This window comes from Haliotis rufescens, unplaced genomic scaffold (genome assembly GCF_023055435.1).
Source record: "Haliotis rufescens isolate VD_foot unplaced genomic scaffold, xgHalRufe1.0.p SCAF_1, whole genome shotgun sequence".
In the NCBI taxonomy this organism is placed as follows: Eukaryota; Metazoa; Mollusca; class Gastropoda; order Lepetellida; family Haliotidae; genus Haliotis; species Haliotis rufescens.
The window spans coordinates 73,881,752-74,008,561 of record NW_025963779.1 but is presented as its reverse complement, the minus strand read 5'-3'; the positions used below and the strand labels follow the sequence as shown (position 1 = coordinate 74,008,561).

Below are 126,810 nucleotides of genomic sequence, written 5' to 3'. Positions count from 1 at the left end.
CGAGCCTGACCACCCGATGCCATTAGTCGCCTTTGACGGCAAGAATGGGTTGTTGAAGACCTACTCTACCCCAGATCTTCACGGGTCTGGATGGGAAGTGTCGTGAGAGATCTTGTTTTCTGTATTGCCGTCTTGGATACTTGTCGCTTTGGCAATGAGCTGCTCCTTAGACTACGTACTTCCAACAATTTGTTCAGTTTATTTTTCCCCGATGTTCTGATGCTCTACATTTCTTAAACTTTGTGCCTTGGAGTTAGATAAGTCCCCACTATCAGATGGTCTCAATGCCTGATAGGGTTGAACATGCCTGAGTGACTGACTCTCCTGTAATCTGGAAATCAGGCTCCATTGGGTTACCTCTTTGGACAATAACAGGTTACTGAGGACCAACTTTAACCTGGGTTTCCACAGGTGCATAACTTCAGTGAACAGGCATCTTCCCAAGGCAAGGGAGTTAACTGACTATAAAAGTCCAGTTTCCACCCTTGCCGAACTCGGCTGGAATTTTGGAGTTATATAGTCCAATCAAAACCGCGTTACAATCGACATCCGGTTAATAAACTACTGTGCAGATTTGCAGGATTTGCCAAACGTGTGCTGTCAATTTAGCGTTAACATATATTTATTCCAAATCTTTTCATGTTTTTAATCAAGGTGCTAACAGGATTTGAAGCACTTCGCAAAGTAAGACCCGTTTTATAACAGGATCTTCATTTTTTTTATCAGATTGTCTTCACTGTGCACTGCCATTTTGTTCGTGAATGCAAGTGATATGAGAGGTGGAATCTGATTGGTCAGTAGGAAGGACGTAACTTGTATCAGCCACTGGTGGCCCTTCGAAGCCCAGAAATCCCAGCCTAATTCGGCAAGGGTGGAAACTAAAATTTTACAATCAGTTAACACCCTTGCGTTGGGAAGATGGTGAACAGGTCGCTGCACACTATCTTGTATTAACCAAGATTGGTGAATTGGCTTACTCAACTTCCTATATGTTGAAAGGACTACTGACCTCAACAATGTTAATTTTCTACCAAGGGTGGAGGAGTGTCATGTTTGATCAGTAGTGAATGATTGCATATTGTCATCAATACTCTATCTATACAAAAGTTCCTGTGACACCAATATTTCAGTGTATTTTTCAAACAAGTAAAGTTTCGTTTTCAATATTGTGGTACATGTATGGAATCAAGTCACAAAAACGCAACTGCTACAGAAAAGCATGCATTCCATACAAAAGTTGACTTTTATGCAAGCCCCATGCATTTCACTACCCAAGAATTGGTATAAAAACGTGCGTTAACGGGATTCCATATGCATTGTTTAGCATCGTGCTGACAAGAACCACTCAGAAAAAACAACAAAATTACGCAATTAATCAACTTTACGAAGTGCCACACCAGTCCGAAAATGAGCGTCTGCGAGCCATTGGTATGCTTGAAGCAGGATCGAGTCAACGTGATGTTACAAGACAATTTAACGTCCACAGAACAGTGTTGGCAACAGACGAATGCAGTCAGAGACCATCCTCGGAGTGGCAGGCCACGCGTAACCAATAATCCACAAGACAACTGGATTCGAACAACACACCTACGAAATCGATTCCAGCCAGCAACAGTGACTGCAAGAAGCATCCCTGGCATTCGAAGAATATTTTCACAAACCGTACGTCTTCGCCTCAGATGTGCAGGGATTGTCGCCAGAAGACCCGCCAGACGTCCCATTTTGACAGGAAACCACCGTCAAGCACGTCTACAGTGGTGCAGAGAGCGTCCACGCTGGATGGCCATCAGTGGGGACAAGTTCTATTCACTGACGAATCTCGTTTTCACCTCAGCCACAGCGATGGACGGATTCGAGTGTACCGACGTCGAGGTGAACGTTACGTCAATCATTGTGTCATGAAGATCGGTTCGGTGGCGGCAGCGTTGTGGTATGGGGTGGGATTACAGCAAGACAGAGGACCCGTTCGATAGTGGTTGAGGGAAATCTCAATGGACAGCGCTACCGCAACGAGATCATCGGCCCTGTTGTTCTACCGTTTTTGCGTCGTCATGGCCCAGGCATTACCTTTCAACATGACAACGCCCGGCCTCATATTGCTCGACTTGTTCAGGATTCTCTTCAACAAAACAACGTGAATGTCACCCCCTGGCCGGCTCGCTCCCCCTGATCTCTCACCAATCGAGCACATGTGGGATGAGATGGATCGGCGCCTTCGACGTCAACCACGTGTTCCACAGACACTCCAGGAACTTCGAAACATGCTCCAGCAGATATGGACAGATATCCCACAGGACTTTGTGCGACGCCTGGTCCATTCCATGAGATGAAGATGTGTTGCTTTCATCGCAACCAGAGATGGACACACACGCTATTGATTTTTAAATTGATATTTTGGCATGTTTGTGTTTTTTTATGAAATCACGTGCGTGCGTGCGTGCGTGCGTGCGTGCGTGCGTGCGTGCGTGCGTGCGTGCGTGCGTGCGTGCGTGTGGTGGTCCAGTGGATAGAGCATCTGCCTTCGGAGCCGAAGGTTGCTGGGTTGATCCCGATCCGCCTCATACCAAAACATGTTAAAAGAAAGATACAACTTGTTGTCACACACACACACGCACGCGCAGGCGCGCGCGCACACACACACACACACACACACAGGAGAGAGGGGGCGTATATTTTGTAGAATGGTATGTTTTTCAAAAAGAAAACCTACATTGACTGTCATTTATCTGCTATATCCCATACTGTTTACCACAACGCCACAGGGTTTTATGTATTTTACCAGCAATGTAGAGGTATCCATGCATGCCCACATTGTTCACTGGTTATACGCCCACCATTAGTCACGAATGAATGAGTGTTTTCTGGGAAAACATTTTGTCCCCATGTTGAGAATTGAATCCGTAAGGAGGTTCGGCAATACAGTATCCCATTGTTCCAGCTACTCGTGACATAAATAACACTTCCAACAAAATGTTTGTGTGGAATATTTATTTCAAAGGCGCTTAGTCGCGTTTGGACATCAGAGCAGTATTGAGTACACCTGGTAAGAGAAATCCAGAAGCCAGTTGAAAAAGTTATCTGTGATCTCGAGTGTCGGACCTAACGCTATATAGGCGTGAGCCGTATTGCTTGTAAAGCCCTGCGGAACGGGACCCAGGCCTTCATCTTTCCACTTGCAGCTGTCAGCGTGATGTACAAGTACAGATGTAAAGGCTAGTGCACGGATGTGAACTTCTTTATTATTTCTCAACAACGATTAAGGACTTGTTTCTCCTACAACTGGTGCCGGATCTAGGCTAGATCTTGTCCACCATCACGTTCAACGTGCAGGTAGAATATCAGACCACCTGGTCGAGTGTCTCAGAACACAAGGTAGAATCTCAGAACACCTGTCCGAGTGTCTCAGAACACAAGGTAGAATCTCAGAACACAAGGTAGAATCTCAGAACACCAGGTCGAGAATCTCAGAACACCAGGTTTAGTACAAGAAACACCAGGTCAAGTGCCCCTGAACTAGAGATTGAGACCACCGGGTGTCTCATGTTTAGAGCTAACGGTTCCTTGCACGGTACCATTGCTTAGAGTAAACCTTCACAAACACCATGGTCGAGTGCCTCCTGGCCTAGGTACTGATAGCACCTGCTGTGTTATACTGGACCGATCTGAGCACGAATCATTGCCCAGGTTAGACCAAGGTTTTGTCCCCTATTCGATAGTCATATTTGATCTTAAAGTGGTCGGGGAGTTATAGTGTCCCTTTAAGCGGGTACAAGGCAAAAGGGTTCACCAATACCTTGTTATATTGCTCATTCAGTCAGTCCCACAGGCCCTCAGCCAATCTGTACTGACATCTGAGTTAATTAACTACATGGGTGTGATGGTTCAGAATATAAGCCGGTATACAAGTGACAGGAAACATATACAGTAAACTACGGTTATAACGAACACGCTTATAACGAACTTACGGATATAACGAACTTAATTTTTGGTCCCGACTAGTTGCTGTAGTTATGCTGTATATATGCTTATAACGAACTACGGTTATAACGAACTAAAATTAGTAGTCCCTTTGAGTTCGTTATAACCGTACTTTACTGTATACGTCTTTGGCCCACTTAACAACAAAACACAACTTATAAAGTTGCGGACAGCTTAATATTGATCGGAAATTCATTGACCATGTTAATGATAACAAGTATCCTTTTGCTATAGACTTATGACATGGTCAAGTACTGATGTAGGGCATAAATGAAATAAGGCATTGTTTCCGAATAAGGCATTGTTTCCGAACTTCAAGAGAAATCTACGAAGTAAGTCGATGGCCAAATATTTTTCACCATTTGCTTGCATCGATGTAAATCAGCGTAGGTTACAAAGACTTGATCATACTCAAATATTAGAAAAACGTATTGCTGGGAATCTCTGAAGTCACACTATATGACACATGAGCGTAATTCTTTGTGTGGTCATAAGTCCGAAAGGTGCAAGTGTTAAATTGAATTCTCCATACCTTCGTAATGATTCCTAAAAGTGTACCCGATTTCTTGAATTTTCACAGATCTAGACAGGCTCTTGTCCACAAGAACTCGTTATTGGTCAGTAAATAAAAATATATACCCCCTATATGTAAGTAGAGAGCATATAGGGGATTCTATTTGTATTTACTGGGGCGGTCGGGTAGTCTAGTGGTTAAAGCGTTCGCTCGTCACGCCGAAGACCCGGGTTCGATTCCCGACATGGGTACAATGTGTGAAGCCCATTTCTGGTGTCCCCCGCCGTGATATTGCTGGAATATTGCTAAAAGCGGCGTAAAACCATACTCACTCACTCACTATTTGTATTTACTGACCAATAACGAGTTCCTGTTTTCTTGCCGTACACCGTCCTTTGTTTCCTCATCAAACCTTCCGCCCTTCACTCCCGTGTGTGACCCCTGATCTCCATCTTAATAAACGATCATTTTATTATCAGCTTAATATTATTATTAATTTTTGAAAGTTGACATCAATTTTGTATACAGTACACCATACATAAACACAGCAGGGCGGTCGTCACGTAGGGGAAAACAGCAGACCTGTTCCAAAACGAGGCCAATCACATCACGTGACTTATCACGAACAACATATCACGGATATACCCCTGAATGATTCATTTCTTTCTTCTTGGAAAAGGGGCTTAGGTACACACCCAAATGTGCTTTTTCTTTATACATCCTGGTGTGGTTTAGATATTTTACATTTCGCCAAATAAAACTCATCCTGAATATACAGTAAGGAAGTGTAGTTTATATGCTGTATCACGTTTTCGCAACCGCGACCTCTTGATATTTTCCAATCTCATTATAATCAGATCTTAGTTCTCGTTGCCACTGAACAAAGATCTGAGGACATCCCATTACTGGTCACGTCAGAACGACCTTTCGCAAAGTTTGACCGACCAATGGAATGACTGACAAGAAGTCGACATTAGCCAATCAGAAGGCAACTTTCTCGTGCTTTACGGCCCTAGTTTCAAACTGGCGACTACGCTTCAAAACATTTTGTTTGACAAATTCTCGATTAAAAATGTGAAAACTTAACAAACGAACATTCTGGATTTGCAATAGATCGCCTCGAATGTATGGATTCAGTCGTAACGCCCGTAACTGTCGTTCGGAATACCCCGTGTTAAATCTTTAGAGATCAGAAAACACATTCCTACTGTCACTTTACTGATCTGGAAAGCGACGCTCTGGTCGGATGAACGGCCGCTCTGTCGTGAGCCGTAATTGGATGTCCTCGGATCTTTGTTGAGCGGTAGCTAAGATCTGGTTTTTAATTATAATGGATTATTTCTCGAGCTTTAAGAGAGTTCCTTCTATTGTTTCATTCGTGATACCCTTCTTGGTTATAAAAGGGTCCCTTTCGTTGTTCTACGTCATTTACTGACGATACAGCATCGGTAGGCCTAGTTGCCACTCAATCCTGTCAGATTGTGTTAAGACCTGTTTCAAAGTAGCTAGTCATTTACATATAATGACGATATGGGTTCCGATTTTCTACTCGGGGTGGAGATACCTGACCAGACCCTGCCAAGTTATCAACAACATTTTTTTGGCTGTGCCTGTGATTGTCTCGATATGGGAGTAAGTTGGGTTTAACACCGCCTTAAACACTTTGGTGCATACAAACCAAGGATAATGGTCAGGGTGAATCCTGAATTCGAATTCATGACCATCAGATTCTGACACAACTAAGGGCCATAACTCTGCACAGACCACCCCTACCCCTGCACAGACCACCCCTACTCCCGCACAGGCTACCTCTACCACCGCACTTAAAGAACTAAACTGCCACAAACTACAACGTATATGTGACTTACAAACTATAACGAATATGTGACTCACAAATTACAACGAATATGTGATTTGGTCCTTACCTCTTATTCTTAAAGAATGATATTTTAAAAATGTCAAGGGGTCACAGTCTTTCAGAACGCACCACGAACACTACTTTGCGTTATGCTGAAATTTCTATTTTCAAAAACTCTCCGGTGAGTTTATTCAAATCTTCTCGCAATCACAATATCACCGTGATAAGGTTTCGATAAAACTCAAAGTGACGTAGTTAGTAACCATGGTAACGAGCAATGCAAAAGCGCGGGGCTGGGTAATCTGGCGTTAGTACTCTTCTCCTTCCTCCAGATCATCGTCCGTGGTGCTGGTCCCAACCTCCTCGTAGTCCTTCTCCAGGGCAGCCAAGTCCTCACGGGCCTCGGAGAACTCTCCCTCCTCCATACCCTCACCCACGTACCAGTGGACGAAGGCACGCTTGGCGTACATCAGGTCGAACTTGTGGTCAAGACGAGCCCAGGCCTCAGCGATGGCCGTGGTGTTTGCCAACATGCAGACAGCTCTCTGGACCTTCGCCAGGTCACCGCCGGGGACAACAGTTGGTGGTTGGTAGTTGATGCCGACCTTGAACCCAGTCGGGCACCAGTCGACGAACTGGATGGTTCTCTTGGTCTTGATGGCAGCGATAGCGGCGTTGATGTCTTTAGGGACAACATCACCTCGGTATAGGAGACAGCAAGCCATGTACTTGCCGTGACGGGGGTCACACTTGACCATCTGGTTAGCGGGCTCGAAACAAGCATTGGTGATTTCAGCCACGGTCAGTTGCTCATGGTAGGCCTTCTCAGCGGAGATAACGGGGGCAAGGTTCGCCAGAGGGAAATGCACTCTTGGGTAAGGCACCAGGTTGGTTTGGAACTCCGTCAGATCCACGTTCAGGGCGCCATCGAACCGGAGCGAGGCGGTGATGGAGCTGACAATCTGACCAATCAGACGGTTCAGGTTGGTGTAGGTTGGCCTTCCAATGTCAAGGTTACGGCGACAGATGTCATAGATGGCTTCGTTGTCGACCATGAAAGACACGTCTGTGTGTTCTAGACTCGTATGAGTGGTCAAGATAGAGTTATAGGGCTCGACCACAGCTGTTGATATCTGTGGGGCTGGGTATATACAGAACCCAAGCTTGGACTTTTTCCCATACTCTATACTAAGCCGCTCGAAGAGCAGGGAGGTGAATCCAGACCCTGTGCCACCCCCAAAGCTGTGGAACACAAGGAACCCCTGGAGACCGGAACACTGATCTGCCAGCTTCCGGATCCGGTCGATGGTCAGGTCAATCATTTCTTTTCCGATGGTGTAGTGGCCACGGGCGTAGTTGTTGGCGGCGTCCTCCTTGCCGGTGATCAGCTGCTGGGGATGGAACAGCTGTCGGTAGGTGCCAGTACGGATCTCGTCTGAAATTACAAGACATCAATAAACCACCTGCGCAATGTAAAGGTAAATAACGACACTTGTTCATGGCATAATTCTGTCACTGATATTTTTTACGAGAATGACTAACCTACAACAGTTGGCTCAAGGTCCACGAACACGGCCCTCGGAACATGCTTCCCAGCGCCGGTCTCGCTGAAGAAGGTGTTGAAGGAGTCGTCCCCATGCCCGAGAGTCTTGTCAGAAGGCATCTGACCGTCGGGCTGGATACCGTGCTCCAAACAGTACAGCTCCCAGCATGCATTGCCCATCTGGCATCCGGCTTGTCCCACGTGGACTGATAGGACTTCCCTCTGACGGAGAACAACACCATTCAACAATACAGACACACAATACCAATAGCTGGACATTCGCATTGTCGTTGGTTAGAATACCAGATACATCCTGAATTTATCTTCGTACTCATAAAAGGCGATTATGCTCGTCGTAAGAAGCGACTAACGGGATCGGGTGGTCAGGCTCGCTGACTTGGTTGATGCATGTCATCGTATCCCAATTTCGTTGATGTATGCTCATGGTGTCGATCACTGGATTGTCTGGTCCAGACACGATTATTTACAGACCGTCGTCATATAGCTGGAATGTTGCTGAGTGCGGCTTTAAACATCAAATAAACAATGTCTCGGTTTGAGATCCCACGGCCCATTGTATTGGATCAGTCATACAATTCGGTCAGTCGGTACATAATGTATCTATTCTTTCAAACTACAATTTCGTATCAAATATCATGGCTATTGCTGACAGGCGTATCTAATATCCCAAACATGAGTCATTTTGTAAATCAATGTTCTCACAGATGTGGCAGTCAGAGAATTACCAGGAACTTGGACCGTACACAGGTCTTAATGACCACACAGAATACGCCTCGTATTGACCACACCGAATACGCTTCTTAATGATCACACCGAATACGCTTCTTAATGACCACACCGAATACGCTTCTTAATGACCACACCGAACACGCTTCTTAATGACAACACTGAAAACATGTCTTAATGACCGCACCAAATACGCTTCTTAATGACCACACTGAATACGCTTCTAAAATGACCACACCGAATTCGCTTCTTAATGACCACACTGAAAACGTTTCTTAATGACCACACCAAATACGCTTCTTAATGACCACACTGAAAACGTTTCTTAATGACCACACCAAATACGCTTCTTAATGACCACAACGAATACGCCTCGTATTGACCACACCGAATACGCTTCTTAATGATCACACCGAATACGCTTCTTAATGACCACACCGAATACGCTTCTTAATGACCACACCGAACACGCTTCTTAATGACCACACTGAAAACATGTCTTAATGACCGCACCAAATACGCTTCTTAATGACCACACTGAATACGCTTCTAAAATGACCACACCGAATACGCTTCTTAATGACCACACTGAAAACGTTTCTTAATGACCACACCAAATACGCTTCTTAATGACCACACTGAAAACGTTTCTTAATGACCACACCAAATACGCTTCTTAATGACCACAACGAATACGCCTCGTATTGACCACACTGAATACGCTTCTTAATGACCACACTGAAAACGCTTCTAAATGACCAACCAAATACGCTTCTTAATGACCACACCGAATACGCTTCTAAATGACCACACCGAATACGCTTCTTAATGACCACACCGAATACGCACAGTATAATTATCGGCTTGAAGATGAATCTAATAACAATCTTAACTCAACAGGAGTACATTTATTAAACAATATGAGTTAAACATTGTCCAAAAACATTTTTTAATCACATATACCTTCATTCCAAAAAAAGCGAGACTGATATTTGGAAACTAGCACAGTAATTACGCCAGCAGGAAAGGTTAAAGTGGATTTCGGAAAATCCCTTTGGAGGGAAATAACGTGCAAACATTCTCATAAACAAATTTACATATTAAATCAGCTGATGATGATATTTGAAAATGTCCAGCCTCCGTCATTTTACTTGATGTGACCCATCTGGCCTTGGGACGCACACAATGGAACTTAATAGACACTTCTGATGCTGACAAGTAACGAATTTCAGTTAACATTTGATTGATTATACCAGAAAGACTATGCGAAAATAATGCATCTATAGTATCCCTGATTGTACACATCATTTGTTAAAGTACAATTAAAAAGGTGGGCATGATTGTGTATACATGTATATTTACTGACTTATTCCGAGTTCGATCCTCATACAAGTTTACTCACCATAGCTGATACCAAGGGTGATCTGAATACAACAGAACCAGCGTCTCACTCGAACCTTAAAGTTGTCTGAACGTGAGCCACAGTGGCAGGGTCTGCCTGTCTCCGATACTTATAAACTTGTCATCATGTTGACAAGCTGTGCATCCCGGCAACAGATGGGATACACAATAACCCTCCACGGTGAGGGCTCGTCATCCCCACGATGCAAGTGGAACATGTATATTTGTTGATCACTGTCTGTGGAATATCGATGCAGTTATATACGCATGTTCCCCGGACATCTAAACCTGTCGTGTACATGGTTTCAATCACACGTTTTCGACGTTACGTTGCTACCAACAACCAGTCAATATTCCCTTTTGCAAATAAACTAGAGCTTTGTAAAGAGCAGTAACAGCGTTCTATTAAAGTTGGATCTATTTAAATTTTGTCAGTTACCAAGTTGTAAGTTATGTCTTGTGGATGTGATGACAATCGATCTGTTTCATTATATCGCTATAGTCGGTTCCGCTTCAATGGCTGTGATGAAAGTTCCAGTTGTCTTTTATTTCAATACATATTATTTTATACTTTTCCAGAAGTGCAGTCCTCGCGGCGTTATTTACAATACATTTAGGAAATTACCAATAATCCATTACCTTCAGTAACCCTTTGATGAAACATCTGGAAGACCAAATTGTACCACGCTTTAACGAACGTGAGTTGACAAGTTACTTCAAAGTTTACACATCTCCATGTTATTGTTATTTTCTATAACAAACTTGACTCGTCGTTGACCTTACGATTTGATTTGATCAAAGCTTCTCGTCCAAAGAAAGAAAATTATTTTTGCAATCCAACGAAACGTTTGAGGAAATCTGGAATGAGATTTGAAAGCCCCTAAATACAAATAATTGACAAAACAATACTTCGTTATTGGACACAAAAGAAAACTACCAAATCATCTTGTGCCGCCGTCCATCCTAGTCATATTACAGTTTTACGTGACGCGAAGGCCTAGGGTCTCAGTAAGACTGAACTTAAGCAGTAAACACCATCTAGCCAGGTCGGTTGACGTATATGCTTTCTTTGTCTCGGTAAATGGTAAACCTGTCAATGTTTGTGCGCTTGCTATCCATTCGAATATGAGGCAAACAGGATTGGGCATTGCAAAGCCTTAAATAGAAATAAGAGACAACACATACAAATGATACTTTGGTATTCTACGCAATAGAAAATGACCAAATGTTCAGGTGCCACCACCCATTCTAGGTATGTTACAGTTGTAAACGACACGAAGACCTGGAGATGTAATGCAGCCCTATAAAAATACATCATCTATGTCGGTCATAAAGAGTCACTAGCTCTATTGTAATCAAATATCTATCCTTAATTTCTTTTGCTCAGGTAAAAACTTTAAATGTGTTTTTCTGTGCTTGTTATCAACTCAAATATATATGGCTATTTTAAGTACATGCATATGCTTAATCGGACTGTATGTACTTTCATCCGAGCTAAACAGGTAACGTGAATAAATAGTAAATAGTTCAAATTAGTTTGAAACAGCCTTCTTTTGCGATTTAGTCTTTCTTCTGTGACATGGGCTGGATTTTCTTCTGCTCTGACACGTCTGTGATTTATCCAACGTGAGCAATAACCAACAAAACAGCAGGTGAACAGCGTCATATTGCTGTGAGAAGTGAATGAGTGAGTGAGTATGGTTAGCAATATTCCAGCAACATCACGGCGGGGGACACCATAAATGAGCTCCACACACTGAACACATGGGGGGAACGAACCCGGGCCTTCGGCGTGACGAGCAAACGCTTTAACCACTAGGCTACCCCACCGCCCCGTGAAGTGAATGAGGGGCTTTTACAGCCAGTCAGGTATGTGCAAGGTACAACGGCGACCTGTAAATAAACGAGGTGTTGTCGAGGCCAACCAGTACATGCATGGTTGATAGCATGAGGGGGTACGGGTGGCCCAGTTTTCTAAGGCGCCGCGATTCGCTGTGCAGAGTCGCGTCTCTTGGGCACGCCAGAAACCTATGATTGTGGGTTCGAATCCCGGTTCATCCCGATTATGTTTCTAGGTTTGTCAGCGCATACCCGTGCTCGTGGGTTTTCAACGAAGTGGTAAACGTCTGAGACATCAATCACATCGGGCGTTCCTCCCACATTAAACTGACACGCCGTTATATAACTGCATTATGTTAAAAGCGACGTTAAATCCAACTCACTCACCCATTGATAGCATGAGCGAGGATCTTCGTAGCTCGGATTTGCCACACAATGCAGCCAACCGATCCTCATTTCAGTTTGTCTTAGGACAGTCATGGAGTATCCGGGACCTGTTCCCACCCTCAAGTCCCACCCGGCTGGTGTTCGGAACCGGATTCCACTGTTAAAATCTTCTAACTGGTCCTAGGTCTGACTTTTAGGGCTATATTAACAAACAAATTGTAATAGCAGGTTTTTTTATTGCAAGAACAGCACTTTTATTCAAGGCTTCAGTCAATACTGGGATCAATGGTTACACTGACACCGACATCCTTGCCTGTGTGTATATGCCTACTACAGTCAATACACTCCGTCGCCATACAGGTTTGTTAACATGGTGCATCAATAATAATATCCCTGTGATTCTTTATTTCCATGGGCGCCAGAATACATGTTTAGACTTTAAAGTTCTTATTGTGAGATCTGTGATGTTTGTCGTCTACCATCTGGCGTCCTGTGCAGCCTGGCAACTGGCTTGTTGGTACGAGCAGGTGCAATATGCATAGACGATATATATTCATATTCAGGTCCAGTAAGTCAGTAATTGCGGCCCTGAAGCGGTATAAGTGTATTGCCTCACATGTGTCCTACCCCGTGGGATTCCGGATTAGAATAGGTCCCTTGTAACCGATGCTCCAATAGGATCGGACGGTCATGTTCAGTGACTTGCTTGATAGTTTTTCATTGTACCCCGACGGCGGGGATAACGCTGTTCACAATATCAGTCATTGGATTGTGTGGTCCAGACACCGTCATTTGCAGGCCGCCATAATGTGGCTGGTAAATTGCTGATTGCGACGTTAAACAACAAACAAAACATGTGCCCTGTTCCTTTAGGGGTGAGTTCTCGATACCTTACACATGTAGAGGAGTCATTGAGATTGACTGTAATATCACCAGGGTAGATGTTGTGTAACAGGCGGAATCAAAATAATTATATATTTATGATATGTCAATGTTTTAGTGTAGTAAGCGTAGGGTAAAGGTGCCTAAATCGGGCCGTATGGGTAACGTTTATCTGGCGAAGGTAAACGTAGGTATAGCGTAACTCTAACGTATGCCTAACGTATAATTCAAACCTTCATACGTTCCCATACGCCGAAAATTTTGTGCATGCATAAATGTTTTGAAGCAACGGCATATACCAGCGTGCTTTTAACGTATACAACTTACACCTAACTTATCCATAGCGTGTTTCAGCGTTGCCGGCGTTTTGGCAAAATTTCCATATGTCGCCATATACGTTAATGCTATGATTGTAGTGTGACAGGGCCATAATTATGTCCAAACTTTGAGTTTTTAGTTATTCTGAAAAAGCTGTATATATTTCGAATTGTTCAATCGAACCGGGGGCACAATTGTCTTAGGCGCCGCAATTCGCTGTGCAGAGTTACGTCCCTTGGGCACGCCAGAAACCTATGACTGGCGTCGAATCCCGGTTCGACCCGATTACTTTTCTGGTTTTGTCTGAGACCTGCTTCACTTCGGCCTTTCCTCCTACATGAAGCTCACACGCCGTGAAATAACTGCAATACTGTTCAAAGCGGCGTTAAACAAAACTCACACTCAATCATGATAGATGATGTAATTATCTAACAAATGAAATTACTTATAGTGACGAATAAAGTGTATTTCTACCGGGACCAAGTTGCCTCGTCTAAGTGACGTATCGACTATACAGACATCTTTGAACGAGCATTTGTATCGATTCAGAATGATCAACCTCGTGTCAGTACCCAGTATTAAATCCACACCGTAAAATATGTTTAAGCTGCAAAGGTGAGCACCCGTTTATACTAACTTAATTATTATTTATTCCTTACAATTCATATTTCAAATATTTACAGCGCCGTGTGCAGGCACCGTTATCTTTAAACAATCGTGACCTTACCGCCATGTGTGCGGTCTCCATGTGCTACGCCTTGTATAACTATTACTGAACGAGTGATCAACGTATCATGTACCCAACGCGGTGAAGCGTGACATGTTATTACACAATTCAGTCACCGAGGACTATCCGGATTCTGTATAACGGAGGGTTAGTGAATGTTGTTTTCCGCAGCCGGCACTATTGCAGGTATACCACGACGGCTGTAAGTATTGGACTCGGGGCAGCTCTGGTTTTATTTACAGTAGTCAATAATCCAACTGAACGGCGGCAGGTAGGTAATCGAATCTGGTCCAGACCTGCCCAACGATCCACGCCAAGGGCACCATGACACACAGTCAGCCAGCTCCCACATCCTAATAAGCCGAGCCTTTATTAGTTGAAAAGCACCATGCACTGGGGTCCTATTCTTCCGAAGTATCCCGACTGAGTGTCAGTGTGTAACAGAACACGAAGCTTGTTTCTGGGGGGAACTGTCCCCGAAAATCCTTGAATAATATAATTTTGCTTCACACTTTTGAAAAAAAAAAGATATTGCCACAAAATGACATTGTTGCAGGGTGTTTTCCTTTTCTTTCTTTTTTAAATCAGGCTCATTGTTTTAAATTAAGAAATGTCGGGTTTTGTAGCTGTAACTGAAAAAGTATCTAATCTCGACACATTATCCAAGCCAAACACCGGAGTAGGCCATAACTATTTTAAGACTGCCTGAGAGCCGCCCATTATTAAAGATATGATAAATACAATGTGTGACCTGGCTCTGTCTTCACAGTCATGCAACCACCGCCACAGACGCGATCTTCTGACCATAGGCAGACCCCCCCCCCCCCCCCCCCCCCCCCCTCCCACACACACACACACACACACTCACACACGTGTGAGCCGCCCGTGTTGACCATCTTCCCAGTTTTGTAAACAGACAACAGACACAATATGGAGGTTCTGATGGCGACAATGTTTGACCTGGTCCTGTGTCATCGTGACCCGATGGCATGGGCCCTTAACCTGGCTCATCACGGGCCGCCTGCAGTTGGACGTTTTCTCCCTGCGGCGTAGAGCAACAATAACCTCACACAACATTCACAGATCATCCTCAAGCTATAGTGCATTACCACTCACTCGACCTCACACTACAGACCGCAGCTGGTAAATACGTTGCATTGCCCATCATGATATTTAAAACCTCCTCTATATCATGTTTACTGTCTATGGCTCGTTTTGCTTTTAAAGCAGCGATCGAATTCGCGAACATTTTTTAAATTTTGTGCAACACATCAAAGCCCTTCAGCTGCACACTACAACGATGACTGTGCAACAATTAAAGGGAGTGCAGTGTTGTCAATACCGTCAGCCTGGCAACTATATCAATATTTGACTAATGTATTCTTCTAATTTGAAAACAGCTTTACGGAAGTTCAACTTGTGACTCCCGACAGTGAGATGCAGTAACGAGAGACGCCGTGACACTGTCACTGCCAGGCAGCACTCTCTCGCACCTAATTAACAGTAAATTGATGTCGGGTTGTGTGAAATGATCAAGTATTCACTATCCGTAAACATCGTGTATGTTTCATTCAAAAGTCCACAATCTGATCGGTAATCGATACACACTGTTCCGGGGCACGTGTACAATCGTCATCCTCACATCACTGACCACCTTCCCAGTCTAGTGACAGACTCACAACAGACACCCCGACACCGTCATCCTCACATCACTGACCACCTTCCCAGTCTAGTAGACAGACTCACAACAGACACCCCGACACCGTCATCCTCACATCACTGACCACCTTCCCAGTCTAGTGACAGACTCACAACTGACACACAACAGACACCCCGACACCGTCATCCTCACATCACTGACCACCTTCCCAGTCTAGTAGACAGACTCACAACAGACACCCCGACACCGTCATCCTCACATCACTGACCACCTTCCCAGTCTAGTAGACAGACTCACAACAGACACCCCGACACCGTCATCCTCACATCACTGACCACCTTCCCAGTCTAGTGACAGACTCACAACTGACACACAACAGACACCCCGACACCGTCATCCTCACATCACTGACCACCTTCCCAGTCTAGTAGACAGACACACAACAGAAACCCCGACACCGTCATCCTCACATCACTGACCACCTTCCCAGTCTAGTAGACAGACTCACAACAGACACCCCGACACCATCATCCTCACATCACTGACCACCTTCCCAGTCTAGTAGACAGACTCACAACTGACACACAACAGACACCCCGACACCGTCATCCTCACATCACTGACCACCTCCCCAGTCTAGTAGACAGACTCACAACAGACACCCCGACACCGTCATCCTCACATCACTGACCACCTCCCCAGTCTAGTAGACAGACTCACAACAGACACCCCGGCACCGTCATCCTCACATCACTGACCACCTCCCCAGTCCAGTAAACAGACTCACAACAGACACCCCGACACCGTCATCCTCACATCACTGACCACCTTCCCAGTCTAGTAGACAGACACACAACAGACACCCCGACACCGTCATCCTCACATCACTGACCACCTTCCCAGTCTAGTAGACAGACTCACAACTGACACACAACAGACACCCCGACACCGTCATCCTCACATCACTGACCACCTTCCCAGTCTAGTAGACAGACTCACAACAGACACACAACAGACACCCCGACACCGTCATCCTCACATCACTGACCACCTTCCCAGTCTAGTAGACAGACACACAACAGACACCCCGACACCGTCATCCTCACATCACTGACCACCTTCCCAGTCTAGTAGACAGACTCACAACAGACACCCCGACACCGTCATCCTCACATCACTGACCACCTTCCCAGTCTAGTAGACAGACTCACAACAAACACTCCGACACACAACAGACACCCCGACACGTCATCCTTACATCACTGACCACCTTCCCAGTCTAGTAGACAGACATACAACAGACACCCCGACACCGTCATCCTCACATCACTGACCACCTTCCCAGTCTAGTAGACAGACTCACAACAGACACCCCGACACCGTCAGCCTCACATCACTGACCACCTTCCCAGTCTAGTAGACAGACTCACAACAGACACCCCGACACCGTCATCCTCACATCACTGACCACCTTCCCAGTCTAGTAGACAGACTCACAACAGACACCCCGACACCGTCATCCTCACATCACTGACCACCTTCCCAGTCTAGTAGACAGACTCACAACAAACACTCCGACACACAACAGACACCCCGACACGTCATCCTTACATCACTGACCACCTTCCCAGTCTAGTAGACAGACATACAACAGACACCCCGACACCGTCATCCTCACATCACTGACCACCTTCCCAGTCTAGTAAACAGACTCACAACAGACACCCCGACACCGTCAGCCTCACATCACTGACCACCTTCCCAGTCTAGTAGACAGACTCACAACAGACACCCCGACACCGTCATCCTCACATCACTGACCACCTTCCCAGTGTAGTAGACAGACTCACAACAGACACCCCGACACCGTCATCCTCACATCACTGACCACCTTCCCAGTCTAGTAGACAGACTCACAACAGACACCCCGACACCGTCATCCTCACATCACTGACCACCTTCCCAGTCTAGTAGACAGACTCACAACAGACACCCCGACACCGTCATCCTCACATCACTGACCACCTTCCCAGTCTAGTAGACAGACTCACAACAGACACCCCGACACCGTCATCCTCACATCACTGACCACCTTCCCAGTCTAGTAGACAGACTCACAACAGACACCCCGACACCGTCATCCTCACATCACTGACCACCTTCCCAGTCTAGTAGACAGACTCACAACAGACACCCCGACACCGTCATCCTTACATCACTGACCACCTTCCCAGTCTAGTAGACAGACATACAACAGACACCCCGACACCGTCATCCTTACATCACTGACCACCTTCCCAGTCTAGTAGACAGACCCACAACAAACACTCCGACACACAACAGACACCCCGACACGTCATCCTCACATCACTGACCACCTTCCCAGTCTAGTAGACAGACATACAACAGACACCCCGACACCGTCATCCTCACATCACTGACCACCTTCCCAGTCTAGTAGACAGACTCACAACAGACACCCCGACACCGTCATCCTCACATTACTGACCACCTTCCCAGTCTAGTAGACAGACTCACAACAGACACACAACAGACACCCCGACACCGTCATCCTCACATCACTGACCACCTTCCCAGTCTAGTAGACAGACTCACAACTGACACACAACAGACACCCCGACACCGTCATCCTCACATCACTGACCACCTCCCCAGTCTAGTAGACAGACTCACAACAGACACCCCGACACCGTCATCCTCACATCACTGACCACCTTCCCAGTCTAGTAGACAGACTCACAACTGACACACAACAGACACCCCGACACCATCATCCTCACATCACTGACCACCTTCCCAGTCTAGTAGACAGACTCACAACTGACACACAACAGACACCCCGACACCGTCATCCTCACATCACTGACCACCTTCCCAGTCTAGTAGACAGACTCACAACTGACACACAACAGACACCCCGACACCGTCATCCTCACATCACTGACCACCTTCCCAGTCTAGTAGACAGACTCACAACTGACACACAACAGACACCCCGACACCGTCACCCTTACATCACTGACCACCTTCCCAGTCTAGTAGACAGACTCACAACAGACACCCCGACACCGTCATCCTCACATCACTGACCACCTTCCCAGTCTAGTAGACAGACTCACAACTGACACACAACAGACACCCCGACACCGTCATCCTTACATCACTGACCACCTTCCCAGTCTAGTAGACAGACACACAACAGAAACCCCGACACCGTCATCCTCACATCACTGACCACCTTCCCAGTCTAGTAGACAGACTCACAACAGACACCCCGACACCGTCATCCTCACATAACTGACCACCTTCCCAGTCTAGTAAACAGACTCACAACAGACACCCCGACACCGTCAGCCTCACATCACTGACCACCTTCCCAGTCTAATAGACAGACTCACAACAGACACCCCGACACCGTCATCCTCACATCACTGACCACCTTCCCAGTCTAGTAGACAGACTCACAACTGACACACAACAGACACCCCGACACCGTCATCCTCACATCACTGACCACCTTCCCAGTCTAGTAGACAGACTCACAACTGACACACAACAGACACCCCGACACCGTCATCCTCACATCACTGACCACCTTCCCAGTCTAGTAGACAGACTCACAACTGACACACAACAGACACCCCGACACCGTCATCCTCACATCACTGACCACCTTCCCAGTCTAGTAGACAGACTCACAACAGACACCCCGACACCGTCATCCTCACATCACTGACCACCTTCCCAGTCTAGTAAACAGACTCACAACAGACACCCCGACACCGTCAGCCTCACACCAGTGTCAGTGTATATGTAATACTTTAACAAGTTTGAAGTCCAAGTGTTTTTATTGACTGAATTCGTGCCTGTATTATATGACACACGACCAAGCCGTCGACATCATACTTACAGTGAAACACCATTAACCAACTGCGTTAAGCTATCCATATTTCCAGATAAGCTGAATGTCGATATTGGGAACCTATAATACTGATACGTCACATCGTCCAATCTCATTAACATCTGATCGAAGTTCTCGCTGTCGCTAAATAAGTGCTGATGACATCCCATTACGGGGCACGTAAGAACGACCACTGAAATGACTAACAAGAAGTCGACATCAGCCAATATGAAAGCACCTTTCTCGAGCTTTACGGCACTCGTTTCAACCTGGCGACTTCCATTTCAGACTACGCTTGAAAAATATGTTCACACAGTTCTCGATTAAAATTTTGAAAACTGAACAAACGAACATTCCGGAATGTCTTATAAATGGTTGAGATTGTATGGCAGTGCTTTCCACGTACTGTGCAACGCCTCCTCCATTCAAATGTTTATCCCACGCAAGCGAGAGATAGACGATAATTTTGACGGAATCAGTCGTACGGGCCGTAACTGTCGTTCGGAATACCCCTTGTTAACGTTTTCGATGTTGCATGATCAGAAAACACATTCCGACTGTCACGATCTGGTAAGCGACGCTCTGATTGGTCGGATAAAAGGTCGTTCTGACGTGACCCGTAATGGGATGTCCTCAGATCTTTGTTTAGCGACAGCGAGAACTAAGATTTGATTTTAATGAGATCACACTCTAATGTCTAAACGACATATCGAGTTAATGAGATTCCATTTTATGTGGTATAGGTCTTACTGCGTGTGTTCGTGTTCGAGGTACGGTGTGTTGTTGGTGTTTTCCGTCAACTGACTGAAATTTCAACATTTATGTGAACAGAACATCATAACCATGCAAGCAGTGACACTCGCGTATTGCACATATATAATTTATATTGCCATGTCTGAACGTTATTGTCAACCAAATCGACCTGTTTTCAGAAAATAGGAATTCACATGTGCAATGGTTAAATACGTGTTAATATCATTTGGCAATAACCTCTTCGACGAGTCACCAGGAAAGGGCTCGAGGACGGAATAGAACCCGGGCACTTGAGCTTGTAACCACTCCACAAATAGTCTCTTGTTAACTGATTTGGCCAACCTCCGAAAAGCATTGACAGTGTGTGGCACAGTCGAAATGAGCCTCGTTCTGGAGAAATCAAACAGGGCACACACGAATCACACGACGACTATACAGAGGTCATCCATGCTGATTTAACATAAATCACACAAAGTGAGTGAGTATTGTTTTACGCCGCTTTTAGCAATGTTCCAACAATATCATGACGGAGGACACCAGAAATGTTCTTCACACAATGTACTGGTGTGGGGAATCGAACCCGGGTCGTCGGCGTGAGAAGCGAACGCTTTGACCACTAGGCTACCCAGCCGCCCATAAATCACACAGATTTAGTGTTAACCCAGATAGTAAACAGGGTTATTCAAGGTTAATCGCCGAGATATCACACGGACTCTATTCATCCTCCATACTGGATTTGGCAATTGACCTCACGGCCTAGCGTCCTGCACGTTAGAGCGAGGACTGTGTTCTCGCTCAAGGTCAGATTCCTCTTGCATTGACCTCGACCTTGGTCGTTTCGTGAAATAGAGAACTTTCCTGAGTGTACTCATGATGTGTGTAGTTTGTGTGTAAGTGATGTCATGTTTTGTGTAATCCACTTTGCCCACACCTTCATTAACCATCCCCAAGCACGTGACAAAGTCCATCGTGTCACAATGTCTGTCCATGACTTCCACGAGGTTATTGAGGTACCAGGAGCCGGTGGTCTTGCAGTGTGAGGTATGGTACCCTGGTGGAGTGCCACGTGCATACAAGATGTCTGCGTCCTCGGGCACAACAGTCCTCCGGGTCTCGAGAAGCGAGTGAGGCACTGCCTCTCTGATCACCAGGCCTGGCTGTCGTCGAAGTCCGGAACCATAGGGTATCAAAAACACCTTCGGCTTCCCTGCAAGGGTCCTACAACTGAGAGCGCGAAATGGCTGGACAAGATATCCGATATGGACGGACTCCATGCTGATGTCACATACATGGTCTTTGTCTGTCCCGCCGAGAAGAATGGCGCACACAAACGCGTCATGGGACGTGTGGTCTCTACTGGCGATCTCCTCGAGTCTAAAGAGCATATGTCGCTTCGTCAAATTCGTGATCCTTTCAACAGTGAATCCCAGTCTTGTAAAAAGGTCGTCCACCTTTTGGGTATCAGCGGCGTGGGTATCGGTGTTGTTGATGATGGCGCAAATGCCACGGGTGGATGACTTCATTTGGTACGCTGTTAACAGAGGAATAGCACACTAGTCATGATTAACATTATTTTCAATTTGAATAAAGACTTGGCCACATAAACACTTCGTCCAACACCAAACACATACTACTTTCCCCTGGGTTTCACAAAGCATGGTGATCATCTTAGATCTGTATCTGAAATCAGTTGCCTTCAATTGTTTATAGGACCGCCTCCGTGGTCTAATGGTAGAGCGTCCGCCCGAAGAGAGGAAGGTCCGGGGTTCGACCCCCAGTCGCGTCATACCAAAAGACGTTAAAAGATGGTACTTGTTGTTACCCTGTCTGGCGCTCAGCATTAAGGGGCTAAAACAAGGACTGGTCGGCTCGGAGTCAGTATACTGTGTCTGAGTGGGGTATTCATGTTAAACTGCGGCATGGTATCTCAGTGTGCTAGCACTTTAAATCGGCATCAGTCCGGACTAGTACAAGCAGCCACACACACACACACGTGCATGCACGTCGCTATATAAGTGCAATAATCTTGGACGCGACGTTAAACGCCATTTCACCTCACCTCAATTGCTTATTGCCACTTCGAACAGCCGCGCCTAACTGCGGATGTTTTTATAGGCAGGTTGGTTACATGTGAGGAGCTTAGCTCAAGGATTAACAGTTCGTTATACACTTAAACATTATGGTTGACAAAAGTACACACGGGATCACAAGGTGAGTTCCTTATATCCGTTATTTTGTTGTAAGTGTGTTCGTTATATCCATCAACTTTATATGATCGAATACATAGCAAATGGCAGGGACCAAAATACTAGTTTGTATGCTTATACAGAAACCTTTGATGCAGATTGGTTGATTGGAGCGTTCACTTGACCTGACCTCCCTTGGGGTTTTCAGATCTTCGCGCAGTGAGGTATCGTACCTGATAAAGTATATGTACTTTTTATGAGTTTGGTTATAGTATTGACTGAAGCATAAAGCAACTTTCCTTCACTCACTTACCAGGGATACTTGGCGTAAGAGTTGTCTCCCCACTAAACACGCTAATGGTGTCGTTGTAACCAGGAGAGCTGTTGGTAGAAACTGCATAAAGGCTGCACGTGCACCAGTGTATCTGCACAGCTCCACTAAGTGCCTTCAGCTCTTCATATAACTCGCTATAATTATTCTGTAAAGTGTCAATGATCAAAGTGGCGTCCTGGATTAAATCCAAAATTCGTTTCCATTTTTTAATTGTAGGCAAGGAAGGGTTAACAAAATCCCTCAAACAATTTTCCATAATAAGGCTCTTACTATACAAGGCTTCTGCAACGCCTCTGGGGTCAACCGTTCCAGTGAGCCTGCAATACGGGCACTGTTTGACAGCAGGGGATTGGATCTGTCTGAGAGCCTCGCAAAACGCATCAGCTAAGTGGGCATGTTCCGCACGTAACGCTGGAATAAACACATCGACGATCTTGTCAGAGGATAGTTGTGTAGAGATGAGTCTCAGCAGCTGCTGATTTTTACGCCTGTCCGTTGGTTTGGTGCTGATGCTGTCAACGTCGTTGTCGTCGAGGCAGTTGTCCTGTATCAGCTGATTGAGTAGCGTGGTTCCATTGAGACAGAGGCCCTCCACCAGACGGGGGTAACTCTGTCTTAGTGCCTGCTTCACAGCATTACCGTCTGCTGGAAAGGACATAGTGTGAGTGAGTATTATTTAACGCCGCTTTTACGCTATTCCAGCAAAATCATGGCGGGGGACATCCTATACAGACTTCACACATTGTACCCATGTGGGAAATCGAACCCGGGTCTTCGGAATGATGTGCGAACGCTTTCCTAGGCTAACCCACCGCCCCACGTATATTGTAAGTGAAGTATTCTCTACTGTTTTGGGATGTTATTAACCATATTAACCACTGGAATCATTCACAATTTGAGTTTTCATATTTGCTACGACTACTATCTATCCTTAGACAAGCCTCCCTTTAAAGGGGAAGTGTACACGCAAAAATCACTTTCTTTCTTTTTCTAAACAAAACGCAATTTTAGAAATTAATTAGTATCTGTGTTTGAAAATATACACTCATTTTTTTCACAGTGAACGTAGGAAGCTCACAATAGTGTGAAAATGATATGCCGTTATGAGGCCTTCGTTTTTCGAGCTAAACAGGCCTGAGTTATCCCCCTTAGATTATGACGTAATTGGTGCCAATTCAACTGGGTCCCTGTCTATTCTCAACGCAAAAGATATCAAGTACCAGTTTGCGGTAAAACAACATGGCCTACGACACACTCCGGCGCAGTGGTGACTCAGCATAACACTATGCTGGCTGGCATCTGAGACGCTAGAATCACACACCTGGACCTACACCACGTGAAGCGGCTCTAACAAAGCATGATGACGTCATAATGTTTATCAATTGGCACCAATGACGTCATATTGCACGGGGCATAAGCCATGGTGTTTTTGTTGTGGAAATAGAACACTTGGTAAATGTGAAAAATATAAATAGTTTTAATGCGAAAAATATGTTAATTAATTGTGATATTTTTATATTTTTGTCTATGACACTTCTATGTTAACACTTTTAATGTGGAAAAAGTACAAGAAAAATAGGTTCATTTCCGTGTGAACTTGCCCTTTAACAAAAATATCATTTCACCATTACAAGTAAAATAAAGTACTTTAATTCAGTGTTCGTCGATTATCAGTTAAAATGACCTACGTTGGTTTATACATAAGAACATATAGATATAGATGTCATACAGAACCTGAAACAAATATATCAAAAAAATATAATAGTGGGCAAGTCTAGATTTGAAAATGAAGAGTCTCTGGACTCCTTTTTTATTATATTTTTGTATTATTTTTTTTTCTGTGAGATAAGTACATTTCAGATACTAGACGTTAGTTGTTAATATGTGTACATGAACAAAAATATCAGTTCGTGTTTTTAATGTGAAAAAGACAAATCATAGTGTTCCTAAAACGGGTACAAACGGCAAGGAACTGTTTATGTGTCTATATGTAATGAAGATAATTATTAATATGATAAAATATACATAGTATTTATACAATTTTAGATAGGCATAAATGCTGATAGGCCAATCGACCAAGCCCTCGAAAATTTGATAAATGAGATTGAGCTTACTAACCTGAGTCGTTACTTTTTAAACTTCCGTTTAAAAGGGAAGTCTGCCTCGACGTTGTACGCTCCCTAAACTTGTGCTTCAAGTAATCTTCCATATCTCGGAGTCTGTGTTTGAAAGATTCAAAGGGAGATAATCCAAGATCGCCAGTTTCCATGTCGACGTCATCAGTCTGCCCACACTGCTTGACTCGGTCTTCAAAATCAACTAATCCGGACAATACTATGACTCTTAGCTCGTCGATGTTATCCGCGCTTCCCAGGACAGGGGTCACAAGTGTTTCAATTATGGCCATAGAATACACCTTCCGCAATTCCTCCAGCATAGTCATGGCTGTAACATCAAAATGTCACCCTTGAACAAATATTGACCCAAATGCTAAGTAACATGGTGAACGTGAAAGGCACGATTGAGAGGACAGTGCCAAGGATACGTCAGATCTCGGTGTGCGTGGGGGCGGCATTTGCATGAACAGCGTCAAGTGAGCGAGTGAGTTGGGTTTAACGCCGCTTTTAACAGTATTCCAGTTATATCGCGGCGTGTCAGCTTAATGTTGGAGGAAAGCCCGAAGTGATGCAGGTCTCAGACGTTAACCACTTCGGTGGAACACACGAGCACGGGTATGGTGCTGACAAACCTAGAAACGTAATCGGGGCGAACCGGGATTCGGACCAACAATCACAGGTTTCTGGCGTGCCCAAGAGACGCAACTCTGCACAGCGAACCGCAGCGCCTTAGACGACTGGGCCACCCGTGCCCCCGTACAGCGTCAAGACGTCACTTTATGACGTAACTTTATCGCAGTACTGTCGGCACCTTTGATCTTTTAGTGAATGCGAAATGCTAATTCAAGGTAACATGGCTAAACATAATTGTTATTAATGTCAATACATCTACCGACAAAACAGGTGTCGTCCTATTTAGGAGCAGGTTTTGTAGCCTAGTGGGTAAAGCGTTCGCTCGTCACGCCGAAGACCCGGGTTCTTTTCCCCCGATGGGTACAACGTCCATTTCTGGTGTCCCCCGCCGTGATATTGCTGGAATATTGCAAAAAGCGGCGTAAAACCATACTCACTCACTTACTCCTACTGATTTGAAAGAGGTTTTTAGTGAATGTATTGATGTTGCTAATGAGATCAGATTATTTGGTCTATACCCTAATTCGATTCACGAGAAGAATTGGTCCCCAATAATTTGTGCGAGTCGACTAAAACTTATCACTGGAATTTTGAAGCTCTGATTTGAATAATGAAGTTTTTAAGTCCTTTTACTATGAAACATGCATCTCTGTATATGTGTATGTGTGTGGTGAGGGGGGCATTGGAGGCTAAAAAAAGACAGGCAAAATTTATTATTATGACATTTAAGTTAAACAACAGATCCCTGTGAATGTATCACGTGATCAGGCTTACTTGCTCGTGATTTTCAGTGCAACCTCCAGTCCGCCATTATGTCGGAATATTGCTGACGCGTTCAGCGAAAACATTCACTCACTCAAATTGGCTGTGCAGAGTTGCGTCCCTTACTTGCTGGAGTTCAGAAACTAAACATGTCCGACTGGGATGGCATCTCAGTGGGCTAGCACTACAAAACCAGCATCCGTCCGGACGATAGTCTGTCTTACAGACCCTGATACAAATATATATCAAATACAGCCCATGCAAGTCTATAATGTTTGGCAAGTCTAGATCACTGCAGTATCAATATCTGAAAATGAAGAGAGTCACTGGGCTCCTTTTTATTATATTTTTATTAAGATAACTGAACAACTGTTTTTTTTATGTACGATATGTTCATTTCAGAGATTAGATTTTAGTCTATCCGGACGAGTACAAGCAGCTACACAAACACGCACGCACATCGTAATATAAGTGAACGCGACGTTGAACCCCAATTCACTCCACCTCTGCTTCACCTCTACATTGACTTTCCCAACATTTCAGTGACCGAGGGTCGCGCTGCTGCAGTCCATTAAATCCAATCACAGCACTGCCCAGAAATATTTGTTGGGGGTTGAATAGGTCACTATAGCTCTCTAAATCATTATATTGTGTTGTAGTTTTTCGCGGAGCGTTGTTTCCGTTCGTCCTAACTATTACATTTGGGAAATTACAATATTTATTGAACGTCACATAAATGATTCTCGTTATGGCGTCGCTTAAGGCTACTAGCATATCATATTTAAAACTTAACATATTTCCTTGATAAAACGCCCGTTCTCGATTAAATGCGGGGGTCTCAATTGAACGCCGGGTAATATTTTATGCACAATATTCTAAATGCCACTGAAAGAAGTCACAGAATACTCCCCATTATTATCTTTGTGGGGTCAGTGTATGACAGAAATATACGCCTGAGCGTTTAATCGACGAAATACGGTAACAGCCATCGCAGTTATTGGTTTACATTCATTGATGAACAGTGTGGTAGTTGTTGCTCTTTATTGTTTAACGCCGCACTCAGCAATATTCCCGCTATAAAGATATAAGATAAGATAAGATAAGATAATATTTATTGCAGAAACGTTCCATTACGGGACAGATGCAATTTTAAAAGACAAGACATTATGATTCATATATACATATATACAGACATACATAATTTACATTCCTGTAGACACATACAAAAACAAAATAATCGATATTACATATTTGATGATATTTTTATACATAAAATGTCAACGGTTGATTATGAAGGGGTATTTATTGTTTGAAATTATAGATATGGAAACAAATGCAGTTGATATTGACTGCTTCATTAGTTGACAGGATGTAGTGAAATAATTTATCTTCATGACTGTGGACATTTACATTTACATTTTGGCTGGATATTTTTTCAAAGAGTATATTTCTTTCTTGAGTGTGTTTAATACAGTGAAGTAAGTAGTGTTTTTCGTCATCAATGGTTGAACATGTAGAGCATAGCCTCTGATGTAGTGGGGTTGGTGGCTTTGTATGTCTTCCAAGTTCAATATTTAATTTATGGTTACTTAATCTTTGTTTAGAAATGTGAACTCGATATTTTTTTACTTTACAGTGACTGAGATAGGGTTCTAATTTTATTTCATTTTTAACTATCCTGTATGTCCTAAGTTTGTTTTCTGTGCCTCTTTTTGCATTTTCATCCTGAAGAGATTCCTTGAAGAGGGAGTTGAATTTAGATTTGATTGTCTCTTTGAATATTGGTGATAGGAAAGCTGAAGTACTCAAATTGTGTTTTCCTAAGAATGGATTGAGCTGGTACTTTCTGTAAAAGCGTTCTGAAGTATTATGTTTTTGGAAGAACATACATGGTGATAAAAATTTGCTTTTTTGATTAATACTGTGTAGATATGACGGCGGTCTGTAAATAATTGAGTCTGGAAACCTTGTCCCCATTGCACACACTATGCGCTAAGTTTTAAAACACGGGGCAAGGACCATATGAACTCTGTTTACAAATAATTCACTGGACCAATTTTCAAACTCAGCCTTGACAAAAATCTCTTAGATAAGCATGCAAACTTTTATTCTTGTAGCTTCAGTAGTTTCTGAGAAAACGTGTCCCATTTGCACACACTATGTACAAAGTTGGAAAACACGGGGCAAGGGCCATAACTCTTGTTTCTGAGAAAACTTGTCCCCATTTCAGGAAGTATGCACTAATTTGAAAATCGCGGAGCAAGGGCCATAACTCAGTAAAAATTTAATCGACGGGACCAATTTTCGAACAATGTCTTGAGAAGTATCTCTGAGATATGCATGCAAAAGTTTCATTCATGTAACGTCAATAGTTTCTGAGAAAACTTGTCCCCATTTCACGTAGTATGCACTAAGGTGAAAATCACCAAGCCATAACTCTAATACAAATTGAATTTACATCAATGTTCGAACTCATTTGAGATCATGACCAGTAACACCCGTGTACAACATTTCATTTCTCTGATTTAAATTGTTTTTTAGAAAATTTGTCCCCTTTGAGAACCGGAGGGACGGACGGACCGTCGAACTCATGGGATACTAATAAGAGCGTATTCAAAGCTTCACGTTTGACATGTAACAAGAGCCTTAGGATGTGATTAAACCAGCCAGGATGTACCTACGCCTGAGGTCCACAGGCAGATATGTGAAAATACCATATATGCTGCAGGGATGAACACCTGAGGTCATCAGTGAAGATCCGGGTTGAATTGATCTTCAGCAACTCATGCTTGTCGCAAGAGGCGACTAACGGGATCGAGTGGTCTGGATCGCTGACTTGGTTGATGTATATACGAGTAGCTATGTAAATAAATATTTCATGGATGCTCACCTGGCGTTAAGTAGCAAGATACCCGGACAAGAAAGGAGCCCCCGGCACTACAGGTGGACAATACGTGCTATTGCGTATACATGAAGCCCTCAGTATAATATTCATACAGCATAGTCCATAACAGGTGATATACAGAACTTGTGTGTTATAGATATGCAGTGTCTGCGTGAATGCCGCCTTCCTACGATGATCTGTATAGCCCTTATTGTTTAGAATATTTGTACCGTGAAAGGAGAACACTGGAATGTATACCAGACAAAAGACTAACGCTTAGACTCTGAAAATATATAGTTTAGGTAGAAATAAACAGCTAAATTTAAATTTAAATGAAGCCCCAGTGAGAAGGAAGATTGAGAACCCGTGGAAAATGTAGACTTGATTCATTTAGACCGGATAGGAAAATAATATGACTGTGAGACAGCCTAACCGGAGAGAGAGAGAGAGAGAGAGAGAGAGAGAGAGAGAGAGAGAGAGAGAGAGAGAGAGGGGGAGAGAGCGGGGGAGAGAGAGAGAGAGCATATGCCCCGCGTCATCGTGAAGCCATTGTGTATTTTCCGGAAGTATAAACACGAGTATATACAATATCCTGTTTTGTGGCTTTGATCAGTGCGTCGTCACCGCGGAAACTTTCTAACCTGTTTTATATCTACATGTTGTAATATCCGTGCTCGCCTTTGGCTGTTCAGGACATCGTTATGAAATACGTTGACCATTTCATACGTTCATTACATTCGAGTGCCCGTCAGAAACACGATTCGTGTTTGCCATGCTTCTGTAGCTACGCTACATTCATGTCGTGACTGGGAACGAATGGAAGGCGAGATCGGGACGGAAAGTTTCTCAACTTGACCAATGTACACGACGTCCCATAACACAATGTTACTATTAAAAGGCGTGATGCAAATTCATTAGCTCACCTGTGCGAAGAAGACACGTGGAAATCCCACGAGGAACACACTTCAAGCAGGTCGTCGTTAGAGAGGTGTGTGCTTTCGGTGTATATGTATACACCAGTATTCTCGTCATGCATTCGTGACCAACTCGGCTCCTTCCGGGACGAGCCTTTTTCAAGGTTACGGAAAGATACGAGTGGGTAGCTGAGCTTTGTTTCCTCGTTTGACCGCGCACGTCATCATCGCGAGTTTCCTTTCATTCAGCCGATGGTCGCTATCACATAGATGAATAATGTCTTATTCCAGAGAATTTTAGATGAGAGTTGGTATGATAAGAAAGACGTTTATGAGCATATATACCCGACACATCCCACGTCTCCATATAACAGTAATAAATGAATGAATGTGTGTAAGCGTTGTTCTACTTCTAGAATGTTTATAAGTTTTTATAAATAGTGTTTGTTATGTACGGATTCAGATGTGATACACGCGAATCATTGTAAATAGAATGTGTCTATTCTGTGTTCAATATATTAAATGTTAATAGTGTGTTCAGTCTTTGTATCATTCATTCATGTCGATGAATATTTGGTTAGTTCCCGTCCCGTCTGCTGCAGGGAACATTTCCTGCCACTGAATATAGAGATGATATTTCCCATCTTGTTGGTGGACCAGTGTCAAATATGTCTGTAAAGGCTAAGCTGATATGAAAAATATATGAATTTTGTGATGTACATATCGATTAGCTGGCTACTGTATTTGTGAATAAAATATGAATTCCGAATGATATGAATGTCAGTTTACAATAAAATATAAGATAATTGCACGAATTTATAATGAAACATAAATACATCACTGGAATTGTGCGACGTGAATAAATATTATCACTCGATATTCACTTTAATGTTTTGGCTGGCTAAAGACTATAGGCTATAAACCGAAACAGACTGTAACCCAACCCCCGGTCGTACAGGGAAGTATCACGGCTGAGTGATTTCTATGTCGGAACAATAGCGACTGGAAAAGTGGGTTTCCCCAAAACATATTTGGTGTTGTCAGAGTATTGTATATGTGTATACAGAATGTGTAAGTGTAATGTATTTATATTTTGCATATAATCAATACCAAAGTCAAGGAGTTGTGAGCCGTATATTCATTGCCGTATATGTTATAGTATACAAGCATTTAGCGCGCATAGATTATACAGTGTCTGCAGTGTCTAGTATATGGGTGGGTGGGTTAACTATACCGAGACATTCACTATACCAGTACAGGTATATACAGACAGACAACAGTTTATTAGTGTCTCACTTCTGTACGTACATAAAACAACAATGGACAGAGCTCCAGATAAGCTGCGTATCTGCGTAAAATACGCATCGGAAATGCAGAAATACGCAGTAAAATAAAATCCAAGCGTATCACATACGCAACGAACATTACAGATAATCCAGTGTTCGAAATACCTGCCTGCCCGACCGTCCGAGACGGGTTGATTTCAACTCGGGCTGCCAGATTTTCAAATCCCACTGCCCGACGGTCGGGTTATATTTCATATGTGAAAATATTCTAAATATTTCCCGATGATAAGCATTAATTCACATGTAAAGATGAATGATAAAATGTTACCAAAAAGAAACCCTGTTAGCTTATCCTGAGAAACATATGATTATAGTGGGCAAGCAGGTTTTGGTCAGGGCTGGCAAGTTTTTCAGCTAGCCAGTCCTGTGGTCTGGCTGAAATTTTTGGGAGTTTCATACCCTGGATAATCTACAAAAATAAAACTTGTGGGTATCATCAAAATATTGTGAAGTAACCCTGCGTATTCAAATGGCAAATCAGCAACTTATTTTGAAATTATAAACGGGCATTCCGTCAACCTTGCCAAACTCCACGATGACAGTTACATCACGATCATTTGCCATCACACTTTCTTGTGGAAGTATCGTGGTATTTTTGAGTCCTATAAAGCTCTCGAACCCACACGACACCAGTTTGCAGGGACTAGATGAATAGTGTTTTTTAATATTTAACTTAAATACCCACATGTGTAAAAACTAGTGGGTAACAGAAATTTGAATACCCAGATAGAATTACTGATACCCAATGATTTTAAAATGCATGGGTAAAATACCCAAAACACCAAAAGCTTATTCAATAGAATTATGAGAGACAAATTATCATAAAATTCATATACACATATGCTGTAAAGATGATATAGTAAAATCCATATAAAAAACGCTTTCTACGATTAGGAATTAAAAAGCAGGTTTTGGCAAGTATAAAACACACACTGGCATCGCTGAATATAAAACAAAGTTTGTCTATATCCCATTAGTCTGTCTTACAGACCCTGATACATTTATACCAACTACAGCCCATGCAAGTCTGTAATGTTTGGCAAGTCTAGATTACTGCAGTATCAGGAAGAGAATCACTGGGCTCCCTTTTTATTAGATTTTTATTAAGATAACTGAACAACTGTTTTTATCTGTACGATATGTTCATTTCAGAGACTATATGTTAGTCTAATATCCCATTTATCTATACAAATCTGAAATTTTGTAATGAATTCATTAAAAACAGTTGATCTGATATCGTCATATAATACGCAGTGAAACAAAACGTGGACCTCGTCTTCTACGCTGCCATTACAGTGAAAACGTTTTCTCTTGTGGCCAGGTACATCTTCACACCGACCGGTTTCCACTTGAATAGGAGCCACGCCACACCTAAACTTGGCTAGTGCCGATCTATAGTTTCTGGGCATCTTATTTAAAACATTGTCTTCTGTCCCAAATACTTGCTTGTAACATCGGTATACACCAGGGTAAAATAATCCCCACCCCCTTGTTTTTATATTTCCCGAGCTTGACTGTAACATCTAGAAACATGTACGTTATATTAACATGAAAAGATTTCACTGCATAATTACGCAAAGTGTTGTTTTTCTATTGGGATTTTGAAAATTTTCATGCGTATGTTTCCGCAAGAAATCAAAACTAATTGGATTATGGTGAGTTAGTTTGTGTATTTTACGCAAATTCGAAGGTTATCATAATATTCCAGCTATATGACGGCGGTCTGTAAATAATCAAGTCTGGAACAGACAATCCAGTGATTAATATCATGAGCATCGATCCACGCATTTGGGATCGATGACATGAATCAACCAAGTCATCGAGCCTGACCACCCGATCTTGTTAGTTGCCTCTTACGACAAGCATAGTAAAGGAATACTGTTATGTTTGATGGACACGTGTACTATAGTTCCCATCACGTGACGGAGAGAAGCACTAGAAGCACGTGAAACTATTGCCATAAGATTCGATTCAGGTTTCTGTATTTCATTATGGGTTTGGAGAGCGGGAGAGATATGACAATCGGTATTGGGAGAAAAGGTACAGGTAATCGACGCACTGTGAGAATACTCGGGGAATACACATGCACCTGTGCATAAAATGGACCTGTCCCACATTGCCGAGGTCGGATTCTATTGAGGGAGTCATCATTATTAAGATAGGGGTGAATATTTTTAAAGCTTGTACATTTTATCAGCATCCTTAAAGAGGCTGTGAATAATGTTGACTCGTGGTCATCGTTTATTTCTTTAAAAAAGCAACGTCAAATAACATACTATATAGGAAAACGTCACAGACGAGAAACGTGACGCCGATGATGTCACACAGCAATAAACTAGATTGCAGCCGGCCGTTAGGGAACAGCGGTCTGTGCTCAAGTTATGCCCGCAGATTTCTAACTTGTTTAAACGTTCACATTTAGTGCTTTATACACTCCCTTGCTCACGTTAGTCATTTACATATGCATTAAGCGTTGTAGCGGAAACATATGTCCTGGTCCTGTCATTTATTCCGGTTGTAAGTGTCAAAATTTTAATTTTGACATGTGCAGTAAAGAAACCAGATTGTGTAAAGTTTTCGGCAAAATAAATTTGTTATGGCGTCATATTAGGTAGCAGAAAAATAATGGGTAATATATTTCTGCTAACCTAATATGGCAACTAAAGACTAAAGACACTATAACTAATTTTACCCTGCACGCAAGACACATGCACCCTACTTCACTATAACATATTTACCCGACACCTGAATCCAATTTATATTTAGGATATATATACGTTGAAGTGAGATGCATATATTCTAGTGATTATAATCCTATCACGTGTGTTCACGGGTTTGCACCAACGTAGATTTACTTATCCGACCAGTGATGGTGAATGGTAACTGCTTGCTGCTGCCAACAACAACGATTTAAAGGGCTACGAGACGACTAATACTGCCCCAAAAGGAAAGTATACTCCCCCGTTTGATGTGACTAAAAAAGTAACAAACAAGTACTGGTTATTCCATGGAAATGTATTTGATACGTGTATATGATAGTTGTGTTTTGGACCTGAAGTTTGCAGTGTTTCGGCGACTGTTTTCAGTCGCGTAAACGTTTTTTTTTATAACGTTTGTAATTTTTTGGTCTTACCCTATTGTCCAGTGCATTCGTTCTTTGTCCGTCAGTTCATACGGCACGAATAATTATATTAGCTACAACGGCCAACATTGTTGAGTGGTAACCCTGATCTCATGGAGGTCATTAATTACACCAAGGCGTGTTCTGACATACGAATATGTACAATAGGTTTGCGCAAGGCAACTTTACGAAATTGGACTCTCATTTCAAGAAATTTCGACTCTGTGGACATATTATGGTAAAATACCAGTGTTGTTGAATACCAGTGCACCCAGACTGTCCTGGGGATATTAAAGACCTCACAATCAGTTATACAGTCATATAATTTGAAATATGACCAACACATAAAGTTCAATACCCCGGTCCTCACTTGGCATGCTAGTTAATTATTAGAAAATACGATAAGTAGTTATTCACTAGAATATGCACGAAACATCGTCAATATTGTGTTATTTCGTGAGGTGGGAAAATGAGCGTTAAAAAAACTATCCCTTTTTAGTATTTCGGGTAATAATGATATATGCTTAACACTGATTACTAAAGTCACATAAAACACGGACGGGACCGGGTGGTTAGGCTCCCTGATTTGGTTCATGCATGTCATCGTATCCCAATTCCGGTGATGATGTCAATCACTGGATTGTCTGGTCCAGAATCGATTATTTACAGATCGCCGTCATATAGCTGGAATATTGCTGAGTGCGACGTTAAACAACAAACAAACACACAGAAGGTTAATTGTCAATTTTCTGAAGCGAATCTACCCCCACCGACTGAGGCTCTTGACTGTATCAAGGCCAGAAAAAGTAACTGGAATATTATCTCCTGAAAATATATAAAAACACACCATCATATCTATGTAAACACACCTGAATGATCAACAACAATCATTCATGTTATAACATGAGTTAAATGTCGTTATTAGTAGGTGAAACTGTGCAAGACTTGTATACCTTTCTCGGCAAGAATGCAGTATACCGGACACCTTCCGCCATTTTGGTAAGGGATGTGCACGAGCTCATTCCTTAGTAACGGTTTCTAAGTTTTTCAGACGACACTTTTGTCGTCTCGCTAAAATAACAGGGGGTTTGGGGGTCTTGCCGCCCACTCAACGGCTGTAATTAAACGCTGTCGGAAGTAAATGAAATGTTTAATTACCAAATTAGATACAAAATACGTGTTCGCTGAAATGTGGTTCTGACGGGTGTCATTAATGAGGCTGTCCCACGCCATTATGTAATTCCTAATTTCGAATACTTTTTCGATGTTGATATTCAATTTTCGACGTTTATGCATTGCTTTGATATTCAATTTCAAGGTTTAATTTTTTTTTCTGGTTTTGAGCTTGATCGCCGTGTTCTTCAAATAGTAATGCTGTCGCGCGCGGCTCTATTAGTAGCACCAAACAAACATGGCGGATAGGGTATAATGCATGTGTACCCCTTTTTCTTTACTTGTTGAGATGCAGACGCAGAACCTGTGACAATCATGCCTCGACCAATCCTGTTTAGGGCCCAGGTGCCACGTCATCGAGCTGCAATGGCCAAGACAGCATCCGAGGTTCAGGTTTCAGGCCTGGTGTCCTCTTCACTAATGAATCCATGTTTCATATGGGTACAATGTGTGAAGCCCATTTCTAGGTGTCCCCCGCCGTGATATAGCTGGATATTGCTAAAAGCGGCGTAAAACCATACTCACTCACTCATTCACTCCCCCCATACTCCCTTGGCCCGCTGTTTCGCCAGATCTGTCGCCCACCGAGCAAGCGTGGAATAAAATGAATCGTCGTTATTACACCGTTATTACAGCAATAGGTGACGTTGGTCCAGATCAGGAATGACATCCTTCAAGACTTCCTCATTAATCTTGTGTCGTGAATGAGGCGCCGTTGTCCAGCTTGTGTCACTGATAATGATGGTCATACCCGATACTGACCTGTGACCTGACAATTGACCCAATGCCACAAGATGACGTTTACAGAGTACATGTGTTAACACTGTCATGATAAATTAGTGTTTCACGGACATCAAAATATTGTTCTGTCGCAAAATCTTTCTTTCTTTGTGTTTATTTACTATTTACCGAATACCCTCTAGATAGACCCACGAATCCCGCGTACCAAAAGATTCATGTAGACACAGTGATATGTATACTCGTACAAGGTGTCTAAAAACAGACCGCCACAACAAAACCCAGCCCACCTCTTGATCTGCCGGTGGAACGGCTTGCTTGTCGTTGTTCTATTAATCCACATTTTGTATATATAATTTGTTGCAATAAAAGTATCCACCACATTTCAATGTCAAGGTGACAAGTGTAAAACATTTTCTGGCTTACCGTACATGTCCTCATGTTGCGAAAAATGGTTCACTCTATAACGAAGTCCTGTCAGACGACTTTTTCTCTCCAATATAGTTTCGGACTTAAGAAATTATTTTAGAATAGACAAATATAAAATGAAAAAAAAATATTTACGTTTTGCATTTAGAATCTACTTACTAATATATTTTTCTAAATGTGTGTGTTTGTGTCATTGATGGGGCCTCATAGATACATACATACGCTCCTTGTGAAGCACACATTAATGTTCGAGTTCTAGTCCCTGCCTATATATTTATTTTATAGCGGTGTGCATGATATTTATGAAGAACAGTAACGCGTGCCATTGTTGTGACGTCACTAACTGGTACCCTGTCTATAAAAAAAATGCAGGCGTCATAGCTAAAGAGAATCCGCACCAGTTGATATGAGGTCACAACAGTAAAAAAAAGTTTGAGAGTGGGGAAAACTTGCCAGGCGAGGTTCATTCAAATTTTGCAGATCAGGAAAGAGTAAGTCCGACAGTATCGTTAAACATTGGAAGACGGAAGAGGGTAAACGTCGTTTTGTTCTTCATCATGATCATAAGACATCAATCTAATTTCGAAATATTTTATCTGTCAGCTGTTAAGTATTTTATTTTGTGAGATCGTGTAATCATAATGAGGAATATTCGGACAGTCGGACCCACTATGTCATATGATCTAATTATCCCACTCGAGATGTTACTATAACAATTCGGGGCCTAAGCATCATCTTATATAGGTTTTGTATTATTATTTCATGACATTATGACTTGTAGATGGCGTCATTGTCCAGTTTTGCATACACTGATACGGTCCCTAAAACACATTTAGATTGGTAGCTTCTACAATTGATAACTATCGTTGGAATCCTACAGAAAACAATTCGTTTACACATCTTTGTCTTCAAACAGATACATTATCAACTGCAAAATAGCAAGATTAATATATAATTTTAGCCAAAATGGAGCCCTACAGTCAACTGGCTGTCAGCAACTAATTTTCGAGCCCTGATGTAATATTTGAGTTGTTCTAGGTCATAATCCTGATAATATTCTTAAAAATTGTGTTTATAATTTTCATAGTTTGTATACACGTTGTTGCCACTGTCAGCATATATTTATAAGACTTAATTACTGTTTCAGACATGTCAGTCTACTCCACAAGCACCAGGGGGCAGTGCACACCCTACATCAATGACCTGGTCAAATTTGTCAAACTCAACATACGAGAACCAGAAGGTACTACCTAATGCATGACATCAAATAAAACATAAATTTATGACAAAAATTTCTGAATACAGGGTAAAACCCATTCACCTATTGTGTTCAGCACACCAATCACTTGTAAGACTATGACTTGTGAGCTGTTTTCTTTGCACATCATGTTTAAGATTACATAGAAATAGAAATATTATGAAAAGTATGATAAAAAGACACAAACCAGGTGGCCTGCTTCTTTTTCATCTGTAATAGCCTGAGTCCTATTAATCATTATGGTACCAGTGGTAATTGAATAGAAGGACATATTTCAGCTAATCTGCTCTGGTTTCAGTCCAACCATTTATGTGCAAGAAGGTATGGATGCGGAACAGCAATCATCTGGTGGAAGAGAGGAGGAACCACTTGTGGAGGAAACACTACTACCGCAGACAAAACAATCTGTCCCGGGGATACCACTCTGTGCCGTGGGAGCCCTTCCAAACAATGGGAGGTGAGCTTGTCATTGATACAGGCCAGCTCCTCATGCAAACACTCTCACATGTACTGGGCAATAAGGTTAGTGAAATCATCCATCACTGTTTGAATGGAGAATTTCCTTTAATATTTTATAATCTGGTATGATTGTTAACGTTCCCTGATTTCAGAGTAGTTATATACTGCTGTCATTACCAAATACTTGGCATATGTTACTGCCTTTACAATGTTGACTACATAGAAGACTTAGATTAAGCATTAGTATTAAGTATTAGAACACAGAAACCAATCATTCTGAAACAGACATTGAGGTATGAATCGAAAAACCGATGTGTAAACTGTATGAATCCGCATAGCATTAAATGTAGGGGGGATACTGACGCCTCGTCTGTCTCCCCCCCCCCCCCCCATCAGTCATTATCATTTCGTTTCCGGAGTGTAACTCGTAAACCGTTCTATATTTTTCAACAAAACTTGTCAGATATATCAAACAGATCCTGAAGTGTTGCTTTTTGTTATTTACATATTTCTGCTTTTTTATTTTTCACAATTTCCATGGAAACAATAGTCTCATAAGGGGTCGGATTTGGTTTCCGAGGTGTAACTAAAAGAACTTTCAATATCTTTCAACAAAAATTGGCAGATATATCAAACAGATACTGAAGTTGTGCCTTTTGCTACTTGCGGATTTTTTACATTTATATTTTTCCCGATTTCCATGGAAACAATTTGGTATCAGATCTCTTATAAGGGGTCGGATTTGGTTTCCAAGGCATAACTAAAAAAACTTACAATATCTTTCAACAAAACTTGGCAGATATATCAAACAGGTCCTGAGGGGAGCCTTTTGCTATTTGCAGAGTTTTAGCATTTTTATTTTTATTGATTTCCAAAGGAGAAGAAGATGTTGTTTCCAGAGCACAACTTGAAAACTGTGAAAGCCTTTTTTTACAATCAAACCTGGTACATGTATTAACCAAGGGTGAAGTGCTGCCTTTTGCTATTTAGGAAGTTTTCAAAATTTGAGTTTTCCCTGTTCCTGTTTCCATGGAAACAAGTTAGACTTAGCTGAAACTGAGGTAGGTGTCGTTTCCGGAGCAGAAGTAAAAAAGTATTCAACATGTTTCATCCAAACCTGGTACATGTAGTAATCAAGGGCTGAAGTGGTGCCTTTTTCTATTCAGGAAATGTTACGCGTGTATTTTTTCCTGTTTTCCATGGCAACAAGTTTGATGTTGACTATGTTCACTATGTTTGTCCGGACCATATCTCTAGAATGTAATAGATATTCTTTCATGACACTTGCACACACGGAGACCAGGTTGTCAACTGGTACCTTTTGCTATTTAGGGATTATTAGAATTAATATTTTTTTCATTTCCATGGCAACAAGTTTGACTTTGACCATTTCTCTAAAGCTAATAGGTACTACTGATGTATACGGACAAACAGATTAGATAGAAACTCTCTCATCAAGTTGGACTTAAAGTAACAGTCACATGATTTGCTCTTTCAAATTTGGAGGGGCCGGGGGGATTTGTCAGCTTCTGATGACTCTTGTTTCTGCCTATTGTACTTATTGTAGTTGGATGTTGTAAATATTATGGAGACAGTCTTCTAAGTTGGACAAATTCCACCCAGTCCATGTCACTATTTTGAATAAAATGTGTTTAAAGCAAAACACACAAAAATGGAAGTCTATTTGCAGGAACTCAGGAAGCACTCACACCATGATATGGACAACCAGGATACCCTTCCACCAGTAGAAAACCCACCGTTTGAGGTGAGTTCATGGTTAGAATTAGATCTGGGGATCTGAGAACAGCATTTCTCAAGACATACTGTCATTACAAAAACCTAAACATTTTTATCCCCCTGCCCAAGCGAAGTCCGTCCGTCCATCCGTCCGTCCGCCGCGTTCCGTTTCCAGAGCAGAACTCAGAAACCATAAGAGGGGACTTTACAAAACTTGGTACACACATTCACCATATGGTGTAGATGTGCCTTTTGCTGTTTATGTCCCCCTGCATTTTTAATATATTTTATAAACTTTTGAAATTTGGACTTAATCCCTGAACTGAATAAAAGCAATGGTTTTCATTTCCGGAACAGAACTAGAAAATTTTTTTAGACTTCTTTAAGAAACTTGGTAAACTCATTCACCACATGGTGTAGATGTGCCATTTGCTATTTATGATTCCTCCAATTATTTTGTTTTTATGTTAATTTTATACATTTAGACTTGAATTGTATGGAATTCATCTCACAATCTGTTACGTACTTCTCCATGAAACTTTGTACAATATCAGTCTAAGGCTGTTTTAGAGTCTTTGTTCTTTAAAGATTTAAACAGAATGTTATATTTTCTTATTTCAATTAAATGGGACACCAGTAGCAACAAACAAGGCTATAAAGTGATTCATAGTAGATGTATTAGAAAGTCACCAGGTTTTGAGAGGTCAGCATGCTCACAACTTATCTGTGCTGTGTACCTTACTCTGGTAACTACCTGTAGATGGTAGGGCTGCAACAATGCCTGCCTGTATCATATAACAATAGCTCTACAGTACAATTAGAGATATCTAAATGAGTGACTTGTACAGTGCTCAAGGATACAAAATATTCTTAGCTTTCAGTCTTACTAGGTAAAGCAGATATTTGTATAAAGTTTTATAGAGATTGTATAGAGCTCTTGTATTCAACCTCTTCCACAAGCAGGTGGACAAACTGATAATTTACAAAGTCTCGTTTGATTGTACAGATCATTGTCTATAAGACTGGACAATGGGCGGGGGTTATAGATGACATGTCCTCAGTGTCCCTCATGATAATTTGGTAGTTACTGTGTGTGACCTGACTAACAGAATGTATTTCAAGTTTTAGGGACAACAGAGAGCTTAAGATTTCCTGTAGGTGACTGTGACATATCTTTGGTGCCACAATGAGAGGTATGATGTCACAATAGTGACATGCATTGTGGAACTGCTTCGTTAACTTTGGGCTGCCAACTTCATGTTGGCTTATGAAGCGTTGCACACCAAAGAGTCTGCATTTACTGTTGTCATGGTAGGATGGAGATGAACCTAATCTGTTTTGAAATTAAAATGCCTGGTTACAAATGTTTGTTTGTTTGTTTGTTTAACACCACACTGAGCAATATTCCAGCTATATGGTGGCGATCTGTAAATAATCGAGTCTGGACCTGACAATACAGTGATTGACATCATGAGCTTCGATCCACTCAATTGGGATACGATGACATGCATCAACCAAGTCAGCGAGCCTGACCACCCAAACATTTTAGGTATCTTAATTACAGTGACACTACCTCAAATTAAAAAACACAGGTTTTTCTTCCAACTGTACCACGACAGCGATGACCTGTGTCCTCAGGCTTGTCAGGTTCAGACTGAAGGGATATTGCTGTCGTGTTGCTCACTGTACTGTAACACAACATCCAGTCACAAATTCACTGAAAATCATGGCGCATTCTTTTTGAAACCATCTGTTTTCAGAGATGATATTGTTATTGTTCCAGAGCAAAGCAACAGGGAGTGTTGAAGCCAAAAAGTTTTCTCGTGCAGGTTTTGAAGATATCATGGAAGCTCTTCAGATAACACGGGCTCGCATAGCAGCAGTAAGAGCAGGACTTCCCTATGAGGAACATGTCCGTTTCATTGAGGTGAGTAAAGTGAGTGAGTGAGTGAGTGAGTTGTGTTTAACGCCGCTTTTAACAGTATTCCAGTTATATCACGGCGTGTCAGCTTCATGTGGGAGGAAAGCCCGAAGTGATGCAGTTCTCAGACGTTTACCACTTCGGTGAAACCCATGAGCACGGGTATGGTGCTGACAAACCTAGAAACATAATTGGGGCGAACCGGGATTCGAACCCACAATCATAGGTTTCTGGCGTGCCCAAGGGACGCAACTCTGCACAGCGAATCGCGGCGCCTTAGACGACTGGGCCACCCGTGCCCCCAGGTGAGTAAAGCCAAATATAACGTTGAAAATATAAATGGTAGTCAGTTTGTCAATGGAAACCAAAGCTTGAAGGTCTGCTATTGTAAGAGTGAATATTATCCTACCCTATTTTTTACCCCGGGGATGAAATTCTCTAGTGTCAAGATGACTCTCCCTAGTGAATTTAAACCCATACCAGTGTGGCACTAAGGTAGGATACTATACTCTAGAAGAAAACTTTCCCCGGGATAATATTTAGGTAGCATATAATCCTTGCTTACACTATCTCCAGGTGTTTCATTTATGGAATTCTGAAATAGCTCTCACCATAATGTTTTAACAGTAGACAAAATGGCCATAGCAAGTGCCAGTTTCTTCACTCTCATACTATGTATACTCTGAGGTGCATGTCTGTGTTTAAAATCTGTTGAAATTTGGGTGGGTTTGCTAGAAATCTTATGATAGTCATCCTTGAAAGTAGTGGAGGTGCTGCAGTATTGCTGCCCAATGTCTATGAACTGTTGCTTGCCTTCAGAACATGTCTAGGTATGGTGAAGATCAGCCAGAGAATGACATGGAGCTGCTGTCTCTCACGGACCTGGGCCTGCTCGCCATGCAGTCTCGCAACACACGGGAGTCGGACCAGGACACAGACCTGGAGTCAGGTGGCCGGTCTTCCCCAGGCAAACCACTCCTCTCCTCCAGCCCTGTCGACAGTGTGAGTTGGTGTCCACCCCTCCACCTTCTTTGTCCCCTCCGTATCAGTCTATAGTGTGTCTCTTTTCACTTTGTCAGCCTTGGAAATTTGACTTTATGAAGATTACTTGTGTAAACCTTGGTCCACAGAGATTGTATGGTTAGTCCTTGAATGAGACAAAAATGTTTACAGTTTTTATAGGCTTTATTCAGTTCCAAAATGTGGCAATATTGAAGTATTTAAAATGGTTCAGAATATAGCCCTCAAATGCTACTAGTCTAATAGTCTAGCGTTAGAAATTGGCACTGGTCCTGTAGTCCTTGTCAAACTTCCCAATAGTTAAGGTATCCTAAGGACTAGTAGAAAGTTGCCATTTTTAAGGGGTTTGCTATATGTTATTATTATAAGGACTAGTGGACTAAAAATGTTAGTTTCTACTGCTGTAGTCAATGAGGACTATGATCTTTTTAGTTGTCTGGGGCTTGTAGACTTGCATGAATTTCAAAGGCTGTTAGTGGGCAAAATGTTAGTAAAAGAAATGATTTTTTTGTTGGAAAAGGCTTTGTTATACATCAACACGATGTGCAGGGTTTTACGTGACACACAAATGTGTGTCTAGTACACACAAATGTGCATTCAGTATGCACAAATGTAGAGAATGGATGCAGAAAAAAATAAACGGCACTCTGAGGGACGCACGACAATATTCATTGTAGATCAAGCACATCAGGATCATTTATGGGTGTCTGTTATTTCATCCATCAATCATGACCACTGTCCACATGATCACTGATCCATTCCATCCAGGCTGCACAACACCACCTCATTACTTTACAGGACCCTCATAATGCAAACAAGGACCCTTAAAATGAATTATTGGGAGTTTCCCAGTAGCTTGGGAATTCTTGTACATGCAAACGCTGATCATGTCTTTCTGCAGCTTCTCGAGGCAAAGGTGTTAACTGACTATAAAAGACCAGTTTCCTTCCTTGCCGAACAAGGCTGAAACCTCATGGCTTGATCAAGCGCCTGCCACAGTGACCAGTGGCTTTTATGAGTTATGTCCCTTTTTTGTCTCTCCTATTGACCAATCAGATTCCACCTCTCATTCCCTTGCATTTGCTTTGGACAAAATGGTGATGCCCAGTCAAGACGATCTGATCGATAAACAAGATCTATATTGTAATAAAACAGATTCAACACCCAGTTGATGGTACACATGCTTTGCAAATCCTGCAACCAACCAACATCTGCTTGGAATCCCCTGTATTGTTTACAAACCGGGTGTTGAATTCATAACTCGATTTTGATCATGCATAGACTCCTTAGTCCATCCCAACTATAACTCTGAAATTTCTGCCTATTTCAGGAAGGGAGGAAACAGGACTTTTAGTTTTAGTCAGTTAACTCTCTTGCCTTGGGAACATTGGCTTTCTGTGGTATATGAATTGCTAACTTGATATTATGACTTAGTAATACTAACTTGATATTATGACTTAGTATTACTAACTTGATATTATGACTTAGTATTACCAACTTGATATTATGACTTAGTATTACTAACTTGATATTATGACTTTGGATTACTAACTTGATATTATGACTTAGTATTACTTACTTGATATTATGACTTAGTATTACTAACTTGATATTATGACTTAGTATTACTAACTTGATATTATGACTTTGGATTACTAACTTGATATTATGACTTAGTATTACTAACTTGATATTATGACTTAGTATTACTCACTTGATATTATGACTTTGGATTACTAACTTGATATTATGACTTAGTATTACTAACTTGATATTATGACTTTGGATTACTCACTTGATATTATGGCTTTGTAGGATAACAAGAGCCCTGCTAGTGTCCAATTGGGAGATGGAGAAGACATTGGTACTTCCCCTTCCATCTGCTCATCTGAGCTGGAGTCAGGTAGTCATGACAACAAGATGATTCGTATTGCCAGTCTTCTGAGGTAAGTTGACCATTCACATGATGACCCTTCATGTGGCAGGTTATGGCATCAAGGGATACATGATCTACACAAACAGTCACACTTTCAACCGTTTCTGAACAAACATCAGTAGATTTTTCATCTTTCTCGGGATCTCCTTTTTCTCATAGTCTATTGGGTGAGAGACCCATTTTAGACAACTGATATATCACACATATATGAGATCGAATTCCATGTCCGTGATTAGCTATGCCATGATCATGACCTCAGGTCAGATTATGACATGCTACTTTCCTGATTGTAATTCATTGACTCATGCTTTAGTCGAATTCACCCCACCTACCTTAACTAAATTTGTAAACCTATCCTATCTCACACTATGCATTTCATCCTTTTTCTTCGATCCTGGTGTGGAGTTTCCAGGATGAAAAAACACTTCACCCAAACACATCCCATTCTGGAATACTGCTAAAAGCGGCGTAAAATCAAACTCACTCGCTCACTCCTTCATCACCAAGTCAGCAACCATCTCTTCACTTTCGTGAGAGAACACACTTTCTGACTCGTTCCTTACAGTCGATCTTGCCACCTATATGACTACCACGCCTTCTGCTCGTGAGGTTACACGTCTACCTTTATCCCGAATTTGGTTGACCATCGGACTATACATTCAACTGACACGCCCCTGTTGTCTCCTTCTAGGGATACACACAGACCATCAGCAGAAAGTCGCCCCTGTGAATTACCCCAGAGATTGCCACAGAACTGGTTTCTGAGATTTCTACCCCATGCACTGTCATAATGGATCGACTTACCTCGAAGGATCAACTGGATTCGACACCAACACTATTCAAAGGATCAAAACTAATTATCAATGGGAGGATCGATAGGTCGACAGATCAATAGATCAACGTGCATCGCCTAATCGAATTCACTCAGAGGATTGGCAGATATTAATGGATCAACAAGAGACATCACTTGAGTGATTGACAGATCGAATCATCACCAGATCCACTTCACTCAAGAGGTTGACAACCTTCGGCAGATCAACATTATTCGAGGTATCAACATCGTTGTAGCTCTAGGACTCCTGCCTCAAAGGATCACCGTTAACCTGTACTTACGCCTAGACGACCTCAACTCTCTTTGACTTCCGGTCGACATCCTTCTAAGGATCATCCGAATAACTCCCATGGACAACATGTTCTGCCTCCAACCTGTCCAAAGACAAAACAAGGTCTAGGTCCTAAGCGGGAAAATGAGAATGACCTTCAACATGAAGCTTTTCAAACACCCATCTGGAGAGACTTCCTCACTTCTGCATGGTGTCCATTGCGCTGTTGCACACCATTATTCGACCAGGAGACTTCATCTTCCCGAGGCAAGGGAGTTAACTGACTTTAAAAGTCCAGTTTCCACCCTTGCCAAACTACGCTGGAATTTTCAGGCTCGATCGTAGCGGCACCAGTGGCTATTACGAGTTATATCCTTTCTATCTCCCTTCTATTGACCAATCAGATTCCATTTCTCACATCACATGCATTTGCTTCAAACAAAATAGCGGCGGCCAGTCAAGAAATTCTGATCGATAATCAAAATCTATATTGTATCTATCATTTGAGCACCTTGATTAAAAACAGGATAAGATTTACAAAATATTTGTTGACGCCCAGTTGACAGTACACATGCTTTGCAAATCCTGCAGTCAATCAAAATCTGCACATTGAAATCCATGTTTCCGAATCGAATGTCTAGTTTGTTGTGCGATTTTGATTGGACTCATTAGTCCAGCCAAAATGTAACTCCAGAATTTCAGCCTAGTTCGGCAAGGATGGAAACTAGACTTCTAAAGTCAGTTAACTCCCTTGCCTTGGGAAGATGGGACACTTATTGGTCAGTCTCGACCTTCAGGATGCGTATCTTCATGTCCCCATTCATCCTGACCATCGAAGGTACCTCCGTTTCATAATCTTAGGGGAACACTATCAGTGGCTTTTCACACCAGTCACGCAGTTTCTACATCGCCAAGGGATAACATTTGAGGCTTACATAAACGATTGTATGGATCTCATGCCGACCAACTGATGCTTGAGTAGCATCTTAGTTATTCTGTATATAAAGGTATCTGCAGCCCTGCAATGTTTACGCAAACAACAATTCATCCCTTCATCAATGGCTGCAAACTCTGAATTATCCTACAAGTTCCTTTTGACTGAGTCACCATGGTGATGGAAGGGATGTGTTTGGGGGAAGTGTTGTTTTTTTAAGCTGGAAAGTTTTCTAGCGGCATTTCCACACTACAATAGAAGAAGAAGTATGAAATGCATAGTGTGAGATAGGATAATTATATTGATGTACAATTTATTGCAATATTTTCAATTTTGGTCCTCTACTTTGCATATACAAATTTACCCCTTGGGTGACCTTAATGATGTTAATATTGTGACTATAGATCTTCATTGGATTCATATTAATGTGAGATATGGGGCGGTCGGGTAGCCTAGTGGTTAAAGCATTCGCTCGTCACGCAGAAGACCCGGGTTCGATTCCCGACATGGGTACAATGTGTGAAGCCCATTTCTGGTGTCCCCCGCCGTGATATTGCTGGAATATTGCTAAAAGCGGCGTAAAACCATACTCACTCACTCACTCACTAATATGAGATATCCAGATATGCTGTACTTATCTCTTCTGAGGTTGCTATCATTTCTCTTTCACATCATTTCTCATTCCTCTTCGTCCCTAACCTATGCTATAGCCGAGAAATGCAGGAACGAAGATGCAGAGACCACATAGAGTATCTGAATGACATTCACAGTGTCATCTTGTCACTCAGGCGGATGCAAACACGTGACCTCCGCAGCAAGGTAGGCCTGGGGTAGCCACACTACCTCTACACAGTCTCTCCTGTGCTCACATGTCTCCCAATGTCTCCCAGCATGCTCTTAATCTGATTTTAATCATTTCAACCAAGTAAGCCATATTGGTATAGCAGTTTGGCATGTTCATTTTACCACAACTGACTGAATTTCATGTCAGCTTTATCGTGGCGTGTCATCCATTGTCCAGATGTCCATTCAGGTGTGTGCATATAACTTTTGACATCTCCACTGAAACTCCAAGGCTGAAACTGTGTGAATGAGCTTATGCCACAGCAACCATATTGAAAATGTCATTTTGGGTCATTACTTTATGAGCTTCCATATGGAGCATATATGTATGAAATTTTATGGGTTTTTTTTGCATATTCTTGTGTTACTGAATTAAAAGTGGTCACTCAAATTCCAATCCGATTTTAGACATTGCAATGATTATTTCTTCATAAGTCAGGTGTGCTCCAGCTCTTGTGGCTCTATTTTGTTGCCATTCTACTGCTTTTTATCCCCCGGGGATATAGAAACGGGCTCCGTCCGTAGGTATGTACATCCGTCCGTCACATTTCGTTTCCGGAGCATAACTCAGAAACTGTTCAATATTTTTTCATTACACTTTGCAGGTCTGTCAAATACATGCTGAACTGTTGCCTTTTGCTATTTAGAAATTTTTGAAATTTTCATTTTTTACGTTTCCATGGTAACAAGATGGACTTAGGTTCCAAAACTATTCTTTTTTTTACAATTTCCATGACAAGTTCCACCTCAGTTAAAAAAGGTTAGGGTTTGTTTAGATTTAATTTATGTCATAAATTCTGCAACAGGGGCGTTAGTTGCAAACTCTTGTTTAATTTATTTTAATTATTTAATATGAAATATGTCAGAGGTCATATAACTCAATGTATAACCAAAGACAGGTGTGGTGTAGATTCAGACAATGACCTACAAGCTTTGAGAAATTACAGATTATCTGTCCTGAGAGATTTTATTTTGAGCAATAGGTAAGAAAAGGGAGAAAAAGGTGGGTTCTTTTTCTCAAGCAGAGACGTAAGATCAGTTATTGAAGCATATTCAGTTTTTATGTCATTACACTCATATGACATTATGTTGCTGTGGGCCTCTTTGCAAACAGTTTCAACTATATCTGTGCCCCTGTGGGTAACATACTTGTGATTCTTCCACAGACTCCTCTGTCACGCGAGAGCCTTCGAGAGCTGATGAAAGCCTATACCGGGACTGAGAGGGATAGTCGACTTACACAAGTGTAGGTACATCCCAACCTTACTTTTAACTGAACACCTAGAAACACATCAATGTGCTGTTCCCCAGATTTGAAGGATCCTTATCCCTTTTGACAAAATATTGAAAAAAAGGAAACATTGGAAGCATGATTACTTGTATGATTAATTGATTACAGGTTGAAAAGTATTGCACGGAATATACTTTTAAGAAATTTTTAAAATCTATATGTCAAATAAAACGGAAACTATTGTTGGCAATGACATTATTTGTTTCAGACGGTTTTCCCGCAACTATAACCGCCGTATGTCCATGGACACAAGTATGTCGGGAGACACCTCTTCCTTGAGCCAGGAGGGTGGACGATCATCCATCGTATCGCAGACACCTACGTCACGGCGTCGTAGTCGAGTGGGGTCCATTTTTGGACCACTACCAACACCATCTTCAAGGTACAGAGACACCTGTTCAATAGTTGGATGTGATGTTGTGTGAGGAGTGACTGCAGGGTCATGTGATGTGTGTGGAGTGACTGCAGGGTCATGTGATGTGTGTGGAGTGACTGCAGGGTCATGTGATGTGTGTGGAGTGACTGCAGGGTCATGTGATGTGTGTGGAGTGACTGCAGAGTCATGTGATGTGTGTGGAGTGACTGCAGGGTCATGTGATGTGTTTGGAGTGACTGCAGGGTCATGTGATGTGTGTGGAGTGACTGCAGAGTCATGTGATGTGTGTGGAGTGACTGCAGGGTCATGTGATGTGTGTGGAGTGACTGCAGGGTCATGTGATGTGTGTGGAGTGACTGCAGGATCATGTGATGTGTGTGGAGTGACTGCAGGGTCATGTGATGTGTGTGGAGTGACTGCACAGTCATGTGATGTGTGTGGAGTGACTGCAGAGTCATGTGATGTGTGTGGAGTGACTGCAGAGTCATGTGATGTGTGTGGAGTGACTGCAGAGTCATGTGATGTGTGTGGAGTGACTGCAGGGTCATGTGATGTGTGTGGAGTGACTGCAGAGTCATGTGATGTGTGTGGAGTGACTGCAGAGTCATGTGATGTGTGTGGAGTGACTGCAGAGTCATGTGATGGACCATAGATTTTGTTCCCCTGCAAGTGTTTTACGTCTTGGTATAAATTTGCAAGGCGAAAATGTTCTCTCACCATAACCATAACCCTGATATATAAATATGCAAGTTGATATCTTCAACTGACTGGACCTGGAACACGAGGAACTGATCGTGTAGACACCAACACATCATATTTTACATGAAACTGGATTAAGTCAGCAAGTACAAGATACTATGGGTTTAAGAAATCATAATGGGCAAGTATATCCTTTTGATATTTGCAAAGTGTGCAATTAGTGATTCTTGAGGCTCATTGGTCAGTTAAACAAAGATCAATTTTCATTGGACAACAGGACTGTTTTTCTCTCATTCCATTCATTCACAAATCAACGCCATGCATTCAAATGTTTCACATGCTACAATCTCACCGATTCGAGATTTTTAAGACAAGGAACATTGTTTCATATCAACAGCATGATTTCACATTATTATTTTTCCATTTGTTTCACATGATTTTCGTTATACAGTAGAAACCAAAACTATGTCTGCGTTGTTTGTAAACAAACATGGCTGACCATTTGACACCTGTCAAAGTAAATGACCTCATTAAAGCGGACGGAGATCTGACTGACATGAAGAGTTATTGGTATATATTCGTATTCAAACTCAGAACACTTTTAATGTTTTCGTTGCATATGGCCAGATTGAAGTTCCAAGATTCATAGTGTTGTCAGAGTGTTTTTAGTGTTTTAGTGCACTAAGATCAACACCACCAAGTCCATGTTTGCGTCTGTTTTTAGAAGACTTGCTGTTTGGTGATTTTTTCGACCACCCGAATCCAAAAAAACAGACTTAGTACAAACTGCCAATGAAAATGAAAACACAATGTAAAAGACTAAACTGACAAGTTGACTTGAACTTAGTTCACAAATTTTTACAGGTAAGAAAAACGCAAAAATTAAGACTACTCTCACTTTCAACGATGGCATCAGAATAAAAACGAACTCTTTTTGCAACAACTTTTAGACTTTCCAAAAAAAAATAAAAAAGATCCATTATTTCGTAGAATTTTGTAACATTGTGTGAAGAAATGAGAACGTTGTGACACTTTTTTATACAATGTATATGTTTTTGTAACCGTGAATGTCAGGACAGTGTGGCACTGAGCGGTATGCAAGCTGACCAACGTCCATGGCAGGGACCATGACGGTTAAATGACACAGGAAAGCTGGAACTAAACATCATTTATAATTGACGGTTCAGAATTCGCAATGTCTACTTTGAAGGAGATCAAGGGTAGCACAGAGTTTACTTTAGCAACATGATTACTAACATCTGCTCGCAAAATCAATGCACTTTGCTGAACTCGGAGAGGGTTAGAAATCAAAACAAAATAATTAAAATACAAGGGAAAGGAAACTTACCCCAGGGAGCTGATCCTGTATCTGATATTGAACTAAATGAACTCTGTGAATGTGGACAGCTTGGCACTAAGTTTCCTGATACCTAATGAATCACATCAAAATATCAACAAACTTCTGTCATCTACTAGACTGTGTTCACTCCAAAAGCGTGTTTGACAAGTCCTCCTAAAATCCCACGTGCACATACTTCCCATCAGCATGATCAGTCACACTTGTCTTAAATCACACACAATGTTCATTAAACTTGTTGTCCAGATTAAACGCCTTCTTTTGTCATTCTTGGTTTCGGCTGTCTCATATCTGGGTCAAGTTGGGTCACTGTGACAGCAATCATACTTTTCAAAGTTTACCTACTTTTCGTAATTTTTCTCTAACAAACATGACTTCTATGCATTCCATCAATGTTGTTGTTAAAGGTTTTGGCATTTATTTCGAATGACATGAAAAAGTTGACAGGTTTTCCGTGTTTCCTCTTTCTGTTTCCGTCTGTCATTGACGAGATCTTGTCAAAACAGGCCTTGATTAAAAAACCTGATGAACCTTTTTGGAAACTTGTCTTCTTTATCAATGCTAGAGAGTGTATGCTGTGTAAATCAGACAGAAATGTAACTTTAATAATGTTATCTTTATAGTTTTTTAAACAAAACTATTTTTTCACCTGTTACAACGGGTTCACTGAGTAATGCGATTGGAGTGAGTGGACAGTGTTTTTTCACATGCAGATTGATACAAAACAGCTGATTCTTGACCGGTAAAAAAAAATTTCCCCTTGAAATATATGTCTTTAATATAATTATGGGTAAGAAATAGACATAATTTCCCTAATCACTCCTACCAAGTGGGTTATTCTATAAAGATGTAACCTTATGCCCAGTCACACCAAGAAATCTACCCAATGTTAGAGGTATCCTTTGATCCAATCGAAATGTTGTTTTCCCTACAATAATGTTGGACCTGTGTGTAATCTAGACGCAAGACTCGGATTTCGGAGCATGACTATTGTCGGGTTGAGACCTGGGACGACCTGATCAGCTTGGATGAAAAGACGGGCAATGGTGGCACTCCAGCAGCCATGACACCGAACATAATCCTGAGGACTCTGAAATGGTCACGGTATGAAAAAAGCAGTTCCAATGTACCACCTTCTTCACAGGCAGTCATTTATACAGTTATAATATAACATGACTATCATTCGCAAAAACAGTCACCTAATAATGATACTGAGTGTATTCTGAATTATTTGGAAAATGGGCACGAATGAAAAATACTTAGTCTGAGATTGGTCACTCCGCAATATGACAGGCCTTCACTGGAGGAGGGTCAGTTTTCAGTACAGGTCATAATGAAGTTGACCAGAGGATGTATGCATAAAGGTTTTAGAGTGCCATGGTGTTTTGAGGAACCCACTCCACATGTAAACCATAACATCCTAACTGTCACGGTAAGCTGTTGTTTGTATCAGTGACTGAGTTGGGCATGTGCTGGACACTTGTGTGAAGCAGTGACTTTCTGAGTTGGGTATGGGTGAATAGTTACAGAAGTTTTCTGCAGGAAAACAAGCTTTGTGCAAGGTGACAGTGTCGATGATCGGGAAGCAAAGAGACAACCCATCTGGCAGCAGGTGGCACTGGAGAAGACCACTGGTATCTTTACCAAGAGCAAGTAAGTCCCAGAGACCACCACTGTCTTTTAATATATTAAGTTTTATATACTGAAGTTGTGTACTGTGGTGAGGGTTGGTTGAGGTGTGGGATACTGCAGGCTGACCATACAAGTATCCCAGGTATCCAAACATGGCAGTCTGACAGTGACACCTTTGGGTTAAATGTAAAATATTAAAAGTTAGTCAAGACTTGACCCTCAGATAGCTACAAGGCATCTATGAGTCGTTCTTCCCCAAACGGCTGAGTCATTATCCATAGGTCAAGCTTTGTGAAACTGTCTATGTATTGTGGTGGCCTGTGAGACTGATGTATGTATTATGGTGGCCTGTGAGACTGATGTATGTATTGTGGTGGCCTGTGAGACTGATGTATGTATTGTGGGGGCCTGTGAGACTGATGTGTGTATTGTGGAGGCCTGTGAGACTGATGTATGTATTGTGGAGGCCTGTGATGCTGATGTATGTATTGTGGAGGCCTGTGAGACTGATGTGTGTATTGTGGTGGCCTGTGAGACTGATGTGTGTATTGTGGAGGCCTGTGATGCTGATGTTGTGTATTGTGGTGGCCTGTGAGACTGATGTGTGTATTGTGGTGGCCTGTGAGACTGATGTGTGTATTGTGGAGGCCTGTGATGCTGATGTATGTATTGTGGTGGCCTGTGAGACTGATGTGTGTATTGTGGTGGCCTGTGAGACTGATGTGTGTATTGTGGAGGCCTGTGATGCTGATGTGTGTATTGTGGTGGCCTGTGAGACTGATGTGTGTATTGTGGTGGCCTGTGAGACTGATGTATGTATTGTGGTGGCCTGTGATGCTGATGTGTGTATTGTGGAGGCCTGTGATGCTGATGTATGTATTGTGGTGGCCTGTGAGACTGATGTGTGTATTGTGGTGGCCTGTGAGACTGATGTATGTATTGTGGTGGCCTGTGATGCTGATGTGTGTATTGTGGAGGCCTGTGATGCTGATGTATGTATTGTGGAGGCCTGTGAGACTGATGTGTGTATTGTGGAGGCCTGTGAGACTGATGTATGTATTGTGGTGGCCTGTGAGACTGATGTGTGTATTGTGGAGGCCTGTGATGCTGATGTATGTATTGTGGTGGCCTGTGATGCTGATGTATGTATTGTGGTGGCCTGTGAGACTGATGTATGTATTGTGGTGGCCTGTGAGACTGATGTATGTATTGTGGAGGCCTGTGATGCTGATGTATGTATTGTGGTGGCCTGTGAGACTGATGTGTGTATTGTGGAGGCCTGTGAGACTGATGTGTGTATTGTGGTGGCCTGTGAGACTGATGTGTGTATTGTGGTGGCCTGTGAGACTGATGTGTGTATTGTGGAGGCCTGTGAGACTGATGTGTGTATTGTGGTGGCCTGTGAGACTGATGTGTGTATTGTGGAGGCCTGTGAGACTGATGTGTGTATTGTGGTGGCCTGTGAGACTGATGTGTGTATTGTGGAGGCCTGTGAGACTGATGTGTGTATTGTGGTGGCCTGTGAGACTGATGTGTGTATTGTGGTGGCCTGTGAGACTGATGTGTGTATTGTGGAGGCCTGTGAGACTGATGTATGTATTGTGGAGGCCTGTGATGCTGATGCTATGTATTGTGGTGGCCTGTGAGACTGATGTGTGTATTGTGGTGGCCTGTGAGACTGATGTATGTATTGTGGTGGCCTGTGAGACTGATGTGTGTATTGTGGAGGCCTGTGAGACTGATGTATGTATTGTGGAGGCCTGTGATGCTGATGTATGTATTGTGGTGGCCTGTGAGACTGATGTGTGTATTGTGGTGGCCTGTATAATGATGTATGTATTGTGGTGGCCTGTGAGACTGATGTATGTATTGTGGAGGCCTGTGATGCTGATGTATGTATTGTGGTGGCCTGTGAGACTGATGTATGTATTGTGGATGCCTGTGATGTTGATGTGTGTATTGTGGTGGCCTGTGAGACTGATGTATGTATTGTGGAGGCCTGTGATGCTGATGTATGTATTGTGGTGGCCTGTGAGACTGATGTGTGTATTGTGGTGGCCTGTATAATGATGTATGTATTGTGGTGGCCTGTGAGACTGATGTATGTATTGTGGAGGCCTGTGATGCTGATGTATGTATTGTGGTGGCCTGTGAGACTGATGTGTGTATTGTGGTGGCCTGTGAGACTGATGTGTGTATTGTGGTGGCCTGTGAGACTGATGTGTGTATTATGGTGGCCTGTGAGACTGATGTGTGTATTGTGGAGGCCTGTGATGCTGATGTATGTATTGTGGTGGCCTGTGATACTGATGTGTGTATTGTGGTGGCCTGTGAGACTGATGTGTGTATTGTGGAGGCCTGTGAGACTGATGTGTGTATTGTGGTGGCCTGTGAGACTGATGTGTGTATTGTGGTGGCCTGTGAGACTGATGTGTGTATTGTGGAGGCCTGTGAGACTGATGTGTGTATTGTGGTGGCCTGTGAGACTGATGTGTGTATTGTGGAGGCCTGTGAGACTGATGTGTGTATTGTGGTGGCCTGTGAGACTGATGTGTGTATTGTGGAGGCCTGTGAGACTGATGTGTGTATTGTGGTGGCCTGTGAGACTGATGTGTGTATTGTGGTGGCCTGTGAGACTGATGTGTGTATTGTGGAGGCCTGTGAGACTGATGTATGTATTGTGGAGGCCTGTGATGCTGATGCTATGTATTGTGGTGGCCTGTGAGACTGATGTGTGTATTGTGGTGGCCTGTGAGACTGATGTATGTATTGTGGTGGCCTGTGAGACTGATGTGTGTATTGTGGAGGCCTGTGAGACTGATGTATGTATTGTGGAGGCCTGTGATGCTGATGTATGTATTGTGGTGGCCTGTGAGACTGATGTGTGTATTGTGGTGGCCTGTATAATGATGTATGTATTGTGGTGGCCTGTGAGACTGATGTATGTATTGTGGAGGCCTGTGATGCTGATGTATGTATTGTGGTGGCCTGTGAGACTGATGTATGTATTGTGGATGCCTGTGATGTTGATGTGTGTATTGTGGTGGCCTGTGAGACTGATGTATGTATTGTGGAGGCCTGTGATGCTGATGTATGTATTGTGGTGGCCTGTGAGACTGATGTGTGTATTGTGGTGGCCTGTATAATGATGTATGTATTGTGGTGGCCTGTGAGACTGATGTATGTATTGTGGAGGCCTGTGATGCTGATGTATGTATTGTGGTGGCCTGTGAGACTGATGTATGTATTGTGGATGCCTGTGATGCTGATGTATGTATTGTGGAGGCCTGTGATGCTGATGTTATGTATTGTGGTGGCATGTGAGACTGATGTGTGTATTGTGGTGGCCTGTGAGACTGATGTGTGTATTGTGGTGGCCTGTGAGACTGATGTGTGTATTGTGGTGGCCTGTGAGACTGATGTATGTATTGTGGTGGCCTGTGAGACTGATGTATGTATTGTGGTTGCCTGTGAGACTGATGTGTGTATTGTGGTGGCCTGTGAGACTGATGTGTGTATTGTGGTGGCCTGTGATGCTGATGTGTGTATTGTGGTGGCCTGTGAGACTGATGCATGTATTGTGGTGGCCTGTGAGACTGATGTATGTATTGTGGTGGCCTGTGAGACTGATGCTGTTTATTGTGCTGGCCAGGAGGAAACAGAGCAAGCTGGAGGACAATGCCTTGATGGTAGAGAGGGTGAAACACAACATGGCCAAGCTGAAGCACAACCTGCAGATTGAGGTGGATGCTGACCTGCAGAGGCTGGAGAGGTACACACTGTAACACCATGACCATGAGGATGGGTGTGTGGGATGTAGTGTCCAGACGGGTCAGTGGTGGGATGGGTGTGTGGGATGTAGTGTCCTTATGGGTCAGTGGTGGGATTTGTGTGTGGGATGTAGTGTCCTGACGGGTCAGTAGTGGGATTTGTGTGTGGGATGTATTGTCCTCATGGGTCAGTGGTGGGATGGGTGTGTGGGATGTAGTGTCCTGATGGGTCAGTGGTGGGATGGGTGTGTGGGATGTAGGGTCCTCATGGGTCAGTGGTGGGATGGGTGTGTGGGATGTAGTGTCCTGATGGGTGTGTGGTGGGATGTAGTGTCCTGATGGGTGTGTGGTGGGATGTAGTGTCCTGATGGGTCAGTGGTGGGATGGGTGTGTGGGATGTAGTGTCCTGATGGGTCAGTGGTGGGATGGGTGTGTGGGATGTAGTGTCCTGATGGGTGTGTGGGATGTAGGGTCCTGATGGGTCAGTGGTGTGATGGGTGTACGGGATGTAGTGTCCTGATGGGTCAATGGTGGGATGTAGTGTCCTGATGGGTCAGTGGTGGGATGGGTGCGTGGGATGTAGTGTCCTGATGGGTCAGTGGTGGGATGGGTGTGTGGGATGTAGGGTCCTGATGGGTCAGTGGTGGGATGGGTGTGTGGGATGTAGTGTCCTGATGGTTGTGTGGGATGTAGGGTCCTGATGGGTCAGTGGTGTGATGGGTGTACGGGATGTAGTGTCCTGATGGGTCAATGGTGGGATGTAGTGTCCTGATGGGTCAGTGGTGGGATGGGTGCGTGGGATGTAGTGTCCTGATGGGTCAGTGGTGGGATGGGTGTGTGGGATGTAGTGTCCTGATGGGTGTGTGGTGGGATGTAGTGTCCTGATCGGTCAGTGGTGGGATGGGTGTGTGGGATGTAGGGTCCTGATGGGTCAGTGGTGGGATGGGTGTGTGGGATGTAGTGTCCTGATGGGTGTGTGGGATGTAGGGTCCTGATGGGTCAGTGGTGTGATGGGTGTGTGGGATGTAGTGTCCTGATGGGTCAGTGGTGGGATGTAGTGTCCTGATAGGTCAGTGGTGGGATGGGTGTGTGGGATGTAGTGTCCTGATGGGTGTGTGGGATGTAGGGTCCTGATGGGTCAGTGGTGTGATGGGTGTGTGGGATGTAGTGTCCTGATGGGTCAGTGGTGGGATGTAGTGTCCTGATAGGTCAGTGGTGGGATGGGTGTGTGGGATGTAGTGTCCTGATGGGTCAGTGAGGGGATGGGTGTGTGGGATGTAGTGTCCTGATGGGTCAGTGGTGGGATGGGTGTGTGGGATGTAGTGTCCTGATGGGTCAGTGGTGGGACGAGTCAGTAGTAAGTCTTGGTAGTACAGTGGGACGGGTGGGTTGTTGTGAAATGTATTGTTAAGATGAGTCAGTAGTAAGGCTTGGTAGTCTAGTGGTTGGGTGAAACTTATTGTTAAGAAAAGTCAGTAAAAAGGCTTGGTAGTCTGGTGGCTGGGTGAAACGTATCGTCAAGACGAGTCGGTAGTAAGGTTTGGTAGTCCCGTAGGTGTGTGAAATGTATTTTTAATTCAAGTCAGTGGTGAGGCTTGGAAGCTTGGTTGGTGTGAAATGTTCCAATTATCAAGGTGACTCAGTGGTGGGTTTTGAAAGTTATGTAGTGACAAGATGAGACAGTGGTGAGGCTTAATCGGACATGAAAGGACATAAGACATAAGACAAGACATTATTTGGAGCTCAATGAGGGATGGATTGATTGGACATGGTCATGGCATGAAACTTTGGCTTTGATTGTTGGACTGATGTTTGGACATGACACATGGCTCGAAACTTTGACACAGTGCTTCTGTTTTTAGTGAAACAATGTAGAGAGTGAGGCAGAGTAAGAATCAGGAAGTATGGTGTTCAGACATGGGGAAGCAGACAGATGGGACCAAATGTGTGTATAGACTAGGGCTGCAACGAATACACTACGAGGCAAATACGATTTGTATCACAAATATAGGGTAATGAATACGAATATTAATTCACGAATACAATAACAAGTCAGCAGCTGATGTATCATTTGTTATATTCAGTGAAGCAATAACAACATAACCTATTTGACATGTTTTGTTAGTTATTAAGATATTATACATTTATATACTGCACTTATCCAGGTACTAGTATCTGCTCAAATGTGACAATGACAAGTTACCACAATACTGTCAATGTAAATAGTATAAGAGTGTTGTCTTTTGAAGAAATCTATGCATATAATGTTCTTATTGGTATTTTTATGTAAATGCACATGCTTGCATATTCATAAAGATTCGATTCTAGTGGCCACAAATAACGAATTCAATTCATGAATGGATACGGTTTGACTCACCGAATACACGAGTGAATCGTAACAGCCCTAGTATAGACACTGACCAAACTCCTCAGTACTGAGTGTAGGATGGATATCTGGTCACGATGGTGTTCTACATGTATGCCCTGACTCTGAATCAACTCTCACAGCACAATCTGTATTGCCCCTCAGCTCAGATGAGGCTTGTATCATTTTTCCCCTGCAGGACAAAGATGGTGATATTCAGATTCAAGATGCAGTGTTTTGGTGACCTGCAGCCGAGCTCTCTGTTAGAGAATCACTGTGAGCACATGCAAGATGCTGTAGAACTGATCTGTGCCAACCCTGATGTGGAAATCCAGCCGTCAAAGTGGTAAGTGTGTATATCTATAATGCCAACCCTGGTGTGGAGGTCTCACATTCTGAGTGGTAAGTGTATATCTCTAATGCCAACACTGGTGTAGAGGTCCCACATCCTGAGTGGTAAGTGTGTATATCTATAATGCCAACACTGGTGTGAAGGTCACACATTCTGAGTGGTAAGTGTGTATATCTATAATGCCAACACTGGTGTGGAGGTCCCACATTCTGAGTGGTAAGTGTGTATATCTATAATGCCAACCCTGGTGTGGAGGTCCCACATTCTGAGTGGTAAGTGTGTATATCTATAATGCCAACACTGGTGTGGAGGTCCCACATTCTGAGTGGTAAGTGTGTATATCTATAATGCCAACACTGGTGTGGAGGTCACACATTCTGAGTGGTAAGTGTGTATATCTATAATGCCAACACTGGTGTGGAGGTCCCACATTCTGAGTGGTAAGTGTGTATATCTATAATGCCAACACTGGTGTGGAGGTCCAGCATCCTGAGTGGTAAGTGTGTATATCTATAATGCCAACCCTGGTATGGAGGTCCTACATTCTGAGTGGTAAGTGTGTATATCTATAATGCCAACCCTGGTGTGGAGGCCCAGCATTCTGAGTGGTAAGTGTATATCTATAATGCCAACCCTGCTGTGGAGGTCCAGCATTGTGAGTGGTAAGTGTGTATATCTATAATGCCAACACTGGTGTGGAGGTCCAGCATTGTGAGTGGTAAGTGTGTATATCTATAATGCCAACCCTGGTGTGGAGGTCCCACATTCTGAGTGGTAAGTGTGTATATCTATAATGCCAACCCTGGTGTGGAGGTCCAGCATTCTGAGTGGTAAGTGTGTATATCTATAATGCCAACCCTATTCAGCCTTTGAAATTTATGCTTAGTCACTTACAGCTTTATTAATTGTTGTGAGATTATTTAAAAATACAATGATGGTAGTTTTCAATGCTCAGTGCTTCAATTTAGCCACAGATTGGCACAGAAATATAAACATAGTCAACATTTCTGTCTTGTTCAAGCAGCACTATTTACAAACTTGAGGACTAGTGAAATATGGTTTCTGCTAGTCCTGAGGCTGCAGATGGATTTACTGTAGCTCTCCTCGTCGGTGCAGGTACGATGAGCTAAGAGAGAGAACCCACATGAAGATAGCGTCCAATGATCCAGATATCGATGAAGCCTTGTCAAAGATCGGCCGATTCTCTCAGTTTGGAGTGAAGAGTATCCTGTATTCAAAAGTAATTACAATATGGGAACCCCTCAATATAGCCACATGCTGTCATGTTTGTTGAATTATGTATACTTATGCCCATGAGTTTATTTGGTGAATGAATGTAGTAGTTTCTTAATGTGAAGTTTCATCAGGGATCTTTGTCAGTCATCCGTCTACACTTTCCACTTCAAATCACTGCTGTGTACATTATCATAGTCCAACGACTTCTCCTTCGCTTACAGAAGAGTTATGTTTTCATAGTATTAAAAGATCACTTTTGATATAGCCTTCATGAGCCAAAACTTGAAAAAGGCAGCAAACATTAGCTTTGATATGGCCTTTGTGGCACACCATTAGGTATGTAGAATTCAAGTTATTGATAGATGTTCGTAATATTTTTTTCTGTATGTTGGGTACATCTAAGCACCCCAAATCGCCGTGCAGTTGCATAATTGGGCATGCCAGAAACATATGGTCATGGGTTTCATTCCCGGCCATGGTTTCTGTCAATGTCACCCCAGTACATTAAGCTATACTTTTCAGGCCAAGCTGTGTCTCCTAGTCATGTCACTGCCTGCATATCAAGTCTGCACAATCTCCATGCAAGCAGCATTGAAGGTGAGTGTTGTCTAGATTCCCTTAGCTTTTCTGTGGTAGGTTCTGCAAGAGTTAATGTCCACCTGGACATCAGACGGGATCACACTGCAGGAAGTGGACATCAGAAGGGATCACACTGCAGGAGGTGGACATCAGAAGGGATCACACTGCAGGAGGTGGACATCAGACGGGATCACACTGCAGGAGGTGGACATCAGACGGGATCACACTGCAGGAGGTGGACATCAGAAGGGATCACACTGCAGGAGGTGGACATCAGAAGTGATCACACTGTAGGAGGTGGACATCAGACGGGATCACACTGCAGGAGGTGGACATCAGACGGGATCACACTGCAGGAGGTGGACATCAGACGGGATCACACTGCAAGAGGTTGACATCAGACGGGATCACACTGCTAAGAAGTGGACATCAGACAGGATCACACTGCAGGAGTTGGACATCAGACAGGATCACACTGCAGGAGGTGGACATCAGACGGGATCACACTGCAGGAAATTGACATCAGACGGGATCACACTGCAGGAGGTGGACATCAGACGGGATCACACTGCAGGAAATTGACATCAGACGGGATCACACTGCAGGAGGTGGACATCAGACGGGATCACACTGCAGGAGGTGGACATCAGACGGGATCACACTGCAGGAGGTGGACATCAGACGGGATCACACTGCAGGAGGTGGACATCAGACGGGATCACACTGCAGGAGGTGGACATCAGACGGGATCACACTGCAGGAGGTGGACATCAGACGGGATCACACTGCAGGAGGTGGACATCAGACGGGATCACACTGCAGGAGGTGGACATCAGAAGGGATCACACTGCAGGAGGTGGACATCAGACGGGATCACACTGCAGGAGGTGGACATCAGACGGGATCACACTGCAGGAGGTGGACATCAGACGGGATCACACTGCAGGAGGTGGACATCAGACGGGATCACACTGCAGGAGGTGGACATCAGACGGGATCACACTGCAGGAGGTGGACATCAGACGGGATCACACTGCAGGAGGTGGACATCAGAAGGGATCACACTGCAGGAGGTGGACATCAGACGGGATCACACTGCAGGAGGTGGACATCAGACGGGATCACACTGCAAGAGATTGACATCAGACGGGATCACACTGCTAAGAAGTGGACATCAGACGGGATCACACTGCAGGAGTTGGACATCAGACGGGATCACACTGCAGGATGTGGACATCAGACGGGATCACACTGCAGGAAATTGACATCAGACGGGATCACACTGCAGGAGGTGGACATCAGACGGGATCACACTGCAGGAGGTGGACATCAGAAGTGATCACACTGTAGGAGGTGGACATCAGACGGGATCACACTGCAGGAGGTGGACATCAGACGGGATCACACTGCAGGAGGTGGACATCAGACGGGATCACACTGCAGGAGGTGGACATCAGACGGGATCACACTGCAGGAGGTGGACATCAGACGGGATCACACTGCAGGAGGTGGACATCAGACGGGATCACACTGCAGGAGGTGGACATCAGACGGGATCACACTGCAGGAGGTGGACATCAGACGGGATCACACTGCAGGAGGTGGACATCAGACGGGATCACACTGCAGGAGGTGGACATCAGACGGGATCACACTCCAGGAGGTGGACATCAGACGGGATCACACTGCAGGAAGTGGACATCAGACCGGATCACACTGCAGGAGGTGGACATCAGACGGGATCACACTGCAGGTGGTGGACATCAGACGGGATCACACTGCAGGAGGTGGACATCAGACGGGATCAGACTGCGGGAAGTGGACATCAGACGGGATCACACTGCTGGAGGTGGACATCAGACGAGATCACACTGCAGGAGGTGGACATCAGACGGGATCACACTGCAGGAGGTGGACATCAGACGGGATCACACTGCAGGAGGTGGACATCAGACGGGATCACACTGCAGGAGGTGGACATCAGACGGGATCACACTGCAGGAGGTGGACATCAGACGGGATCACACTGCAGGAGGTGGACATCAGACGGGATCACACTGCAGGAGGTGGACATCAGACGGGATCACACTGCAGGAGGTGGACATCAGACGGGATCACACTGCAGGAGGTGGACATCAGAAGGGATCACACTGCAGGAGGTGGACATCAGACGGGATCACACTGCAGGAGGTGGACATCAGACGGGATCACACTGCAGGAGGTGGACATCAGAAGTGATCACACTGCAGGAGGTGGACATCAGACGGGATCACACTGCAGGAGGTGGACATCAGACGGGATCACACTGCAGGAGGTGGACATCAGACGGGATCACACTGCAGGAGGTGGACATCAGACGGGATCACACTGCAGGAGGTGGACATCAGACGGGATCACACTGCAGGAGGTGGACATCAGACGGAATCACACTGCAGGAGGTGGACATCAGACGGGATCACACTGCAGGAGGTGGACATCAGACGGGATCACACTGCAGGAGGTGGACATCAGACGGGATCACACTGCAGGAGGTGGACATCAGACGGGATCACACTGCAGGAGGTGGACATCAGACGGGATCACACTGCAGGAGGTGGACATCAGACGGGATCACACTGCAGGAGGTGGACATCAGACGGGATCACACTGCAAGAGGTTGACATCAGACGGGATCACACTGCTAAGAAGTGGACATCAGACGGGATCACACTGCAGGAGTTGGACATCAGATGGGATCACACTGCAGGAGGTGGACATCAGACGGGATCACACTGCAGGAAATTGACATCAGACGGGATCACACTGCAGGAGGTGGACATCAGACGGGATCACACTGCAGGAGGTGGACATCAGAAGTGATCACACTGTAGGAGGTGGACATCAGACGGGATCACACTGCAGGAGGTGGACATCAGACGGGATCACACTGCAGGAGGTGGACATCAGACGGGATCACACTGCAGGAGGTGGACATCAGACGGGATCACACTGCAGGAGGTGGACATCAGACGGGATCACACTGCAGGAGGTGGACATCAGACGGGATCACACTGCAAGAGGTTGACATCAGACGGGATCACACTGCTAAGAAGTGGACATCAGACGGGATCACACTGCAGGAGTTGGACATCAGACGGGATCACACTGCAGGAGGTGGACATCAGACGGGATCACACTGCAGGAAATTGACATCAGACGGGATCACACTGCAGGAGGTGGACATCAGACGGGATCACACTGCAGGAGGTGGACATCAGACGGGATCACACTGCAGGAGGTGGACATCAGACGGGATCACACTGCAGGAGGTGGACATCAGACGGGATCACACTGCAGGAGGTGGACATCAGACGGGATCACACTGCAGGAAGTTGACATCAGACGGGATCACACTGCAGGAAGTGGACATCAGACGGGATCACACTGCAGGAGTTGGACATCAGACGGGATCACACTGCAGGAGGTGGACATCAGACGGGATCACACTGCAGGAGGTTGACATCAGACGGGATCACACTGCAGGAAATTGACATCAGACGGGATCACACTGCAGGAGGTGGACATCAGACGGGATGACACTGCAGGAGGTGGACATCAGACGGGATCACACTGCAGGAGATGGACATCAGACGGGATCGCACTGCAGGAGGTGGACATCAGACGGGATCAGACTGCGGGAAGTGGACATCAGACGGGATCACACTGCTGGAGGTGGACATCAGACGAGATCACACTGCAGGAGGTGGACATCAGACGGGATCACACTGCAGGAGGTGGACATCAGACGGGATCACACTGCAGGAGGTGGACATCAGACGGGATCACACTGCAGGAGGTGGACATCAGACGGGATCACACTGCAGGAGGTGGACATCAGACGGGATCACACTGCAGGAGGTGGACATCAGACGGGATCACACTGCAGGAGGTGGACATCAGACGGGATCACACTGCAGGAGGTGGACATCAGACGGGATCACACTGCAGGAGGTGGACATCAGAAGGGATCACACTGCAGGAGGTGGACATCAGACGGGATCACACTGCAGGAGGTGGACATCAGACGGGATCACACTGCAGGAGGTGGACATCAGAAGTGATCACACTGCAGGAGGTGGACATCAGACGGGATCACACTGCAGGAGGTGGACATCAGACGGGATCACACTGCAGGAGGTGGACATCAGACGGGATCACACTGCAGGAGGTGGACATCAGACGGGATCACACTGCAGGAGGTGGACATCAGACGGGATCACACTGCAGGAGGTGGACATCAGACGGAATCACACTGCAGGAGGTGGACATCAGACGGGATCACACTGCAGGAGGTGGACATCAGACGGGATCACACTGCAGGAGGTGGACATCAGACGGGATCACACTGCAGGAGGTGGACATCAGACGGGATCACACTGCAGGAGGTGGACATCAGAAGGGATCACACTGCAGGAGGTGGACATCAGACGGGATCACACTGCAGGAGGTGGACATCAGACGGGATCACACTGCAAGAGGTTGACATCAGACGGGATCACACTGCTAAGAAGTGGACATCAGACGGGATCACACTGCAGGAGTTGGACATCAGATGGGATCACACTGCAGGAGGTGGACATCAGACGGGATCACACTGCAGGAAATTGACATCAGACGGGATCACACTGCAGGAGGTGGACATCAGACGGGATCACACTGCAGGAGGTGGACATCAGAAGTGATCACACTGTAGGAGGTGGACATCAGACGGGATCACACTGCAGGAGGTGGACATCAGACGGGATCACACTGCAGGAGGTGGACATCAGACGGGATCACACTGCAGGAGGTGGACATCAGACGGGATCACACTGCAGGAGGTGGACATCAGACGGGATCACACTGCAGGAGGTGGACATCAGACGGGATCACACTGCAAGAGGTTGACATCAGATGGGATCACACTGCTAAGAAGTGGACATCAGACGGGATCACACTGCAGGAGTTGGACATCAGACGGGATCACACTGCAGGAGGTGGACATCAGACGGGATCACACTGCTAAGAAGTGGACATCAGACGGGATCACACTGCAGGAGGTGGACATCAGAAGGGATCACACTGCAGGAGGTGGACATCAGACGGGATCACACTGCAGGAGGTGGACATCAGACGGGATCACACTGCAAGAGGTTGACATCAGACGGGATCACACTGCTAAGAAGTGGACATCAGACGGGATCACACTGCAGGAGTTGGACATCAGATGGGATCACACTGCAGGAGGTGGACATCAGACGGGATCACACTGCAGGAAATTGACATCAGACGGGATCACACTGCAGGAGGTGGACATCAGACGGGATCACACTGCAGGAGGTGGACATCAGAAGTGATCACACTGTAGGAGGTGGACATCAGACGGGATCACACTGCAGGAGGTGGACATCAGACGGGATCACACTGCAGGAGGTGGACATCAGACGGGATCACACTGCAGGAGGTGGACATCAGACGGGATCACACTGCAGGAGGTGGACATCAGACGGGATCACACTGCAGGAGGTGGACATCAGACGGGATCACACTGCAGGAGGTGGACATCAGACGGGATCACACTGCAAGAGGTTGACATCAGACGGGATCACACTGCTAAGAAGTGGACATCAGACGGGATCACACTGCAGGAGTTGGACATCAGACGGGATCACACTGCAGGAGGTGGACATCAGACGGGATCACACTGCTAAGAAGTGGACATCAGACGGGATCACACTGCAGGAGTTGGACATCAGAAGTGATCACACTGTAGGAGGTGGACATCAGACGGGATCACACTGCAGGAGGTGGACATCAGACGGGATCACACTGCAGGAGGTGGACATCAGACGGGATCACACTGCAGGAGGTGGACATCAGACGGGATCACACTGCAGGAGGTGGACATCAGACGGGATCACACTGCAGGAGGTGGACATCAGACGGGATCACACTGCAAGAGGTTGACATCAGACGGGATCACACTGCTAAGAAGTGGACATCAGACGGGATCACACTGCAGGAGTTGGACATCAGACGGGATCACACTGCAGGAGGTGGACATCAGACGGGATCACACTGCAGGAAATTGACATCAGACGGGATCACACTGCAGGAGGTGGACATCAGACGGGATCACACTGCAGGAGGTGGACATCAGACGGGATCACACTGCAGGAGGTGGACATCAGACGGGATCACACTGCAGGAGGTGGACATCAGACGGGATCACACTGCAGGAGGTGGACATCAGACGGGATCACACTGCAGGAAGTTGACATCAGACGGGATCACACTGCAGGAAGTGGACATCAGACGGGATCACACTGTAGGAGTTGGACATCAGACGGGATCACACTGCAGGAGGTGGACATCAGACGGGATCACACTGCAGGAGGTTGACATCAGACGGGATCACACTGCAGGAAATTGACATCAGACGGGATCACACTGCAGGAGGTGGACATCAGACGGGATGACACTGCAGTAGGTGGACATCAGACGGGATCACACTGCAGGAGATGGACATCAGACGGGATCACACTGCAGGAGGTGGACATCAGACGGGATCAGACTGCGGGAAGTGGACATCAGACGGGATCACACTGCTGGAGGTGGACATCAGACGAGATCACACTGCAGGAGGTGGACATCAGACGGGATCACACTGCAGGAGGTGGACATCAGACGGGATCACACTGCAGGAGGTGGACATCAGACGGGATCACACTGCAGGAGGTGGACATCAGACGGGATCACACTGCAGGAGGTGGACATCAGACGGGATCACACTGCAGGAGGTGGACATCAGACGGGATCACACTGCAGGAGGTGGACATCAGACGGGATCACACTGCAGGAGGTGGACATCAGACGGGATCACACTGCAGGAGGTGGACATCAGAAGGGATCACACTGCAGGAGGTGGACATCAGACGGGATCACACTGCAGGAGGTGGACATCAGACGGGATCACACTGCAGGAGGTGGACATCAGAAGTGATCACACTGCAGGAGGTGGACATCAGACGGGATCACACTGCAGGAGGTGGACATCAGACGGGATCACACTGCAGGAGGTGGACATCAGACGGGATCACACTGCAGGAGGTGGACATCAGACGGGATCACACTGCAGGAGGTGGACATCAGACGGAATCACACTGCAGGAGGTGGACATCAGACGGGATCACACTGCAGGAGGTGGACATCAGACGGGATCACACTGCAGGAGGTGGACATCAGACGGGATCACACTGCAGGAGGTGGACATCAGACGGGATCACACTGCAGGAGGTGGACATCAGAAGGGATCACACTGCAGGAGGTGGACATCAGACGGGATCACACTGCAGGAGGTGGACATCAGACGGGATCACACTGCAAGAGGTTGACATCAGACGGGATCACACTGCTAAGAAGTGGACATCAGACGGGATCACACTGCAGGAGTTGGACATCAGATGGGATCACACTGCAGGAGGTGGACATCAGACGGGATCACACTGCAGGAAATTGACATCAGACGGGATCACACTGCAGGAGGTGGACATCAGACGGGATCACACTGCAGGAGGTGGACATCAGAAGTGATCACACTGTAGGAGGTGGACATCAGACGGGATCACACTGCAGGAGGTGGACATCAGACGGGATCACACTGCAGGAGGTGGACATCAGACGGGATCACACTGCAGGAGGTGGACATCAGACGGGATCACACTGCAGGAGGTGGACATCAGACGGGATCACACTGCAGGAGGTGGACATCAGACGGGATCACACTGCAAGAGGTTGACATCAGACGGGATCACACTGCTAAGAAGTGGACATCAGACGGGATCACACTGCAGGAGTTGGACATCAGATGGGATCACACTGCAGGAGGTGGACATCAGACGGGATCACACTGCAGGAAATTGACATCAGACGGGATCACACTGCAGGAGGTGGACATCAGACGGGATCACACTGCAGGAGGTGGACATCAGAAGTGATCACACTGTAGGAGGTGGACATCAGACGGGATCACACTGCAGGAGGTGGACATCAGACGGGATCACACTGCAGGAGGTGGACATCAGACGGGATCACACTGCAGGAGGTGGACATCAGACGGGATCACACTGCAGGAGGTGGACATCAGACGGGATCACACTGCAGGAGGTGGACATCAGACGGGATCACACTGCAAGAGGTTGACATCAGACGGGATCACACTGCTAAGAAGTGGACATCAGACGGGATCACACTGCAGGAGTTGGACATCAGACGGGATCACACTGCAGGAGGTGGACATCAGACGGGATCACACTGCAGGAAATTGACATCAGACGGGATCACACTGCAGGAGGTGGACATCAGACGGGATCACACTGCAGGAGGTGGACATCAGACGGGATCACACTGCAGGAGGTGGACATCAGACGGGATCACACTGCAGGAGGTGGACATCAGACGGGATCACACTGCAGGAGGTGGACATCAGACGGGATCACACTGCAGGAAGTTGACATCAGACGGGATCACACTGCAGGAAGTGGACATCAGACGGGATCACACTGTAGGAGTTGGACATCAGACGGGATCACACTGCAGGAGGTGGACATCAGACGGGATCACACTGCAGGAGGTTGACATCAGACGGGATCACACTGCAGGAAATTGACATCAGACAGGATCACACTGCAGGAGGTGGACATCAGACGGGATGACACTGCAGTAGGTGGACATCAGACGGGATCACACTGCAGGAGATGGACATCAGATGGGATCACACTGCAGGAGGTGGACATCAGACGGGATCACACTGCAGGAGGTGGACATCAGACGGGATCACACTGCAGGAAGTGGACATCAGACGGGATCACACTGCAGGAAGTGGACATCAGACGGGATCACACTGCAGGAGTTGGACATCAGACGGGATCACACTGCAGGAGGTGGACATCAGACGGGATCACACTGCAGGAAGTTGACATCAGACGGGATCACACTGCAGGAGGTGGACATCAGACGGGATCACACTGCAGGAGGTGGACATCAGACGGGATCACACTGCAGGAGGTGGACATCAGACGGGATCACACTGCAGGAGGTGGACATCAGACGGGATCACACTGCAGGAGGTGGACATCAGACGAGATCACACTGCAGGAGGTGGACATCAGACGGGATCACACTGCAGGAGGTGGACATCAGACGGGATCACACTGCAGGAAGTGGACATCAGACGGGATCACACTGCAGGAGGTGGACATCAGACGGGATCACACTGCAGGAGGTGGACATCAGACTGGATCACACTGCAGGAGGTGGACATCAGACGGAATCACTGCAGGAGGTGGACATCAGACGGGATCACACTGCAGGAGGTGGGCATCAGACGGGATCACACTGCAGGAGGTGGACATCAGACGGGATCACACTGCAGGAGGTGGACATCAGACGGGATCTCACTGCAGGAGTTGGACATCATACGGGATCACACTGCAGGAGGTGGGCATCAGACGGGATCACACTGCAGGAGGTGGACATCAGACGGGATCACACTGCAGGAGGTGGACATCAGACGGGATCACACTGCAGGAGTTGGACATCACACGGGATCACACTGCAGGAGTTGGACATCAGACGGGATCACACTGCAGGAGGTGGACATCAGACGGGATCACACTGCAGGAGGTGGACATCAGACTGGATCACACTGCAGGAGGTGGACATCAGACGGAATCACACTGCAGGAGGTGGACATCAGACGGGATCACACTGCAGGAGGTGGACATCAGACGGAATCACACTGCAGGAGGTGGACATCAGATGGGATCACACTGCAGGAGGTGGGCATCAGACGGGATCACACTGCAGGAGGTGGACATCAGACAGGATCACACTGCAGGAATTGGACATCATACGGGATCACACTGCAGGAGTTGGACATCAGACAGTATCACACTTAAGGAGGTGGACATCAGATGAGATCACACTGCAGGATCACACGGATTGGTGCTGTTAGTATTTGAGTCATTGTTGGTGTTGCAGAGAACCTAATTTTTCTGTTTCATATGTCTGGGAGATAGTGCTGGTAGTGCAGATGCAATAATTACTGATTTGGGGATTGAAATTGTCCTGTTGTGTTGCTGCTAAAGCTATTGCTGGTGTTGCAGTTTGTCATGGAGAAGATCCTGGTGGGCCAGGAAGAGGTTCTCCAGCACTGGCTGCATCAGCGACGACTGCCCTGGGTGCTGGTCCGGAAGTCACTGTAGTCTCTTCAATAAAAAGAGGAATTACATCCTGCTGCTGTTATGTGTTACCCTTGTGTTTATTGTCTTGTTTTAAGTTGGATTCATCACACAAGAACACCATCTTCCCAAGGCATGGGAGTTAATTGACAACAACAGTCCAGTTTCCATCCTTTCCGAACTAAGATGGAATTTCGATGCTCGACCATTGATAAGAGAGGTGGAATCTGAATGGTCAATAGGAGGGACATAGAAGAGACCTAACTCGTAATAGCCACTGGTGGCGTTACAATCAAGCCCAGAAATTCCAGCTCAGTTCAGCAAGGGTGGAATCTGGTCTTTTATAGTCAGTTAACTCCCCTGACTCGGGAAGATGTCCTTAGGGTACTTTCCCACTTGAGGAGACCCTGCTCCTTAATAACAACAACACAGCAGGCATCTCCTGTAGGTCTTTATCTTCAGTTTTATATCAGATCTTTGGAGAAAATGTACCTAGATGATATACTGGAAGTTGAAGTATAAAACTCTAAACATTATTATGAGGGCAAGCACGCTGCAGTGCCCATGTTGACATCAGTATGTACAAGCACTACATGAAACTGTCTGACAACTGTGCACGTTGATGCTTTGTGTATCGAACCAAGGCACATATTATGATACCAACCAGCAATCATGTGATACGGTATCACAGAATAGGTTTGGACTTGATGAGACACATTTGATAATACACGTGTGATATGACATCACAAAGCACATGCAGTGATATACATGACGTGATATGAAACCACAAGGCACTTTTGATGATATATACTAGTATATATGATGTGATATAAAATCACCAGGCACATTTGACATGACATGACGTGATATAAAATCACCAGGCACATTTAATGATATACTAGTATATATGATGTGATATAAAATCACAAGACACATTTGATTATATACTAGTATATATGATGTGATATGAAGTCACAAGGCACATTTGATGATATACTTGAAGTGACGTGACACCAGGCACATTTGATGATATACTTGATGTGACGTGACACCAGGCACATTTGATGATATACTTGATGTGACGTGACACCAGGCACATTTGATGATATACTTGATGTGAGGTGACACCAGGCACATTTGATGATATACTTGATGTGACGTGACGACAGGCACATTTGATGATATACTTGATGTGAAGTGACATAAGGCATGGTTTATGATGTTTGACCTTCTCTGGACTACTCATGGCCCGTCTTAAGGTGGGATACGAAACATTTTCAGGGTTGCGTCTGCTTATTATCCCGCACATGAGTTATATTTGATTGGACGGCTAATTTTAGCTTTCGCATATGTTGTTTCATCCTCAAATGAAGCTATGGTTATACATCAAGGGTACTTATCACAACAGAATGGAGATCTGGGACACATGGTTATCGAGGATGCTGTCTGATTGATGTGGCGTACGTACAGATCAAGGTATCAAGGTATACTAAAAACATGATATATCAGAACTCAGCTGCCATCAATGTCCATTACATGATATGAAACCCTGACATGATATGACATCACAAACATACAATAAAACATCACAAGACACATGAGAAATGGTATCATGATGTCTGCTTTGTGATAAAACCTTACCATGATTATGCATTTTATAAAACATCAAAAAAATGTCAACAACCTTTGCTTGTATAAAATGGTTTGGTAACATTCAACAATGAAAACCCACCCGGGATAAAAAGTCTTGAGGTAAATATTCAAAAAGAAAGAAATTCAAATAATTAATGGATTTGATATGACAAAGTTACTTTCAGTAATATACATGGGTCGCAAAAAAAAATGGAAACATCCCCTGAAAAAAACTACCGGTATTCCAGTAGGTAAAAAAACTGAAGTGCATGGTGGACTTGGGATGACCTGCATGAAGAATACAGAGCAGAAGGGGTCCCCAGTGTCTAAACTATAGAGTGGTCACAACCTTGCTATGTGTGATATTCTACACTATAGAATCCCACAATAACAATCAGCAGTCTACACTTGCCTGGGCTTCATGGAGTAGAACATAGCCATTATATGTCCGCTGACCAATTACGACTTGCTCAAATCGAAGTACTGAAAAAGGCTGTGGCAGACCCAGGATTTTGAGAAAGGGGGTGCACACTACCCAAGACTTGATGTGAAAGGGGGTGTACACTACCCAAGACTTGATGTGAATAAAACCGTGAGGACAGACAGACACAGGGTGACACGTAAGGTCTGACATAAAGGGGGACCACTCCCTGCACCTCCTCCTCTGGCCCCGCCAGTTAATAGCCAACTATGCATCCCATTCCACAAAGCAGTGCTTGCACTACAGAAGCTATGACCAATAGGCTAGGCTGAGAGAAAAAAACTTCCCTAACCACTATGGGTCCATTGGTAGGTTAAAAATATACTATTTGTCTGTATAAAGTTTCAGTTCTCTTGACAACTGGTGTCATAAGAAATTAGGAGCACATGTTTCAGTCTTTAACGCCGCACTCTGCAATATTCCAGCAATTTGTAGTCTGTAAATAATCAAATCTGGACCAGACAATCCAGTGATTGACATCATGAGCATCGTCGATCCACGCAATTGGGATACGATGACATGCATCAACCATGTCAGCAAGCCTGATCACCCAATCCCAATAGTCGCCTCTTACAAGCATAGTCGCCGTTTACGGCAAGCATGGGTTGCTGAAGGATCATATGTAAAAGAAGTAGTTCTTTTTCTTGCCTTGGATCTAACAAAGTACAACAGACCTTACTCATTATAGATACGCTACATGTGTTATGAAGGTAAACAGGAGACAGTATTCCATTGGATTTCTCTGAAAAAGTATAAAGGATTGTTTTGTGTGTAATGCTGTATGGCAAACTGGCGCAGCCAGACACAGAAACATGTATAGCAGATATGGGCAGATGTCTTTGCTGCTCTGAAACTATTGAAGTGATGTGACACTTTTTTCCTGCATTAGAAAGTGTGCAACAACACAAATAAAAAGATATTTTTTGTCTCTGGCCATGCAAACATCCTTAAAATAAGAGAGCAAGTTTAAATTTCTGTGCCAGAATTACATAAGGTTTACTTTATAAACAGTAAACATCTTTTACTTCAAACATTCATTTTTTACCAACTATAAAGTTATTTCAAATTAAGAATAAAATATGGTACACAATATTATTTTTACTTCAACCTAATTAACCAAACAGGATTATAACTACTGTATTCATAAATCAGTGACCCTAACAATAAATTGTGTTTCGTAGGTGACTAATATTTAGTGACAGCATACACAAACATCCATATGAACACTGAATGAATGTCGATCTGGGGACCGTTCTACTGTAAAGCGATCATAGTGCTAAGACGACATTAAACATTAACTTATGACAGTCATAGCGCTAAGATAATCGTAACTCCTTGTCTCCTACACTTTAACATAGACTCATGGCAGTCGATGGCTTTGAGGAACAGGTCCAGGTATCCTGTTAATATTAACAACACCATCTTCATGTCCAGAACACTACTGCCATCAAGCAGGGAACACAAAGATGGTATATCTGTCCTTGGAATGAAACCACCCCATCCTTGTTGGGATCTGAAGTTGTACTATAATTTAGTACTATACACATCAGGTAGCACTGTGGATGCATCTGCTCTGCTCAGGAGCTGCAACATCCTGACAAGTTCTGGAGGTGAACCTAACCTGTGACAATGTCACAACACATTGGTGGTATGTTTCGTAAAATGTCATAAACTTTTTTAATTCGTTATATATGCATACCACATGGGACTGTCGATACTAACATCTAATACAGCATCTGGCATAAGTCCAACTCTTCAGAAGGGATAGAGCATATTTTTATCAAGTCAGCTGTTTCTTTACTGAGTCTATGACTTACAATTTACATATAAACACCATCACCTCCTTGTGGAATAGACTAGTAGACTTGGTGTCATAAAATATCAGAGCTCAGAGGGACATTCTGCCTAAGCTGATTGGGACCCATCCTCTGATTCCAGGGTTATAATTGTTTCTATGGGTTTTAATTGTCCAGGTCGGGGCCGACTACTTTGAAAGTTAGATTCCGACATTTCCACAGTGACTTCCGATCGGCGACTTCTCCTCGACCTCTTCACCGCAGCAAACTCCTGCACACTTGGTCTGCCTCTGGGCTGCAACAAGCCACTGGCTGTGAACAGAGAGAAGTTTGTGTGTGGCTTTGCTGGTTGAGATCCTGCCCTGGTGGACGGTATCTGACTCAGGTCAACAGTGTCAATATCACCGTGATGAGACATAGGTACTGACGCTATAGAGATGGCCTCCATGCTGTTCCTCTCGATGGACACTCGCACACTGTGAGCCGAGGCTCTGCTGATCACGGATGTGTCGCTGCCTCGACGTAGCCCTCGCCGACCACCCACAGCATGGAGGGCATTTAAAACAGGGGCTATGATTGGCTGAATCTTGTGAGCTCTTCGCCTTTTCTTTTTCTTCTTCTTTCGCTTTTTCTTTTCTGCCTTGGAATCAGGATCTATGGATAGCTGAGGTTGTCCAATGGCTTGTCCTAGCTGGGAATCCTGAGACATTCTCCTTGAGATCACAGAGCCAATATCTGGAAAGAGACACAATAGTAGTTTAGGGAAAACCTTCTTGTTCTGATGTAACTCAGGGGTATCTGCCCAAACACTCATCACCAACCAACTCCACCCACCTCAGTTGACGTGTCTGCCCTCACACCTCACCTCCACCAATGAAAATCAGGGTTAGAATTCATCTTCAGCAACCCATGCTTGTCGTAAGGGGCGACTAATGTAATTGGGGACTTGGTTGATGCATGTCATTGTATCCCATTTGCATAGATCGATGCTCATGATTTCAATCGCTGGATTCTCTGGGGCAGACTCGATTGTTTACAGATCTCCGTCATATAGCTGGAATGTTGCTGAGCTTGACGTTTGACAACAAACCAACCTCTACCCACCTGAGTCAGAGTATCTGCGAAGTGTCCCAGCCACAGGCTGAATGAGACCACCTCGTCGTCGAACAAGCTTCGGCATGGCAGCAGCAAAGTTGGATGACATGTCATGGGAACTGACACTGTTGAGATCAAACTTCATCCCTGAAAATAAAGAACAACAGTACACGAATGTGTGCCACACTGACTGTCCGCAACAATATCCATAAACAACACATTTGGAATATCCTGATGGGTCAGTCTGTACACCATAAGTAACAGATATTACTCTTACCAACATCACGAGGAACATCTAGAGGCCTAACATCACATGTAACAGATGTTTCAGATGGTACAACATCACGAGGAACATCTAGAGGCCTAACATCACATGTAACAGATGTTTCAGATGGTACAACATCACGAGGAACATCTAGAGGCCTAACATCATATGTAACAGATGTTTCAGATGGTACAACATCACTAGGAACATCTAGAGGCCTAACATCACATGTAACAAATGTTTCAGATGGTACAACATCATGAGGAACATCTAGAGGCCTAACTACACATGTAACAGATGTTTCAGATGGTACAACATCACGAGGAATATCTAGAGGCCTAACTACACATGTAACATGTTTCAGGTGGTACAACATCACTAGGTACATCTAGAGGCATAACATCACATATAACAGATGTTTCAGGTGGTACAACATCACGAGGAACATCTAGAGGCCTAACATCACATGTAACAGATGTTCCTAGTGGTTATAACATCACGAGGTATATCTAGAGGCATAACATCACATGTAACAGATGTTTCAGATGGTACAACATCACGAGGAACATCTAGAGGCCTAACATCACATGTAACAGATGTTTCAGATGGTACAACATCACGAGGAACATCTAGAGGCCTAACATCATATGTAACAGATGTTTCAGATGGTACAACATCACAAGGAACATCTAGAGGCCTAACATCACATGTAACAGATGTTTCGGATGTACAACATCATGAGGAACATCTAGAGGCCTAACTACACATGTAACAGATGTTTCAGATGGTACAACATCACGAGGAACATCTAGAGGCCTAACTACACATGTAACAGATGTTTTAGGTGGTACAACATCACTAGGTACATCTAGAGGCATAACATCACATATAACAGATGTTTCAGGTGGTACAACATCACGAGGAACATCTAGAGGCCTAACATCACATGTAACAGATGTTTCAGATGGTACAACATCACGAGGAACATCTAGAGGCCTAACATCACATGTAACAGATGTTTCAGGTGGTACAACATCACGAGGAACATCTAGAGGCCTAACATCACATGTAACAGATGTTTCGGATGGTACAACATCACTAGGAACATCTAGAGGCCTAACATCACATGTAACAGATGTTCCTTGTGGTTATAACATCACGAGGTATATCTAGAGGCATAACATCACATGTAACAGATGGTTCAGGTGGTACAACATCACGAGGAACATCTAGAGGCCTAACATCACATGTAACAGATGTTTCAGATGGTACAACACCATGAGGTACATCTAGAGGCATAACATCATATGTAACAGATGTTTCAGGTGGTACAACATCATGAGGAACATCTAGAGGCATAACATCATATGTAACAGATGTTTCAGGTGGTACAACATCATGGGGAACATCTAGAGGCATAACATCATATGTAACAGATGTTTTATTGGGGGGATGAGTCACTTTCAGGATTCGAACCCACGACGCCAGCATGAGGCACCTAATCGCCAGCATACAAAGTCAGGTATCTAACCTACCCAGCCACCAAGCCTTCCACAAAAATGAAAGTCCGACAACTGGTTATCTATATCACATACTTTGTGTACCCATCTGGCAAGTGTAAATTGGCATGGCTCACATGTCCGAAAGGTTTGAACACACAAATGCCATTTAAAAAGTCGTCAAATGTAACAAATATTATATTTGGGATAACACTTTCTTAATAAAGTATGAGAATCTGTACTTTGCTAAGGAAGTGTTATCCCAATATAACCCTTGTTACATTTGACCACTTTCTAAATGGCATTGTGTGTTCATTATACACATTTTCTATGACGTACCTAGTGGGTCGTCATGCGTACTGTGGAAGCTGATGGACATGCGGCCATTGTTGATGTTCTTTCTCTTCTCGAAGGCCTGGGCAATCATCTTGTGTTTCTTCAGTTTGACTGGCTTGTTGGACGGCTTGCGGAACACCCTGGTAATGTACAGGCTACATTGCAGCTGCTAGTCTTAGAAACAAACCTATCTGTGCACCTATCCTGTCCCTACAATTACCTCTCATCTCGACATAGGTACTCTGATACACCCCTGTATGCAGTTCATGTGCTTGGTGCATCTGCCATGAACCACCGGGCGACACATGTGCCTGGCACACACACATAACATACCTCCAGTTTATACACGGCTCACCAAAAAGAATCTGCCTAAACAAAGGTTTAGACGTGCCATATGTCCTCCATTTGACATTGTATCTCATTATTCTCATCAGTGCTCCTCTAGTAAGGGGAAGTAATTCATCTGGTAAACTGACTTAGGTTGATGAAGCGTGAACCTGGGAAATGTTTTTTTTCTACGTATACAAGCGAGTGAGTGAACATTGCTGATTGCCACATTTGCAATTTATAAATCCACGTTTTACAATATCATAAACAACTGTAAATGGTTCAAGCATGGTACATTCTAATATAATCAAATTGTCAAATGCACTCAGAAACTTTTAATTTGTATTTGTGGAATACAGAATGTTAAAGAAAAATATAGTATCTGCCTACTTCCTGAGGAATCTCTCCCAGGCATTGAAGGAGGCCTTGTTCCAGGACCAGGAACTCATCGCGATGCCCGCCCCGAAGAAGGCGAAGATGTGGATCTCTAGCGCCACCACACTCGGTTTGTGTGCAACCTCACATGTCCTGCCGGTGGTGTTGGTCACGGTACGGGTTATTGTCACGTTGGCCTCACAACTGAAACACATACATGAATACCGGTACACTACGCAGTGCATCAGGGACGTTCTGTCCACACACATATGCAGAGGTGCACACACTCCCTTTTTTAAGCATAGCTAAAACATTTATACATTTTCTCGCCAATTGGTTACACTTGGTATAAAAGTATGAAAACACTATTTTGTAATATGTTTTCAAAAATACATGACAAACAAACATTTATTTGTGCATTATTTGTATCCAACAATGTTTTGATTGTGACAACACAATGCACCCCTCCTGTTCCTGCATCCATGATTGACTTGCATTAGACATTCCAGCAACAACAAGACCATTGAAATCTGCATGTCAAATAATTTCAAATGATTTAGTTATATGCTTTTAATATGTCATCATAACTAGTATGCTTCCATCAGAGGCGATACAGAGGTGACCACCCGACGCCAGACTTTTGATCCACTTTTAATGATCCTTTAAAGATGCCACACAGCAGTAGACAGGGAGACACTAGACTAACATGTAGTCCCAGAAATAAAGGTATCTCATTTAAAAAAATATATATCCACAAAAAAAAAGTAAAATTTCAAAAAGTGAGCAGAACAATGTTTAATGTCTTGGACTAGCCAAATCTGCAAGGCTCTAATTTGTTGTAATCCTGCAATGTCAACCATTTCTGCTTACATGCTACCGCCACTCAGGCTGCATATTTCTGAGCAATCCCTGTCACCTCCCTCCCCCTGCCCACCCATTGGCATCCCTCCACTCCCCAGTGTGGCCCAGCTGACCTCCTTAGGCGACCTCAACTTGCCAAATCATTCTAGACTTGAGTTGGATTCCTTTTCAAGCATATTCTGCAGGGTCTGGAAGACAGACTGAAGAAGGCACTTACTACATGTACTCTTTAAAGCTCTCTCTCCACTTGTTTTCGTTGGCAAATGTGTACACATGGACAGAGAATGTGATCAACACAAACACAAATGCAAGCGTTGCAAATATACCTGAAAAAGAAATGAAATGCATTATTTCACACAGTGTTATTCGTGTATTTCATACAGTTGCATTTCCGTGTGGGAACTGTGGTGTCGAGGTGAGTTACGTACCATGTGAATCTAACAGATCAATTATTGCATCCGATAAAAACATACCGATCAGTTTTTAAGTGCTATAGGAAACAATTATCTAATGAGATGAACACTGTTGTCATCATCAGTTCAGTTATTGCTGTCATTCAGTTATTGCAGTTTTTTCACTGACGCCATCAGTCTGTCATTGAAAGAATCAGTCTTGTCAATGTTGGGGTCATTGGTTTGTCATTTGTGTGATCTGTTTTGACTGGTGGATCATGTGTTTTGTCATTAGACATGTCATCAGTTTTGTCACAAGAAATGTCATCAGTTTTGTCACTAGAGACGTCATCAGTCTTGTCACTCAACATGCTTTTTTTGTCTATGTGGTACTGGTGAAGATCATGCACTCTATATAGTTATTACCTAAACGGAGAATTGTCTCTCGGATTTTGGACGTAGCTTTTTCACTGATGAAGGTTGGGGCATTCTTTCTGATCTTGATCAGCGTAATAAGACCTGGAAGTACAAAGCATGAGCTGACAAAGCAATAGGCCATCAAAAAGGTCATCCCCATTTGTCACCTTATCAAGGGAGACCACTCTGTAGAAAACTTGAGTATCTGTAGTCCTAGGTTATCACTAGCGTGATAACAGCATTAGCATCTGTATGAAAAACATCACATTTAATTGACAGTATAGAAGAAGGAGAAATAATTCCTCCAGCTTTTGGTATGGTTTATACAGCACTTTGGCAATATTCAAGCAATATCACGGCGAGGACACCAGATATGGGATTCACACATTGTACCCATGTGGGGAATCAAACCAAGGTCTTCAGCATAACGATCTAAAGCTTTAACCACTATGCTACCCCACAGCCCCTACCGCTTCTAAAATGCCACATAAAAATAGTATGTATATGGTACTTGATATTTTCATGGCTTGGTGGGCAGTTCTAAGATGGATGCTGGCCAAGTGTTAGGTCTCGATACAGGGTGTCCTTACTTACCTCTGACCAGGAAGACGAGTCCACATACAAGCACCACTGCTATAGGACCAAGGACAAATCCAGCTCGGATGCCATGCTTCATGTACCCAACAAAACAGATTCCGCTTAGTGAATCTCCATCAATCTGGAAATGGTCATACTTACAATAAGTCATGACTCATATAGGTGAGTGAACTAAACATTTGAGTCACATCAGCAATATTTGAGTGAGTTGGGTTTAAAGCTGCTTTTAACAGTATTCCAATTATATCACTGCATGTCAGCTTAATGTGGGAGGAAAGCCCAAAGTCATGTTGGTCTCAGATTTTTACCACTTCGGTGAAACCCATGAGCACGGGTATGGTGCTGACAAACCTAGAAACATAATCGGGGATTCGAACCAACAATCATAGGTTTCTGGCGTGCCCAAAGGACGCAACTCTGCAAAGCGAATCGCAACACCTTAGATGACTGGGCCACCCATGCCCCCAGAACATAGAAAGGCTGCTGAAACTATCACTCAACATACAATCTAAAAACTGGCTAAAGATCGAAAGTTAGGCCATCATACTAGGTACTGTTGGGACTTATAGTACATCTACTACCTGCCCAGTTCCCTAGCAGGATTTACACCATTCTTTCAGTGGCTGGTGAATGTTGGCAATTTTACCCGTCATCACATATCAAGGAGTGTTTCTAATAATATTCTTGGGTGTTGCAAGCCACAATATTGGTTTGAAACCTCTATTTATGCAACCTTACAACAAGTTAGAACGATGGTTAATTGCTACTTCTATCAAGACAACTAGTTACAACAAAGGTTTGACACTGCTATCTGTACAACTAGTTACAACGATGGTTCAATTGCCACTTCTATCTAGACAACTAGTTACAACAAAGGTTTGACACTGCTACCTTACAACAAGTTAGAACGATGGTTAATTGCTACTTCTATCAAGACAACTAGTTACAACAAAGGTTTGACACTGCTATCTGTACAACTAGTTACAATGATGGTTAAATTGCCACCCCATCTAGACAACTAGTTACAACAAAGGTTTGACACTGCTATCTGTACAACTAGTTACAACGATGGTTATTTGCTACTTCTATCTTGACAACTAGTTACAACAAAGGTTTGACACTGCTATCTGTACAACTAGTTACAATGATGGTTAAATTGCCACTTCTATCTAGACAACTAGTTACAACAAAGGTTTGATACTGCTATCTGTACAACTAGTTACAACGATGGTTAATTGCTACTTCTATCTCGACAACTAGTTACAACAAAGGTTTGACACTGCTACCTTACAACAAGTTAGAACGATGGTTAATTGCTACTTCTATCAAGACAACTAGTTACAACAAAGGTTTGACACTGCTATCTGTACAACTAGTTACAACGATGGTTATTTGCTACTTCTATCTTGACAACTAGTTACAACAAAGGTTTGACACTGCTATCTGTACAACTAGTTACAATGATGGTTAAATTGCCACTTCTATCTAGACAACTAGTTACAACAAAGGTTTGATACTGCTATCTGTACAACTAGTTACAACGATGGTTAATTGCTACTTCTATCTCGACAACTAGTTACAACAAAGGTTTGACACTGCTATCTGTACAACTAGTTACAATGATGGTTAAATTGACACTTCTATCTAGACAACTAGTTACAACAAAGGTTTGACACTGCTATCTGTACAACTAGTTACAATGATGGTTAAATTGCCACTTCTATCTAGACAACTAGTTACAACAAAGGTTTGATACTGCTATCTGTACAACTAGTTACAACGATGGTTAATTGCCACTTCTATCTCGACAACTAGTTACAACAAAGGTTTGACACTGCTATCTGTACAACTAGTTACAATGATGGTTAAATTGCCACTTCTATCTAGACAACTAGTTACAACAAAGGTTTGATACTGCTATCTGTACAACTAGTTACAACGATGGTTAATTGCTACTTCTATCTCGACAACTAGTTACAACAAAGGTTTGACACTGCTATCTGTACAACTAGTTACAATGATGGTTAAATTGCCACTTCTATCTAGACAACTAGTTACAACAAAGGTTTGATACTGCTATCTGTACAACTAGTTACAACGATGGTTAATTGCTACTTCTATCTCGACAACTAGTTACAACAAAGGTTTGACACTGCTATCTGTACAACTAGTTACAATGATGGTTAAATTGCCACTTCTATCTAGACAACTAGTTACAACAAAGGTTTGACACTGCTATCTGTACAACTAGTTACAATGATGGTTAAATTGCCACTTCTATCTAGACAACTAGTTACAACAAAGGTTTGATACTGCTATCTGTACAACTAGTTACAATGATGGTTAATTGCTACTTCTATCTTGACAACTAGTTACAACAAAGGTTTGACACTGCTATCTGTACAACTAGTTACAATGATGGTTAAATTGACACTTCTATCTAGACAACTAGTTACAACAAAGGTTTGATACTGCTATCTGTACAACTAGTTACAACGTTGGTTAATTGCTACTTCTATCTAAACAACTAGTTACAACAAAGGTTTGACACTGCTATCCATACAACCAGTCACTGGAATGGTATGATACCTCTGAGATTGCCAGACAGACTATGGACAAGACGAGGGGCAGGAACCAGCTGACGAGATGGAAGTAGGCTGTCTTGCTGCTGAGGTTGTCTCGGGGCGTGCCCAGGGCCTTGAAGGTGATGTGCCATGCATAGGCCAGCATGACGAACCAGGTGACCCCAGCCATCATGGAGTAGTACACCAGCAGGAACACCACCGTGCAGGACGCCGACTCTCCAGACCTGGAACACATCAAACACTGGGGTAAAGTTGGCTTTTAGCTGCATCAGCACTTTTGTAGATACTGCAATGATGAGGGACACATGACCAAGGCCCCATTCCATGAACAATCTTACAGCGATGGGACACTTGACCAGACCCCCTTTCCATGAACAATCATACAGTGATGGGACACTTAATCAGAGCCCTCTTCCATGATGAGATCTTACAGTGATGGGACACTTGACCAGAGCCCCCTTCCATGAAGAGATCTTACAGTGATGGGACACTTGACCGGAGCCCCCTTCCATGAAGAGATCTTACAGTGATTGGACACTTAACCAGAACCCTCTTCCATGATGAGATCTTACAGTGATGGGACACTTGACCGGAGCCCCCTTCCATGAAGAGATCTTACAGTGATGGGACACTTGACCAGAGCCCCCTTCCATGAAGAGATCTTACAGTGATGGGACACTTGACCAGAGCCCCCTTCCATGAAGAGATCTTACAGTGATGGGACACTTGACCAGAGCCCCCTTCCATGAAGTTATTTTACAGTGATGGGACACTTGACCAGAGCCCCCTTCCATGAAGAGATCTTACAGTGATGGGACACTTGACCAGAGCCCCCTTCCATGAAGAGATCTTACAGTGATGGGACACTTGACCAGAGCCCCCTTCCATGAAGAGATCTTAGCACTACAATCATCATAGGTCTATGGTAAAGTGTTACAAGTTATGATTATCTAATGCTAAGAGTGTTGTGAGTCTATGTTAAAGTATAGGAGTTATGATCATCTTAGTGCTAAGATTGCTTTGTGGAACCGGCTCTTGAACTTTGATCTACAGTAAGACCCTGCTAGTCAAGAAACCCTTTTCCCATACAGTTGATACTAGGAATGTCTATACAAATGGCAATGCTGCACGAACTGTTGATTTCAAATTTGGTAATCTGGTCAGAACTGGGGAAAGTACTTTTCTGATTAACAGGGTGTCACTGTGTCTCCAGTGGGTGGTCTGGGGCACCTGAGTTGATGTTCTTAGCTTGCTGGACTTATGGGTCCTGGGTTTGAATTCCAGTTTCTACCTGATTAGATCCATCATCTGTCAGCACCAATACTGAATATTGTTCAAAGCAGTGTTTAACCTAAAGTTCACGATCATAAAGGGAACCTACCTAAGCTGTGGCTCTCTCATACAGACTGTTTGGACAGAGCAACACATGATGTCCTCACTGACTGTAAAATGAACCTAACCAAGCTTCGGCTCTCCCATACAGACTGCTTGGTCCGAGGGCACACTATGTCCTCACTTGCTGTAAAGTGAACCTACCCAAGCTGTGGCTCTCCCATACGTGCAGTTCGGTCAGAGCGACACACGATGTCCTCACGAGCATTTCCAGCAAACTGGGCCAGCCAACCGATGCTCCCCACAAAGAAGCAGGCGTTGATGTAGAACAGAATGAGGGCAGGGTATTTGTTGGCATTCTTCCAGTCTATCACAAACGTCAGCTACAAATCAAAATCATCAGTGTCACTTTCATAATGTCATCTAATCTATGGTCAAAAGTTTACTTTGGTAACTTTCAAAAACACCCTAACATTCAATCACAATTGCAGTTGAATGAATCTTTTGGTTAAAAAATGTGTAGATATTATTAGCTGGATGTATTAAGTATCATTATCCTATATTGTAGGATGCGACCCCATGGCTACAGGTAGCCAGCAACCAAAGTTGAGCCACCAAGAAAGACCATGATCCAGGTTCTGTTGAATATATATCTGCAGTAATTTATCTAGACCTTCTCAGAGGCCTATTTTTGGCCCGAGGTCTGAAGCAAATGACATTAAAAATTAACAATTTGAAACAAAAAATTCCCATTTCCTCAGAATTTCAAAAATATGAACCATAAAATAATCCAAGTTTAAACAAAATCATTCAGCTTTTTTCCCAATTTGCCCGCCAAGGGCACTAAGTTTGAAATCGAGATAAATCCCTGATCTGGGTGTGGTCATCTGTTATCGCGACTCACCACAGTGAAGAGTGTGCAGACGAGACACAGCGCCCCCCAGACGGCGACGAAAGCGTGAACTTCCTGGTGCTCCTCTAGGGTGAAGAGTGGGTTCTGACACTGGATGCCACACCCCTCAACATCCTCGTACCAGCTCTCCCTCAAGGACGTCTTGATCAGCGGGGGCTCACACCGACCTGTTGTGTTGAAGGACGCTTTCTCATACGACTCGGGCTGTCAAACAAATTGGGAAGGTTGTATTAGAGGTAGGACGGGTAACTTGGGTACTCAGGTCAGGTGGACCCAACTCTTATGTCCTAAAAGTGAGTTCCTGGGTAGGGTCAGGAAATATGGAGTTGGGTACCTGGGTCGGGTCAGGTATTAGGGAGTCTGGTACTGGGTCGGGTCAGGTAACAGGGTGTTGGGTACCTGGGAAGGGTGAGATAATAGGGAGTCTGGTACCTGGGTAGGGTCAGGTAATAGGGAGTTGGGTACCTGGGGAGGGTCAGGTAATATGGAGACTGGTACCTGGGTAGGGTCAGGTAATAGGGTGTTGGGTACCTGGGTAGGGTCAGGTAATAGGGAGTCAGGTACCTGGGTCGGGTCAGGTAACAGGGTGTTGGGTACCTGGGAAGGGTCAGGTAATAGGGAGTCTGGTACCTGGGTAGGGTCAGGTAACAGGGTGTTTGGTACCTAGGTAGAGTCAGGTAATAGGGAGTCAGGTACCTTGGTAGGGTCAGGTAATAGGGAATCAGGTACCTTGGTAGGGTCAGGTAATAGGGAGTCAGGTACCTTGGTGGGGTCAGGTAATAGGGAGTCAGGTACCTTGGTGGGGTCAGGTAATAGGGAGTCAGGTACCTTGGTAGGTTCAGGTAATAGGGAGTCAGGTACCTTGGTAGGGTCAGGTAATAGGGAGTTGGGTACCTTGGTAGGGTAAGGTAATAGGGAGTTGGGTACCTGGGTAGTAATTTTGGTGGCCCTAGGTTATAAAGAATAGAGTGACATGGTGATCAAGTTGAACAAAACTGACATTGTTGAAACCTTGTTAATCCATCTCACATCACATGAAGGTAAAGACTGTAGAACTTCATGATATTAGCAAATTGAGCATCCCATTTTGTCCAATGATATCTTGGAGTATATTTTATGTTCCACATGGCTTTGAGGTAAACATCTGTAAAATATTGAACTTTTCTACAAATTCTTCCAACCTAAGAGCATATTTGCATCTTTCAAATGGTCCCAAGTCACAGATCTCTTTATAATAAACAACTTAGTTGCATTTGTTTTTTCAATCAGAAAACACCAGTATTTCACTGCCATGTTTAGAACAAAGCATCCTATATGATTTCAGCTTGCATCGTTACTGTTTCTATGTCAATTACTGATGAATCTGTAAAGTTGTCCTGAATTTTGCAAAACTAAAAACACCTTAATCCAAAAATTTGTATTTGATTAAAATAATCCTATTTCAACACCCTTTATTTTTGGTTCATTCATACTTATAAATCAACACTTTTTCAAAGAAAATATATCATGTAGCCCCTTCATTTACAAGCATTTCAAATATAATATATTATCCATTGAATTGTTTGAATGTGAATGTCGTTTAACCTGCCCTCAGCAGTATCCCAATTATACAACAACAGCCTCTAACTAATCAAGATCTGGTGGGAGTGGCAGTCATGATAAACTCACAGAGTTCTACTTTTTCAGATACAAAAGTTAAAAATGCTAACATTATTTAGGGAACTGGGGAATCCTGGATGGGACTCAACCCAAAAAATAGCAGAATTATAATTTAGAGATATAAGTTACACCAAGACTGCGAACCCAATATGCAGAAGAACATTTAAATTAAATTTTGCATTTTTAATTATCAAGTGTTTTACTTTAAGCTAAGTTTAGTGTAGACATGTGAAAAAATCAAGAAAATAAATTGTTCAGGCCTAACAAGAAAGCCCCCAGAAACACCTGCCATAGAAAACAATATCATTCCTGTAAAGAAAATCTATCATGAACCTTCTTAGATATCTTAATTATTCATCCATAGGTGTGTGGATAACCTCACTCACTTGTGCTTCAGTCACAGCTGCTGATTACTCAACATTATCGTATTTCAACTAATCACATCCCCTCGCCTGATAAAGACATCCAGTGACACCAGCCTCAGGTGTTTGGGAAAACATCCTTGATGCTAGATAAACATATCACTAAGATCACATTACCTGTTGGACAAACACCTTCACCAAGGCAGCAGGTAAGGCCAAATTTAAAAAAGACTTGTTTCTCATTTTAAAAACCCACAGCCTTTCCTCATATGCAAACCCCGAAAGAATGCTGTTTGGGGGTTTGCAAATCAGTTAATTGTCAGGATTGGTTACATGAACAAGTGCAACTTTTTAATGAAAAATAGTTCAGCAAATGAATGTGAAACCGGAATCTGTAACAGTCGAATAACGGGACTGGGTGGTCAGGCACCTGACTTGGTTGATGCATGTCATTGTATCCCAATTGCGTGGATCGATGCTCATGATGTGACACTGGATTGTCTGGTCCAGACTCGATTATTTACAGACCGACGTTATATAGCTGGAATATTGCTGAGTGCGGCGTAAACAACAAACAAAACACACACAAAAACTGGCGGCTCAACATGCTCCTTCCTGGAACACTCTCTTAAACATAACAATAGACAGGATATGCATTTCTAGGTTTCAGATGATTTTTTGCCCCTCACACGTGACTACACAAGCTCGTTAGTTCAGGTAGATTCCCCCTGGGTAATGTGATAGTGGACCGAAGTCAACTCGGAATTTACTGTCATGGCTGAATAGCCTGGAGCAGGCCCACTATACAATGTTATGTACACCCTTGAGTCTGACAATGTCATGTTCACACAAGTCTGACAATGTCATGCACCTCAAATTTGACAATTTTGTCATAGCGACTGATTTACGACACCCATTGTCTGAAGAACATTTAATTGCAAAGGCTCATTACCCTGGAGCCATGACATCTATATGCCTTGAAACACTTAGTTGCTGTTATTTATAAGATGCTAATCCTAATTGTTAATCCCCATTTTTGTGTACATCGACCGTTTGCCATCCTGCTGATGAATTACGGTTTACACTTATATTTATTACTTACTAAATGTCAGGTGACCTTGGCTATATAAGCCTTGATCCAGAGAGATTGAGAAAAGAAGGAAAAAAAGAAAGGTCTTACCCTTAGCCTAGCTAGGGTTAGGCTGGGTGCTCCGGGGCACCTAGACAACAACCACTACCACTATGTGCTGACCTGGCACATAGTGTCTTTTGTATGTATATATCTACATGTATAAAGTAAAACTGTATATACCGCAAGCCATCGTCTCCAAGTTGTCACTTCCTACTGAGAACCATACGTCGGCCCCTTGCATATACGAGTATGCAAATTATTCATTAATCAACGTCAGACCGACACGCGCGTTGTTAATTTCCTGTTTTTTTCAAATATGACACATTGGGATGTTTTCTCTCAAGTCTGACAATGGCCTGGACAGGCAATGTCTCAATATGTACATTTTAAGAAATTACATCCTGACACCAAATGTGGGAAAACATTAGGAATAGTTACCATGGTAACATGGACAAAACGTCACTATCAACAATCACAAGATGAATTACCTTTCTTTGAAAAAAGAATGAAAATCTTTTAAATGTGCCGAAAATACAAATATAAAAAAATTTTTTTTTTGGTTTTAAATATACTCAGACCTGCTGTTTCAGTTTTTAGTATTGTCCGTTATTGGCATAGGCCTGCTACTTTTTCTGGCTTAGCAAAGTTGGCTGTTTTGTCGTCTGAAGCCCAACCACTAAATTGAAAAAAAACATTTTGTTTTTAGAATTTTGTTTGATCATAATTAGATTTTCATTCTTTACAATATTTTTTTCCTATCCGCATCATCTGGACACATTGACCAAGAAAATCTGTAAAGCATGCATAAATCTGTCGAGCCTTTGAATAATATTCTTTACAACCAGATATCTTTCTCAGTGACCACTCAGCATATCAACAAGCAGTGTTCAAAACCCTACTAAGTCCGTGCAATATGGAGACATAATAGTGTAGAGACCTATATAGTGTACATGGAGATCACGGCGGCAACAGTGTCACCCATTCAGCCACTCCGTGCCCCCAGTGCTGTTTGATCGAGTCCCAGGCACAATAACCTACAGCCCATACACCTCATACAAAGTCGCCACACAGTAGAACACACAGCGGCCTGTCACCTTCATTCAACCCACACGGACCCAGCAATCAGGGACACACGCTTGTATCTTGTTAGCAGAAAAGTGAGCACCTAATGATGGAACGATACACTGGCATGCAGGGCGCCCTTTTGTTATAGTCACGCTTGGCTGACTGGCAACATTCCGGAGTTATTGCATTTCCTTGTAGGTAACACCATGACAATGTAACACCATGACAATGTAACACCATGACAATGTAACACCATGACAATGCAACACCATGGTAATGCAATGCCATAGTAATGTAATGCCATGACAATGTAACACCATGACAATGTACACCATGACAATGTGACAATGCAACACCATGACAATGCAACACCATGACGATGTAATACTATGGCAATTTAACACCATGACAATGTAACACCGTGGCAATGTGACAATGCAACACAATGACAATGTAACATCTTGACAATGCGACAATGCAACACAATGACAATGTAACACCGTGACAATGTGACAATGCAACACCATGACAATGTAACATCTTGACAATGTGACAATGCAACACCATGACAATGTGACAATGCAACACCATGACAATGTAACACTATGACAATGCAACACCATGACAATGTAACACCATGACAATGTATCACTATGACAATCAACACCATGACAATGTAACATCTTGACAATGTGACAATGCAACACCATGACCATGTAACACTATGACAATGCAACTCCATGTAAATGTAACTCCATGACATTTTAACAACATTACAATGTAACACCATGACAATGTCACAACATTACAATGTAATGTCATGACCATGTCACACCATGACAATGTAACACCAGGATAATGTGACAATGCAAAACCATGACAATGTAACACCATGGCAATGCAACACCATGACAATATAACACCATGGCAATGTAACACCATGGCAATGCAACACCATGACAATATAACACCATGACAATATAACGCCATGACCATATAACACCATGACCATATAACACCATGACAATGTAACACCCTGGACATCACATTCTATTCAGAATTATAAGCCATTCACTTCTTAGCCTGAATAACCAAACCCTGTACACCTGTATCCAGGTGTGCTCTGCGAATGTGTCAATCATCTATGTGTCTAACACCACTGAATTATATAGCCATTCATAACAACTAGTTGTAATCATTGACTGACTGAGTTCTAAAACCACGGCATACATGTAGTGGTGGAGTGGATTGTAGTGACACTGGTGGAGCCTGATTTTCAACAACAATTAATAATTCCTATATACAAGATGGAGTGGATCAGTGGAGGTATTTGGGACAGACATAACAACTTGATGTATGCTTTGTTTGTTTGTTCGTTTGTTGTTTAACGCCGCACTCAGCAATATTCCAGCTATATGACGGCGGTCTGTAAATAATTGAGACAATCCAGACAATTCAGTGATTGATATCATGAGCATCGATCCACGCAATTGGGATACGATGATATGCATCAACTAAGTCAGCGACCTGACCCCCCGATCCCGTATGTCGCCTCTTATAACAAGCACAGTCGTCTGTTACGGAAAGCATGGATTGCTGAAGACTTATTCTTTGCCGTAACTAATTACTTGGGAACCGATGTAGATTTCCGAAGTCACAGCTTCAAGACCAGGGCCCCGTTCCATAAACCGATCTTAGTGCTACGTTGATCGTAAGCCTATGATGAAGTAGGGGAGTTACGACCAACTTAGCACTAAGATCGCTTTGTGGAACGGGTTCCTGTACATGTCAGTCATCCAATCAGACTTAAGGTGCAGTTCCAGAGTATAAACTGGGACACTTCCACAAACACTAACTTTCCAACAATATATCACACACGGCAATCACATAAACAAAATGTGCACCAATTTCGTCTCACAATCAAATATACGCCAGGCTGGGACGTTCATTGCATACAAACCTTGCAATTTTCCTGGAAGTGGGGTTGGTGACATTGGAGAAACGACGGCCAGCTGTGGAAAGACTCCACTATTTTACAAGGCTCTCTAATCTTCTCACAGAGCTCCTTACTGGGTAGTTCCAAGAGCTCCGTGTTGTTGTCACACTTGGGGAAATACACAGAACACAGGAACGGCTGTACAACTGACCAGCACTGCGGGACATTTTGTAGCCCGCTCCAAAGTGCCAGCTTTTCATCCACCTGGGCCAGAGTTGAAGAATCGTTGGCAAATTCCAGAGACGTGTACTCAAAGTCCAGCGTTGTTCCTAAACATTTTTTACCTTTTATTCCAAAAGGTATGCAATTCGTTGTATTAATGTGACAATTTGCACTATGGGACGATTTAAGCAAGTCTAGAAATATTAACATTGCAACAATGTTAAATAAAGTTGAACGTTTTGTAAAGTGTAATACAGTATGCGCCCCGTCCATTGTGTCTGAGAGTAGTGCCATTGTTGGAAACAGGCGAGTAACACTAGGGTGTGGATATGATTCACGGATTGTGTTTGTGTTAACTCAATCCAGACTTCCGACGTATACACCTCAACTGACCCTTCTCACGAAATGTTTTCAGGAAACTTAAATACCCCACTTGAAAACATCAAGAACTGTTGGAGCGGCAGAGTTTAATGGATGTTCGTCATATGATATGTCGTATGTACAAGGGGTGACGAGGGATCACCCTAAACAAATACTCAAAATCGTTTAACATTCAGAGCCGCTCTCTAATCCACTGTGTCAATATTGGGATGAATTAAGAAAACTCAGCAGGAAAACCAGAGTATTAAAGTAAATCGTTCCACTTCTTGATAAGGCCGTATGAATAATCTATCCCAAAACGTAGTTCCGTATAGCACCATATCATTGTGGCAAATCAGTCATTACAGTTGCATATGTTTGTTACTTTAATCCAATAAGGAGAAAACCACGGCACCAGCTCGTCCTTCTGCATAACAGGCACGTTAAACATGCATGAGCAACTTGTTGAATGACCATGTAAATTAGCACACACATCGGTCGCAAGTTTCCAACACTGAATTCCCTTCCACCACCCGGTCACATTCACACCGGGGTGTTACTAGGCACCACTCCATCAATTCACTCACAGCAATCCAGGTATGATCTTCCTTCAATCACTGCTTCCCTCCATCGCTGATGCAGTGCACTATCTACCAGTTTTTTCCCTAACAGGACTTTCCGATAAACTGCAGAGACTTTACCCTGCAATCCTCTCCTCCCATGTCCACACCGCTAAAACACCATCAACAAACTTTCTCAACCCCGCGTTCGAACATCCTCCATTTTGTATTCAGGGGAGCAGACGGATCATATTTCGCCAGTTCTTCCCCCGATGTAGGTCACCCATCCTAAATCCGTCCCTCTCTCTCAACAATGAACCAGCCTAGAGCGGAGAGAGGTGCGCGGCTGTATGGCGAGAGACGCTAAGGTGAATCTGTCACACCTCAACAACTCGGAGAAACATTCTATTGTCAGTCTGTCAGCGTGCTGTACTCGCCCCCGGTTCATTCAACTTCGAGTATTTGGACTATAATTGAATAACAGCATCTAGACCAATATCTTTCAGCAATTTCGCTTGAACGTGTACTTTTCCATGGGTTATGCGTCAGACATGCTGCGAGTGAAATATCTTTTATATCAGACACAAGCACTACGAAATACCTGCATGTGGAATACAAAATACTGTGCTGGTCGCCCATGTTTGTGGTTGATTGTCTACCCGCAAATACATTTAACAATTTCTTAAGCTACACAAGACTTCTTGGTTTATAGATCGTTTTCGTGAAAGTAGATCACAAAAGAAAATATTAGTCATGTTTTCAGATAACCATTTATAAAGTTCACGTGTTTGATTTGGGTTTAGTTACTGATAAATGTATAAGGTATATTTGTGGTCGGTTTGTGGAACGATTTGCGTCATTAAAAAAATAAATATATTTTTTCATGTTAAATATAAGTCTGGATGGCTCTGAACACTCTCCATACAGAATCCAAGATGTGATGCCTACAACAAATTACGGAAACCTTTTAGGGTCATTTGCTTTTTTATTTTTTCATTGAAATTTCAAGATAATAAGTTGAAATTTCAATATGTTATGTTGAAATATCAAAATACTCATTTGAAATCTCGAAATTTCAACATAGCATCTAGCAATTTCAACTTAGTATCTTAAAATTTCAGGTCAAAATCTTAAACTTTCACCTTATCTCGATTTTTTAAAGATCATTATCTTGATATGTATCTAGAAATTTCAACATAGCATCTTCAGATACTAACTTGAAATATCAACTTATTATCTTGAAATTTCAAATTAGTTTCTTGATATTTCAAGACCAAACTATAAAAACAAATGGCTCTGAAAGGTCTCCGTAACAAATGCCTGTCTACGCATTACACACCCGCGGGGATTCCGGGGCAGACTAGATCCCCAGTAACCCTTGATTGTGGTAAGAGGCGAATCATGAGGATCGAATGTGGCACCTTGCTGCTTCCGTTGGTCGTCCTCATGCTGTCAGCCACTGGTTTGGTTTGCCTGGTCCAGACTCGAGTATTTAGAGGTCGTCGGCATAATGTAGCTGTAGTCCTGCTGACTTTGGCGTAAAACAACATGTTCTCACGCACTCATAAGGATTCCCTTACTTGTACTACTGACTTGCCTTTCAATAGGTTAATGCGGGGTGCCACTGGTGGGGCAGGATACGCTCACCTTTTCGCGAGCACCGGGTATCGTCGCTATTTGATAGTGATTCATAAACACATGCTTATAGCATAGTCGGAATCGTACAACAGACTCTGGTTTTAGCGGATATTTCTTATGATTATGGAAACAGATTTGTCGCGTTTAATTCTTATGATATTCCAAGACTGTTTCTGACAGTGTTCTCCACCTCACTGATACAAGCTATATTTTCACACATACCAGGGTTCCCTGTCACTTTAATACTGATATGCGACGAATAACTTCGTTCAGTGACCCGTGATGATTCCGGGGTAGAATAGGTCTTCAGCAACCCATGCTTGTCGTAAGAGGCGACTAACGGGATCGGGTGGTCAGGCTCGCTGACTTGGTTGATGCATGTCATCGATCCAAATTGCGTGGATCGATGCTCATGATATTAATCACTGGATTGTCTGGTCCAGACCGCCGTCATATAGCTGGAATATTGCTGAGTGCGGCGTTAAATAACCAACCAACCAATCAGAGAAAGTGTACCATAGGAAGGTCATCTTCCCGAAGCAAGGGAGTTAACTGACTTTTAAAGTCCAGTTTCCACCCTTGCCGAACTAGGCTGTTATTCCTGGGCGCGATCGTAGCGCCACCAGTGGTTATTACGAGTCATGGACCTTCTGAGCCTCTCTTATGGACCAATCAGATTCCACCTCTCGTATTACTTGCATTTGTATCAAACAAAATGGCGGCGCCCAGTCAAGACGATCTGATCGATAATCAAGTTCTATAGTGTGATAAAACGGGTCTTACATCGCGAAGTACATAAAAAAATGGGTGAGCACCTTGATTAAAAACATGAAAAGATTTGGAAAAGATTTGTTGACAACGAGTTGGCGGTGTACATGCTTTGTAAATCCTGCAATCGACCGAAATCTACACGACAGTTTACCTACCGGATTTCGATTTCGTTGCACGATTTTGATTGGACTATGCATAGACTCGTTAGTCCAGCCAAAATGTAACTCCATAATACCAGCGTAGTTCGGCAAGGGTTGAAACTGGACTTTTATGGTCAGTTAACTCCCTTGCCTCGGGAAGTTGTAGGAAGGTATGAATTTACACCCGGGTTGTATGCTACATTTATACTAAACAGTTTCATTTAATTATAGTCTCATGATGAATAGTGTATGGTGAATTCCAGACGTAGAATAAATAATAAATAAATACTGTTACACTCCATGATGGGTGCCTACCATTGTCCCGGCATACAAAATTCAGTGAGACATGTGTCAAACTGTACTCTATAGTCTGTTTGTAACCTACGGCATACATTGATAAAAAAGAAAAGTGATTACAGAACTTGAGGACATGTATTTGATATGCATTATAGTTATAGTGTCCCAGAACATCCTCGCTTTTCCATGGTAGTATATCCCCATTCGATTATGAAAAATACCCTGGACGGGTTCGTCACCATAACATTCGTTTCGGAGTAACTTGATTGAATCGCTATAATATTTTAAGGAAGACAATGGGTTCATTGTATTTATCATTGTATTTGTAAATGAATGTAGAGATAGTATCCTGGATAATTAATATGGGCAGTAAGGGGGTGGGGGGCGCAGTTGGTGAATCTAGGTAGATGGGGCTGAGGAGGAAGGAGTGAGCTCTTGTGTGTGTGCGTGTGCGTGTGCGTGTGCGTGTGCGTGTGTGTGTGTGTGTGCGTGTGCGTGTGCGTGCGTGTGTGTGTGTGTGTGTGCGTGTGTGTGTGTGTGCGTGTGTGTGTGTGTGTGTGCGTGTGTATCATAAACCATAAACATCACTTAAGAAGCAGAGTTAGCCATCACCACTAGTACGTTAGTCTGACAAAAGTAATAATCCAGAGAGACAAGCTGATTTCTACCTAAATCTACATAGTTTGCACAAACCACTAGTCCGAACTGAGATCCGAGCTAGTTGGATATGGCCTATGGTGGTTACCCCTGTAAAGAAGTACTACACACCTCTGTACAGTACACACATTACTGCATGTATCCCTTCATCCAAATGAAATACAATGTAGATTTATGTCGTCTTCTTACAAACTGTATTAGGGGCGGTCGGGTAGCCTCGTGGTTAAAGCGTTCGCTCGTCACGCCGAAGACCCGGGTTCGAGCCCCGACATGGGTACAATGTGTGAAGCCCATTTCTGGTGTCCCCCGCCGAGATATTGCTGGAATATTGCAAAACGCGGCGTAAAACCATACTCACTCACTATAAACTGATTATCCATTGCAAAATATACCCATTCTATTAGAATAGAATAGAGATCAAACAGAATAGTCTGGATATTCGGGTGTGTGGAATGTAGAAAGTGGGAAATATGGAAAGAAAATTTTGAGATGTGATGTTATTCAAAGCAATGACCAAACAATATACGATCCCCCGATCCCCCTAATGAAGTGTGCGGGAAACAATGAAATTATTAACGAGAGATAAATCGTTGTGGGAAATAGAAAATCAAAGGGATAAACTTCCCCTGCTCTATTTCGCTACATTAGAATTGTTTTTCATTAAGAGTGTTGTAATACAAAAATACTATTCTCATTTTTGGTGTGAAAAAATTGAAATTGGCGGATCCGTGAACCAAGTAATAAGAAAAACGCCTTAGTAGACATCTACGTATGACAGTAGTAGCGCAAATGTGTTTGTGGAACAGAGGTCCTGTGTCTTACATACACTGTGTACTACATAGGTATTCTCCAGGTTGGAATCGTGACGTACTATGACGTTCGTCAGTCCATGATACACGCGATGTAATGTGCGGGTTGGAAACTCTCTAAAATGACTTCAAAGCACTTTCTAGCAAAATCATTCGAATTTAATCCTAATTCTTGACTAATTCTTCCTAAGTCAAGTTTGCGTTTTAGATATCTCCAAATTCGATAAGATAATCGATATTATAATGATAGACAGTTTTGACATAATTATCCCTCTGTCAAAAGGTTCATAGTTGGAGCAGCACACATCGAACTAACAACGTTAGGATATATCTGAAGTATTGCATGGACTAGTTGACTTTAGCCTTAATTCACCAATTCCCCTGTGGGGATTCCCGGTAAGAATATAGGTTCCCAGCAACCTACACTTGTCATCTGCCTCGGTGACTAGGTTGATGCATGTCATCGTAACCCAGTTGTATAGATCAATGCTCATGATGTCTGTTCCAAACTCAATTAAATACAGACCGCCGCCATATTGCTGGAATATTACTCAGTGTGGCGTTTGAGAACTTAAAAAACAAATAATTCACCAACTGGCCACTTTTCGACACTGTGGTGTTTGATTGAATGACAAGGAACACACTAATTTTGAAAGACGACTGCACATAAAAAAATATGTGCCTTTATTTTAACGTGATATATATTCAATAAGTATTGCCAGGGAGTCGTATAAAGAGCTAAGAATACGTATATAGATTCACTGGTATTACAGACACTAACGACCCGCGAAGATCCGGATCAGAATTGGTCTTCAGCAACCCATACTTGTGGTAAGATGCGACTAACGGGATCGGGTGGTCAGGTTCGGTGTCTTGGTTAATGCATGTCATCGTATCCCAATTGCGTAGGTCGATGTTCATGATGTCAATCGCTGGATTGTCTGTTCCAGACTCGGTTGTTGTTGTTAAACCACAAAACAAACGGTGTATGAAACATCCGCAAAATCACCCTCTGTTGGCATACTACGTCTACATTACCATCCGGAGAAGCTCAATACATCAAGAATGCCAATCAAACAGTTGGGAGCATATGTTTCCGGGACACTCTCCATCTTTCGAAACAATCGTTTCATTCAGTGTTTTCCATAAAACATTATAATAGATGAGGTACAATCTTTCAACTTTTATTTTTGAAAAGAGAGATTATTTTACCGACAATGCGGCGTTAAACAACCTTCAATCACACACTGGTTACTCTGAGTTCTGGGGCAACACCGAGGCATTATACGTCCGCTTCTCTAAATTGTTTCGATGATTCAGGGACGATAACTCTGATTGGGAGCTGCTATTTACCTTTTTATTGTAACTCAAGTTGTTCTATGTGAATTGAATATTATCAAAAATGTAGTATTCTTATGTTATATTTAACATTATCTATTATTTAATATCATGTTTTAATCAGGCCTTTTTGCAAAGGTTACAAATACAACCGGTCACTCTAATCACCGCAAAGATTTCTCCCTTTCAAGATGGCAGCCTCCTTGCGCCACATTTGATCATGCTAGTGTGATTTATTTATATCCTGTGTATGCGGTTGATGTATTATGTCACAATACATCATATAGGGCATTTACAGGCGATTTGACTGGCCTCAGTTGTGGTCTATTCATCAATTTGTTATGTACTTGATTTTTGATACTAGGTGTATGCAGCTGTAGACTACCGGGCGTACCTCGGCTCGGGCTCGCCTGACAATTAACTGCTGGAGAAACTGAGCCTAGCTTAGATCTAAACCATTTGACAGTAGGTTTTATGTGTTATAATTCCTTTATATAATCCTGGTAATCTGTATTTGATTGTTTGACAAGACACTTAGATATTTGCGATGCAAGCCCTGTGCTATATGTTGAGATAGATTTGAAGTTGTATCTGAACTATGAAATTTATTTATTTAATTGAATTTGGTTTTCATTAAATGTGTCAAATACATTTCATGATCTATAAATGAAGGAATTCCTGTTCGTGATTAATTTTCTAACATTTGTTGTTGCCATTTTACCAGTTGTCAGAACATGTAGAAGACGTACGTGTTCTGTTACCATGAGGGAGCACGGGTGGCCCAGTCATCTAAGGTGCCGCGATTTGCGTCCCTTGGGCACGCCAGAAACCTATGATTGTGGGTTCGAATACCAGTTCGTCCCGATTATGTTTCTAGGTTTGTCAGCACCATACCCGTGCTCTTAGGTTTCGCCAAAGTGGTAAACGTCTGAGACCTACATCACTCCGGGCTTTCCTCCCATTTAAGCTGACATGCCGTGATATAACTGGAATACTGTTAAAAGTGGCGTTAAACCCACTCACCCACTAACTGTTACCATGATTAACATTTTCAATCTTTCTGAACATGCACACATGATTTGTTTTAAGCCAGGTTACTGAGATTTGTATCATGGCCAGACTGGTTGCTCCTCGACGGAAGAAGAGAGTATTCTGCACCAAGGAATCCCCTTTCCCAGTCCCCATTGAAAGCATTACCCATGAATCCGTTGGCGCTGACCAGTGGTTCTTCTACACTGCATACCTCACGGGCAACACTGTGACAGTCAGGCATTCAGGGGATATCAACTTCCTGTTTAAGATGGTGAGTCATTTGAGATGAAGAAAGACCACTATGCATAGAAATAAAACTTAGGTGTAATTTCCTTTTTTTCATTTTTTAATGCCACACTTGGCAATATTTCCGATATATGACGACAGCCTATAAATAATCATATTAAGATCAGATAATCCAGTGATTGACATTGTGAGCAATGATCCACACTCCATGAGAAGTTCCACAGACTTCAATAACAGAGGTGTGATGTCTTGTATTACTGAAAAGAAGTTAAGGACCACACGATTCTTTCATATTACTATAGTTACCGGGTAATGTGTTGTGGCATGACAGATGAACTATAGTAATATGAACGAATCAGGTGGTCCTTACCATCATTTCAGTAGTAGGATATCAATTGTAGTTTGTGATTGATTGGTTTTCAGCTATTTGGTGGTGCATCACAATTGCCCATGTCCCATACATCAATGACAAGGAAACTGTCAATAATGTATTGTTGATATTGATGACTCGCTACACTATCAATGTTATCTGTAGACATAATAAACATTTTAAAATGTTAATTGTTTACTTTTCCATTCTTTTTTTTAAACAAAGTACACCTTTCTTGAATAGTTATGTGGGTGTTCATTCAGCAAATGTCCATGAATAAATATCAGACAGTCAACCACCTTAAACATGTAAAAGATGGTAACAACTTCACAAGCAATTTGCTGAATCTAGGGCTTGGTAGATGTGCGTTGCTTTGTCATCATGTCGAATGTTGCCAGGAAGTCTACGTTGGAAGATGGGACATGTATTCGTCAACTGATCGGAATACTGTGGTAATAATTGTATGTATTTGATTGTTTCATGTCAGTACTATTGCAATAGATTTTTACATTCTTTTGTAGGGATTCTTTGGAAAGGGCAACCTGTCTCGATCACAGCCTGAATTTAATCACAGATACCGCACAGTACGTGTGCCACACCCAGCTGATGTAGACAGTATCGTCCAGCCCCGGGTCATCAGTCACAGAGTGTAAGTGTCAGCTGTCTAACTGCAGTCGGTGACACACTTAGTTGTTAGAGAGAATTTAGTCACAGAGTGTAAGTGTCAGCTGTCTAACTGCAGCTGTTGGCACACTTAGTTGTTAGAGAAGAATTAGTCACAGAATTAGATGATAAATGTTTATTGAAAACATAAATGAAACATGACATGGTATTTGCTTCTCTGATGGTATTATTTTGACACCAGGTTCAAACAGCGCATGAGGTGGGCTGGGACGAATGTAGCTGATGAACCACTAGACTCATCATCAGAGGAGGAGACAGCCATGATGGATACCCGAGATGATCAGGTCACAGCTCAAACCAAGCCAGCCCAGAGAGAAGGGGATATTAATTTGCATGTGTCAGATTCAGGGAATAAAGATGTTTCCTTCGACTCCAGTTCAGTGTCATTGAAGACAGGCACTGAGTACAGAGATTTGGAGGAGGAGGAGGCAGATGTCTGTACTGACAAAGACAAAAAAGCAGATGAGACTGGTGCATCATGGGACACAACTGAAGGTGCAGAGTTCTGGGGCGTGGGTGAGAGTGGGGTTGTAAAGCAGAAGGTGGGGGATGCTTGGGCAACAGAAGAGGCAGATGCAGAGTTCTGGGGTGAGGCTGGGAGTGGAGATGTAAAACAGAAGGTGGGGAAGGATGAGGAGGAACACGCTAAGATGAGGGAAAACCAGGATGAGGACAGTCCAAGAACTGGAGAACCACACAGTTGCTCAGAATCTGCTAAAAGTGAAGCAACCGTGACAAATGCTCAAGAAAGTAGCAATGTAGACTGTCATAATAAAACCTGTGATATGATGTCCGTGGCAGAACATGGGACATCAGGTAGTGCAAATGTAAATGACAAGCAAATTTCAAATGCAGAAACATTCCAATCAGAGACAAATATTGGTGAAGCTGCCACATCACCTCCCGGGGAGACTGGTCAGAAAAAGTGTAGCGATGATGTCCCTATACAGCAGGTAGATGTTGAAAATGGGCAGTGCAATGACCTTGACCCTGTAGAATATGACCCCTTATGCCACAGTGATGACCTTGATGGGGATGTGTTTGTGATGGCGGATAGTGATGAAGATAATTGTAAGAAGCAAAGAAAGTTGAGAAAGAGAAGATGGCGCCCCGTGTTGAAGAAAGACCCATACCCTGTTGTGGAGCATCTCCAGCTCAGCTTTGAAGAGGTGAGTTCGGGGTTTCCTCCAGCATTAATTTGATGTATACCTGAATAACTGTCCCAGTTCCACAAAGTTGGCCCTCAGACGATCATAATTTGTATACTTTAGCATTCGCTTAAGACAGTCATAGCACTAAGATCGCTTTGTGGAACGGGGCCCAGAATGACATTATACGTAGCTCGCTCAATCAGACAGTCCTATAGATAAACTTCATAGAAGTTTAAACATGTTCAAAGTCATTCTGATGTGACAGATCTGATAATACACAGTTATGTATCTTTGCATCCTGGTATTTGTTTCTGACATCATCATGATCATGATGATAATCAGTATTTTTTTGTTTTTTCCAGACATTTTTTCTGTCATATGGCCTGGGATGTTTGGTAGTGACTGATGAAAAACAGGTAATTAGACATTTTCAGCATCTCACTGTGCAGAGATATGTCCCTATTTTTTACCAGGATCTGCTGGTTTGAATTCCATATATATTATATGACTTGGTTATGATTCTAGAGCAGTCAGGACCGTTCCCTTGCCTGTTCATGATGTTCGTCAGTGTCACCTAACTTTTAAACGGCAATCACCAGCTGTGTCATTTGATTGTCCTACTGTATTTGTTGCGGCCATAAAATTTCAAAGTCCCGTGATGGGATTCGAACCAAGGACCTTCTGATCAGAGGTTGGACGCCTTGTCCACATGACCAAAGAGGTTAACCCCGTCAGCAAGCTGACAAGGTAAGGATGTCGTCTGTGGGATGACTCCACGCCCTGCTACATACTCCCCCGTCAAGAGAAGGCACGTCCTGGGCCGCATAAAAGGGTACTGACGCTTATTTTGCTCAAATTTAATATGAACGTGCTCAGCCCCACGTTGGGCGCCAATGTAGCGGCCATAAAATTTCCGAGTCCCGTGATGGGATATGAACCACGGACCTTCTGATCAGAGGACGGACGCCTTGTCCACATGACCAAAGAGGTTAACCCCGTCAGCAAGCTGACAAGGTAAGGATGTCATCTGTGGGATGACTCCATGCCCTGCTACATATTCATGATACTATTACTAACATGGACTTAGTTGACGCTACGATGTTTAAAGTAACACTGAACCACACTCAATCCACATCTTGATACACTAGAACAAAAAGTTATAAAAAAGAGTCAACCAAAATGTTTTGTAAAAGGTCTAGTTTTTGTTCTTTCTAATTTCAGGTTTTTGTGTCGGTCAGTTGCATAAACCATATATAAAATATTTAAGGCCTTATTTGTTGATGAATACTCAAAAAATAGACTGCTCAACTTTTGATAAGGTGTTCATACTGCTATGAAATACAGAGGGTGACATATTCAAATGTGTTCATATTTTTCTTTATTTTAAATGAACCAGTAAGCACTGGTCAATCTCCGTTCCATGGCAAAGAATAAATACTGTCCGTATAACAACATCTTCAGGATTCTGCCTGAAGACCATGAAGAATGGTTATAGTCTGGATAGTGGTGTGTCAGAGTGTACAGTGAAGCCTCCATTGTCCATAGTGCAGAGGGTATCATTCCTAGTGAAATCATCTGGATCAACACAAATTTGGATTTAGATGATTATTGAATTCTGGGAGTGGAGGAATGTTACTTTCAGTATATACTACTCAAAAGAAATTAAAGAACACACTATTCTTTCACTTGACAATAGTTCATCTGTCATGTCCCCAACCAGATCTTCTGGAAGTTAAAGTTACCAACTAAAGACGTTTCACTGTATTGTCTTGATGAAAGCCAAATACTCTTCGATATGAGAAAGAGGTTTGTAACTGTAACCATGGTAACCGAGCTCTTTGTCCCTACAGAGTAACCTCAGTCTGTCATCTCTATGGCAACGGTTCTGTTCGTGTCGAGCTGACTTCTGCCCCAGCTACATCGCCTACCACTACTACCGCAGCAAGGGGTGGGTGCCCAAGACAGGACTCAAGTTTGGCTGTGACTTCAGTAAGTGTTACCCTCTATTCTACCATGAATTTGGAATTTACTCGATTCTGATTGGTCAATCAGAGGCTATTAAATCACAATAAACCCCCTGTGATTGAACCAGCTGGTTTGACGGCCGCATCACTGCGAAAGCTAATATTCATAGAATAGTACTATTTTCAGTCATTGTCGGTAGGCATATTTAAATAATTATATCTACAATTACAGGTTACAAAATGCACAGATGCGGTTACTACAATATTCAAAGGATGTGTGGCAATACATTTTGTGCAGAAAAACACGACAGAAATCAACAAAGGGAATGTATTTACGTTTTGGAGACAACAGAGAGCTTGGAATTTTGGCGCTTTTCTATATACGACTGTGACGTCATATCTTTTGCGTCACAATGAGCGATATGACGTCATAATGGTGACGCGCGATGTAGAGCGAAAGCCTTGCAAAGCTTGCTTTGTTTTCTTTAGGGATGCCAAACCTCATGTTAGCTTACCAAGTTGCCGTGTGTAGATTCTTTTAATGCCTGTCATAGTTCGAGTGAAGTATTACGGTGTAAACAAACTGCTTGAGTATATACAGCACCATATTTTGTTCGGTGATTCCGTAATTCAGATCGATAACCCACTCAAAACACTGAACTCAACCGATGCCGCTTCACTCTGTATATTTGCTAACACCAAAGAGTTCGCATTTTATTTAGTCATGGTAGAATGGAGATTAACATACTGTGTTTTCAATGTAGAGCTAGGTTACCTGTAGATTTAACCGAGCTAAATTTAACGTTTGAAACCTCACGCTGCGAGTTAGGTTCCAAATTCAATTTAGCGGGGGTTAAATCTACAGGTAACCTAGCTCTACATTGAAAACACAGTATGTTTATCTCCTAAATATCAACAAACACATTCAGGAATACTTTCACTTTATTGTATCAAGACTCATTATGATAAAAATGGTTCTGAAAATCACACAGGATAAGCTTGTGATAAGGCCTTAAAGCATTATGTCATTCCGATTTCTCGACCCACCTTGATTTAAGGTGCTAACCTCAACTTTCTTGTCAGTGAGGAATCCGTTGAGATTCCGGGTTAGCATAGGTGCCCAGTAACCTTTGCTGGTTGTAAAAGGCGACCAAAGGGATTGGAGGGTCCAGCTTGGTGACTTGGTTGATAACGTGTCATCATACCCAAGACTTGATTATTTATGGGCCACTGTCATATGCTCGTAGCTGGAACATTGCCAAGTGCGGCGTACAACAAACAAACAAACTTCAAACAATGACCTCTTGCAAAATATATATTGCATCTAACTGGGTGCAGGCAATTGGTTGTATGACCTTTAAAGAGGGTCCTGATGGGGGTGTCACAAGTCAGTATTTATTCAAATTTTGGGCCTTTAGTCAATAGTCTTTATTTTTTTTTTGTTGTGAAAAAAACAGGCGAATAGAGGACAAGCTGTCACGTTGAATCTAACATGTAAAATCATCTCTATGTGAATGTAGGTCATCTGTCTGGACACATTGGGACAGCTGGTTCTGCTCTTGTTTCATTACAGCAATTTGTAATTTCTGTAAATACAAAACTCGGAATGGTTTTGCCGTGTTGCAGAATGGTTTTTTTGTGTTGCAGAATGTTTTTGTCGTGTTACTAGGTCAAGTTATATACAACTTTTACAAGATTTAGCATGATTACGTAGTACATTAAAATTTTAATTAATGCTGAGTTTTTTATGGACATGATAAAAATGAAAAAAATGTGACTCATCTTACCTTTATGATAGCATTTTTTTAGTTGTTTTATTTACTTTTAACAGTATACACCATCAGGACCCTCCTTCATGTAATGTAGGGACTGTAGTGCATGTCTACACAGCACACTGACCATCACATATTGCCTGATGTTGCAGTAGTGTATAAGGAGGGCCCCCCATTCTACCATGGCAGCTACTCGGTGCTGGTCCGACTCGTGGATGAGGAGACGCTCACGGAACATCTCGGGTCCACCCACAGACCTCTGTCATGGATTTCCCTTGCCGGACTGAACCGCATCACAGAACACGTGGCCAAGGTACAGACATAGTAAATCTGTATCTGCCCTCTGCTCATGCTTTCAGTCACTGGTTTGCCAGACTCAGTTATTATCCCCCGCCACGAAGTGGAAGGGGGATATAGGAATGGGTGCCGTCCGTCCGTCCGTCCTTCCGTCCGACCATCACATTTCGTTTCCGGAGCAGATCTTGAAAAACGTACCATATTTCTTCACCAAACTTGGCACATAGATAGGTCTAGTGGTGAACTGGTGCCTTTTGATAGTTTGGGATTTAAAAAAAAATTATTTTTCGAGTTTCCATGGCAACGACTTTGATTTAGACTGAAAATGGCAGTAGTCCTCGTTTCCGGAGCAGATCTTGAAAACCGTACCATAATTCTTCGTCATACTTGGCACATAGATAGGTCTAGTGGTGAACTGGTGCCTTTTGATAGTTTGGCATGTTTAAAAACAATATTTTTTTAGTTTCCATGGCACCGACTTTGATTTAGACTGAAAATGGCAGTAGTCCTCGTTTCCGGAGCAGATCTTGAAAACCGTTCCATTTTTTCTTCACCACATTTTGCACATTGATAGGTCTAGTGGTGAACTGGTGCCTTTGAATAGTTTTGGATTTTTTTTTAAAGTTATTTTTCGAGTTTCCATGGCAACGACTTTGATTTAGACTGAAAATGAAGGTAGTCCTCGTTTCCGGAGCAGATCTTGAAAAACGTACTATATTTCTTTACAAAAAGGCCCAGTGAATATAGTTCCCAGGAGCTAATGCATTACACACAACCCGACATGTCATATTGGCGGGGGATGTGAGTATTTCATGCTTGTTTACATTGCAGTAGTGTCATCGTAGCACATGTTAGGATGACATGAGATGATTCCGTGGCAGAATCTGTCCTAAGTAACCTATGGTTTATATGGATCTGGTGGTCAGGCTCTAATCTTTCTGAGGCAAGGGAGTTAACTGACTGTAAAAGTCCAGTTTCCACCCTTCCAAAACTAGGCTGGCATTTCTGGGCTCAATCGTAGCGCCACCAGTGGCTATTACGAGTTTTGTCCCTTCTATATCCCTTCTATTGGCCATTTAGATTCCACGTCTTATATCACTTGCATTTGCTTCAAACAAAATGGCAGCGCCCAGTCAAGCTGATCAGATTGATAATCAAGATCCATATTTAAAAATATTACTAATTAAAAATTTGCGAAGTGCATCAAATCACGTGAGCACCTTGATTAGAAACATGTAAAGATTTGGAAAATATCTGTTCATGCCAAGTTGACGGTACAAATGCTTTACAAATCCTGAAGTTGACCAAAATCTACATGGCAGTTGAGGAACTTGATGTCAATTTTGATTTGACAATGCATAGACTCGTTAGTCCAGCAAAGATATATAACTCCATAATCATGATAATTCCTGCCTAGTTTGGCAAAGGTGGACACTGGACTTTTGTATTCCGTTAACTGCCTTGCCTTGGGAAGATGTCAGGCTCTGTGAGTTGGCCGAGTTCGTGTATCCTGCTATGACGTGGATTGCTGCTCATGCTTTCAATCACTGGTTTGCCTGATCCTGACTCAGTTATGTAAAGCATAGTAGCTGAATACTGGGAAGGGTTCTCCCGCTTTTTAGTGTGAACATAAGAAGATAGAAGGAAAGTTTGATCCGGCTGCTTTTTCAAGATAAACAAAAGCAGTGCAAAAAGTGTACCTATTTATTGGACCTTGTTTGGCAATGACAGAAGACAACCTAAACCGTGTGTTCACTCGTACAAATTGACATTGACTTAGGCAAATTGCACTATAGAATGCAATTCACAGATGAGGACTATAGCTGATGGGACAAACATCATATTAGACCTACCACACTTTCGTATTTTCCTGCTGCAGAGTTGTAGTATCAAAACAGTTCCACTCCATTAACTATATTATGATTATGATATTTGCAGGTGGTATATTTCCTGTAAAAGTATGTGTATGTCTGTCCACCTTGATTTGTAAGAGAATAAATATTCTTTCTATTCCAACACTATTTGTTCAGGAGCTAATCAGTGATCCTAATCTGTTTGTACTAACAAGCCCATCAGTAATTGATTATAATCAATTCGACAGTCATTACTATTATCAGATAATAATATGTTGTGTAATTTCAAGTATGTACCTGCTTTTGTAGTGATTTGAATTTTTTAATTTGGATTCGTGTTTTCATTGCAGTTTGTTTGTTTGCTTCTTTAGGGTACTGTGAAACTTTTCAACACTTTTTATACGATAAAAATGGAGATTATCTAGTCTTCCTTGTTAACTCGACTCAACGACTGTTTCTATTTGCAGGAACTGCTGATTTGTTATGTTATAAAACCAAGGGGAGTAACTGAGGAAAGTCTCATGTCACCTGCCTGCATACCACAATTTAAAGTTCAGGTGAGTGTCACAGCATGTCATGGTGGATGTGTAGGGTGCCGTCTAGTTCTCTGTCTCAACACAGGAGGTAGAATATCCCACTCAAACCCTCATTCGCTTCTCCAGTTTCACAGACATTTAAACCAAATTTGTTAACTACTTCGTATTCTCAGGAGACAAATTTAACTTCTTGTTGTATCAGCTGTGTATGGTTTTAATAAGCAACCTCTTTGTAAATATTCTTACCACTTTTAGCATTTTGTGGTGAATATAGTATATCGAGTTATCTGACAAGCAGAGTGCCACTGAATATCAGAGAGCTGATACAGAGTTTGCCGGCACCATAAAGTTACATGTTCTCAAACGAAAAAGCAAAGGAGGTCTATTTTCGATGTCAACTTAAAAAATAATCAAGAATTAAGTGTTATGCTCCTTTGAAATAAGACCGCCTCTGTGGTCAAGTGGATTAAGCATCTGCCCGCAGAGCAGAAGGTCAGTTGTTCAATCCCCATCCGTGTCATATGAAAATAGCTGAATTTAAGCTTTCAGTGTTTACTTGATAAAGTTACTAGCATCTCCACTGAAACATTGTATTGAAAGGACGAAGTTGAAGTTCTACACCAGTGATACTGAAGTTTGTAACATGCAAAGAGTCCATCTGATCATAAGGAGAGTGAAAGTACTTGTATTAGGAGAAATATTTTTTGTAAGTATTCATATGATTATTCTAGTTAACGAAGAAATATTTTTTTCAATAAGTGTTAGGAACATGGACAATTGGTCCTTCATCTAATGGTATCATTGTGTCATGGTTCCAGGAAGTCCTTGTGTCAAGATGGGTGTCGTCACAAGAGAGGCAGGAGAAGGAGGTTGAAGAGTTCCCTTGACCTTGACCTTGACTGTCATCCCGTCTCCCACATTGAGATGTGCCAGCGTTAATACAGCCACTGACAGAGTGAATGTTGATTTAATGCCACTGCCTTAATCCGGCTTTTTCACAGTGGCATTTAATAATGGAGGCATCAAGTTGTAGAGAGCACAAACATCAGTCAATGTCATCCCTATGATAATGACACACAATCAGAAAGGACACAGTGTAGACTCACTCCTCACTGCGCTGTGACGACAAGCATGGGGTACTGGGGACTTATTTGCCCCTGAAAGCCCACAGAGACAAGCACGGGGTACTGGGGACTTATTTGCCCCTGAAAGCCCACAGAGACAAGCACGGGGTACTGGGGACTTATTTGCCCCGGAATAGCTACAGAGAAACAAGTATGGTGCATTGGGGATGTATTTGCCCCAGAATCCAAACAGAGATACCATCATGGGTATCCTTCAACATTAATGCTAGTCCTCTAGCCCGAGACTACTGACTACAAATTGGAACTGAATATGACTGATAGAAAATGTAGTAAACTTTTTTGTCTCGTTCAAGCAGGACAACTGCAAACTCTGAGGACTAGAGAAAAAAGGTTTCCACTAGTCTTCTGGGCTAGTGTTTAAAAAAGTCTTTATTTGTAAGACTGATGGGATGTGGGAAGCTGGAATCGCCACGGTGATCATCAACATGTCATGTCAATAAATGTCATCCTTCTTGTCACCTGCTCATGCTGTCCGATGTTCTGTTTTACACAAACGGTTTCAAGACCAGGTTCTGTGTTATCCCTTGACCAACTGTACAGTGAAACCTGGTTAGCTGGAAACTTGGGGCTTTCTTCAGAGGTTAACATGATACAGGTGACATAGCTTAAATACTATTCAAAGAAGCGTTAAATCAACTCACTGTACAACGAAAAGTATGATTAGATATACAAAGTGTACACACACAACACTATAACCATCTCATTTAGTGACATGTTTTCAACATTATTACACCACTACCTGATCCAATCGCCAGATGTGACCCTGATTTTACAATAAGCTGCATCTGTATATGATATGGGTTCTGATTCTTCATGTTACAAGGAGTGAGTCGTGTAATACTTATATAGACCCATCTTAGAATTTGGTCTACCACCTTATGCTCTTACAGTCATGGCAGTAACAGGTGGTAACCATTGGATCACAGGGAATGTTATACATCGCAGGGTGGGTAAATGTTATACATCACAGGGTTGGTAAATGTTATACATCACAGGGTGGGTAAATGTCGTACATCACAGGGTAGGTAAATGTTATACATCACAGGGTGGGTAAATGTTATACATCGCAGGATGGGTAAATGTTATACATCGCAGGATGGGTAAATGTTATACATCAGAGGGTGGGTAAATGTTATACATCACAGGGTGGGTAAATGTTATACATCACAGGGTGGGTAAATGTTATACATCGCAGGGTGGGTAAATGTTATACATCGCAGGGTGGGTAAATGTTATACATCACAGGGTGGGTAAATGTTATACATCGCAGGGTTGGTAAATGTTATACATCGCAGGGTGGGTAAATGATATGCATCGCAGGGTGGGTAAATGTTATACATTGCAGGGTGGGTAAATGATATGCATCGCAGGGTGGGTAAATGTTATACATCGCAGGGTGGGTAAGTGTTATACATCGCAGGGTTGGTAAATGTTATACATCGCAGGGTGGGTAAATGTTAGACATCTCACGGTGGGTAAATGTTATACATCGCAGGGTGGGTAAATGATATGCATCGCAGGGTGGGTAAATGTTATACATCACAGGGTGGGTAAGTGTTATACATCGCAGGGTGGGTAAATGTTATACATCGCAGGGTGGGTAAATGATATGCATCGCAGGGTGGGTAAATGTTATACATCGCAGGGTGGGTAAGTGTTATTCATCGCAGGGTGGGTAAATGTTAGACATCTCAGGTTGGGTAAATGTTATACATCGCAGGGTGGGTAAATGTTTATTAGTTGAGAACTAGTCCGGTAGATAAGATACATAATAGTAAATAATATGGCCATTTAAGTTGTGCAAATATTTCAACACCAGGACTGGCGATTGCTGTTTGCTCAAAAGTTGCTAATCAACCTGAACTGTCATGGGGAATAGTGCTGGTAGAGATTGTTTAAGTCTAGACTTGAAGGACTGTTGGCGCTGATTTCTGCGTGGGAGGGAGTGAGTTCCACAAAGAAGTGACAGCAATGCTGAAAGAATTGGACTCTAAGGTCTTTAACTTTGATTTTGGAACGAACAACAGGAATCGTTAATATGCTCTTGCTAGGACATAGTGCCTTGATACATGCACTGCTTCATATGCAAAGGTCGGTCTTCTAGTGGCATTCCTGACGATAATAATTTCACACTGGTATACATACTTCTTAGTTACCTGCTGCCCTTGCACATGCAGTTACGTCTTATTCATCTCTGGGTTTTTTCTCCCGAGAGCAAAAGGGGGCATAGGGCTGTCTAGTGTAAGTGCTGCATTTCATAGTGCAAAGGTGTTTCCCTTGGGCACGTCAGGAACTCATCATGATGGGTTCAAATCCTGGTTCGCAGAGATTGTGTTTCAAGGTTTGTCAGCAGCATACCCATGCTTGTGGGTTATACCAAAGTGGTAAACATCTGAGATCTGCATCACCTCAGACTTTACTCTCACATAAGCTAACTTGCTGAGATATAACTGGAATACTGTCTGTCCAAAGCCGCGTTAAACCCAACTCTCTTACTTCCAAGAGCAAAAGTCACGATGCAGGTCTCCATGGAGCAGGTAGAGTCACTGGTTAGTCTTTCCAGAATCCTATTGATGGTCCTATATAAAGAGGAGTTCCCCTTCTCGTACACAGGATGAGCTCTGTTACATAATATATGAAGCCACAATGCAGTGTGCCTAAATGCTTATCTTGAATGCAGGTGTCAGTGTCGTTTTTCCTCTTCTTTTCTTGCCAACCTTATGAGCACACATAAGTCCCAGAATAATTTGCTTGCAAAACCCGTGTAAACAGATTGAGATCTAAAATTGGTTGCGAGGACAAATTAAGTGGTATAAAGGGTGCCTTGAGGGAGGCGCCTAACTGGATGGGGTGGACGTTGATCATGTTTTCAGTCGGTGGTTTGCCTGGCCCAGACGCCCTCAGTTAGATTTATTTGTGACATGGCTGGAACATTGATCACTGTGGCATAAAACAACAAACAAAACTAAGGGTAACAATGTTCTACGTGTCTGACCGATCTTGTTAAAATACCCAAGACGTCGTGGGCGTTGGTAGACCCTAGTAGATAAAGCCTTAGCTCATCACGCCAAAGATCCGGGAACAATATAATTCCCCACACGGGTACAACATGTTAAGGACATTTTTGGTGTTGACTCCCAACATACCACATAGCCAATACAGTAGGTACCTTTCATAAGAGAGTTGAGAACATTCTGGAGAATGAATTGGGCATGACAAAGGTTTCGGTACACTGGGTTCCATTGCTTTGACCCCTGATCAGAAACGATCCAGGAACATCATCTGGTGAGAATTGATGTCATTTTGGAGCAGCTGTAACCATGGGTGCGTCCAAGGTTTACCACCATCAGCCAGAGACTAAACAACAGTCAAAGCAGTGGAAACATGTAACGTCTCCCCCTTCCGAAGAAAACAATGTGTGTTCCAACATTTGGTAAGGTGATGGCTTTGGTTTTCAAAGTAATCCCACTGGTGGACTACCTCACGAAGTTCCGGCCATTAATGGCCAATGATGGGCAAACCTATTTAGGCAACTGCGTATGTCTATCAATGCTAAACGTCGCGGGAAAACACTCACCAAAGGTGCGTTCTTCAACCAGGGCAATGCAGGTGTGTGCAATGCATGACTGTGGCTTGGAACTCATTGAACATTCTCCGTCATCACCAGATTTGCCACCGTCAGATTTATACCTCTTCCCAAACTTGAAAAAGAAGGATCGCGCAAGCATTATTCCTGAAGTTGAGGACTTTTTACACCACCCGAAGGAAGCCCTCTAGACCAGTGGGATCCAGGCATTCCAGCATCGTTTGTGGGAGTGTGTGGACATCGGAAGGGATTATGATGAAATATAATTAGTAACCAATGCCATCAACGCAGTCTGTCATACAAAGGGTCAGAACTTTTCAGTCAATCCTTGTATGTATAACAATCATATATAGCTTAATACAATGGATAACCCAGCTTGACCCTTGGTGGGTCAATCACTGGTCATCCTTATCCGATCTCCTCAAGGTCACCGACAATAGATAATACCCAGCACTATTACCATCTGTTTAATTAAGTCAGAAGTTGCAATGAAAACAGTCGCCTTCGTTGTGATGTCTTTTGCTTTGATCTGCCCTGCCTGCTCAGGTAAAAATTTCACATGGACTGTAGTTGTGTTTAATTCATGAATGCCGCGTTTCTGGTACACAATGCTTATTCCATGTTCGCCGTAAAAAGCGACTATGCTTGTCGTGAGAGGCGACTTACGGGATCGGGTGGTCAGGCTCGCTTACTAGGTTGATGATCGTATGTCATCATATCCCAATTGCGTGGAGCGATGCTCAGGATGTCAATCACTGGATTGTCTCGTCCAGACTCGATTATTTACAGACCGCCGTCATGTAGCTGAGTCCGGGGTTAAACAACAATCAAACGAAACAACAACAAGCTTATTTCATGATTTATTAATGAAACATTGTGAAATGTTTTCTTGAGAATGTTCAGAGTTGAGTTTATATTGGTTTCACAATTATGGGCAATACAATGAGCCACTTGCTAACGTTAAACCTCGTTAACTGTTCGTATACGCCTTCGAAAGGAATACCCAAATACTTGTTTCTGATGTTCCTTTACGCCGCAATCTTCCAGCTATATGTCGGCGGGCATGTACAAGAAAACTGTTTCGAATTTCAACATGACCGCTGGGTCACCCATAATCTAAAGGCTAGTTTGTCTTTTCCTTCTATTTCAATGTGTAATTTCACGTGTTAAAATTGGTATGTATAAATTCTGACATCGTCCCGGATTAAGAAGAATGTTTCACTGAGACTTTGAGTTGATTATTTCTGGTCACAGAAGTAAGAAACAAACATAAACATTTTTTAAAAAAAACAAAGTCAATAATGTTTAGTTTGGTGGGGCACAATGCAACAGTAGTGTATTCATGAACACCATCACATTATTATAGGATATTTTGTGCTTTTTTCTATAGGATCCTTTCAGATCTACCATAAAAAAACATATTTTGATCAAAATAGTTCGGTCCTGTTTCTTAAATATTCAAAAGCATGTCAGGTGAGCGACAGCGCCTTATTAATGTAGTAATTTAGAGTTTTACGACTGCTTCACTCTTACGCCATCACCCACACATCATTGATGCAGCCTCCCTATCGTTACTGCCACTGCTTCCGAACTACATCTACATCTGACCCGTGAAGATCCGGGGTGGAATAGGTCTTCAGCAACCCATGCTTGTCGTGAAAGGCGACTATGCTTGTCGTAAGAGGCGACTAACGGGATCGGCTGGTCAGGCTCGCTGACTTGATTGATACATGTCATCGGTCCCATTTCCGTGAATCGATGCTCATGATGTCAATCACTGGATTGTCTGATCCAGAGTCGATTATTTTGCAGACCGCCGTCATATAGCTGGAATATTGCTGAGTGCGGCGTTAAACAACAAATAAACAAACATCTACATCTACATCTACATCTACATCTACATCTACATAATTTCGGGCTGTCCTCCCACATGAAGCTGAAACGCCATGATATAAATGAAATACCGTCCAAAGCGACATTATACCAAACTCATTCATACAGTGCACATCTCACATGTCACAAATCAGATGAAGTTAGTTCGCAGAGAGTACTTGGAGGGGTGAACGAGTTCGGCAGCTTGACTCCTGACAGTTCTAGAGCTTCGCTCCTGTCCCACGCTGAAACACATGTGGTGTCTCCTTAGGCAAGAGACTTTGTTCCAAAATTCCTCTGTTCACCCAGCAGTGAATGGGTACCCGGTAGGATGAGATGGTAATGTGACTTAACCTTCTAGCATCTCACAGGTAGCTTGGGTTGTACACTCCCCATGGAGCTGAGAATGAAAATCAAGTGTCCACTGATCCATTGACCGGGAATAATAATGTATCGCATTGAGCTTTCACTTAAGTGGAATGACGCATTATGAATGGACATTATATAAAGGCCATAATGATTAGTTGCAGCGTTTACATTTTAAGTAAGTGAGTGAGTATGGTTTTACGCCGCTTTTAACAATATTCAAGCATTGTCACGGCGGGGGACACCAGAAATGAGTTTCACTCATTGTACCCATGTGGGGAATCGAACCCGGGTCTTCTGCGTGACGAGCGAACGCTTTAACCACCAGGCTACCCCACCGCCCCGTTTGCACTTTAAAAAGATATATGTTATATACAATAAACACCCAAATGGTTTATAAGTTACTTCCGAAAAGGAATGCAGCTGATGTGTGTGATGCAGCTGATATGTATGATGCAGCTGATGTATAAGATCCATACCAGGATCCGGTGATCATGAGATCCGACTACGATCCTTGTAATGTCAGACACCATACCTTGCAAACTTCCACACCCTGTGTCACTGTGGATTTTCCTCCACTTGTTAACTGCTGTAACATATCTATTAGCATGGCTCTTTATGCATAACTAAGCTTATGTGCCCCATGTTGTCACAAATGAACTGTTCCGCCCATACTTCACCATGACAGCAGCGCCTACCAAGTGTAGATGGTGGTAGACTAATACCCCTCCCTCCCATTACGATCTCTGGTCGGCTCCTTGACATGGGTTTCGTGTAAATAGTCGAGTCTGGACCAGACAACCCAGTGATTGGGAGCACGAGCATCGATCCACACAATTAGGATACGAGCCTTGCCTCCAGAACCATTTAGTTAGTCGCCTCTTACGACAAGCATGGTTGCTGAAGATCAGTTCTAACCCGGAGTCGTCACGGGATATAAAGTGACAAACATCAGTGACCTGCGTCACTTTGCATCATGAGCGCTATGCATCCTTTTGTAACCACATGTGTCTTCACCACGTCGCCTTCTTGGAATACCTCGCCATGATGGTTAGAATAGCGGCGTAAAACCTGACTCCCAATATATCACTAACTTGAACTGTAACTACTTAACTATAGTTCAGTCAGATTCCAAGATAAGAGGACACTCCAATCGCGAAAACATTCTTATCAAATAGGATATAGTATATATAACTAACAACACGTACAGGTGCGAATCTCGCTCGATGCCACGAGTTCACTAGCGGCCATGGGTCCGACAGCTCTGATAAGTTTGGTTCTGCTGGGGGCAGTAGCTGTAGAGGCAGGTAAACCAATCTTCTCTATACAATATAGTTTACTCTTTCCATTGAACATGCGTTAGACATAAACACCTGGAAATTGATTTTTCATGAATAAGTCAATTTACTTGCGGCCCAGTGCAAAATGCGTTCGAGATAACAGTATCTAGTGATGTTTACTGCTTACCAGAGTTATCAATCAAGATGAAAACGAGGGTTTAAATTGGAACAATGACATATTGAGTCTGAATTTTTGGCATTTTGAAGTAAGACGTTATATTCATCGAAAACGAAGTGGGAATTACTATTGTCGTACTATAAAAACTAAACTGCTTCACGCCAATCTGTATCATAGAAATCCTATACCAATATCAGTCGATGCAAGAAACACAGTTCTCGTCAATACTTGGTGTAACCACTTTGCACACGAACGACTGCCGCCAGGCGGTTCCAGGAATCAGACGTAGCACTTGACGTTGAGGCGTTCTAGCCTATCCCGCATGCAGACCAGCAGCAAGTTTACGTAAATTCTAGGCAGGTGGGTCTTGAACGTGACACCCTAGAATGTCCCACAGATGTTCTGTTGGATTAAGGTCTGGATTTCTTAATGGCCAGTGAAGTGTATCGATGGTAATCTGACATTCCAGAACAGCACGTGATCAGCAGTGATCTAGCGTTATCCATGAAGACAGGTCAACGCATGGTTGTCAAAATGGAGGATAACTGCTGTCTCCAGGATGTCTTGCCTGGTGTAGAATCAGATTTACCCTGCACCGTGATGAAGTCAAGTTTACAAATGAATGAAACACATCCCCATGCCATTACCGTCCCCCCACTAAAAGGATGGGTCTCTGTATTTGCCAGCCTCCAGAGACGTCTACGGCCGTCTACCATGTGTAACAGAAACCGACCTTTATCAGAAAGATGGACACTACACCATGATGCATGACGTTTGATTGGTCTTCTGGCTCTCTATCCATCTGTTTTCAGACGATTTCTGATGGTTCGGGTTGAAATCAGGCTGCCTGGTAGCCATTTTGCATATAAAACTGTATTGTTGTCAAATGGACGTCGTCTAAGGGGCAGACCATTTGATTCCTTAAGAGGGGGTAGGGGGCTGGGTTTGGGAAAAACAAAACACAGCTCACGATTTTGTGTAAATAAAAAAACACAGCCTCCATCTGCTTTAAAAAAGCAACTCAGCCTCAATTTTGGCCATCCTCATTAATACAGAAAATTTTGTAAGCAAAGCCATAATCTTTGATAGAGACATGGCCATGAGACACTTATTTATTAATAATTTCAAATCTGTCATTTCAAGAGGCAGTAACAGTAGTTGACTGTGATGGGAAATGACCATTAGGCAACTTATATTATTACTTGGAAACTGACGAGCAAACGAAACGTTACCAATCAACATTGTTTGTCCCTAAAAACAGAACAGGAAGATACTTGTATGGTCTAAAGACATGAATTAACAACATCATTCCAAGTTACGCATAAAATGTATACCCTATAGCAGTTCGAGATTCATCAGATGTGAGGATGAAGGGTTTGTTTTGGTTGGGAAATGCAAGGAGTGGGACTGTTGTAATGGCTTGCTTTAGCAAGAGTGAGTGAGTTGGGTTTAACAATATTCCAGTTATATCGCGGCGTGTCAGCTTAATGTGTGATTAAAGCCCGAAGTGATGCAGGTCACGTACGTGTAGCACTTCGGTGAAACCTACGAGCACGGGTATGGGACTGACAAACCTAGAAACATAATCGGGGCGAACCGGAATTCGAACCCACAATCACAGGTTTCTGGCGTGCCCAAGGGACGCAACTCTGCACAGCGAATCGCGGCGCCTCAGACGACTGGGCCACCCGTGCCCCTAATGTGTTGAGAAATGTGCACCTGCAATGTTTCACGACCAATATGTGTATTTAGATATTTGATAGGTTTTGTGCTTCACGAACAGTATGTGCAACATCAAGCGCGTTGACAGTGGTATTAGCAATGGTATGGTGTAGGAAAAGAGCCATAATATCTAATATATACTTTCTCATTTTCAAAACTTATCGTTGTGTGTGATTTTCATTTCCAGGAGTATGTATGGTAGATATGTTTCACGACCGTTTTTATCCTGCCGTGATAGTTCATTGATGTTTCAAGTTGGTTGTCTGTGTCTTTCAAACTACCTCCGTCCGGAGTGTGGAGGGTCCGGAGTTTGATCCCCGGCCACGTCATACGACAAGACGTTAATAGATTGTACGTGTCGTTCCCCTGTCTGGCCCTCGGCATTAACTGTGGTCTGGCATCTCAGTGGGCCTGCACTATAACATCGGCATTAGTCGGGACTAGTACAAGCAGCCACACACACACGTGCATGCACGTCGCTTTATAAGTGCAATAACCTTGAACGCGACGTTAAACCCTATTTCACCTCACCTCCATCTGATAGAGGCGGACACAATTTAATTCACAAGAAGTGGTGTTTACGTTTCTAAATATTATTAAGATGAACATGGGTCTAATGTTGAATCTAGAAGAAATATTTATCCCATAATGGAGAGCGTTGTCGAAGCCATAAACCAATCCGATACTAGTAGACTATAGTATATAGATTTGCAACTTGGATCATTAACTGACATGACTTACAGACTACAAGCGTCGTTATGATGACTACAGTCTTAATAAACTATTTCCTAATGAAAGCAAATATTGTCACCACAGGTGTCATAGCGCTATATAAAAATATATATCTTGCTGCTATTTAGCGTTACAAGCCCCTGTGAATCTGGCCTGGTGCACGGTATATTGTCTGCGCTGGATGCTCGTGCACTTATTCATTATTGTTTAGGCTTTTAATTTGCTTTCAGTTAACGTCATATTACCTGTCCATATTGATCAGACGATTTTGTGAAGATACACCTGATCAATAACGCATTATTTTCCAGTTTAGCTGGGCCATCCCACTGGACTTTGCTGGTTCATTTCCCACATGGGCCAAACGTATTTTATAGCAAATATTTCCCTGCTGTCATTCCTAAAAGAAGAGAAAAACAAAATGTGGCGAGCATGACCTCAAAAACGTGAAATAAAGTTATGAAATTGGACGATGTTTCTAGATTTTCTGATCGCTGTGAAACATAGAGATATATAGAGTTTGGGGGTATTTATAGGTCAAGGTCAACAAAGTTTGGCATCCTAAAATACCTGGATGGATTTTCATTCGTTTTCAGAACATGCTACTGAAGTACATTTCTGGCAATAATGATAGATACATATAATAGTATATGAAGTCACCTTGTCAAATTGTTCAATAAATGTATCCCATGATTGCTTACAGATGGAGGTTTCTCCAAAGGAAGAGAGTTCGTGGTGGGCTTCATGTATAACTACGGCGTGGGAGAAGACAACGTTACGGCGAACTACGTGTTCATATCGTCAGAGGCGGACGGTACGGTGCAGCTGAGTATGTCACAGGTGGCGAGTGCCCCACCCTGGAAGTCCACCCACAACCTGACAGGTGGAACTACCCTAAGAGTTGACATCCCAAACCAGTCCGAGATGCCCAAGACGATGACACTGGAGCCCCGGGGCATCACCATCACTTCTGATGTGGACATTTCTGTGTACGCCATGAATGACAACGTCAACGCTTCCGCGGCCGACGCTGCCGAAATCCTGCCTGTGTCAGCGCTGTCTGTCAACTACGTCATTCCAACGCCGTCTAAAAACCCCATCATCCTTGTCGCTGGAGTTACAGCCAATACCGTTGTAACAGTGTCACTGGCGTCTACCTGCAGCATAAAATACAAGGGGCATACATATAAAGGTGGCAGTACTTTCACAGAAACTGTTGGAAAGTCGGACGTCTTCCAGATTATTTCTTCCTTCTCTACGAAGAGTAGTTGTGACTTTGCTGGTACCGCTGTGAACGCTAGTCAGCCGGTGGCTGTGTATTCTGGGTCTGCCTGCTTCTACACCACGAGGTCCGCTGGGTGTGATCACTTCATGGAGCAGGTGGGCTTTGTCTGATATATTGTCTTCAATAACTCTTTATTTCTGGACCGCATTCGCGGTCTAGTGGTAGAGCATCTTCACGGAAAGTGGAAGGTCGGAGGTTCGATCCCTGGCTGCGTCATACCAAAAGATGTTAAAAGATGGCACTTGTTGTTACTCTGCCTGGAACTCGGCATTAAGGGGCTAAAACAAGGACTGGTCGGCTCGAAGTCAGTATACTGTGTCTGAGTGGGGTATTGATGTTAAACTGCGGCATGGTATCTCAGTGAGCTAGCACTATAAATAGGCATCAGTCCGGACTAGTACAAGCCGCCACACAAACACACACACGTACATGCACGTCGCTATATAAGTGCAATAATCTTGGACGCGACGTTCAACCCCATTTCACCTCACCTTTATTTCTGGACCGCATCCGTGGTCTAGTGGTGAGCATCTTCACGGAAAGTGGAAGGTCGGAGGTTCGATCCCTGGCTGCGTCATACCAAAAGACGTTAAAAGATGGTACTTGTTGTTACTCTGCCTGGAACTCGGCATTAAGGGGCTAAAACAAGGACTGGTCGGCTTGGGGTCAGTATACTGAGGGTTGCCTGTGTCTTTCAAACTACCTCCGTTGTTGTAGAGCATCTTCACGGAAAGTGGAAGGTCCGGGGTTCGATCCCCGACCGCGTCATACCAAAAGACGTTAATAGATTGTACGTGTTGTTACCCTGTCTGGCGCTCGGCATTAAGGGGCTAAAACAAGGACTTGTCGGCTCGGGGTCAGTATACTGAGTGGGGTATTCATGTTAAACCGCGGCATGGTATTTTAGTGGGCTAGCACTATAAAATAATATAAACAGCCATTTGGCCATTAATACACTACTAAACCTATGGGATGCACGGGTTGCCCAGTCGTCTAAGGCTGCAATTCGCCGGGCTGAGTTGCGTCCCTTGGGTACGCCAGAAACCTATGATCGTGGGTTCGAATCCCGATTATATTTCTAGGTTTGTCAGCATCATACCCATGCTCGTGCTAAACGTCTGAGACACGCATCACCACGGGCTTTCCTCCCACATTAAACTGACACGCCGTGATATAACTGGTCGGAATACTGTTCAAAGTGGCGTAAATCAAACACACTCGCTCACTAAATGTTTGTGTTGAAGGTTGTTCCAAATGAACTGCTAGGCGATCGTTTCATCATTCCCGACCTCTTCGACAACAGTAACTACAAAGTGAAGGTGGTGGCAGCCTTTGACTCCACCCACATCTTCGTCTATGAGCACCACAAAGACTTCACCGTCCACAGCTACCAGCAGGACATCGACAAGGGGAACTTCAGGGAGTACACGGTTCCAGACGGTACAACGTTAGAGATATTCTCCAACAACGGGATCCATGTCACCCAGTATGATGGCAGCTCAACACCTTTCAGCATCCCGATCCCGCCTGTGAAGAGCTACGGCTGGAACTACACATTCTCCACCATGGACAACCCGACGTCTAAATTCTTCATCAGCTACATAAATCTCGTGGTAGATAGCGATTCAGCGCCTTTTGTAACCATAGACGGGTCCGCAGTAGATCCTTCAAAATGGCAACGCGTGAGAGATCTTGGGTACTCCGTGGCCATTGTTTCCATACCCCCTGGCAACCACCGGATAGAAGCAGACGACAACTTCATGGCGCAAGTGTACGGCTATGATGGCGTGTCTTCCTATGCCTTCCAGGGAGGATACTACTTCGACAAACTACCTCCTCGTACGTGTTACATGTGTAAAGTTCGAAACTTGATTAAGTCATAGATGTACGAGTGACTATGGGTTTATACCGCCCTTATTAAAAATTCAAGCAATATCACGACAGGACACAGATAAGGAACGTTATACACGTTGTATGTATCTGAGAATCGAACCAGGTATCACTGTGCATAATTGTGTTCCTTGGTCTTACCAGGATCCGCTGATCACAGGTCCGATCCTTCAATTTGCACTAATTATGCTACTCAATCCATCAGCACCCTACGTGTGCACGTGTCGCGTGACTATTCCTCTTAAGCAACCCATGCTTGTGGTAAGAGGCGACTAACGGGGTCGGGTGGTCAGGCTCGCTGACTTGGTTGATGCATGTCATCGTATCTCAATTGTGTAGATCGATGCGCATGATATCAATCACTGGATCGTATAGCTGGAATATTGCTGCGTGCGGCGTTAAACAACAAACTGACATCCTTGTTCCTTCCTGCCTAATGAAGCTCACATACCGTGATATCACTGAAATACTGTTCAAATCGGCGTTAAGTCCATATATCATACTACAAAGTCATTATTTTATGCGTCAGTCTAGACATGTTCCTTTCCTCCAGATCACGCACCGCCCACACGGCACCCAGGCCCACATACACCAACACCAGCCACCACAGTCACCACTTGTGTGGACAGCCCTGGTGTCGACTGCAAAGTCCTCAACGCATCCATAGGCATCTGCACGAACCCGGATGGTGCTAAACACTACTGTCCGAAATTTTGCAATCTATGTTCAGACTGCACTTCGCCAGGCAGCTGTCTTGTTGGCTAGGCAACCAGGTCTTTGTTAGACAGGACTGTTGAACTCAAATAGTGCTATGGTGGAATAAAGGAGTTCAATGAACAAGGATCCCGAGCTTATTAGATTTTGAATATAATCTGTTCTTTAATCACAAAAGTCCATGTTTGAGTTTACAACACTTTTATTCGCGATGTTAATAAATACATGATGATAATAGAATAGAACAGTGGCCAGGCATCTTGGAGGAGTTGGTCAGCCAGCCAGCCTTCCGGCTGTCCCAGGGTCAAGTCTCGATTAACTCAAAGCATACCATTATTAAGCGAAATCACAAGGCGAATCACTGACTGCCACCTGTACATGCCACACCTGTATGTCAGCCTGCAGTATCCCGCACCTCATCCAAAATGCCAAGCTTCAGTGGCCAACCAGCCATTCTCTTTCATGACAGGACCGCCTCCGTGGTCTAGTGGTAGAGCGTCCGCCCGGAGAGCGGAAGGTCCGGGGTTCGATCCGGCCGCGTCATACCAAAGGACGTTAAAAGATGGTACTTGTTGTTACCCTGTCTAGCGCTCGGCAGTAAGAGGCTAAAACAAGGACTGGTCGGCTCGGAGTCAGTATACTGTGTCTGAGTGGGGTATTCATGTTAAACTGGTATCTCAGTGTGCTAGCACTATAAATCGGCATCAGTCCGGACTAGTACAAGCAGCCACACACACACACGCACGGACACACACGTGCATGCACATCGTTATATAAGTGCAATAATCTTGGACGCGACGTTAAACCCCATTTCACCTCACCTTACCTTTAATTACAGGGAGCTGACCATGACGCTTGGATGCTCTCGTGATAACAAGAACCCAGGTGCTGTTATCTCGGGAGTGAGTTGGGTTTAAGGCTTCTTTAAACAGTGTTCAAATTATATCAGTGTCAGCTTAATGTGGGAAGAAAGCCCAAACATTTCAGACTTTTACCACTTTGGTGAAACCCACAAGCACAGATATGGTGCTGACAAACCTAAAAACATAATCGGGGCGAACCGGATTTGATCATATCTTCTGGCGTGGCCAAGCGAGGAAACTCTGCACAGCTGCGTGCCTCAGATGATTGGGCCCCTCGTGTCCCCTGCTGTTATCTAATTTGAATTGACTTCAGTGAATATTTAGATATTTCTATATTTAACATACTTAACTCGGGGAATATATAAACCTAATACTCCCTGTTAAAACAAATGTCCCGCTGAAGTGGCTTTGATCGATATATTTTATGGTTTTCATATATTGATGACTCCCTGCAAAACAGTAATTAAAATTGACGCATCCTTGGTATCAAAAATAAATAATGCTGTTTGAGGCAACTGTCGCCAATATTCAAGCTACACCACAGGCAGCCATATTGTAACCAGCCGACACTCTTCTGTCAGCTTATTATACACAAAGCATGTGGTATAACTGACCCATTTAGTCCCGGAATACCCACAATCTAGTCTTCTGCTGCACATGTATCCGTGGACCCTCCGTGGAACCTGGACATATATTCCATGCAGTTCTGCACAAGTCCCAACAGCAATGTTCAAGATGATTTTATTGACACACCAACGTGCATGCACGTGTATATGTGACTGCTAGTACTAATCCGGATTAATGTCAGTTTTAACATGGTTCAATTTTGGCCTACAAGGTTTCCCTGGGGCTTGTAGACTTGTATAACAAAAGGCAGTTATCCATCAGGTACCATGTTTACTGGTATTAAATCTTAATATTCCCTGGTCATGGTTCATGCTGCATCAGAATAGAATATGGTTTTAATCTATAGCTAGTAGTAACTTTTCCACACCATTATTCCTTACAAATTACAAATGGGGTGTGGTTACTCTCACACATTTTCATCTCCCCCAGTGATCACCTGTCCAATATACCTTCAGTACTTTGTCAAAGGTACAGGGCGGTCAGGTAGCCTAGTGGTTTAAGCGTAT

The 126,810-nt window shown here is 43.4% G+C and overlaps 6 protein-coding genes across 9 annotated transcripts; 3 read left to right on the top strand and 3 right to left on the bottom strand.

Annotated features, from left to right (window-relative positions):
• Positions 1-6,405: 6,405 nt before the first annotated feature.
• LOC124139771 (tubulin alpha-1C chain-like) lies at positions 6,406-10,181 on the bottom strand. The gene is made up of 3 exons (XM_046507090.2): positions 10,043-10,181; positions 7,893-8,115; positions 6,406-7,785 (listed from the first exon to the last, which is right to left on the bottom strand). The coding sequence occupies exons 1-3, from the start codon at positions 10,043-10,045 to the stop codon at positions 6,659-6,661; spliced, it is 1,353 nt and encodes a 450-aa protein (XP_046363046.2). The 5' UTR covers positions 10,046-10,181; the 3' UTR covers positions 6,406-6,658.
• Positions 10,182-20,338: 10,157 nt separating this feature from the next.
• LOC124139769 lies at positions 20,339-30,491 on the bottom strand. Of its 2 annotated transcripts, none has more exons than XM_046507088.2 (4): positions 30,369-30,491; positions 25,168-25,494; positions 23,029-23,694; positions 20,339-22,060 (listed from the first exon to the last, which is right to left on the bottom strand). In XM_046507088.2, the coding sequence occupies exons 1-4, from the start codon at positions 30,475-30,477 to the stop codon at positions 21,279-21,281; spliced, it is 1,884 nt and encodes a 627-aa protein (XP_046363044.1). In that variant the 5' UTR covers positions 30,478-30,491; the 3' UTR covers positions 20,339-21,278. The 2 variants fall into 2 exon arrangements, with proteins under 2 accessions (XP_046363044.1, XP_046363045.1); XM_046507089.2 differs by having other exon boundaries at positions 23,029-23,691.
• A 7,029-nt stretch (positions 30,492-37,520) lies between these two features.
• On the top strand, positions 37,521-72,364 carry LOC124139768. Its single transcript, XM_046507087.2, has 17 exons — positions 37,521-37,657; positions 38,314-38,409; positions 38,723-38,946; positions 40,574-40,648; positions 42,404-42,547; positions 43,361-43,543; positions 45,377-45,507; positions 48,245-48,353; positions 49,544-49,623; positions 49,877-50,050; positions 53,061-53,204; positions 53,643-53,753; positions 57,385-57,504; positions 60,067-60,213; positions 61,336-61,459; positions 61,978-62,052; positions 72,219-72,364. The coding sequence occupies exons 2-17, from the start codon at positions 38,316-38,318 to the stop codon at positions 72,315-72,317; spliced, it is 2,034 nt and encodes a 677-aa protein (XP_046363043.2). The 5' UTR covers positions 37,521-37,657; positions 38,314-38,315; the 3' UTR covers positions 72,318-72,364.
• A 366-nt stretch (positions 72,365-72,730) lies between these two features.
• LOC124139767 (smoothened homolog) lies at positions 72,731-94,823 on the bottom strand. Its single transcript, XM_046507086.2, has 11 exons — positions 93,375-94,823; positions 87,188-87,400; positions 86,488-86,666; positions 84,956-85,175; positions 82,364-82,487; positions 81,779-81,871; positions 81,178-81,286; positions 80,115-80,303; positions 79,401-79,537; positions 77,307-77,444; positions 72,731-76,937 (listed from the first exon to the last, which is right to left on the bottom strand). The coding sequence occupies exons 1-11, from the start codon at positions 93,864-93,866 to the stop codon at positions 76,312-76,314; spliced, it is 2,520 nt and encodes an 839-aa protein (XP_046363042.1). The 5' UTR covers positions 93,867-94,823; the 3' UTR covers positions 72,731-76,311.
• A 5,504-nt stretch (positions 94,824-100,327) lies between these two features.
• LOC124139766 (tRNA-splicing endonuclease subunit Sen2-like) lies at positions 100,328-111,656 on the top strand. 2 transcript variants are annotated; one of them, XM_046507085.2, is made up of 9 exons: positions 100,328-100,607; positions 101,236-101,445; positions 102,312-102,439; positions 102,656-103,643; positions 103,988-104,041; positions 105,476-105,614; positions 107,514-107,674; positions 109,979-110,068; positions 110,866-111,656. In XM_046507085.2, the coding sequence occupies exons 2-9, from the start codon at positions 101,254-101,256 to the stop codon at positions 110,932-110,934; spliced, it is 1,821 nt and encodes a 606-aa protein (XP_046363041.2). In that variant the 5' UTR covers positions 100,328-100,607; positions 101,236-101,253; the 3' UTR covers positions 110,935-111,656. The 2 variants fall into 2 exon arrangements, with proteins under 2 accessions (XP_046363041.2, XP_046363040.2); XM_046507084.2 differs by having other exon boundaries at positions 101,232-101,445.
• Positions 111,657-115,226: 3,570 nt separating this feature from the next.
• LOC124139803 (IgGFc-binding protein-like) lies at positions 115,227-124,941 on the top strand. Of its 2 annotated transcripts, none has more exons than XM_046507134.2 (4): positions 115,227-115,324; positions 121,629-122,305; positions 123,455-124,049; positions 124,654-124,941. In XM_046507134.2, the coding sequence occupies exons 1-4, from the start codon at positions 115,267-115,269 to the stop codon at positions 124,863-124,865; spliced, it is 1,542 nt and encodes a 513-aa protein (XP_046363090.2). In that variant the 5' UTR covers positions 115,227-115,266; the 3' UTR covers positions 124,866-124,941. The 2 variants fall into 2 exon arrangements, with proteins under 2 accessions (XP_046363090.2, XP_046363088.2); XM_046507132.2 differs by lacking the exon at positions 115,227-115,324 and adding an exon at positions 118,200-118,323.
• Positions 124,942-126,810: the final 1,869 nt, after the last annotated feature.

Excerpts from the sequence above, each read along its gene's own strand:
- LOC124139766 (XM_046507085.2), top strand. The coding sequence starts at position 101,254 with ATGGCCAGACTGGTTGCTCCTCGACGGAAGAAGAGAGTATTCTGCACC. Across the intron at positions 105,615-107,513 it reads CAAGTTTGGCTGTGACTTCA|TAGTGTATAAGGAGGGCCCC; the intron begins GTAAGTGTTACC and ends CTGATGTTGCAG. Across the intron at positions 107,675-109,978 it reads TCACAGAACACGTGGCCAAG|GAACTGCTGATTTGTTATGT; the intron begins GTACAGACATAG and ends TTCTATTTGCAG.
- LOC124139771 (XM_046507090.2), bottom strand. Across the intron at positions 7,786-7,892 it reads CCTTGAGCCAACTGTTGTAG|ACGAGATCCGTACTGGCACC; the intron begins GTTAGTCATTCT and ends TTGTAATTTCAG.
- LOC124139769 (XM_046507088.2), bottom strand. The coding sequence starts at position 30,477 with ATGACGAGAATACTGGTGTATACATATACACCGAAAGCACACACCTCT. Across the intron at positions 23,695-25,167 it reads TTTAAAAAGTAACGACTCAG|CAGACGGTAATGCTGTGAAG; the intron begins GTTAGTAAGCTC and ends TGTCCTTTCCAG. Across the intron at positions 22,061-23,028 it reads TCTTACGCCAAGTATCCCTG|CGTACCAAATGAAGTCATCC; the intron begins GTAAGTGAGTGA and ends CTCTGTTAACAG.
- LOC124139768 (XM_046507087.2), top strand. The coding sequence starts at position 38,316 with ATGTCAGTCTACTCCACAAGCACCAGGGGGCAGTGCACACCCTACATC. Across the intron at positions 60,214-61,335 it reads GAAATCCAGCCGTCAAAGTG|GTACGATGAGCTAAGAGAGA; the intron begins GTAAGTGTGTAT and ends TCGTCGGTGCAG. Across the intron at positions 62,053-72,218 it reads CCATGCAAGCAGCATTGAAG|TTTGTCATGGAGAAGATCCT; the intron begins GTGAGTGTTGTC and ends CTGGTGTTGCAG.
- LOC124139803 (XM_046507134.2), top strand. The coding sequence starts at position 115,267 with ATGAAAACAGTCGCCTTCGTTGTGATGTCTTTTGCTTTGATCTGCCCT. Across the intron at positions 115,325-121,628 it reads GATCTGCCCTGCCTGCTCAG|ATGGAGGTTTCTCCAAAGGA; the intron begins GTAAAAATTTCA and ends GATTGCTTACAG. Across the intron at positions 122,306-123,454 it reads GTGATCACTTCATGGAGCAG|GTTGTTCCAAATGAACTGCT; the intron begins GTGGGCTTTGTC and ends TTTGTGTTGAAG.
- LOC124139767 (XM_046507086.2), bottom strand. The coding sequence starts at position 93,866 with ATGGCACTACTCTCAGACACAATGGACGGGGCGCATACTGTATTACAC. Across the intron at positions 85,176-86,487 it reads ATGGGAGAGCCACAGCTTGG|GTCTGGAGAGTCGGCGTCCT; the intron begins GTAGGTTCACTT and ends GATGTGTTCCAG. Across the intron at positions 77,445-79,400 it reads TACGCATGACGACCCACTAG|GGATGAAGTTTGATCTCAAC; the intron begins GTACGTCATAGA and ends CTTTATTTTCAG.